The sequence below is a fragment of a genome, unplaced genomic scaffold (assembly GCF_019419815.1).
Source record: "Pyrus x bretschneideri cultivar Hongxiangsu unplaced genomic scaffold, Pyrus_bretschneideri_v1 Contig19, whole genome shotgun sequence".
In the NCBI taxonomy this organism is placed as follows: domain Eukaryota; kingdom Viridiplantae; phylum Streptophyta; class Magnoliopsida; order Rosales; family Rosaceae; genus Pyrus; species Pyrus x bretschneideri.
The window spans coordinates 4,969,353-5,087,394 of NW_025999490.1; the positions used below are offsets into that span (position 1 = coordinate 4,969,353).

The following is a 118,042-nucleotide window of genomic DNA, read 5'->3' on the forward strand; positions in this document are numbered from 1 at the left end:
TTATGAGTTATGTACGGTCTTGATCAATTAATATTGTTCTCTTTCATTTAATACAACATTATTAATAATTTAATATTTTGTTTGTTCGTAACGTATTTTGATTTTTCAAAATATATACGTATATATACGTGTGAGATAATTAGAATAATTGGTCTTCTTTTACCGCATGATCCATGGTCGTTGTTGATATGATTGCCAATTATAACGGTTTGGAATATTAATAAATTCTGTCTCTCTTAAATTGAAACATACATCACGAAAAATACAACACATAATTTTCAAATGCTTGTTACCATTTGAGTTCTTGACTTTGAAGTCGAGCACCCTTCAATTTTTAAGATCCGGGCATTGGGTGGCTAGCGACCTTTAATTCAATATCAATATTGACCACAAAAAGAATTAAGACAAATTAAGGAAATAATCTAATGTTCATTTTATATTTTTGTGTAAGTAATTTATAGCTTTGTGTCAACATATAGAGATATTCAATAACTTAGTAGATAAAGTGTTGAGTTTATACTCATCCGTTTTGAGTTCAATACTCTTATCTGCTCTAAATTATCAATTGGAATTGTTTCTAATACTCCGATCCTTCTTCCCTTAATAATAATTTAGTCTTCCCTTAATAATAATTTAAAATATAAAAAATATCCAGTGTATTTGATTAGATCGTGATATATATATATATATATGTATATGTATGTATGTATGTATGTAATATAATAAAAATAACTTAAGTAAAGTGCATTTTTAGCTTATAGACAAATTAAGCACCAACAACATTTACTTATGATGCATGTGCTTGCAAAATATATGTTGTTGGTGCTTCGTTTTAGATTATTAGACATAGGATACTTAACTTGAGATTAAACTAATATCTAGGGCGCTTGACTTATAAGATATGAAAACCCGTTGTACAAATTAAATAAAAGTATTATAATCAATTTAAAAATAAAAAAAAAGTTTTATAGTCAAAATGGTCCATGAGATTTGTATACTTTGGTCCTTGTGATTGTCTATCATTAATCATTTTGGTTAGTCCGTGCAAAATTATGTTAAATAAGGATCAAAATGACAAATATACCCTTACTTTAATAAATAATGGGGCAACATAATTTGACAAAAATTAAGGGTATTTTGGTCATTCTATTCTTATTTAATAGAGATTTTTCAATGAATAACCAAAATGATTGATGGTGGACAAACTCAAATGGACCAATTATATTGATTTCCAATCTCAGGAACCAAAATGATGAGTTATGCAAATCTGAAGAGCTATTTTATAAAAAGTTTCATTTGCACGCCTAATTGCGAAAAAAAGTATGGTTCCGCGATTAAAACATGGACAAATGGCGAGTTTAATTACTAGAGCAAAAAGCTTTGCTACTACATTTAAACGATACATTCTTTTGGGATCCGATTTCCTTGATTTCATATGGAAACCTCATACTTCTTTTTACATTTCACACATCCTCTTAATTCATTTCTGTTTATCGAATGAATCGAAACAAATCAAATGATAGAAGTCAACGAAGTGTGTGGTAGATAAAATAAAATGTATAAATAACACCATCATATACGAAAAATATAGATTAGTTGCATATGCTTGCATGTGTTAAAAATGAACGAGGCTAGAAAGAGAGAAAACGGTGTTGCATGCTGTAAATTGCTTTTAACATTGGCGGTCCAGAACGGACAACAAATTTTGGAAGTGGTTTTTAATAAATTAACCCAAATTAATTAGTCTAACAAATCCATTTCATCTTATTTTTTGTTTGTTTACATATTCTGAACTGTTTAATTATTCAAAACTATATTTCAAGAAAAATTATTTTTTCAGGGATCAAAACAAAATCGTTCAAAACTTATACATAGCAAAAAGGAACAATGAACTTATTCAACATTACTAAAAATAAAATCATTTACTAACTCACTGAAAATACAGTAAAACCTCTGTAAAGTTATACTGTTGGGATCAAACCAATTTAATTGATGTGTAGTTAAAATTATTATTTATTGCCTTATTTATCCTTGATAAATATTGTATGTTCTAAATAAGATATAATGGGCACTAAGTATTTTATTTCTTGCATATTTTTACACTCATTAACAATTATAACATTGTGGATGCATGTTTTATTAAGATGAGACCAAGAAAAATTTTAACTTATTACAATATGAAGTTTGTTTCAGTACATAAATGAAATATTATCTATTGACTTATTTATCCTTAATGAATGTTATATTTCCTAAATAAAATATGTCAAACGTGTTTCTTAAAACGAAACAAAGAAAAATTAGACTATATCCACAATTTGGGGTGCTAGATTCAGCCTCCGCCCTTGCGCAATGCATTAGATATGCTTTTAGTAGGAGAAAGAATTTAGATATATCAATACTATGTAAGTTGTTCTACGTTATATATGTGACTTAATACAATCGATACAATGACAAACGATGTTCCCATAAAAAGAGAAAAAATGAAGAATGATGTCATTGTGAGCATAGCAAAATGGAATACTGATGTCAATTAATTACAAGACGCAAATTATGAGCAGCTAAAAAAAGAGTATTTATCAAATATAGCCAAATATTAGCTCCTAATTTAAATAATATCAGTTTTTATAAAAAAATTCAAATATATATAAAATATTACTTAAATAGACACAAATACCCTTAAGCTTTAAACTTAATAAATTAAAAAACCAAAACCCTATTAGATGAAGAGTTCTCACAACTAAACCTTAAAATTGGAGGAGACCTAGTGAAGACATTGACTATTGGTGAAGAATTGTGCATCCCTAAACGAAGATGAGTGTAGATGGTTAATTTTTTGCACTTTTTCTCGTATTCGTTTTCTCTTTGCTTTTGTAGTTTATTATTTCGATTGAATATTTATAGAAGAATGAACTATCAATTTTTGTAACATTATTTTTCTCAATTTTCCTTTGGATTATATGTGCTTCGTATTTAACTTTCCACCTTTGCATTATTAAGGGTGTTGTCTGTGTCCGGATTAAGTTTTGAAGGTTATCATTAACTGTGGTAAGGGAACCGAGAGATTTGTTGTGTGTCTTAGAAAGTACAAAAAACATATTTTAAGATTTACAGAATAGAAATTCTTCAAGTGCATATTAGAAAAATTAGTGAAAGCACCACTTGATTATTGCACCATAATCTTTTAATCAACAATTAGTTATTTGTATGAATTAAGGGTATTTGAGTACATTTAAGTGATATTTTGAATATATTTAAATGCTTTTATAAAAATTGACATTTTTGAAATTAAAGACTAATATTGAACTGTATTTAGTAAATACTCCCAAAAAAACACAGAGAGAGGAAAGAGAGGAGAGGACAAAAGGAAAATGGTCACCTTCAAGTTTGAGTAGCAACAGTGACAGTTAATGGAGATGGGAACACAAGTACGAGTCTACGGTTCCGTTTCCGCCCGCCCATAAAGGTAAACAAAATACACAAATCACACCTAAGCCTGCATTTTAATACCAAGAGAGACGGCCACCAAAAGCTTTCTCCTTTTCCATTTTTTTTCCCTTTTTATATTATAAAAGATTGCACTTTTTTAAATTTTGGTGTTTTGAGGAAATTTTTGTGATTATTTGGTTGTGAAATTTAGGATTTTGGCAACATGGGTCGGTCCAAATCTGATTAGGGAGGGCTCTCCGATCAAAAGGGAGCTGTTTTTTCTGTAAATTGAGAGAACCTAGAAGGTAGGATTTGATTATTGTGGACAAGTTAACATGCGTTGCAGCTGCTTTGGTGCTTCGGTTGCTGAGAGGAAAAGGAAATCTGGTTCTGGTCAATTTGGCCATGATCTTGATGGTACGGACATGGTTAAATGTTTCCACTTTTTGGGTTTGTTATTTTTTTACCTCCATACTTTGGTTTTTATTCATGTGATTCTGCTGGATCATCATTGTAATTGTGATTGATTGTTTGTTTTGTGTGTTGCATAGAGAATGTGCTGGAAAATATCAAGGCTTTCTCCTACAATGAATTAAGATCCGCGACGGATAATTTCCATCCGAGTAATAAGATCGGGCGAGGCGGTTTTGGAACTGTATACAAGGTACTCAGATTATGCATTTGTCTTGTAATAGTTATAATTGGAAGTTTTGCACCAATTATAGAGAATTCATGATATCTGTGGTTCGAATTATGTTAGTTGTTTTCGATTCCAAATTTGTTGCAATGACTAATGAGTTGGCTCAAAATATCAAGCAATTGGGTTTTCGTTTTAAGAACACTTCAAGTTCTATCCTTATATTTTTTAACACATAGATGCAATGTTTGGTCAGCTAAAAACTCTCACCTATAGTTCAAGATTTGAGAAAAATAGTGATTTTGTATTTTCCTAGTATTATGTTTTTGCTTTAGATCATGCGGTGATTAAGAATGTTAGCCACCAATTTGGATTGAATTCTGCGACGTTTCTTGACAGTAATTTCTATTTCCTAGTTTCCAAGCTTTCGTTGCTGGTCTTACATTTCAAAGGACAAACTTTAATAATGATTATGCATTAATCAGAATACGTAGATGGTTTTCGTCCATGACATTTCATATTGTCTTAGTAGTTTAGCTGCGTTTTGGTAGGGAACCCTGACAAGTGGAAAGCATGTTGCTGTCAAGACACTTGCTGCTCAGTCGAAGCAGGGAGTCCGTGAATTCTTAAATGAGATTAACACTATCTCAAATGTCCGGCATCCAAACCTTGTTGAGTTGATTGGGTGCTGTGTTCAGGAAGCTGATCGAGTTTTGGTCTATGAATATGTTGAGAATAAAAGCCTTGATCATGCATTATTAGGTAAATGGATGAATTTTTTAGCATGTAAAGAAAACTGTAGGTACACAATACACAAGGATGGACCATAAGTCTAATTTGTTTTCCTTTTGTTTGTAGGTCCAACGAGTAATACCATCAAACTGGATTGGGAAAAAAGATCAGCCATTTGCTTGGGTACTGCCAGGGGTCTTACGTATCTTCATGAAGAACTGGTGCCACATATTGTACATAGAGATATCAAGGCTAGTAATATACTTTTAGACACAGATTTTAACCCAAAAATCGGAGACTTTGGGTTGGCTAAACTCTTCCCTGATGATATCACTCATATCAGCACAAGGATTGCGGGAACAACGTACGTTACTTTCATATTTCTAGTTGATTCAGTTTCCTTGATTCATTCAGTTAGGAATTTATGTTGCATTGTATTTTCCTTGCTTAATTCAATAGGAGATTATACAGAGAGTTTATGTAGCTGCTTATGCTTTAGTTTTGTTTTTTTCAGTGGTTATTTGGCACCAGAATATGCATTGGGAGGTCAGTTAACCCTCAAGGCCGACGTTTACAGTTTTGGCATTCTTATTCTTGAAATAGTATGTGGAAGAGGCAGTGCCAAGGGAGACTGGGGTGGGACAGAAAAGTTTCTGCTTGAATGGGTGTGTTGTTTATTTCCATCTTTCGACAAAATTCTTGGCATCATCAGATTCATTCATCTTTTCCTTGATCATACACGCAATCTTATGTTGCGATTTTGTACACTTTGTAGCTGTTGAGGTCATATGGACTTGTTTCATTTTCCATTTACGTTCTTTTCCACGATCATACTCGCAGTCTTATTCTGCTTCCTCTTACAACTCTTTCGTTTCTTCGATAGGCATGGCAGCTCCATGAAGAAGGGAGACTGTTGGAGCTAGCTGACCCGGAGATGGGGGAATTTCCGGAGGAAGAAGTCCTTAGGTACATGAAGGTGGCATTTTTCTGCACCCAAGCAGCAGCAAACCGAAGACCAAAGATGAGCCAGGTTCTTGACATGCTCTCGAGAAACATAAGACTCAACGAGAAACAACTTACAGCCCCAGGTTTCTTCAACAGTTCAGGGAGCCTGAGCGGACCTTCAAGTAAAAAATCATTTTCTGAAACCACTACCGGTCAGATGAGTTCCGTCCCCGACGCTATCACTCAAGTAACACCTCGCTGAAGAACAATGTAATTGTGATTCAGAGGAAGACGAAGATGAAATTATCTGCAAGTCCGCAAGAAATTATTCAACAGTTCATAATTTTTGTCAACCATTTTACACGCTTTTTTTCTTCTTTTCTTTTTAGCCATTTTGAGTAGGGAGAGGGTGGTTTGAGCAGAGTCTATAATTATTTTTTTTGTCAAAAGCAGAGCTTATTTGAGATAATGAATTTGTAATGTTATTTTTGATCTGGTGGTGTTATATTTTTTACTTCGGAGGAGTACAATGGAAGGCAAGAATGTTGGATAAATTAATCAATACACCCTTGACAAGCGTTTTTTGTGGGGTCTATTTTGTAATATATTTTAATGATCTGAATCATCTATTTTTATAACATCATTCATAGATTATTCTTGTGAAAAATTAGAGAAATTCAAGATTATTAAGACATTTATTTTCATTGAAGAAAATGGTACAAATACAGATGTATAAAGAGACCCTAAACTTTAGTCCACCGGTCATATGGTTTCAAATTTGGTGTTTTTGGTAAACATGATTTTTGAAGAAATACTTAAAAATAGACAATTCAAATCATTACAATAAATTACTTACCTCATAAAAACGTGTGTCAAAAGTGATACCACGGATCAACTCCCATATATATACATAATAGATGCTTTCGACAAGAGCAAGAATGTTGGATGCAATAACAATTGAGTCGGAGGGTATTTTTATTTTAATTTTTCAGAGTTGTGCTTCATATGGTTTTTATCTAAGAAAGTTTTGAGATGCGTAGTTATAAAAGATCCCTGCAAAATGGAAAAGTTTTCATAGGGATTCCAAGGATTCCGTCGTCGTGATCATTGATCGTACATAGTGTGATTACTTTTTGTTATGTACTATTTACATTTAGTTTTAAATTTTATAATAATTTCTGACCGCACAATGTACGATTGACAATCCCGATTACAGGATCCCTAGGATCCCTGCAAAATTTCGCACCATACAGTATACGTCATTCATGAATATTTAAACAAATTTCGAACTTGAATGCAGAAACGGAAACACAATTTCTCTTACCAATTTGGCTAAATCCGTAAACATCAAACAAGATGATCATATGCATCATGGTTGATGGAATCGACATTATTTTAATTCAAAATTTCGTCCTCATCACAACAAATCTGGATGCAGTTCATCACAACGCGTCTGCTGATCCAAAAAAGTAAATATTCATAAAATGTGTGCAAACAATGAAAATTCCAAATCCCAAATCCCAAACACAACACATTCAAACACCAACGTATATAAAGGCCTGCACAATTAAAACCTAAACACTAATTAATGGAGGCCAAATATTACAATCTTCGGATAATAAGTAGCAAACGAAGCCGGCGATTTGTAGCCGATAGTTAATTAGAATCTCAAAAAAAAAAAAAAAAAATGGAAGGGTTCGAATTAAGCAGCGAGTTCCTCGGCAGGTGCAGGAGCGGCTTGTTCGGGAGCGTTTGAAGAACCATTGGAGGTGGCATCCTTGGCTTCTGAAGCAGGCACCTCAGCTTCTGCAGTCGCATTAGCTTTTGGTGCTGCATCCTTTACATTTTTGGCATCTTTGGCCGGAGCCTTCCCGTCTTTGGCGTCTTTGGCTGGAGCGGGTGGGGGTGGAATCATGTGAGGTGGAGTTTTATGCTTCAGCTTCACATGTATTTGCCGCAGCCTCGAAAGATCGGTGGGCTTTCCCGGCTTTGGGCCTTGAATGACTTGGATCCCTGGTTTCTTTTCTTGATCCTTCTTGCCTCTCCTCTTCTCAATGTTGGGAACCTCGTGCGGAATGAGCTCCGCGATTGCTTTCCAACTTTGCTTGTCAGCGTTTTTATGGAAATTCTCTTGATTAACCAAGAACAACTGCTCAACATACAAACCAACTTGTTAGCATTAGGAACCAAAAACCACAGCCAGTTGTCAAGAAGCGGGCATTCCAATACTTACCTTCTCCTTTTCTCTGTTGTGGACCTTGTTGGTCTCAACGTTAAGCTTCCTCTTCTCGTAGAATGCACGCTTGAACTCCTCAGCCTCTTCAATAATTTGGTTCCTCAGTTCTTTCTCCCTCTTCTCCTTCTCCTCAAGCAGGATGGCATTTTGACTGTACCAGAAAAGTCAAGTTAGGTCATTAATATTCTAGCAGAAATATAACACCATTACCTAACTTGTAACTTTTGTGCAGATCGACCAATGCGTGCACAAATCACTAAAGCAACTTACCGTTGTCGTTTAGAATGACTACAATCAACTTACCGTTGTCGTTTTGAACAACAATCATGACAAATTTGTTATTTCATTAGTAGTTTGCTGTAGTTCAACTGTTATACCCAAGACTTTTTTCCTACCGACCATCCGATTGGATTTGATGGAAAAACTGAACCACCCTTTTTCGTCATTGATTTGATAAAAACTCCGATGAAGTTTGATTAACCTCAAATGAAACTAAATTTTGCACACAACTCACTATAGCAAGTCTAGCAAAGAAAGAAAGAACTTATTCTTCTATGATTGAAAGCAAAAAATTTTCCTTCTGGCAATCAGATCCAAGAAAATCAATAGCAATCCTCATTCCGATTCACTAAATTTGACTCAAAAAGCACTACAATTTGGTTTAGAAGCAGCTCCAAACTACACAAACACAATCAATCGCTGATCTATGTCTTTAAGAACCGCATAAACCTAACAATTTGATCAACCTTTCTCGAAAAATCGCAACTAATGAACTAACATTTCCGTACCTTTTAGTGATCACAACTACAAGAAATCACACAGATCTAACAATAGTTCAATACAGACACCTATATTTAGCTCAAAATCTAAGATCAAACGGATGCAGAATTTCACAGATCTAAAGCAGCAGCTCACAAAGCAAGCAACTAGATTTCCCAAAAAAAGCGAATCGGATCCGGATCTTACCGCCGCCACTCACGAAGAGCGGAACCTTCCTCGACAAACTCGCTAGGTTCCGGGAGCACGGGACCATCGGATGTGAAGACGCCATCATCGATTCCGTTCTCGCCAACGCCGTAGCCATTTCCGTTGCCGTTCTCAACTGGAATTGAATCGAAGGGAGTGGAGTGGGAGTAGTTGGCGTTGGGACCGTCGAATCCGAAAACATCCGGGGAGTCAGGGGCGGCGGCGGCGGCGGCGGCGGGGCCGTGGTCGGTGTAGGAGCCGTAGTCGGCGTAGCTCTCGACGACGACGTCGTCCTGGTCAAATTGGCTGTTCGGGGCATGAAGATCGTCGCCGTCCACGCTGAAAGCGTCGAAGGAAGCCATTTTTGGCGGCGGCGATTTCTGTCTCTCTCTGTCTGAAGAGGATTTCAGTTGAAAGAAAGAGGTTTTAATTGGAAACTAATGGAAGAAGCTCTAATTTTGTCCTTGTCAAATTTCGCTGTGAATTTTGACTAACTTTCGGACCACCACATTTTTACGCGATATATATATATTATCTTATGACATAATGCAGTATGCGACGAGGACATATCAACCGTTTTGAAAATACTTTCAAAATTATTAAATAGTATATGAAATTAACATAATTATTTATTTTGATCTCTGATAATAAAAACTGATTGAAGTAGTCATCAGTTTGTCCATCTTAAACCATTTCATTATATGAAAAATATGTCAATATCTTCGTTAAATTGTCACATAAAACGACCATCTGACCACTTTTTTAAGATTATACTTGTCAAACCAACCCTTTCACTTAACGAGAATATTAACAGATTTTTCATAAAATGATCAAAATAATTTACAGTAGACAAACTCAGAGACTACTTTTATCGATTTCCAATATCAAGAATGTCAAAAACTATTTTGTCTAAAAAACTTTTTATTAATTATGAACTTTCATGTCGTATGTGTATATTCCTCTCTTTCTCACTCTCACCTCACCTGACGAGAGCATTTTATGCTCGCACCACACACTGCTCTTATGTAAGGATGCTACCAGATTCGTCAGAGCATCTACAACCCAACCCTTAATATCACGATCTAAGTATTTCTCTTCACTTGTAAGTAAGAGGTCTTAGGTTTGATTCTTGTCAAAAGTGAATTTGAACCGCATTGTGAAGCTTAGCCTACTCCCTCACCCCCTCAGTATAGATAATATTGTTTCTTCAAAAAAATTATCAACAAACGCAAAACTGGTAACAAAATTTCCAATCCGTCGACGGTAAGCGAAAACCATATTACATTAAGCTCAATTTACATCAGTAAGCAGTTGCACCTCAAAGTAACATATCCCAGAAGACTGACATTTTCTTGTACTCCCAATCTTTGCCAGAGATGGACACCGAAAGAAAACTGGCAGTCAGACTGAAATAACCGTCAATGCAGAGCGTGCCGGGACTACATAGCCGCAACTCTCCCTCGAAGCCTCCGTGTCCAGTTTACTTCCGGTAACTAGACATCAATACACTGTTAATCCTACCTAGATAGGCCCTTTCGAAAGTCTTGGAAGAAATGCATCAACCACACAAAAGAGGAGTTACAAGGCATTGCCTTCCGAAAACGTTCAAGGAGGCTTATAAGCATATTCGGTTGTGGGGGGAAATCGTTACAACGACTGAAAACCACAAGAATGTTAGGACTCTAGTCACCTGACAAGCACCTCCCCGTTCTTTCAGAAGAATCTGTAACGAAGCTGTAAGCTCAATCTTGTCCACAATTAAGCAGCTACGGCTCCATGGTCCTCGCCCTTCTCTATAATATGTACGGAAGACGTTATGTCAGTAGCTAAACCAAAAGGGGATGAAATGGTGGTATGATTTTCAGGGAACTGGTGGAGCATTTTTCGGATATCTAGCAGAAGAGGGCATCCGTTGCAGAACTTGTGGAAACTCCTGCTTCATTCGTTTATTTGGCATCCCTTGGAAAGACCTTTTTACCAGAAACACCAAATTAGAAGGGAAGAATACACAATATATATATATATGGAGAGAGAGGGAGAGAGAGAGAGAGAGAGAGAGAGAGAAAGAAGATATTGACTAGCAACTAACAACATTTACAAAGAGAAAAAAAAGGAAAAGGTCTCAACCTACATATTTTTTCGATATTCTGCAAGAAGTCAATACAGAAAGCAAGAAAGTTTTGCTAAAATTTAAAGCGACGTATAATTTTCAATTATCCTCATAAGTTTTAGTTTGTTGGTCGGAGCTGTAAAACTAAGCTGCAAGAGCTTTCATGTCATGTGCACCAAGAGCTGCGAAATAGAGCCAACTGAATTATTGGCTCACTTTCGGGGCTGCTTGATCCAACCAAAGTTCAAACTTCATTAAAAAATTGGCAAACATAATTACACACTTGCAGCTGATGAATTCACACACCTTGGAGAAACCTGACGTTTCTGAGCAAATAAAGTTGATCTTAGACTTCCGAGCGCCTTTTCAGCGGCCTAAGGAAAAGATTGTTTAGATGGACAGATGTTACATTTCAAAAAGACTAGGCACAATGAAGGGTACTCCGAATTGGACCAGTAGAAAAATTACCTGCATCTTAGCCTCATCCCACGTCAACCCAATCCCCTTTCCCAAGACCTCTCCATCAATTTCAACCTGTAACATAATAACAATAGAGAATTATAAAGAAAGGAAGGGGGCAGAAAGAGAAGAAACATGCTTCAAGACAAAACTCAAATGTGATTCAGAATAATGAAGCATGTAATCATGGCAAATACAAACCTGTACATGCACTTCATCTTTCTCAACTGAATTAGCTGAAGGTGGAGGTCGCGGTTGAAAAACTACACCACCAAGGCCCTCCATCATACACTGAAATAGTAAAAATTATGGAACGTCAATAATCATAACATCATTCAGCACCTGGAAATAAGAGAAAAAGATAGAGACTTGCAAACTATCATGTATTGAATCTTACAAGTTCTTTGAGGGCAGAGACTGAATTCATAGATTTTTGGAAGCCTTCAAGCCTAGGGTCTAGTGGCCTAGAAGGCTCCGATGAAGTTGAAGATGACAGGGACTCCTCTTTGGGAAATGACTGGATCCCAAAAGAATTCGCATTACCCACAAAACCATTGTTGTTAACATTAGAAAACTTGCTCATTTCCCCATTAACAGGCACAGAATCAAGCTTGACGCGGGAAAGGTATATATCTGCAAAAATGTTGTCCAGGATTGTCACACACACACCAAAAAAAAAAGGAAACTAGAGAGATACCTCAAGAATATTTTCCCATCCATGGACAGAACCAAGCCAACCCAATATTCCCTAGTACAGATCCTGTTTTGTGCAATAATTTCATAAGCAAGTTGACTTTGTTTTAGCGCAGTAGGTCCTCGGTCAGTAGTTTCGTATTGTTCCAACAGTTAATTGTTCAGCTAAAAACTTTCAAAATTGATTGACTGGCATCTTTAACCCCTGATGGAAAGCTGACAAAGTTTAAAATAACCCCTCAATCCTCCATCCATGGCTTTTGCTACAAAAGCACTTCGTTCAGCAGAATAATCATCTAAGATCAGCTCCAGTATGATTGTATCAGTGACTCGAGAGTTTAAAATATTAAGCAGAAGATGGATCTTAAAAATATGTCATATATTGACTTAATTCCACAATATCCTTTTCCATCGAAAGTTAAGAGATTGTAGTGTTTGTGGCTTAACAGTCAAGGACAACGCTGCCTAGAATATTTTGCCATCATTTAATTTTTGGAAGAAAAGAAGCAAATGGAATATTAGCCTTGAGGTGGGCTTCACACGTATCAATTAGTTGTCAATTTGTTCCATCACTGCTCTCGTATCAAATCAGTTTGTCGAGCATAAATTTACCGGTACAAGAACCACTTGAACAGGCACGAAAATAATATTGAGAACGACAGATCGCCCAAGCTAGTGGCAATAAATACAGCAATAAGAAATCTTACTGGCTAAGTTTTTTAGAGAACCCTCGGCAGCCTGGAAATGAGCTTCCCTTCTTGTTTTACCACTTCCTTCACCAATTTTCTCTCCTGCAAACCAAGCCTACAAAAGGCAAAATGGATAAACTAATTAACGTGTGGCATCCCCAACAAAGGAATATGCAACATCAGAAAGTAATAAAAACAATTTCTGGGATAAGCTACATGGTACAGTTTGACCTACATGGCATATGAAATTCATTGATTCAAATTATTGAGGCCATTTACAACTGATTACCAACACTAATTACACCCATTACCATCAATTAGATATGCTCCTTTAAAGTGTACCGTATTGCTATGGAATAGGGAGCACACAAATTTACTAATCTGCTTTAAAAAATTAAAAATATCAACAAAACTTAGTAAGATACTAAGATGTGATCTATAAAAGCAAACCATCATTTTAATATGAAATAGAATACAAACGGAATGCAATTTCCTGTCTTAGCTCCCTCTTCACCCGAAACCAAAGTTATCAACTTGTGGACATAAAGTCCCTAAAATATCAAAAATTGAAATGCACATCAAATGTCACAAACGATACGACTTATTACTGAATGGTTTAATTTTTCCAAAGACAAGTTAAGTTATTTACACATCCCAAACTCTCACCAAGAAAACATTAAACTATGGTTAGATAAGTTCAAAACGTGATACCCCAGAAACTAATGTGGAATTATAAGGTAGTAAGCCAAAGATTGAAAGTACCTCAACATAAAACTGGAGTTCCGTGCTAGCAACCAAAGCTGGCCTAAACTCCACCTGTGGAACGCGAGGTTTTGATATATGCAAAAAATGAAGAGTAAGTTTTCTACTGCAACACAAACAGCTCAAAATACCTTGGCTCCACACTTCATTGCGATTTCCTGTAAGGCTCCAGCAGGAGTCTCTGCATTTGATATAGCTCGTCCAGATTCAAAGTCCACATCTCTATTCATGGAAGAGGATCGACTCAAGGGAATCTCCTCACCTTCAAATTCATGTCCCCGTTATATTACACCACTCTCATGATAATATACAATAATTACATATAAATAAAACAACTGTTAGTTACACATTTTAAGAAAGACAAGAACCATTAAATTCCACTTGGATAAAAAATTCAAAAAGAAGATAAGATAACCCGATTGCGTAAATAATACTCGATTAATAACCTTCCAAAAAAGAATAATCATTGCCATGGTATAGTCTCAAACATGTGAAACTCTAGGCAAATTATGATAGTACACTGCTGATGGTAAAAGTACTTTTGGAAAATGTTCAAGCCTTGAAAGCAGCATCTATCAATGAATTTGTACCAAAATAAATAAAATAAACCATGAAAATCATTGTAGTACTCAATTGTGCATGTCATAGCTCACCTGACACTGAATGATAGCCAGCCGATGCATGGTTGAATCTCAGCCGATCATCTCTATGAAATGCCTGGAAAACAATAATCTTTTAGGACTAGTCTTGTCTACAATCCAGTCACATGCAACATCCACCACTCAGCATAACAAAATAGGATTAAAGCCAGATCAACAAAGTGTAAATACCTCTTTCGGAAATCTTTGATTGTCTTGAAGAATCCTATCAGATGGAATAGAGTTATCAACCTTAGAGAAAAAAGCTGAATGATGAGGTCGATGCTTCTCAATCTGCATTGGATCTGGATCTAATGGAAGTTCTTTGGGTACCATCCGGCTCAGTTGCCGAGGGCTCATTTCTTCCTCCACTGGAAACCAGCCTGGATGCGGTTGCACCCGTGGAACAGAGGCTTGTACTGGAGGTCTGGCAGCAAATGGGGGCTCACTCGGTGGTGGTTCTCTTGTATCTTGGCCATGCTGCAAAATCAGTAGCCTCCGCCTTGTATCAGGGTCTAACTCTGATTCAGGTACCTCTCCCTCCTCTCTAGCAGGAGAACTATGCAAGCTTGGTTCTGCAGCACCAAGATGACCCAACGGTTTAACCACTGAAGCTGCCTGAGGGAACTGTATATTAGGAAAAGTCATTGCTGATTGCTGACTTGATGGCAGTGAAGTTGTGCTAGAGGAAGGAGCAATTGAGTACTGAAGAGAAGCAAGCCTTGGATCTATGTTAGTGACTACTAAAGAGGCCGTTAAAGCAGCTGAGGTTGCTTCCTACATGCCAGAAATAGGTCAACCAATAAATTAACTTTAACAAATTCGCATATGCAGATGCACAAAAACGTTCATCCAAAGTGGAAAGTTCACATGTCAATGGAAATACTGAATCTTTATATACCTTCAGTCTTCTTTCAACCTCAGCATCTGCCATGCCATCAAAAGCGAGCGGGTCTCTGTTTCCATTTACAGCAGAAGTATCATCCTGAACAACCAAAATCTATTAGTGGAATTGTCATATTGTGACAACCGTGGTGTGGAGGAGATTTTTCAGGAGAAATTTCATTAAAAAAAAAAAAAAAAAAAAAAAGAATATCATACAATTGTTCCAACTAACCTCTGAAACTAGATGATTGCTCACATCAGGTGAAGGGACATCTTTAATATCATCTTCATAAAAAATTTCAGGTATCTTTTGTAGAAGACTGTCATCAAATTCTCTGTTATCACACCAAAAGGTGATGTCATGCCAACAGAACGCCATTACTTTGCTCATAAACAGAGCATGGCTTTACACGAAAACAGTTTAGAGACATTAATTCCTTACTTAAAAAATCCACCTCTGACATTGCAAGCAACATTTCTTGCAACACACAGGACAGGGACAGTGTTATTTCCCTGTAATATTAGGAGGTACGATGAGTTCAAGCTAAAGAGGAAAATAAATAAATATGCAAAATGTGCATTTTTGACAACAGATCAGTTTAAAAAGTTAATATCCATATAAAACAAAGCAAAGACTTTTACTTCAGCTTGAGGAGCATAATACGGGGCAAAGGCAGGAACAACATGCACCCGAGGTTGATCTCTGTCATCCCACACTTTCAATCGATCATCAATTACCAATGCCATCTTAGGATGGCATAAGCTTTCTTGGAATACATTGAACAATGACTTTCTTGAACCTATCATAATATATGAAATCCATTAATTAAATGGAGAAATGCATTTGATTTCCAGTGAAATTGCAAAACAAAATTTATAAATGAAATATAACAATTACCAGACTTCACACAGACAATACGATCAAGTAATTTATTTGAGTTTATCAAGTTTGAATCAGGATCCAGAAGCCTCCACATTTCCAATGCATAATCCCTTTCAGCCATTGTGCAAACATAAACCTCAAACCGCTTGCGCCCTCTTGCAGTCAGGTAGCTCCGAAGATCCTCCCATGCAGGTCTCAACCTCACGAGAACACTTGTATCACGAATCTAAGATAGAAATCCTATGTTACTTAGGACCTTATAATGATGAGTATGGAAACTTACTACAAACAAAGGACAGATATTGCGAAAACAACAAAACCATCCACACAACCGGATCAAGCAAATGTTGACCAAAATAACCAAATGAGGATAAATAAACGATGACGACGATAATAAACAAGGTAATTACATACCTGCGGATTAATGCGAGTAAGTATAATATTTTTCTCGTGTAATCGTATAAGAGGCCGAATAATAGGTTGATGATTGTCAGATAAGGCTGGAACAACCTCAGATTGAGTTTTGACAACTCTCCCATTATCAACAACTTGATCATTTTCAGCATATTGCTTCAAAATAAACTTGTCATCTTGATACCGCTTGATCTCTGCAAACATACCAGAAATACGTTGCGGGTCCACCTCAGTGCTTATCTTCCTCTGTAGGGCCTCAATTCGATCCTCAAAAGAGCGCATGGTATTTGCAACAATGAGTGTTTCATCGAGATCAAATACAATGCCCAGACATCTAAGATTCAGCATGACAAGGCAAGAATTGTATAGTCCTGATGCAACATAGAATCCCCAGAAACATGGGCACTGTTTACCACCATTCCTCGATTGCATGGCAACCAAATGAAGCTCCTCCCCTCCTAGTGGCATTACTGCAGTCTGAAGAAAAGCATGATGGGAATCATTCTCAAGGTTTGCACAAACTACCATTCATTCCAGATAACATAGGCAGAAACAAAACTTACTTTTCAATCAACATTAACAAATAAAGTTCAAAACATGATAAGAATTAGGTAACTGCATGTTTCCATTTTATAAAGGACTCTAGGCTGCATTCCAACATATAACAAAACTGAAAACTTGGTACTGCAGAATTCTAGAGTTCTTCCTTAAACACTCACATCCAATTAGAACACAACAAAAACAAAATCATCCAATACTCGTGAATGAATAATTCACACAATCATCATCTCTACATGTAACAGCATCCCGCAAGCAAATATACAGTAAGATCAGAAACAAGCCATCACAAAATAAAACCATAAGGTATATTCTCAACATCAAAGCGTTCTGTCATTGTACTAAACTCAGTAAGTTGAGGAACGAAGTTCATCTTACAATTCTATGAAATTAAGTCCACAGTTTCAGTTCAAAACAGTTAAAAGTTCATACAGCTCATGCAATTTGGGGCAAAAATTTTACTGGGTTCATCCAAAGTTTCAAACTTTATAGTGAAATTCAAAATTGGTCCATGTGAAATTGTTCAGAGTCCTCTGTAACAACATTATAAAGTTAAAAGGGGTTAAATTAGAATATGGGTTTTCAATTTTTTTCTGTTTTTTTCCTGCAATTTTGTTATTTTCTTGGAGGTGGGAGTTTAATTCAATGGTTGTGCTGCGATACCTTGTTCTCCTGAGTCATGGAGGAGTGCAAAAGAAAGAGCGGCGTGTCCGGAGACGACAACGGCGACGTCTTTGACTCCATCAATTTGAAGCAAACTCCATTGGAGGAGTTTATGGTATGAAGCACTGCCACTGGTGGACATCTTTCACTTGGTTGAGAAAAATAGCTTATTCTGATTTCCTTCAACTCATCCAGAACATTCTTGTTGTTCTCGTTCACTGTTGGATATATCTCTACTTCCCCAAGTAAATCTTCGCCTTTATACACGGACTTATACATTTTCTCACTTGCCAAACACCAATTTTCTCAATGCCCAAACACCATCCAAGAAGAGGAAAAAAAAAAAACTCAGAAATTTTATTCCCTCCTTTGATCTCTCATCAAAGTTTCATTCAATAAAAACATCAATTTCGTTGATTTCTTTCAACATCGTCGTCATCTCCCAAAAAAATAAATCCCAAATTTGGTTTTAAATCGCTGAAATTCGTAGAAAAAAAAAGAAAAAAAAAATTAGGGTTTTATTTTCGAGTGAAGATCTTAGATCCTTGATTGATGATGCAGCGTTTACGAAATGGAATCGGATTTTTGTTCTGAATTCTGGTGCTAAAAGCTAGGGTATGGTGACGATGGAGAAGAACGAGGGAGCCGTCGCGAGGAGAAACCCTAGATCCAGATAGCGAAAGGTCAAATTAGCAGTGCAATTCATATGTCAGATAATAATATTATAAAACAAAATTAAATATAATAAAACGACACCTCGACTCTTGGGCCATTTTCCTAATTTATACTTCTTTCATGCTATTTTTATAAATTTTCAAAATTCTTCTGTAATTCACAGAACCAGAGATTCAAATTCCATTCAAATGAAAGTTTTTATCGTATAATTATTAACACGTCGCTTACGTTGAAGGAAAATATTCATGGAACAAGAAAGCCAGAAACTGAAAACGAGAATGAACAAGTCATTATTCTTGTGATTGATTTAAATTTAATTTTTTTTTAGTTTTAGATACTTAATATAGATCTGACAACTACGTAATATAGTCAGCATTAGTTAATAAACGCATAAAAACGAGAATAAAAAATAATTATGTTATATCCGTGCATTAGTCATAGATCAAAATAACGCTGATACTCGTTTAAGTAAACATGTCATAAATTATCTCATACCCTTGTACTGTTACACAATGTTGAGGTAAACGTGACGGTGTTCGAAAAGCGGGGGCTCAGGTGAAGCGTGAGTTAATAAAGCTGGGGAAGATAAGCAATATGGAAATTTTATGGGTGACGGGTTGACAGGTTAGATTTTGGATCATAACACGTGGCAGATAGAGGTTGGTTGACATTATGTACGGCTGTGGTTTTTGAGATTCCGAAAATTTGACTTCTCGCCTGTAATATTACACATTTGCCCTCGTGTCGTTGTGTCTGCCAAACTTTCATTTCGATATAACGTTTGCTTTTTTATTACAACCATTTTCTATATGCGTGTACATGCATAACGTTTCATGGAGTTACAAATTTGTGGCAAATAAATGCTCATTATTCAATGTGTTAACTTATTGCAAATCAAAGAATTTAGACTTTTCTAAGAGTTTTTTTTTTCTTTGTTACTTGGTATTACGATTTAGGAGTATTTATATGCATTTGTAAGTGAAATGTCTTATGTTCAATTCTCGCTAACGGTGAATTTGAATCACATTATTGTTAGTCAATTATGAAACTAAGCTCACCCCCTCCCTTTTAATATAAATAATATCATTTGTTAAAAATAAAAAATAAAAAGTTTTTTTTTCCTTTAAAAAATGGACCAGTTGGTGGCAAAGCCACGAAAACTGTTTTTAATTTTAGGGTCGAAAAGGCTCACAAAGACATTTTAATCTCAACTAGCAACATCGCGTGATTTACCAGTATTAGAAATCGAACTCAAGATCAACTGTGTGAAATACAGACTTAGAATTCGGCCTAATCACTTGACCACTCCGTGATGATTTAAGAGTTCGAACTTTAGAGGATAAGAAATTGATCTTGATACATTCTCCAAGGAAAATGTGTCGGGTATTTGTACAAAAAGGTGTTTCAGTAATGAAATTAATTTTGTGTATCTAAAAAAGATTAATCTTTATGAAAAAAAGTATGAAACTCACTTTAGCGAGTCAAATAATATTGACGGGTCGAATAATATAAGATTTGCTTTCGCTTGCCCCTTTAGATGTGTTTGACAATAAATGCGACGTTGATGTGGTAGATCTTCATGATATTTTTATGTTACGGATCTTGGTGTAATCAAATAACGAACCCATAATACCAAGTAAGTATCGTTTTATTAATAAAATTTATTATTACTTTGAAAAATTTAGTTGTTTGAACGGATTTTGTACACTGTGGTTTTGCCTTTATGGCCTTGTGGTTTTTTTAAGCATCGAATTGAGTACTTTGAGTCTTGCTTATAGGTTTTTGACCATCTTATATAAGAATTTTTTGGTGTGTCAAAACACGGTCTGGTACACTAAATGTAATAATACAAGTGATTGATTTTTTTTTTAAAGTTTCAAATTATTTTATAATTATACTTACTGTATAGGATTGTGTTCCCTGGCACACTAAAAAATCTTTCGTACTAATGGATATCCAATGAAATTTACCAATTTAGGTTGAAAAATAAGTATAAATGCTGGTATTTTGCAATCAAAGCAAACACGAACGTATTATGTTCCACCTAATCTCAACCCCCCCCCCCTCTCTCTCTCTCTCCCCCCACCTACCGGAGGAGATGGCATCCCTCACTTTTTGTTAATGATATGTTTAATTAATTTGTTGAACTACAATTCTCACAACCTTGATTTCATATGTATGTACAAAGAGCTTTCAAAATAGGTTATAACTACTACAATGCAAATTGAGATAGAGTAAGGCTACAAAAGTAGTCTAACGATTAAGCCTTTATGTCGTTTGTCTCGCTTAATCCTTTAACTTAGGCATGATAATTTATTGCAGAATCTATTAACCTTACACGAAACGACACGAAAATAACAGGTTTTAAGTCAACCATTAACAAGTCAAGTCATTATTGGCTAACTCAATAAGATATCATTTGCCAAATATTGGCATTAAACATGTCAATTTATTGCATGATCCGATAACGGGTTTGATATGGCACAACATGTTAAGATAATGAATATAACACACACACGACAAACACAATTTATTTGTTTCAACCTAACCTGAATCTTTAAGATTTCACTCCATTATGCTCTTTCGATATTTAACGCAAATTGAGAATGTAAACAAGGAAAATAATATAGATTACATTTGGTTGATGTGGTTATAAAATGACCGAGGCATGTCGCACCAATGGCATTCAAATGTGTAAACAAATATATATGTAGGCATTAATGTTTGAATTTGATGATCCATCCATACCATTCATATTCCACTAGTACTATTTATCAAATTTGGTTTTATATTTACGATTGAATTCAATGAATATGACATCACACGTTATTTTTATAAACATTTGGAAATATTTTTCAGTATGTCGAGAATACGGCTCGATACATCAAGTGTCATAATACAATTAGTTGAAATAATTTTTTTTAAGTGTCCAACCAGCTGTATTACAACACTTAATGTTCTAGGTGTACTAAAAAATCTCTCCAACTTTCGGAATATAAAAGCAAGACATGTTAAATGTTGTGGTGCAACATGTTTTTTTATTTGACCAAATTGAAAATGTCGACAAGATTTTAGCGAGCCTATTTTATACTCTATCCTTTTTAGACAAATTTGCGTTAAAATTAATAAGTATCGTACTTCTCTTGAAAGCATGATAAATGTTAAACAAGTTGGTCAACCTTACCCAAAGCTTATAGTAATTAACAACCATAACGATTCCCCACTAAAATAAAAAATAAAAAAACAAAAACAAACAAAAATACTATGCAGCAGTTGGTTCACTTGGACCGGGCCTGATTTCATTGTACATGGGCCGAGGCCTATCTGAAGCTGAAAAGGGCTTGGGCTCTAAAAATATGCCCTGCAACTAAAAAGAAACTTAATTTGGAGATGTCGTTTCATTTCCTAGACATGACATGACTACTTTGGTAATGTCCTGAAAAGGTTGGAGCTTAGGAGAGTATTTGTTGGTTGATTATCTATCACGTCTTGTATTTTGGATTAGTTACTTGGTTTTCAAGTTATTAACAAAATATGACCAATTATCTAATTTTCTATGACACTTTAAGTTACTAAACTTGGCATGATTAAAGCAAAGACAGCCATGATTAAACCTTTGTATCATTGTTTTAAGGACATACTGATCAAGATGTATAATTTCATGTAGACAGTTTTTATGGAGCATAGGAGAAGTCAATTGATTCTTCTGAATAACTATTAAAAACAAAGTGCTATGCCACACTGAGGCGGAGAGGCGAGAAATAAATGTGAAGAAAGAAATTGAAGTTACCAATACGTTTCGAATTTAAAACTCCTCAATTATCTAATTTTTATAATAGTTTAAATCCTTCATTCTCTACTTAATAAGGAATTAGAAAGAGGATAATTCAATCTTAACCCTAATGTATGTTAAAAGACCAAAGTATCCTTAGTTCGATATGATCAAGAAGAATGTGATTGGGCGAAAGAGAGGAAAAAGGGCACAGAATTTCACAAACAAGGGCAGCCCAAGGAATTCAAAACCAAACCAAATCAAATCGAAACCCGAACCAAAAACCCCCATCTCTCTCTCTCTCTCTCTCCTCTTCGACCCAATTTCTCTCTCTCCTCAAATTGGACAACAGACCTCTCCTCCTTCTTCTTCACCTGAAGTACCAGTCTTCCAGACCTAGAATTTTCCAATTTCGCCCTTCAGTTTCAAATCGTGATTCCCCCAAACGAAAAGCCTTGTCTTTTCTATTCAGACATGCCCGTCCCGAACCGATAACGCAGAGGAAGGAACCCAGCCACAACCAAAACGCTGCCGTTTACCCAAGATGATCGTGAGAACGTACGGCCGTCGCAAGGGAGGGGGCATTACCAGAACGTATTCCGACACAGAGCTAAACGACGCCGTTCACGACGACGACGACGTCAGCAGCGACCCCTTCGGATTTTCCCTATCGCAGCCTCAAGAAAGCAGCGGCGACCCTTTCAATTTCTCGTCTCAGGACGACTCGTCTTCCGGGTGGGCCCACTTCAATTCGGACCCTTACGTCACCAAGGACTCCTCCTTGAAGCGCTTTCCGCTGGACGGCGTCGTCTCGGGGAGGTCCAAGAAAGCTAAGACTCGGAAGGAGGCGGTGGGGAAGAACTCCTACAGGCCGCCGCCGACGCCGTCTATTCTTGCGACGTCGACCTTGATGGAGGCGCAGGAGTTTGGGGAGATGATGGAGCACGTGGACGAGGTCAATTTCGCGCTGGATGGTCTCCGGAAGGGTCAGCCGGTTCGGATCAGAAGGGCTAGCTTGCTGTCGTTGCTGTCTATTTGCGGCACGGCGCAGCAGAGACGGCTTCTCAGGACTCAGGGGTAGGTTAGGCTGACTTTAACTACTTCTTTGATGGGTTCTTGGATGTAAAGAATTTCTTGGTGGATAATTGGAAATGTTAGTCTTAATTCGTTCTTGGTGGATATTTGATTTTTGGGTATGTGGGGTTTTTGAATTATAAGTAGTTTTTGATAGGTATGTGAATTTGGAGAGTGTGGGTGTGTGTATTTTAAGTAAATCTTGATTGTATGTTGAGTTGAAATTGAGGTTTTGGAGATGTGCTGTTAAAGATGCGTGGTATAGATTCGAAATTTGCTTACGGGTATGTGGATGCCTTACTATGTTGGATGTATCTGAGGTCACATGATAGCGCTATAGAAAATTTGATTTGATTGCTTATTTTTCATTTCAAATTTGCTTACTCCTTCTTTCTACCAAATTGTTGTGTGGTTTTTTCTGGGTTATAAATTGATCGGTAGTGCCTTATTTTCAGGATGGCAAAAACTATAATCGAGGCTATATTGGGTCTCAGCTTTGATGATTCACCCAGCAATCTGGCTGCTGCAACTATTTTCTATGTTTTGACAAGTGATGTAAGTCATTTAGTATTCGAAAAGTGATCATTCTAATTTGAAGTTTTTATTTCTATAGGTACCTTTCATGAAGTTTTCTTGTGTACTGCTCATGTCTGCTGTGACTCTTCAAGAGTACATACAATTAATTATTTTTTTTTTTTTTTTTTTTTACTAATAAACCTAAGGGGATTGTCATCTTTCAATATTGCAGGGTCAGGATGATCATCTCCTGGAATCACCGAACTGTATTAATTTTTTGATTAGATTTTGCAAACCAATTGTCTCAAACACCACAGAAGATAAAGTACCAAAAGTTGGACGTAAGCTTCTAGCATTGCGTATTGGTGCTGACATCTCACAGTGTATGACAAAAAGATTGGACTCCAGCTCTGCCGCTATTTTTTCCAAAGTTCAAGAAATTCTTGTAGGTTGCAAGGATTGAAACCGAGTTGTGTGGATGAAGGAGAAATGGAAAATCCGGAGTTATGCCCAAAATGGATAGCTTTGCTGACTATGGAGAAAGCTTGCTTATCTACTATCTCTCTTGAAGGTCTGAGTCTGTGTTGAAGCTTATGGTTTTCTGGTTATGATACACATTTTTATGTATTATTTAGTCAGGATCTCAAGCTTTTGGCCTGTACTTTCAGAAACCACTGGTGCAGTAAGGAAGTCGGGGGGCAACTTTAAGGAAAAATTACGAGAGCTTGGAGGTCTTGATGCTGTATTTGAGGTGACCATGGGTTGCCATTCCAATATGGAGGTGTGAACCTGTATGTTTGTTTGATCTCACTGTGTGTTTCATTAAATGTTAAAGAATACCAAGGGACCGTAATGCTTTAAATGGTTATGAGAGATATTTACTTCACTATGCTACTTCAACATTAATTCTTGGTTCACTATGTAAATAATAAATTTCTGTGAAAAAATAATGCATGTGATGGTAAAGAACCAAAATGATGGTGTGCAGCCTTAGTTGTATCTAGATTCACAAGTTTCTTCTGTTCTGTAACCTATATATTTCTTCAGTTTATGAGCAACAATGACTACACATGGGTAGTTTAATAGTAACAAATGGGCAGTTATCTATTTGCCTTTGGATAGCGTCATCTTCTTTATTGTTCGTTGTAGTTCCTGATTTTCTTCTTGGAGTAACATGAGTGGTTTTGCATACTAACAATATCACTTCTCAGTCATTGATTTGTTTTCTTTCCTTATTATGTGCACATAATACACATTGAGTTATGATAACCAAAATTCCTTAGACATAATATAACTTTTTCATTTATATACTTACTTTTTTCATTTGAATCCTGGGGTCCATATGGTACTCAATTGTTATCGGTGAAATTGCCTTACTAAGCACCAGCAATTAATATGCAGGGTTGGCTAAAAGATAGCTCGCATACTATTTGGGAAAATGAAAACGACATGGTGCGGAGCCTGGTTCTGCTTTTGAAATGTTTGAAGATCATGGAAAATGCCACATTCCTAAGTAAAGAGAATCAGGTATTTAAATGTGGTTTAGCCTCCCTCTCTATCCCTCCCTCCTCAGTCCGCTGGTCTGCTCTCTCTGTCACACTGTTTCTTCTCCTTTCTAGTTTGTAAAACTCATACTGCATTATGATGTTTGATTATTGTTAATTATTGAAAGGTGTAATAAATCTCCACATCCATGTTTTCTAAACAGAGCCATTTGCTAGGAATGAAAAGGAAGTTGGATCCCATGGCAAATCCTTTGTCTTTTACAGAACTATTTATAAGTGCCATCAATATTCTGTCAGGTAACTTATAGTTTTTGGAATAACTTTTGATTCCTAATCTTTTTGGCTTTCTGATAATTGATCGCATTGTTTTCTAGGAATTTGTCTACATAAAAGTTCCTCTTCTGCCACCAATGACAAAAAGTCTTATAGTCTTTCTAATGGGAGTGAACATGTTTCTGAGAAGAGCTCCAATAGATGTCAGAGCAGTCAGTTAATGTCAACACCTTGCTCGGTATATACTATATCCAGTTCGGAAACTACCAGCACCTCCATGACTGATACTTATTCATTGAACACAAGACTCAATTCTTCTAGAAATGGTTCTTCCAATGGTACATCAAGACATGTCAGCGGTGGAACCAGTAAATTTAGCAATCTTTCCCTGAAGAATGCTGGTCTCAGGCAGCGATCCTACAACTTTGAAGACTCCAAAATTGATCTTTCAGAGGATAGTCAAGATCCCTTCACATTTAGCGATGGTTCCAGAATGGATGCTGATCTCAGTCAGAGATCCTATATTTCCGAAGACACCAAAATTGATCTTTCACGGGAGTGTCAAGATCCTTTTGCATTTGATGAAGATGATTATAAACCTTCTAAGTGGGACATGTTATCTGGCAAGACAAATATGTCTCTATCACAACAAAATGCGGCAGCATACAGAGAAATTGATGACATTTGTCAGTTGCAGCATATTATGAGCCAAGAAGCATCAAGTAATGGAGAAAACCATCAGACACAAGAGACATCCTGTTCAGGTGCTGTTAGGCGAGAAGGTTCCAGTCTTGTAGCTGACTGCCTTCTTACTGCTGTAAAGGTAATCCTGCACCCCACTATATTAAAGCTTTTTCACATTGCTTTAAACTTTTGTGGTCCTCCACGTCAACATCTATGCAATTGTGGGTGGGTTGGTGGTGTTACCCGTGTGTACAATCTAGTTGTTTTTTGGTCCCTTGGTCAAATGAGGGTTTATTTCTAGATTCATGTTACTGTTTACAGTTCTTATCGTCTACTATCATCGCTCAACTAAGATTTATTCAGTTCTTTGAGACTCATTAGCTGTTTGATTATTTTGGTTACTCATTAATAGAATAGTGCCTTTTTGATTAATTGATATCCCGTCCTACATGCACTGTGTTAGAACGCATAGGAAATAGTTGAACTGTGTGAACTCATAACAGTCTTCTTGGCAGGTTCTTATGAACTTAGCAAATGATAATCCTGTTGGGTGTCAGCAAATTGCTGCATATGGAGGACTGGAAACCTTGTCTTCTTTGATTGCCAACCACTTTCCTTGTTTCAACTCATCATCATCTCCCTTCAGTGAGAGAAGTGAGAATATTTCCAGCATTGAACTTGACCATCAGAATAATAGACATCTTACTGATCAAGAGCTGGACTTTCTTGTTGCTATTTTGGGTCTGCTTGTGAACTTGGTGGAGAAAGATGGCCAAAACAGGTTACCTTGATTTCTCAAATTTTCTCCATCTGTTTATGCATTTTCATTTTAACAACCGACATCATATTTGAGCTCAATTTATGGTTCAACCAAGAGAACACGTTACCACAGTTGGTTCCAATGAAGTGGTTATGCTGAGAGTGTGGAAAAATTTCTTCCACATTCTATGTGGAGATAATGGCGGGGTTATGTGGATGACTGCTCCCATTAGACAACTTGTGTCTTGAAAAGATTTAGACAATGAAAGATGATATAATTAGAACCGTAGTGCTTGTGCTGCAGATTAACTAGTCTTAGTTTCTAATTCTTAATAAATCATTCATGCATTAGAATTTTCATGCTTGTAATTTATCAAACTTGCTTTTCATCCAGATCACGGCTTGCAGCAGCTAGTGTTCAAGTAGCTAGTTCGGAAGGGTTTGGAGAGGAGAGTCGCAAGGATCTAATTCTGCTAATCTGTTCTATCTTTCTTGCGAACCAAGGTGCAGGCGAGGGAGGTGGAGAAGAAATGGTTTTGCCAGTGAGTGATATGTTCTCGTTGACTGGAAATTTCGGTTTGTTGTTTAAGTTGTGATGTCTTAAAAAACCCAAGGGCCTGCCTTCTGATGTCTAGCTGAACAAAAACGAGAAATTGAAAATTTATTTTCCATAAATTGGTCTTGTTCTGGTTAATTGTATTCATCTTGTATCTGATCCTTGTTGATGTCTTCTAACTTTGATTTGTTGTATCGGTACAGACTGATGAGGCAGCTGTCTTACAAGGGGAACAGGAAGCAGAGAAAATGATAATAGAAGCTTATTCTGCCCTGCTTCTAGCATTTCTTTCAACCGAAAGGTTTGGCTTGTTTTCTCTCTTTCCTGTGTATCAAGCATTATCGTCGTGCATATTCTCATGCAAAATTTGTTTGCTGTGCTCAGTAAGAACATACGTGATGCAATTTCTGACTGTCTCCCAGACCGCAACCTGGCTATTCTAGTACCTGTGTTGGACAGATTCGTGGTACGTGTCTTAACTTCTAAACGGTGATTACTTCAGAGCACGTGGGTATTAACTGGCGGAAAGTTATATATCTTTTATTTCTTCCTCAGGCATTTCATTTGACGCTGAACATGATATCGCCAGAGACTCATAAAGCTGTGAGTGAAGTAATCGAATCATGTAGGATGCGGTGAGAGCTTTGGAGATGGACGAGAATCCTGTACAGATTTGGCTTTCCTTTTAGAAAAAATTGTTGTTTACCCGACTTTGCGACTCTCGACGGGTCGGGATTCAGCTGCACGCCATATGCAGCTGACTGCAGGCCTGGTTGCTCTGTATTTGTTTAGGTTTCTTTTTTCCTTCGCTCCCCTGGCGCTATTCTTTTGTATCTTTGTTTTTTGTTTTCCCACCATTTTTGAGCTGGTCAGAGACCGTACTTGTATACCAAGAATAATAGCTTAATGGCAATGTCTTGCTTTCCTTGTAATTAACATTTCTTCTTCTTGTTCTTGTATTATTTTTTGTTTTTGTCGTAATATAAGAGTTATGTTCGCCTATATCCTATGTTTCAAGAAAATTGTGATCAATCAGTGTTCAAGAAAATCGTAATTTTTTTTTTTATTCAATAGAAAAAGAATGAAAGAGTATGTTATTTTTCTGAGTCTATTCAATAGAAAACACTAAGAAATTTTCTGAGTCTATTTTTTTTTATCAATTTAAGTCATATTTAATAATTTGTTCACCGAATACCTAAATAAATATGAGATGAATGCTGTATTTCATTAACTGCCTTTCTTACCTTACAATGTACTATTTATGCTAATACCCAACCCTAACTGTCACCATAAAATGCTGCCATCGTCTCTGAACATATGGAAAACCTTAAATGCATTAATAAGTTAAACTAAACCCCCACAGAAACAAGAAAGTTCAAAAAGAGAGAACGTATTAAAAACAGATCAAGGCATGCAAAAATATAAACTGCTATCTACAAACTAGCTGATTAAACCAGAAAGTTTCCTAGCTTACATAGTTGTCGCCATCCTCATCATTAGCATCATCGTCTTGGTCCTCCTCATCATTATTATCATCATCATTCTCATCATCCTCATCATTAGCTTCATCGTCTTGGTCCTCCTCCTCATCATTCTCATCATTCTCATCATCCTCATCATAATCCTCATCAAAATCATCAACTTCGCGAGAAATATATTTCAAGGCCTCTTTGTAAGGGATAGAAAGGGAATTTGAAATTCTCCACCGTTCCCCTTCGGCAATCATAGTTTTGTCGCATAGTAAACGTACCCCTATTTTCTTCACCTCAACATTACCACGAGTTGCAATAACATGGACCGAATCGCCTTCTTCCAAATTGAACCCAGTTTCCGGCAACAAAAAATTTGCCAGCCAAATGTACTCTCCATCGGAAATAACATCAAGCACATTGTTAACAAAATTAGTACGCTTGGTGTGATTAATAACATAAATACGAGACCCAATAATAAGACAAGAACCCCCGTTGGGATCATAAGGACTCCTGTTGTGATCATAAGGACAATAAGCCATGCACACAGCCAACGCTTTTGCATTACAACCAATTTCCTTAGGCACTTCAAAACGGACTTGGGTACCCTCGTTGACATGATTGAACCAAGTGGGAATTTGTCTTCCTACAAGATTCATCCATCCAGATCCCGTCCATCCCTATACCATGTTGAACAAGATTTTTGTGAGTAATACATACATAACACACATTTGCGAGGGAGGAGAGGGGGGTGGTGTGGAAGAGAGAGAGTACCTGTAGCGTGCTATCCTTAAGAATGAAATCTATGACATTGTTGTGTGTTGTCATATTAAGGTCGAGGCCCGAGTTTAACGCGCTATCCAAGCCTGGAAATTCAATGAGTTTCGGGGAACCGAGTTCGCATGCCATCAACATGCCTGAAACATCTGGCATTCTTTCAAATGCAGAGCAGTTGTGCATGTATAGGATTCTCAAACGTTGTGGTAAATCTGTGATCTCGACAAGGTTTCTGCAACCACTCAAGATTAGATCATCAAGATGGGAGAGGCCACTGAGGCTTGGAAGGCTCCGAAAATTATTGTTATTTAGATATAAGCTCCGTAAACAAGGTAGACTACTCCCAATATCATTAGGCACTTCCTCTAATTTGCTGTTCGCCAAATTTAAGCTTGTTAAAGAGCGTAAGCCTCGTAAGGAAGGTAGCTGCAAAGAACACTTCAAGTTCCTCAAAGATAAGTACTCAAGGTTCTCCAGTCGTCCGATGGAAGGTGGTACTTTTTCTATGGCCGTCCCATCTGCAGAAAGAGTGACCAAACTTTGTGGTAAATCTGTGATCTCGACAAGGTTTCTGCAACACTTCAAGTTTAGGAAAACAAGATGGGAGAGGCTACTGAGGCTTGGAAGGCTCCGAAAATTATTGTTATCTTGATATAAGTACTTTAAACAAGGTAGACTACTCCCAATATCATTAGGCACTTCCATTAAATTGCTGTCTTCCAAATGTAACTCTGTTAAAGAGCGTAAGCCTCGTAAGGAAGGTAGCTGCAAAGAACACTTCAAGTTCCTCAAAGATAAGTACTCAAGCTTCTCCAGCCGTCCGATGGAAGGTGGTACATTTTTTATGGCCGTCCCATCTGCACAAAGAGTGACCAATGATGCCAATTCTCCCAAGTTATCAGGCAAGCTTTGGAATCTTGAACAACCATCGAGAACAAGAGTTTTGACAGATTTCAACTTGCAGAAACTCCTCGGAAGAGCCTTAAGCGTTTCACAGTCTTTCAAATTCACCAACACAAGACTCTTGAGATCTCCGATGGACTTGTGAACTTTAGCCAACCTCTTACAGTCTTTGAGTATCAATTTCTCAAGATTTGGGAGTTTCGAAAAGTCTGGCGATTGTGTTAGATCGTGGGAGTGGCTGAGATTTAGAATCTTCAACTTATCCAGCAACTGTTAAGAAAAATAAAATTGAAATAAAAAATTAAAATCCAAAAAGAAGATACAGAGAGCATAAAAACAATTCCTAATTTGGTTCAGGTTACATTGTACGTACCCCAGAATGCTTACAAAGAACTTGTTTGAGGCTGCTGTACCGCATGTCGATAGCGACTATGTTTGGTTGACACAGTTTTATTGGTATGAACTCCAATGGGAATCCATGCCAACACAGCCATCTTAATTTTTTGAAAAGACGTTGGTATTCCCCAGCGAGCCGAACGTAATTTAGTTGAAGCAATCTCAGTCTCCTCATATTTCTAAGCGCCTCAGTACTGAAACTGGTCTCTTCAAGACTCGGCAAATTCAAAGCCAGACCTTCAATTTTTTCAGTTCCCTGCTATTCGAAAAAACAGACTCCAAATAAGAGAAGGCTTTGCATGAAAAAAAGTTAGATTACGAACTTACATATGCTTACACGTTTAACATAAAGTTCGATTGGGAAAGTACTTACAGATTTGTCTATCAATACAGCTTTTACATCTTCAGGACGCCACAATCTACTCCGTTCTTCAGGGAAATCGGTATTTTCTGCACGCACGATATCTCTGCCCATATCCCGAAGCAAATCATGCATCATAATCTTGTTTTCACTATTAATAGTTACAAGGCATCGGTCAAGGAGGACCTTGATTCCTGTTGTTGCACAAAAGCCACAACCATCCAAGATTTGTATGACATCGTTCTTGTCCATTCCGATAAAAAAACAAGCTATATCGAGGAATATCCCCCTCTCCAAATCATCATTTAGCCCGTCGTAGCTTATTTTCAGTTGTGCCTGAATTTTTCCAGGAGGAATTATTTTCAATTTATCCAATGTACTTTTCCATTCTGCTACACTTCCCTTCGAATAGACCAGATCCTAAAATTTGAAGAGCTAGCGGCAGTCCTACACAGTAATCGACAACTTTTCTTGCGAGCTCGAGATATTGATTAGGACAACAACTACTTCTGAAAGCATGCCAACTTAGGAGCTCAAGAGCTTCTTCTTGGTCCATTCCTTCCGCCTGATATATCTTATCAACTGCAAATTCTTTTAGCACATGTTCGTTTCTAGTTGTGATGATGATTCTACTCCCCGGGCCAAAAGAGTGGCAATTTCCAGCTAATTCACGTAACTGCTTCACATCATCTACATCATCAAGTATGACAAGTACCTTTAAGCGTCGAAATCTTTCCCCTACCAAGGCGGTCCCTGCAGCAACACTGCTTACCTTTATCTTGGTTTGCAAGATATTTGAAAGAAGTTGTCTTTGCAATTCTTCTAGTTTCTTTTCCCTCACTTTTTCAAGGAAACTTTTACCTCGAAACCTGTCAGAAAATCGATTATAAACGGCTTTAGCAAGCGTTGTTTTACCTATTCCACCCATGCCCAAAATTCCAATCACCCGAATATCATCTGAATCTCCGATGCATAAATATTTACTGATATCTTGCACTCGAGAATCTATTCCGACTTGGTAGGGCGCTACGTCTAAGTATGTGTTGTTCAGCATCCTAGTGACTTCCTCAGTAATCATCCTGATAAACTTTGCTTCATGCCTGGCATTAGTCAAGCAGAGAAGCAAAACGAAGATTGTTATACAACTACAAGACGAAATTGAACTAATACACAAAATTACTTATCATGACTAGAGATTTTATTTAAGACAAATTTCTTTGAGGTGTTGCGTTTAAACTTAGCAAACATCAATTAAAAATTCAAATTAGAAACACAAACAAACAAAATCAGTTGAAGCTTTATTGTATGATTTTATTAAAAGAGGTCCAAGAAATCGCGTGCTTCCAAATTAATAAGCAAAGGTACGTTAACGCCTAAATTCATAAGAGAAGAAATTAGTAATTACCCGTCCAAAGTTTTTTGGAGATCCCCGCCAGCCAAATTCGAAGCTTCAGAAAGAGCAGTTCTCCACCCCTCTACCTTACAACTCTGTACCTTCTTTTCATCTATATGGTCCTGAAACGATTGTCCAAAACTGCCTCTCTGTTTCCTGACATGCGAAGGATCAACGTCGTAGAACATAAGAGTTATGTTCGCCTATATCCTATGGTTCAAGAAAATTGTGATCAATCAGTGTTCTACGCCTATACCCTAACTGTCACCACAAGATGCTGCCATCGTCTCTGAACATATGGAAAACCTTAAATGCATTAATAAGTTAAATTAAACCCCCACAGAAACAAGAAAGTTCAAAAAGAGAGAAGTATTAAAAACAGATCAAGGCATGCAAAAATATAAACTGCTATCTACAAACTAGCTGATTAAACCAGAAAGTTTCCGAGCTTACATAGTTGTCGCCATCCTCATCATCATGGTTGTCATCATCCTCATCATTAGCATCATCGTCTTGGTCCTCCTCATCGTTATTATTATCATCATTCTCATCATCCTTATCATTAGCTTCATCGTCTTGGTCCTCCTCCTCATCATTCTCATCATCCTCATCATAATCCTCATCAAAATCATCAAATTCGCGAGAAATATCTTTCAAGGCCGCTGCCTCTGTGTAAGGGATAGAAATGGAATTTGAAATTCTCCACCCTTCCCTTTCGGCAATCATAGTTTTGTCGCATAGTAAACGTACCCCTATTTTCTTCACCTCAACAGCACGAGAAGTTGCAATAACATGGACCGAATCGCCTTCTTCCAAATTGAACTCAGTTTCCGCCAACAAAAAATTTTCCAGCCAAATGTACTCTCCATGGGAAAAACCAAATTCCACACTGTTAACAAAACTAGTACGCTTGGTGTGATTAATAACATAAGTACAAGACTGAAAAAAACGATGAGAAGAACCCCAGCTGTGAGTATAAGAACAATAAGCCAGGCACACAGTCAACGCTTTTGCATTACAACCAATTTCCTTAGGCACTTCAAAACGGACTTGGGTACCCTCGTTGACATGATTGAACCAAGTGGGAATTTGTCTTCCTACAAGATTCATGAATCCACGTCCTGTCCATCCCTATACCATGTTGAACAAGATTTTTGTGAGTAATACATAGATAACACACATTTGCGAGGGAGGAGAGGGCGGTGGTGTGGAAGAGAGAGAGTACCTGTAGCGTGCCATCCTTAAGAATGAAGTCTATGACATTGTTGTGTGTTGTCATAAAAAGTGTGAGGCCCGAGTTAAACGCGCTATCCAAGCCTGGAAATTCAATGAGTTTCGGGGAACCGAGATGCACCAATGTCGCCAACATGCCTGAAAAATCTGGCATTCTTTCTAATGCAGAGCAGTCCTCCATCCCCAGGATACCCAAACTTTTTGGTAAATCTGTGATCTCGACAAGGTTTCTGCAACTATCCAAGTGTAGGTGAAAAAGCATGGACAGGCCACTGAGGCTTGGAAGGCTCCGAAAATTATTCTTACATAGATTTAAGCTCCATAAACAAGGTAGACTACTCCCAATATCATTAGGCACTTCCATTAAATTGCAGTGTCCCAAAGATAACTTTGTTAAAGAGCGTAAGCCTCGTAAGGAAGGTAGCTGCAAAGAACACTTCAAGTTACCCAAATATAAGCGCTCAAGTTTCTCCAGTCGTCCGATGGAAGGTGGTACTTCTTTTATGGCCGTCCCATCTGCAGAAAGAGTGACCAATGATGCCATTTCTCCCAAGTTATTAGGCAAGCTTTGGAATCTTGAACAACCATCGAGAACAAGAGTTTTGACAGATTTCGACTTGTAGAAACTCCTCGGGAGAGCCTTAAGCGTTTCACAGTCTTTCAAATTCACCAACACAAGACTCTTGAGATCTCCGATGGACTTGTGAACTTTAGCCAACCTCTTACAGTCTTTGAGTATCAATTTCTCAAGATTTGGGAGTTTCGAAAAGTCTGGCGATTGTGTTAGATCGTGGGAGTGGCTGAGATTTAGAATCTTCAACTTATCCAGCAACTGTTAAGAAAAATAAAATTGAAATAAAAAATTAAAATCCAAAAAGAAAATACAGAAAGCATAAAAACAATTCCTAATTTGGTTCAGGTTACATTGTACGTACCCCAGAATCCCCACAAAGAACTTGTTTGAGGCTGCTGTACCGCATGTCGATAGCGACTATGTTTGGTTGACACAGTTCTATTGGTATGAACTCCAATGGGAATCCATGCCAGCACAGCCATCTTAGATTTTTGGAAAGACATTGGTATCCCCCAGCAAGTCGAACGTAGTTTAGTTGGAGCAATCTCAGTCTCTTCATATTTCTAAACGCCTCAGTACTGAAACTAATCTCTTTAACACTTGGCAAATCCAAAGCCAGCCCTTCAACTTTTTCAGTTCCCTGCTATCCGAAAACAGACTCCAAATAAGAGAAGGCTTTGCATGGAAAAAAGTTCAATTACTAACTTACATATGCTTACACGTTTAACATAAAGTTCAATTGGGAAAGTACTTACAGATTTGTCTATCAATACATCATTTACATCTTCAGGATGCCACAATCTACTCCGTTTTCCAGGAAAATTGGGTTTTTCTGCATGCACGATATCTCTGCCCATATCCCGAAGCAAATCATGCATCATAATCTTGTTTTCTCCATTAATAGTTACAAGGCACCGGTCAAGGAGGACCTCGATTCCTGTTGTTGCATAAAAGCCACAACCATCCAAGATTTGCATGACATCGTTCTTGTCCATTCCGATAAAAAAACAAGCTATATCGAGGAATATCTGCCTCTTGTAATTATCATTTAGCCCGTCGTAGCTTATTTTCAGTTGTGCCTGAATTTCTCCACGAGGAATCATTTTCAATTCATCCAATATACTTCTCCATTCATCTACACTTCGTTTGAAAAGAGTAGATCCTAAAACTTCAAGAGCCAGCGGCAATCCTTCACAGTAATTGACTACTTCTTTTGCGAGCACAAGATATTGTCTAGGACAACAACTACTTCTGAAAGCATGTGAACTTAGGAGCTCAAGAGCTTCTTCTTGGTCCATTCCTTTCGCCTGATATATCTTATCAACTGCAAATTCTTTTAGCACACGTTCGTTTCTAGTTGTGATGATAATTCTGCTCCCTGGGCCAAAAGAGTGGCAATTTCCAACTAATTCACGTAGCTGCTTCACATCGTCCACATCATCAAATATGACAAGTACCTTTAAGCGTCGAAATCTTTCCCTTACCAAGACGGTCCCTGCAGCAACACTGCTTACCTTTGTCTTGGTTTGCAAGATATCAAAAAGAAGTTGTTTTTGCAAATTTTCTAGTTTCTTTTCCCTCACTTTTTCAAGGAAACTTTTACCTTGAAACCTGTCAGAAAATCGATTATAAACGGCTTTAGCAAGCGTTGTTTTACCTATTCCACCCATGCCCAAAATTCCAATCACCCGAACATCATCTGAATCTCTGATGCATAAATATTTACTGATATCTTGCACTCGAGAATCTATTCCGACTGGGTAGGGCGCTACGTCTAAATATGTGTTGTTCAGCTTCCTAGTGACTTCCTTAGTAATCATCTTGATGAACTTTGCTTCATGCCTGGCATTAGTCAAATTGAGAAGCAAAACGAAGATTGTTATACAACTACAAGACGAAATTGAACTAATACACAAAATTACTTATCATGACTAGAGATTTTATTTAAGACAAATTTCTTTGAGGTGTTGCGTTTAAACTTAGCAAACATCAATTAAAAATTCAAATTAGAAACACAAACAAACAAAATCAGTTGAAGCTTTATTGTATGATTTTATAAGAGAAGAAATTAGTAATTACCCGTCCAAAGTGTTTTGGAGATCCCAGCCAGACAAATTCGAAGCTTTAGTAAGAGCAGTTCTCCACCTCTCTACCTTACAACTCTCTACCTTCTTTTCATCTATATGGTCCTGAAACGATTGTCCAAAACTGCCAGTCTGTTTCCTGACATGAGAAGGATCAATGTCATAGAATATCGGCAAAACTAACTGCCCCAGCGTTCTTCTACACTCCATGATCTTAACCAGCTCCTCGAGGCACCAGCTGGAGTTCGCATACTGTCTAGAGAAGACGATGATAGAGATCTTAGAACCTTGGATTGCCCTTTCAAATGCGGTTGTTAATTCTTCTCCCTTTTTTAGTTCTTCGTCGTCAATAAAAGCATTGATTCCAGCCCTTGTTAATGCTTCATAGAGGTGGCCCGTGAATTTTTTACGTGTGCCTTCGCCTCTGAAGCTTATGAACACATCGTAGAGCGAACCTTTTGAGGAGGAGGACGAGGACAAGGAGGCGGAGGACGACGATGAGGATGAGGGCGAGGAGGTGGAGGAGGACGATGAGGATGAGGATGAGGATGCGGGCAAGGAGGAGGAGGAGGATGACGAGGCTTTATCGGGGACTGAGACATTCATTTGGCGAAAGACGAGGCCGAGGGAGCAGAGGAGGAAGATGAGGACATCAAAGACAAGACCGGAATTGCGAGCCGCAAGGTGGTAGGACAATAACACCACCACCAGAGTTAACAGCTTCCCTAAGCTCGACCAGGTATCCATTTCCTTCATTTTCTTTAGGCAAATTGAAGGTTTTTGGCGATATTGATTTTCTTTCTTCTGCAAGACTTCACTGCAAGAGTTAATTTGAAGTACCCTATTACACAATCCCGGATTATCCTGCCAATAATGCAATTACCCGACAACCCATCAGGCTGGGCCCCATTTCCCTCAGCCATTTCCCTTTACCTTTGCTTTTTTCTTCATTTTTGGCGTCAATCATGTGCGTTTACCCGTCAACTCTATGCCAATAATGCAATTAGGATTGCACATGGGTTGTGGACCCCATTTCCCTCAGCCTTTTCCATTTCCCTTTACTTTTTTCTTCATTTTTGGCGAGTTTCCTTTAATTTTGGTCAATCATGCGCGTCAATTATGTCCGCTTTCATACCTGTTTTAATTTTGGTCAATCTAGTTTGGAAAAGAACAAATTAGTTGGTTTTTTTTTTTTTATGGATTTCTTTATAGATAATGTTAGCGGTATTAGAAAATTTTATTAACATGAAATAAAAAAAAAATTATACTTAATCTATGGACATAAACCTTAACCCTTAATTTGGTCCAAGATATTATTAGAGCATTCCCACTTGGTTTGGTCCCGTGTAATTTTATTTTCCCTGCTAGCAAGATTATGAATTCCAACTATCTTTAGTTTTGTTGGAATAATTTCACAAGTCATAGTACACTCGGAGTAATAGACCACCAGCAACTGCACCTATAGGCCAAGACATATTCTATATAGCCCATCGAAAAAAGGGATTATAACTATGAGATTTCAGGTTGTGAACTTGTCATTGACACGGATTTTAAACAACTAGTTAACAAGAAAGTTAATCCTCGCACTGAATAAAGTTGCAGGCATTGAGTTTAGCAGCATTATTAACAAGGAAGAGCAGAAACCATGCAACTCCATCATCATGCATGAGTGGTATTTTTGGAAATACAACTATACATGCATATGAGGGTCCTAATTGTCATGAAAAAATGGGCATGTACATGAAAATCTATAAGCATTTTGAAAAAAATATATTCTCACTCATATATCTTTTTCAAATTTATATAGACAATAGTTAAAAGGCTTAATTACTGGTGCACCTTTGAAAGTGTGAAAAAATCTTACTCTGCCTCTTGAAACTTATTTTGATCCAATTTACTTACTTTTTAAAATATGTAAACGTGTCTCATTTATCGTATACCATTAGCTTCATTAAGTTTTGGGATGTGCTATCCACACAACCTTTATTAATTTTTGTCCGTTTATCTTTTTCAATTCATCCGTTCCGACGATCGAAAATTAAAAAGGTGTGTGATCCCTAAGTTTTTCTTCAATGTCGCTCACGTTAACGTGTCATTCATATGTCGAAAGATAGAGTACCTTTTTGCCTTTTCCTGTTGTCTAACTCAATACAAGTCTGTCCTTCTCCTTCACTTCTTTAGCTCATTTCACTCTCCCTCTCTCTCTCACTGATTTCTATCTCTTGGTCTTATTGACTTTTGGTTAAATAATGTTTAAAAAAAATAAGTTTTCACCTTTTTTATAATTTGTGATTCTCTTTTCCACGTGTGAGTGAGAGAGTAATGTTTAACTCATATAAATGACAAGTTTGATATTCAGTTGTTACTTTCTTATTGCGTGCCTTTAACAGCAAATTCTTATCACAATAAAGCATGCAACAAATCAAGTCTTAATGTAGTATTTGAAAAACATTACATGTCAAAATTACAAAGCAATCTTTTGTATAAATTAAGATAAAATATTGTTCAGATTATCGAATCACATGCATAATTTCCCAGTGGTTCACATAAAACCTCTGCAAAGGCTTCTATAAATAACACTTCGTCTTTGGCAATCTTCACACATGCATTAGCAATCAAACGTGCTTTTCAAGGAAGGTAATGATAAGCTAATTAACCTTCCGGCGACTGTTCTTGAACGAAATGCGATCCTTCGGACATGAATTGAATATTCAAATTGGGGACAAACTTTTCACCCTCCCAATGTCGATGTAGTAATCTATCCCTGGAAATTTGTTTGCATAATCCTTGCCTCCCATGATATAAAGTGCATGAACTTTAACAATTAGATTCGTCAAGCCGAATTCTTCTCTAAGTGCCCTACCAATACATAACGTAAAGTTCAAGCTAGCAGGGTTAAACTAATTTCAAATGATAGGTCTGATGATTCGATAACAATGTTTTTTTCATTAACTCTTCTAGTATGCGGAAGTAGTAGTGATTCGAAGATCAAATGCGTTTCCTATACGGAATGTGCAGTGCAGTTTGGAAGCCCGATTTCTCATACAGAGCTCCATATGCTGCAAGATCTTCCTTGGTGAACCAAGGGGGAAGAGGGTTAGATGGATCCACCAAGTCCATGATCTCCTGGTTTTCTGCAGCTATTGGTATTTCACTTCTGGAGAAAAGGATGTAAATGTTCCAAACAACTGTTTTCGCATCAAAGCGCCCAAAATCAGCCTCTGCCCGGCCAGGTTCCAATAGTAGTGGTAACAGTAAGTTGTAACTTGTAAGCAAACTAGTCATGGCATAGATATAGATAACAAGACCAAGAAAATGCACACCTGCCGTCTTGAAATGTAGAAGACCTCAGGGAACTTTTTATCGAATTTAGAAGGCTTGGTGGCATGATTGGCACTCCGATTGTTGTAACTCCCAAGACCCTATCTGGGTATGCAAGGGAAAATAAGTACGCTGGCCAAGCTCCAAATTTTTTTTCCGACGAGGAAAACCTACGTAAAATTTATGATCAAACGTGTTACATTGCAATTCTCTTAAGCTCTTACTGCATAATATGATTGGCACATAAGGAAATATAAATGTTATAATCCTTCAAACAATAAGCTTTTCATTTGCTGGACAAACAACAAAGCAAATAAATGCACGATGTAGAGATTTTCACACTCTCGTTCTCCTGCTACACTCTCCTGTTTTTTGTATCTTTAATTCTTCTTTGATTTATTCAACCCAATATGAACAAACGCGCGTAGAAAATTGGAGTTTGGAAATCACAAATGTCATCTAAATTTGATTACAACAAATTGCTTTTCCAATCAAACTTGTAATAACAACCAAACAATGATTAATGAAACAAAGAACCAACTTTCAAATTTGAAGCTCAATTTCTAGCCAAAATTATAAACAAAAAAGGCCAAAAATTAAAAATAAAAAAGTGTATCTAAAAAGTTTGTACCTTAGGAATAGCAAGGGAAACGAGAATTCCAAAGAGGACACTGATGAGGTCGTGGTAGGAGGCTTTGTCTGGTTGGGAAGGCGGGTCGGAGAGTCCGTGTCTGCGATAATCGGGAGCAATGGCTCGGAAGCCGGAGTGGGCCAGACCAATCATCTGGTGCCGCCACGAGTACCAAATTTCAGGGAAACCATGGAGGAACACGGTCACATTGGGACCTATATAAAAACAGAGAAAGACGGCGATTGATCGATTGTGTTCGTGTTCGATTTTACTAAAAAAAAATAAGTACGGGGTACGGATGAGGAAGTGGGGAGGAAGATATTCTGACCTGTTCCGATGTCGGCAACGTGGAGCTTTAGGCCTTGTACGGTGATGTACTTGTGCTGTATTTGTTCCATTTCAGTCTTCCCTTACGAACAAGAGAGAGAGAGAGAGAGAGAGAGAGAGAGACAGACAGAGAGTTAAGTTCTAGTTCAGAAAATGTATGCAAAGTTGAATACAATTTCCAAAGCCCTAAATCTTCATAGCCAATAACATCAGAAAGTGTTCGTCCTAAAGTTGAATATAATTACCAACTAGCTCTCAAGTTTAGTGATATTTCGCAGAGAAATGCAAAGGAGGCTATCAAAAGTGGGCTCTCCATAGACTCTTTGCATCTCATGTTTTTGGAACAATATTGTAAAATATTGGCACATGAATTAACACAAAATGTCAAGATCTATAGAGAATTCAACTTTTGAGAGAGCCCTTAGCATTTCTCTACTTCGAATCCGCACTCGGATCATCCAAATGAATTAATTTCCTTTTAATCAAATTAGTACTAATGACAAGAAAAACTTCTGGGATGCCAAAACAAAAGGAAAAAGGAGACTTGTATTTTGTTTACCATATGTACCAACCTAAACAAACAGGAGATTCCAACAAATATCTATGGAGTTAAAGGAAAAAAAAAAGATTTTTTAAATTAAGCAAGTTAATTGGAAAAAAAAACTAAAAAATACTAAGAATTTTTTTAAATATATACATATAAAAAGTCGGTTTAAATAGATGGAGAAAAAGTAGGAGACAGATTTGATAGTTTTAGTTTTTATAATTACTATATCATCCTTCATTTTTATGTTTTATTATTTTAACTTACTAAGAATAAAAAGGGTGAAAAGGAAATGAGAAGTGTTATTGACACTTCAAAAATCTTATTCTATACTTGTATTTTTCTTTCCTAATATAGAATGTTTGGAGTGTAGAATGAAATTTTTGAAGTGCTAATAACAATTCCCAAGGAAATTTCACCCTCTTTAGTATTAGATTAATTCCCAAACGCTAATGTCGTTTCCACGTGGTTTGTATAGAGTTACAAGATCGCCGGTGCTTTCGCACAAGGGATAGCTAGCCCATGACGTCACAATGTCACCATGTGGTCTGGGCCTCCGAGTTGACTCACCGAGTCTATATATCTATACATACACACATCTTCTAGGGTTTATAGCTTTCCTATAAAAAGGCAGGATTTCTCGAATTCTACAAGGGAAAAATTTGTAAAACTTGCATCTTTTGTTGTCTGTACTCAAGCTTGAATCACTACTTCCGTATTTTAGATGAATTTAGTGTAATTATCTTCACAGTTCGACGAATTGGAGCTCCAAAAATTGATATTGATTGGTAGGTCACAATACAAAACCTTAAATTCAGATCTTTTTTTATTCTATTTTTTTGATCAATTGAAGTCAAATTTAATAATTTGTTTACTGAATACCTAAATAAATATGAGATGAATGCTGTATTTCATTAACTGCCTTTCTTCCCTTATAATGTACTATTTATGCTAATACCCAACTCTAACTGTCATCACAAGATGATGCCATCGGGCATCTTAACAGCCATGTCCCGGAGAATGACGGGAGGAGGCGTGCACTGACGCTTACAGTTGGCAACTATGTGAGAAGAAGAGGGCTTCTCTAAACATATGGAAAACCTTAAATGCATTAATAAGTTAAATTAAACCCCCACAGAAACAAGAAAGTTCAAAAAGAGAGAACGTATTAAAAACAGATCAAGGCATGCAAAAATATAAACTGTATCTACAATCTTACATTTATTATAAAATAATAAAAAAGTAATAATTTTATTTTTAATTTCTGACTTTATAAAAAAATATTATTTATTTATTTTTATTAAGTTTTTTGGCCAAAAAATCTGGACCATTCATTAATTTCGTGTACATTATCGCTTGAAGTAACCATATTTGAATCACACGATGGTATTGCCAAATTGTATGTATTATTTGAAAGAGAAACGTTACATGCCACGACAGAATTAGGGGGCGTTTGTTTGCCCTCACTAAGTCGGACTGGACTGGACTGGACTAGCTATTAGTCCAATACTGTGTTTGTTCCATGCTGGGACTAACATTAATGAGACTAAAGGGGACTAGCATGGACAAAACCCTTCACTAAGAGGTCTTAGCGAGACCCCCCAATAACCATGGGACTAGCTAAGACTATCCTCTTTTTCTCGTCCTTGTCATGCTCAACGACCACTCCCGACAGACTCCTCATCATCTCCGGTCACCGAGATCAATCATTAACTTTCCGACTCTTTTTCAGATCCATTTCACAACCAACTTTCATATAAAATATACAAAATTGAAGCTGGGAGTGACAAGATTATAATTCTACCTGAATCGAGGCCAAAATGTGGTCGAATGTGGCCAGAAAATGGCCTAGAAGTCTCGGCCTGTTTGGGCTTCTTCAAATCCATGACAGATTCGAGCATGCAAAGCTAAGATCTCGGTCAAGGGATGGTGATGAATTTTTTGGCAGTGTTAACGTCATCCAATTTAACAAGGGTTGGCTGGAAAATACATCGGGAAACTTGCAACTCGTCAGGAAAATTAGAGCCGTGAGGTTCCGTTCGAACAACGCATAGCTAGAGAAAGAGGGAGGACAGAGAAATAGAGACTGGAATCGGTAAGGAGTTTGACCAGAAATGAGAAAGAGACATGAATTGAGAAGTCTGAGAGGAAAAAAAGAGGGAGAGGGTGGGACGAAGAATTGAGAGAAGAGGAAGAGAGTGGGACGGAAATGGTAGGAAAAGATGCAGAAAAAGATAAGTTCATAATAAAATATTAATAATTTATATATTAAATAATATAATATTAGAATTTGTTATTATCCAGCTTCTTAGTCCAATACTGCACCAAACGCTTCACTAAGTTAGTCCAGTTTAGTCTAGTCTAAGCCAGTCCAGCTTAGTCCTTGAAGCTAATCCAGTCCGAGATAGTCCAGCGCAACAAACGCCCCCTTACAGAGTTAGCCTTCTGCATAAGATTCGTCACCGCTACACTATTGGCAGTTTCATATCACAAGTTTATTTCCAAGGGACAGATCTCACTTCGTCACTGGCAATCTTCGAGCAAAGCATTAGCGTTTCAAATGTGCTTTCCGAGGAAGGTGAGGATCAGCTGATTGACCTCTTCAGGCGACTGTTCTTGAACAAAATGCGTTCCTTCGGGAAGAAATACAATCTCCAAATCGGGGACAAACTCTTTGATCTTTCCACTGTTTATGTAATCCTCTATCCCTGGAAATTTGTTAACATAATCCTTGCCTCCCATTATAAAAAGCGCCGGAGCTTTAACTATTGGATCTGCTACAGAGGACTCTTCTCTAATTGCCCTATCAATGAGTAAAAAGAGTTCAGCAGTCATTAACGAGTATGTGCTTACAACTTGGTCAAATATTGCTAGGGGTGATCGTTCTGTCTACATTAACAGTTTGAGTATGTAACAGTATGAAACCACTTGGTCAACTACATTACCTGTATGGAACTTGCAGCGCAGTTCGGAAACCCGATTTCTCATACAAAGCTCCATATGCGGCAAGATCTTCCTCACTGAACCAAAGGGGAAGAGGCGTAGATGGATCCACTAGGTCCATGATCTCCTGGTCTTCTGCAGCTATTGGTATTTCGCTTCTGGAAAAAAGGATGTAAACATTCCGAACAACTGTTTTCGCATTAAGGCGCCCAAAATCAGCCTCTGCACGTCCAGGGTTCCTGTAACATAGGCAACAGTTAGTTGCAAACTCGCGAGAAATTCATGCTTGCCATAGTATTGAACATATAACAAGACCAGGTAAATGCACACCTGCCATCTTGAAATGTAGAAACCTTCTGGGAGGTAGTTGCCCGTTTTACGAGGGCCTGGTGGCATGATTGGCAATCCTATTGTTACAACGCCTACGACCCTCTCGGGGTGCAGAAGAGAAAATAATGTCGCTACCCCAACTCCAAAATCTTTTGCAATTAGGAAAGCCTATGCAAATTTGAATACAATTTCCAAAGCCTTAAATCTTCAGAGCCATTAACATCAGAAAGTGTTCATCCAAAAGTTGAATACAATTACCAACTGGCTTTCAAGTTTAGTGATATTTCGAAGAGACATGCAAAGGGGACTCTATCAAAAGTGGGCTCTCCATAAATTCTTTGCACCTCATGTTTTTAGCACAGTATTTTATAAAATTGGCATAGGAATTGATGTTAAACTGTAAGATGCCAAGGTCTATAGAGAGTTCAACTTTTGAGAGAGTGCCCTTAGCATTTCTCTACTTCAAATCCACACTCCGATCATCCAAATAAATTAATTTTCTTTTAATCAAATTAGTACCAATGACAAGAAAAACTTCAGGGATGCCAAAACAAAAGGAAAAAGGAGACTTGTATTTTATTCACCAAGGAAAAAAAAGATTTGTTAAATTAAGCAAGTTAATTGGAATTAATAATAATTAAGGAGAAGAATCCGATGATTCTTTCTAATAAGTACCTTGGGAATAGCAAGGGAATCGAGAATTCCAAGGATGTCACTGGTGAGGTCACGGTACGAGGTCTTCTCGGATTGGGGAGGAGGGTCGGATAGTCCGTATCCGCGGTAGTCGGGAGCGATGGCCCGGAAGCCGGCGTTGGCCGCCGCAACCATCTGGTGCCGCCACGAGTACCAAATTTCCGGGAAACCGTGCAGGAACACGACCACATCGGAACCTATGATAAAAAAAGACGGCGATCGATCGATTATGGTTGTGTTCGATTTTGTTAAGAATAATAAATACGTTACGGTGCTGGACGAGGAATTGGGGAGGAAAATAATCTGACCTGTTCCGATGTCGGCGACGTGGAGCTTCAGGCCTTGTACGGTTATGTACTTGTGCTGGATTTGCTCCATTTCAGGTGGTTTTTCAGACGACAATCACAATGTGTACGAACAAGAGAGAGAGAGAGAGAGAGAGAGAGAGAGAAAGAGAGTTCCGACAAGACAATGTTTGGACTTGCCAAAAAAATGAAGCAGCTAGCATCAAATAGTAGGGCATTTACGTCCCTAAACCAAGTTACATTTTTATTTTACTATTTATCATTACTAGTCTTTTTTATGTTGTTTTCCTTGGGGCTTCCTCTTATCATTTTGAGAATTTTAACGAAATATTTTTAGTATTGTTCATTTTTAATGAAAAATTATATTTTATTTTTATTTTTTGGTATTATTTACTACACCTTTATTTGTTATTTTTCATTAAAATTAATTTTTTTTTTAACTTTTCGTTATTTTTCATTATAATTTTTATCTTGTTTCAGAAAAGAGATATTGTGACTCATATTTTAATTCTAATTAGATAGTGTAGTGCATATATCCGTTTCAAATTTATTTAGCAAAAGATTAAAATACTTAATTACTTTTGTGCCTTTGAAAGTGTTTGACAGTCTCACTTTATCTCTTGAAACTTCTTTTGATCCAGTTTACTTACTTGTTAAAATGTGTAAATGTATCTTATTTTATCGTATGTCGTTAGCTTCATTAAATTTTCTATAAATGTCGCTTATGATGACGTGTGAAAAAAGAGGACCTTTTTGTCTTTCCCCTTCTCCAACTTAATAAAGTCACTTCTTCTCCTTCACTCTTTGATTCATTTCACTCTCTCTCTCACACTGATTTCTATCTCTTGATGGTATTGATTTTTGGCTAAATAATCTTTAAAAAATATGAGTTTTCCATCTTTTTTTATAATAATTTATGGTTCTCATCTCCCTCTGTGAGTGAGTGGGTAATATTTAACTCATACAAAAGACAGCTTCAATATTCAATTACTACTACTTCATTGCATGATTTTAACCGCAATTTCTTAACTAAAAGTTTTAATGACATTACTGTTCGTTCGTTCAAAAGTTTTTTCGGTCCGGGATGTAGGTAAATCCTTAAAAGTGCATTAATAAGGAAAATCAAACCACCACAGAAACAAGAAAGTTCAAACAGAGAGAACAAATTAAAAACAGATCAAGCAGGAAGTCTCCTAACCAAAAAGACAAACTGCATCTGCAAACTAGCTGATTAAACCAGGAAATTTCCTAGCTTACATGGTCATCGTGGTCGTCGTCATCATGATGGTTGTCACCACCCTCGTCATTAGTATCGTCGTCGGCGTCATCCTCACTATCATCCTCATCATCATTTTCATAATCCTCATGAAAATCATCATCATTTTCGGTGGGAATTTCTTCTAAGGCCCTATCGTAAGGGATAGGATAGTAACGATAGTACGAACGACCTTCGAAAGTCTTGTCACACACTAAACGTACCCCTGTTTTCTTCACCATGAACTCGCTACGTAAACGTTCCCCTGTTTTCTTCACCATGAACTGATCACTACGTAGAATCTTTGCAATAACAAGGACCGAATCGCCTTCTTCGAAATTGAACTTATCTTCCCATAACGGTAAATGTCCCAGCCAAAGATAGTCTCCACCGCAAGCTGGTGGGCTCATTAGGTCGACAAAAAAACTAGTACGCTTGGTGTGATTAATAACACAAATGAAACAAGAACCAAAAAACACGCTGTCGACATCAATAAAAGAACAATAAGCCATGCACACAGCCAACGCTTTTGGATTACGACCAATTTCCTTAGGCACTTCGAAAGAGACTTGGGCACCCTCGTTGACATGATTGAACCAAGTGGGAATTTGTCTTCCTGCAAGAGTTATGTGTCCACGTCCTGTCCATCCCTATACCATGTTGAACATGATTTGTGTAAGCAATACAAATATAACGCACATATTTGACAAATAGGGGGTTTTGGGGGGGTTCAGAGAAAGGGAACCTGTAGCGTGCTATCCTTAAGAAGGTAATCTGTGAGATTGTTGTGTACTGGCATATGAAGTATAAGGCCCGAGTTTAACGCGCTATCCAAGCCTGGAAACTCAATTAGTTTGGGGGAAGAGAGAACCATGTGCGCCGACATACCTGAAAAATCTGGCATTCTTTCTACTGCAGGGCATTTGTATATGTCCAGGAGATACAAACTTTGCGGTAAATCTGGGATCTCAACAAGGTTTCTGCAACCATTCAATAATAGTTGACCAAGCTTGGAGATGCCAGTGAGGCTTGGAAGGCTATGAAAATCATTGCAGCTTAGATTTAAGTTCACTAAACAAGGTAGACCACTCCCAAAATCATTAGGCACTTCCATGAAATTGCTCTTTTCCAAATTTAATTCTGTTAAAGAGCGTAAGCCCTGTAAGGAAGGTAGCTGCAAAAAACACTTCAAGCAACTCAAAGATAAGCGCTCGAGCTTCTCCAGTTGTACGATGGAAGGTGGTACTTCTTTTATGGCCGTCCCATCTACAAGAAGAGTGATCAATGATGCCATTTTTCCCAAGTGCTCAGACAAGATTTGGAATCTTGAACAACCATGAAGAACAAGAGTTTTGACAGATTTTGACTTGTAGAAACTCCTCGGGAGAGCCTTAAGCGTTTCACAGTCTTTCAAATTCACCAACACAAGACTCTTGAGATCTCCGATGGACTTGTGAACCTTAGTCAACCTCTTACAGTCCTTGAGTATCAATTTCTCAAGATTTGGGAGTCTTGAGAAGTCTGGCGATTGTGTTAGATCGTGGGAATGGCTGAGATTCAGAATCTTCAACTTATCAAGCAACTGTTAGGCAAAACCAAATTGAAATAAAAATTTAAAATCCAAAAAGAAGATAAAGACTGCATAAAAATAATTCTAATTTGGTTCAGGTTACATTGTACGTAGCCCAGAATCCTCACAAAGAACTTGTTTGAGGCTGCTGTACCGCATGTCAATAGCGACCAAGTTTGGTTGACACAGGTCTTTCGGTATGAACTCCAACGGGAATCCACGATAGCACAGCCATCTTAATTTTTTGGAAAGACATTGGTATCCCCCAGTGAGCCGAACATACTTGAGTTGGAGCAATCTGAGGCTCTTCATATTTGTAAATGCCTCAGTACTGAAACTAATCTCTTCAACACTTGGCAAATCCAACGCTAGCCCTTCAATTTTTTCAGTTCCCTGCTAAGCAAAACAAGGGACTAAATAAGAAAGGTTTGCATGCAAAATAGTTCGATTACTTATATATGATTCTCTTCTATTCCTTACGCATTTAACATAAAGTTTGATTGGAAAAGTGCTTACAGATTTGTCTATCAATACAGCTTTTACATCTTCAGGACGCCACAATCTACTGCGTTCTTTTGGGAATTTAGAATTTTCTGCACGCACGATATCTCTGCCCATATCCCGAAGCAAATCATGCATCATTATCTTGTTTTTTGTGTTAACAGTTACAAGGCACCGGTCAAGGAGGACCTTGATTCCTGCTGTTGCATAAAATCCACAACCATCCAAGATTTGCATGACATCATTCTTATCCATTCCAATAAAGAAACAAGATATATCACAGAATATCTCCCTCTCATAGTCATCATTCAACCCTTCGTAACTTATTTTCAGCTGTTCCTGAATGTTATCAAGAGGAATTTCTTTCAATTTATCCAATGTACTTTTCCAATCTCCTATGCTTCGGTTGAACAGGTTAGAATCTAAAACTTGAAGAGCCAATGGCACTCCTCCACAGTACTTGACAACTTCTCTTGCGAGCTCGAGATATTGACTAGGACAACAACTACTTCTGAAAGCATGCCAACTTAGGAGCTCAAGAGCTTCTTCTCGTTTCATTTCTATCGCTGGATATACCATATCAACTGCAAATTCTTTTAGCACATGTTCGTTTCTTGTTGTGATGATAATTCTGCTCCCCGGGCCAAAAGAGTGGCGATTTCTAGCTAATTCGTGTAGCTGCTTCACATTGTCTACATCATCAAATATGACAAGTACCTTTAAGCGTCGAAATCTTTCCCCTACCAAGGTGGTCCCTGCAGCAACACTGCTTACTTTTGTCTTGGTGGTTTGCAAGATATCAGAAAGAAGTTGTTTTTGCAATTTTTCTAGTTTCTTTTCCCTCACTTTTTCAAGGAAACTTTTACCTTGAAACCTGTCAGAAAATTGATTATAAATGGCTTTAGCAAGCGTTGTTTTACCTATTCCACCCATACCCAAAATTCCAATCACCCGAACATCATCTGAATCTCCAATGCATAAATAATTACTGATATCTTGTACTCGAGAATCTATTCCGACTTGGTAGGGCGCTACGTCTAAGTATGTGTTGTTCAGCTTCCTAGTGACTTCCTCAGTAATCATCCTGATAAACTTTGCTTCATGCCTGTCATTAGTCAAGTTGAGAAGCAAAACAAAGATTGTTATACAATTACAAGACGAAATTGAACTAATACACAAAATTACTTATCATGACTAGAGATTTTATTTAAGACAATTTTCTTTGAGGTGTCGTGTTTAAACTAAGCAAACATCAATTAAAAATTCAAATTAGAAACACAAACAAACAAAACCAGCATCCCTTCCCTCTGAAGCCATTAGCCGGCGGCTCCCCTGCTGTGATTAGTGTAAGCTTAACAGTTGAAGCCTTATTGTATGATTTTATTAAAATAGGTCTAAGAAATCGCATGCTTCCAAATTAGTAAGCAAAGCCTAAATTCATAAGAGAAGAAATTAGTACCCGTCCAAAGTGTTTTGGAGATCCCAACCAGACAAATTCGAAGCTTTAGTAAGAGCAGTTCTCCACCTCTCTACCTTACAACTCTCTACCTTCTTTTCATCTATATGGTCCTGAAACGATTGTCCAAAACTGCCAGTCTGTTTCCTGACATGCGAAGGATCAATGTCATAGAATATCGGCAAAACTAACTGCCCCAGCGTTCTTCTACACTCCATGATCTTAAGCAGCTCCTCAAGGCACCAGCTGGAGTTCGCATACTGTCTAGAGAAGACGATGATAGAGATCTTAGAACCTTGGATTGCCCGCTCAAATTCGGTTGTTAATTCTTCTCCCTTTTTTAGTTCTTCGTCGTCAATAAAAGCATTGATTCCGGCCTTTGTTAATGCTTCATAGAGGTGGCCTGTGAAGTTTTTACGTGTGTCTTCGCCTCTGAAGCTTATGAACACATCGTAGAGCGAACCTTTTGAGAAGGAGGACGAGGACAAGGAGGCAGAGGAGGACGATGAGGGCGAGGAGGTGGAGGAGGACGATGAGGATCTGGGCGAGGAGGAGGAGGACGACGAGGCTTTATCCGGGGCTGAGACATTCATTTGGCGAAAGATGAGGCCGAGGGAGCAGAGGAGCAAGATGAGGACATCAAGGACAAGACCGGAATTGCGAGCCGCAAAGTGGTAGGACACCAACACCAGCACCAAAGTTAACAGCTTCCCTAAGCTCGACCAGGTATCCATTTCCTTCCTTTTCTTTAGGCAAATTGAAGGTTTTTGGCGATATTGATTTTCTTTCTTCTGCAGGACTTCACTACAAGAGTTAATTTGAAAGTACCCTATTACAAAATCCCGGATTATGACGACCTCTAACAGTCTTTCTAGTCAATTTTTTAATTCAACTTACAACTTTGGTAGAGAGTGCCCAAATGCATATTTGCAGGGCTCTCACTTTCAGTATGGCTAGATATCAAGGAAAATTATATATATTTTATATACAATTTGGTATAAAATAATCGAAGTTGTTGTGGAAAATGGCATCAAGGACGTTAGAATTGGTAGTTTAATTAGTGGACTTATCTTTCACTATCGTTACCATCCGTAGCAGTTGAAGAATGACTCTGACATGTGACCAATCACTTTGGATTTACTTGTGCTCTTACTTTAGAACGTTGAAAATTCAAACTGCATCAAAACAACGGATCGATTGACTTTAAAGAAGTTCCGACCAAAGTGGGACAAAGGGAAGGCCCCACAGTCCCGGAAAGAGGCTCCACCTCTTCCATCCTCCCGGGTGCGTTCATCAGCTAGACCTGCTGACAGGGCAGCTGCTAAGGATGATGCATTGAATGAGTTATGAGCAAAACGTTTGAAGCAGCAGGACCCTGAGGCTCACCGCAAGTTGAGAGATGCTTCTAGAGGAGGAAGTCCAATCAATCGAAGTTTCTCACACCTGAACAGGAAATCCTTCACTGCAGTGGGTCGGAGGAGCTCTAGTCAGAGTGACAGTGATAGTAGGTCTCGTAGTGAAGATGATGGATCATCAGGGGATGATGCAATGATTGACAGTGATGATGAAAGGTCAGAGGGACTAACTTTTGATGATATAAAGGAGATTACCATTCGAAGGTCGAAACTCGCAAAGTGGTTTATGGAGCCGTTCTTTGAAGAGTTAATTGTGGGTTGCTTTGTGAGGGTTGGAATTGGGAGGTCAAAATCTGGGCCTATCAGTGGTGGGAGCAGTACGGGGAGGCATGGCGGCAACTGCAGCAGCTTTGGAAGCTGCGGCTGGTGTAGGGAAGTTGATTGATGCGAGTGCCCCTGTTGATTTTGGAACAAAGTCAAATCTAAAGCATAATTTTGAGCTGCCAATATCAGAAGTTTGGCAGGCCATAGGGTGCTCAGAAAGGGTTCCTGGCCAGAAAGCAGCGAATAGAAGCAACAGTTGGGTGCCAAGTCCCGGAGAATGACGGAAGGAGGCATGCGCTGACGCTTACAGTTGGCGACTACTTGATAAGAAGAGGGCTTCTCTGAACATATTAAAAACCTTAAATGCATTAATAAGTTAAATTAAACCACCACAGAAATAAGAAAGTTCAAAAAGAGGGAACATATTAAAAACAGATCAAGGCATGCAAAAAAATACATACTGTATCTGCAAACTAGCTGATTAAACCAGAAAGTTTCCTAGCTTAGTTGTCATCGTTTGTCATCATCGTCATCTTTGGCATCAACGTCCTGATCCTCCTCATCATCATCTTCATCATCGTCTTGGTCCTCCTCATCATCATCCTCATTGTCGTTGTCATCATCCTCATCAAAATCATTATCTACATAATCCTCATCAGAATCAACTTCGGTAGAAATTTTTTCTAAGGCCCGTTTGTAAGGGATAGAATAGTAAAAAAAGGACCAACCTTCAAAACTCGTAAGTTTGTTGCATAGTAAACGTACCCCTATTTTTACCACAGTATCTGGAAATTTTGCAACAACATGGACCAAATCTCCTTCTCCAAATTGAACTCAGTTTCCGACAACGATATATTTCCCAGGCAAAGGTACTCTTGTTTGACAATATCATTTCTTATACTGACAAAAAAACTAGTACCCTTGGTGTGATTAATAACATAAATATCATAATACCCCTGAGGATCAGACGAGCTGTCGTCACGAGCAACACAAGCCAGGCACACAGCCAATGCTTTTGCATTAGAACCAATTTCCTTATGCACTTTAAAAGAGACTTGGGAACCCTCGTTGACATGATTGAACCAAGTGGGAATTTGTCTTCCTACAAGTCTCATGTATCCATCTCCTGTCCATCCCTATACCATGTTGAACAAGATTTGTGTGAGTAATACATGCATAACACACATATGCGAGGAAGGAAGGAGAGGGGATGCTGTGGAAGAGAGAGAACCTGTAGCGTGCTATCCTTAAGAAGGAAATCCATGACATTGTTGTGTGTTAACATATCAAGTCTGAGGCCCGAGTTTAACGCGCTCTCCAAGCCTGGAAACTCAATGAGTTTGGGGGAACCGAGATACACGATTGTCGACATGCCTGAAAAATCTGACATTCTTTCTAATGCAGAGCAGTCCTTCATCTCCAGGATACCCAAACTTTTTGGTATATCTGTGATCTCGACAAGGTTTCTGCAACTATCCAAGCGTAGTTCAATAAGCATGGACAGGCCACTGAGGCTTGGAAGGCTCCGAAAATTATTGTTACCTAGAAATAAATACTCTAAACAAGGTAGACTACTCCCAATATCATTAGGCACTTCCATTAAATTGCAGTGTCCCAAAGATAACTCTGTTAAAGAGCCTAAGCCTCGTAAGGAAGGTAGCTGCAAAGAACACTTCAAGCAACTCAAAGATAAGCGCTCGAGCTTCTCCAGTTGTACGATGGAAGGTGGTACTTCTTTTATGGCCGTCCCATCTACAAGAAGAGTGACCAATGATGCCATTTTTCCCAAGTGCTCAGACAAGATTTGGAATCTTGAACAACCATGAAGAACAAGAGTTTTGACAGATTTCGACTTGTAGAAACTTCTCGGGAGAGCCTTAAGCGTTTCACAGTCTTTCAAATTCACCAACACAAGACTCTTGAGATCTCCGATGGACTTGTGAACCTTAGTCAACCTCTTACAGTCTTTGAGTATCAATTTCTCAAGATTTGGGAGTCTTGAGAAGTCTGGCGATTGTGTTAGATTGTGGGAGTGGCTGAGATTCAAAATCTTCAACTTACCAAGCAACTGTTAAGAAAAATCAAATTAAATTAAAATTTTAAATCCAAAAAGAAGATATAGAGAGCATAAAAATAATTCCTAATTTGGTTCAGGTTACACATTGTACTTACCCCAGAATACTCACAAAGAACTTGTTTGAGGCTGCTGTACTGCATGTCAATAGCGACTATGTTTGGTTGACACAGTTCTATTGGTATGAACTCCAATGGGAATCCATGCCAGCACAGCCATCTTAGATTTTTGGAAAGACATTGGTATCCCCCAGCAAGCCGAACGTAGTTTAGTTGGAGCAATCTCAGTCTCTTCATATTTCTGAACGCCTCAGTACTGAAACTAGTCTCATCAAGACTGGGCAAATTCAAAGCCAGACCTTCAATTTTTCCAGTTCCCTGCTATCCGAAAAACACTCCAAATAAGAGAAGGCTTTGCATGAAAAAAAGGTAGATTACTTACATATGCTTACACGTTTAACATAAAGTTCGATTGGGAAAGTACTTACAGATTTGTCTATCAATACATCATTTACATCTTCAGGACGCCACAATCTACTCCGTTTTCCAGGAAAATTGGGTTTTTCTGCATGCACGATATCTCTGCCCATATCCCGAAGCAAATCATGCATCATAATCTTGTTTTCTCCATTAATAGTTACAAGGCACCGGTCAAGGAGGACCTCGATTCCTGTTTTTGCATACAAGCCACAACCATCCAAGATTTGCATGACATCGTTCTTGTCCATTCCGATAAAAAAACAAGCTATATCGAGGAATATCTGCCTCTTGTAATTATCATTTAGCCCGTCGTAGCTTATTTTCAGTTGTGCCTGAATTTCTCCACGAGGAACCATTTTCAATTCATCCAATATATTTCTCCATTCATCTACAATTCGCTTGAAAAGAGTAGATCCTAAAACTTCAAGAGCCAGCGGCAGTCCTCCACAGTAATTGACAACTTCCCTTGCGAGCACAAGATATTGACTAGGACAACAACTACTTCTGAAGGCATGCCAACTTAGGAGCTCAAGAGCTTCTTCTTGGTCCATTCCTTTCGGCCGATATATCTTATCAACTGCAAATTCTTTTAGCACACGTTCGTTCCTAGTTGTGATGATGATTCTGCTCCCGGGCCAAAAGAGTGGCAATTTCCAGCTAATTCGTGTAACTGCTTCACATCGTCTACATCATCAACTATGACAAGTACCTTTAAGCGTCGAAATCTTTCCCTTACCAAGGCGGTTCCTGCAGCAACACTGCTTACCTTTGTCTTGGTTTGCAAGATATCAAAAAGAAGTTGTTTTTGCAATTTTTCTAGTTTCTTTTCCCTCACTTTTTCAAGGAAACTTTTACCTTCAAACCTTTCATAAAATTTGTTATAAATGGCTTTAGCAATTGTTGTTTTACCTATTCCACTCATGCCCAAAATTCCAATCACACGAACATCATCTGAATCTCCGATGCCTAAATAATTACTGATATTTAGCACTTGAGTATCTATTCCGACTTGATAGGGCGCTACATCGAAGTATTTGTTGTTCAGCTTCGTAGTGACTTGATTGGTAATCATCCTGATAAACTTTGCTTCATGCCTGGCATTAGTCAAGTTGAGAAGCAAAACGAAGATTGTTATATAACTACAAGACGAAATTGAACTAATACACAAAATTACTTATCATGACTACAGATTTTATTTAAGACAATTTTCTTTGAGATGTTGTGTTTAAACTTAGCAAACATCAATTAAAATTTAAATTTAAATAAGAAACACAAACAATAAAACCAGCATCCCTTCCCTCCGCAGCCATTCGCCGGCGGCTTCCTAGCTGCGATTAGTGTAACATTAACAGTTTAAGCTTTATTGTATGATTTTATTACAGAGGTCTAAGAAATCGTATGCTTCCAAATTAATAAGCAAAGGTATGTTAAAGCCTTAATGCCTTAATTCATAAGAAAAGAAATTAGTAAGTACCCGTCCAAAGTGTTTCTGAGATCCCAACCAGACAAATTCGAAGCTTCAGTAAGAGCAGTTCTCCACCTCTCTATCTTCCACCTCTCTACCTTCTTTTCATCTGTATGTTTCAGAAACGATTGTGCAAAACTACCAGTTTGTTTCCTGACATGCGAAGGATCAACGTCATAGAATATCGGCAAAACTAATTGCCCCAGCGTTCTTCTACACTCCATGATCTTAACCAGCTCCTCGAGACACCAGCTGGAGTCTGCGTACCGTCTTGAGAAGACAATGATAGAGATCCTAGAACCCTGGATTGCCCGCACAAGTTCGGTAGTTATATCTTCACCTCTTCTTAGTTCTTCGTCATCAATAAAGGCGTTGATTCCAGCCTTTGTCAATGCTTCGTGGAGGTGGCCCGTGAAGTTTTTACATGTGTCTTCGCCTCTGAAGCTTATGAATACTTCGTAGAGCGAGCCTTTGGAGGAGGACGAGGACGGGGAGGCGGAGGAGGACGAGGAGGATGAGGGCAAGGAGGTAGAGGAGGACGAGGAGGATGAGGCGGAGGAGGCAGAGGAGGACGATGAGGATGAGGGCGAGGAGGAGGACAAGGACGAGGCTTTATCGGGGACGGACATATTCATTTGGTGAAAGACAAGGCCGAGGGAGCAGAGGAGGAAGATGAGGACATTAAAGACAAGACCGGAATTGCGATGAGCATAGTCGTAGGACAGTAACACCAGCAGTATGATTAACAGCTTCCCTAAGCTCGACCAATTATCCATTGCCTTCAATTTCTTTAGGCAAATTGAAGGTTGTTTGGCGATATTGATTTTCTTTTGTTCTGCCGGAGCTACTTTCTTCTTCTTATCTTGTAATTAATAAACCCACCCGCCTAGTAGCTCTTCTTCTTATCTTATAACTGCCACCAAAATTAAAGACATTTTGAAGAGCACACAAATTAGAGACTAAGCTAAAAACAACCCTTGTGTCTTAAGCAGAACTTGAACTCACCTGACATGGCAACCTCTAATGCAAGGTAGAGAGTAGAAAAGCTAACGCATTGGCAAACAGAAAACCAACAATTTAACTTGCACTGCAAATAAATATTAGTAAAGTTATAGAACTCACTGGTAGCATTACGTATACCAATAAAAAAAAAACCTAAATATCAGTGTTTGGGAAGTTATTTTATTTGAAATGTCACAAGTATCTGGTGTATAGCAGAGTAGACGGTTCTTACAAAACTCAGGGCTTGAAAACAAAATAAAATAAAAATTGAAAAGAAATCAAAACTACTAAAAATTCCAACATTTCTTGATGACTATTTAGTAAAGGATCAAATAATCATGCCATCAAACAAATTTGAGGGAAAAAAAAAAAGTGAACTAAATTTAAGTTGAATAGAGTGACAGTTGCTTACCCAGAAACCCAAACCAAACTCCCAAAAATTCACACAACAAAAACCGTAGAGATCACCAAAGCTGAAAACCAATGCTCCACTGGGATCATCCACACAACAACGAACACCGATCATCGCCACCGATATCCATCTCCTTCCAAAGAAAAAACCCTTTTAAATTCGTAACCCAAGAACCAAAACCCACAAAGAAAATCTCAGGGATGGGCAAGAATTCCCGAGAAAAATTCAAACTTTTTCGGCAAAGATGGTGTTTTTCCCTGGAAAATAAAAACAGAGGAAAAAAAAAAGGAAAATAATCAATCTTTGGGTTTGAAATAGAAAGAGAGTTGAGTTGATGTACTGACATGAAAGTTTTGAGGAACAGTGGCCAGAGAGATCAGGTCTGGGATGCCAAATAAAAACTCCAGGATCTTACCTGATGACAAATCGGTGAGAACGATTTTGGCAAAAGGGGTCGGAGAGGGTTTGAAGCTGGAATTTACTGATGCTGGAGTGAGTCAAGACGATGTTGCAGTCCGGTTGTCGGTCAACGACCACGATTTCTTCATGTGTTTTCCGTCCAGATGGGTTTGTAGTGCGGCTGCGGTATTCGATTTGAAGTGGTGCATAAAGGAAGAGGTGGAGGGTCGGTGAGGAGGAGTTTGAGCTCCTTGTGCAGTTGGCAATCCCAGAGGAGATCGAAATCAAAGCACGCAGGACTGGAGAGAATGAGAGACATCCATCATCAACACGTGGATAGCACAGGCACACATGAAATAACAAAAGATAAGTGAGGGCAAAAACAGAATAATATTGTAGAAGTAACAGTGTTTTGAGCCTATAAAAGCCCGGATCAGGATCCTCTCGTGAGCTGCCAATCTCAATGGTTGCTCTTCAAAAGTTTGGCGGGCCACAGGGAGCTCAGAAAGGGTTCCTGGCAAAGAAGCAGCGAATAGAAGCAACAATTGGGTGCCAAGTCCCGGAGAATGACGGGAGGAGGCATGCACTGACACTTACAGTTAGCGACTGCAAAGAGAAGAAGAAGGCTTCTCTGAAATGGCAATGGTCCAGCCAAGATAACAACCAGAGAGGCAAGACGGACATCATCGTCATTAACAAACAGCACTAGTGGTGCTGGTTTTCAACGGTAAAAGCTTGTTCGTGTAGTCTAGTTGTTTGTTTCAGTCCTTAGTTACAACTAAAAATAAGAAGGCTATATTTGTGTGATTTATTTACTGGAAGTTTGGAAGAGAGCACAAATAATGCAGCTTGTGAGAGATTTGATATTTACAACTTTAATGAGACTACTGTTGCTTCATTCAAAAGTTATTTTGCTTTTTGTTTTTCATACTAGCGATACTGAGGGAGGGAAAGTTAAAAACCGAGTTTTGCTTTTTAGGAAAACTAATGAAAAAAGTTTTAAAAACTTTAAGTTTTAACGATAAGAATAAAGGGTAAAGTGAATAGTATCATGATTGACTTTTTAATGTAAAAATATGATTTTTGATTAAAGTAAACATTACCGTAAATTTTTCGTTAAAACTTTTTTATTTTTTTTCAGTTTGAAGCTCCTGCGGTGTCAAATAGACCCATCATGATTTTTCTTCAGTTTCCTTGGCTTTCAATCCCCTCGTTTGAAGCTAATTTAACTTTCTATTAGTTAGTTGAAAGTCCAAGATGATGTCAAAGGGGAACTTCGGACAAAGTCACCGTGCCAAAATGTCCAACTCCATTGGCTTCCTCCCTGACGAAGGCACAATTAGATTACTGAATAAACCGTTTAAACTTTAGCTTTCCTCAGCAGAAGCGTAGAGGGTTACAAACGTATGTCTTCGATTGATTAATTATGAATTGATGCATTACATTGGGAGCGTCTTTCGGAAGGTTCAAGCGTCTTTGGGAAAAAAACACATTAATTCGACCTAAATTAAAAGGTTTCATCATATGTCACCAAAAAAATAATAATTTGAATTGAAACTCTGCGTATTTTTGAAAAAAGTATCATGACTTACAAAACAAAGCTCAAACACCAAAAATTTGTAGATTACTACTGCGTCTTTTTGTCTTCCTTTCGTTCAATTTCGTCTTCAATCCATTCAGTCATTTGTTTTACATCAAAAATAAACTTTTTTTTTTTACTAGAGTAGCTAATTTTTGTCAAATCTCAAACTTATCCCCATAACCTTAATAATTAACGATTATTTCCCATTTAAGGATATAAAAATTTATAATATTTTTTTTGTCATTGACTAAAAATTAATAATTGAAAAAATAATTAAATAAAAAAATTAACAAATAAAACCATGGGATATTGCGCGGTAAAAGCGAGCCAAGTGCAGCGGTCGCGCCAAGCTTAAGACTGTACTTTCTCTCTCTCCTCTCTCTCCTCTCTCTCACCTCTGACTCTAGAGAGAGAAAGTGGTGGGAGCTTCCACAGCTCCACTAACAGGTATATATTTTTGGTTCCCAATGCCCAAAGCATTTCAGATTTCACTTGCAATCTTTTGCCGCCCTCCGCCATTAAACTCCTCTCCAACTTCCTGTGCAACTCTCACCTGCCCCCCTTTCTCTCCTCACTCTCTCTCTGTCTCTGTCTCTCTCTACTCCATTAAACCCGAAACTCAAAACCCACCAACCAAAATTCACAAAAACCATGTTTGATTGTGAAAGCTCCAAACTTTCCAATCCACTCCATGTACTCATCCACCATATCCAAGAGTTAAAGAGACAGATTCTCTCTCTTCTTCTCTGCCTCCCCACTTCCCTTCTCGCTCTCCTCCTCCTCCTCCTCTTAGCCTACAATGGCTTCTACACCTTCTGCTTCCACCTCCCTTTCCTCCCCGATTCCCCGCCGGAGCGCGCCATTTTCCCTCCTGAAAAACTCGCCGGAGACCCCGTTCCCAAATGGGTTCCTCCCCATTTTTCGTCTTCTTCTTCTTCCACCTCAAGCTCAAAGCTTTCTTCTTCTTCGCCTGTAATGTACGTTGTGAAAGAAGAAAACGCGCCAATGTTCTTGAACCCCCACTTATCTGCTCTGCAAAACCAGAGGAATCCGACGGTACCCATGTCGACGTTCTCGACACACAGGCGGCGGCGTCTGAGAAAGCATAAGCGGAAGCTCAAATCCGTTCCTTCCGAGCCAAAACCCCCTCTGTTTTCGACACGAATTCGATCATTCTTCGCCGGAAACTCCACCTCTCCCTGTAATGTCAGAGTCTTTATGACTTGGATTTCCTCCAAGTCCTTCGGAAGCAGGGAATTGCTTTCCGTGGAGAGCTTGTTCAAGTCCCATCCGAATGCCTGCCTGGCCATCGTGTCGAAATCATTGGATTCCGACAAGGGAATCCGAATGCTGAGGCCATTACAAGATTTGGGTTTTAGAGCAATTGCAATCTCTCCCGATTTCGAGTACTTGTTCAAGGACACACCTGCAGAATCTTGGTATTTCGAGCTCCGGAAAGGGAATGTGAATCCGGGTGGAGTTCCTCTAGGCCAGAATCTATCCAATCTCCTCAGGCTTGCATTGCTGTACAAGTTTGGTGGGATTTACTTAGACACGGATTTCGTAGTTTTAAAGAGCTTGTCGAAGCTCAGGAACGTGATTGGAGCTCAGACAATCGATCCCCGGACGAAGAAATGGAGTAGACTAAACAACGCAGTGTTGGTTTTCGACAAGAACCACACATTGCTCTTCAAGTTCATCCAAGAATTCGCCCTCACATTCGATGGCAACAAGTGGGGACACAACGGCCCTTACTTGGTCTCGAGGGTGGTCTCAAGAGTGATCGGAAATCAGCAAAACCCGGGTTCTAATTTCACAGTCTTGACGCCCTCGGCGTTCTATCCAGTGAACTGGAGTCGAATTCGGAGCCTTTTTCGAGCTCCAACAGACGAGGTTCACTCGAAGTGGCGGCTGGAGAAGTTGAGGAATTTGTGTACTCAGAGCTTTGGAGTTCATTTGTGGAACAGCCAGAGCCGGCGGCTGAAGGTTGAGAAGGGCAGCATTATGGATCATATAATGTCGAATTTTCGGTGTTTTTGAACTCTTCAGCATCAAGCTTTGTCAGTGTAGTATAAGGTTGATAATTTGTTCATTGTCACACTTGTACGTAGAATATGTTTCAAATTTACCATCTCAGTTCATTCGGATTTCGAGTGATGACAGAAGGAATAAGAGAAATATTTATCATTGGTTATGATCGAAAGACTTATCCTATATCTCTGTGCAGTTAAGTTTCTTTTCGTGTATGTGGGAAGAACATGTTTATTATAATCTTTGAAGTCCATTCTGGTTACATTATTGTGAAGGTGATGTATAAGCTTCCAATCAATGTAGGTACCTAACCAAAATGGAGTGACTCGTAGAATTTCACTCTCGTATTTCATACGGTATATTCTGTGTTCAATTATTGACGCGAGTGAATCACACGATGATTGCTAGGAAATTGTTGAAATACCTCTATGAATTTTTTCTACATCCAAAAGGGTAGAATGTCATGGTAAAACTATTAACTGATCCCTCTTAAGGCATCTGAATACATGTCAACTCGAAAAAATAAAATGCCGTGACGCTAGTCCCCTGTAGAACATCTCATTACATTACATGGATGACGGACTATTCAATATTAATGAGCATGTTAGAATGTTATTTATTATTGAAGGGTCGTTTATATATTTAATATGGCCTATATTTTAATTAAATAATTATACTTGTTAGTGGAAGCCCATATAGGAAGTCAATGGCAATTTAACAACATTTAGATGGTGTAACAAGATGCATAATCAAACGTTTAATTCAATGTTTTTCTTAAGTTAGATATAAAAATAATAACCTTCAATCTGCTTTTATCAGTGCATCTGAAATCACGCGTTCGGTTTCATTCTCATCCATTATCATTTGTAAGCAAATATTCTATTTTCACCCTTCAACATCGAAAACAAGATCAATTCTATGTAATTCATGGTGTCTAGTTGAAGTAACCACTATTTTAACACATCCTATTACAAATGTTTATGTTCTTGTCATTCGTTTGACTTAATTAAAATATGTTTAAGTGATTAATCTTCCATGTGGAAATGTGTTTAAGGGGTAATTGTCTGGCATGTGCGTTTGAGGAGGTTAAGCACTAACAATGTTGGTGATCTATCTAAATGGGAGTAAGCATCTAATTTAGGTTAAACACATACTTCTTGCTAATTGTTTAGAGCGGCAAGCCACACAAGACATGCCGCATATCTGCCATATCATGCTTTATCTGCCATTTGACATCAGATAAAAATAAATAATAAAAAAAAACAAATTATTGACTCCGAGTTCTTGTTTCTTTGTTTGATATTATAAAATATATATTTTTTCTGAAGGAATTCTGAAAATATATATTAGAACATGATGAATAAAACTAGGGAAAATTTGAAATAGGTCCAATTTTATAGACTACCTTTTGAAATAGGTCCAATTTTTAGTGACTTTTGACTTTTGAAATAGGTCCAATTTTTAGTTACTTTGGACCCATTTCAAAAAACCCCATAAAACTAACCAATGTAAGAGGTGACAGATTTATGACACTACTTTTTTACATAATTTTTTTTACACATGTTTTTGTGGAGTCCATTTCGTAATATATTTTAACGATCCAAACCATTTATCTTTTAGGTCTTCCCTCAAAGATCATGTTTACAAAGAATCACCAAAATTAAAAACCATATGACTGTTAAGTTAAGGGTTTTGGGTTTGTTTGTAAACCTGTATTCGTCCATGTTATTTACTACAAATGAATACCTTAATAGTTTTGGATTTGTCTAATTTTTAGCAAGAATGTTATATGAATGATGTTCTAAAAGATAAACGGTTCAGATCATTAAAATGTATTAAGAAATAGAATCCACAAAACGTGTGTAAAAACTTGTATAAAAAAATAGCGTCACGTATCGGCTCCTAATGTAATAATATTAACCTCAGATCTCAAACATTAATGAGTTCCAATTAATCTCTGTATCATGGGGGTGTGAAATTGTGAATCTCTAAATCATGTTTGCTGATAACTTTTAAAGTTTCAAATAAAAAAGAAGAGAAAATCATACTCCTATAGCTAATAACGTGCATTTATGATTTGAGGTACGAAAAAAACTTCTTTACTCCGATTTTATTACCTCTCACATATCACACAAGGAGAGATATTAAAACTGGGACAAAGACAGTTTCGTTTAACGGTAAATTAGATTTTAAGTAAATTGTAACTCTTGAATCTACTTGGCTACAGAAGGAAGGGATTAGTTAGGGACCAGTTTCCACTAAGGGCAAATATCCATACTAGAAGTTATATATGTTTAGACATCCATAACTACAACCTTTATTGGATTGTATTGTCTTGTCATGTTGGTCTCCACCACATGTAGCCTTCATGTCTTCTTTCTTTTTCAGTATGTTTCTACCGGAATGGGATATTCTTCGGATCCATTTTCACCTAATCTATTTAGTTCGGAATTCAGATAGTTAAAATTTGATCAAATGATTACAGTTATTATCACTTTTAAATGAGGTATTTGTTTGTAGCCGTTAGATTAAATTTTAACGGCCCAAATCCTGGACTAGGTAGATTAGGTGCAATGATATCCGAAGAAATCCCTTTTTGTTCCTACCCATCAAATGCATATTTTACAATATAGATAAAGTGTTTGTTCGAGACTGCTTCTGAGATGAGGAATATTCAATCAAAGAGAAAGAATACTTAATACAAACTTCAACAACAATAACAACAAAAACTAAGTCTTATTTCATTAAGTGGGGTCGGCTGTGAGCCTGTAAGACTCCTAAAACGTCATTGCGCTCAGTTTTACGCCAAGTCTTAAGTATTTTGTATCTTTTTGTACAATCTCTTTCAAAGTCTTCCTAAGTTTTTAGTTTTTTTTACCTCTTTTGTCCTTAACTTTCGTCTTATAGTCGCATCTTCTAACTGGAGCATGAGTACTATACCAAATTACAATTTTCAATGCCTTTCAAATGCTTCTAAAGCATCACAAGATATAAAGCTTCCAAGTAGGTCAAGTGCTGATATTTGCAAGAAACGTTTCTTCTGTCATTTGGAACCTTGTCACCACATCTTTCATATCAATCCTATCCTCAGGCTAATCTGGGGTACACTTTGTAGATAAGCTGAAGATTGAATACAAGCATTGCTCCTTGGCAGCATAGTTTTCGTCTTCTCGTCCAAGCAGATCTCCGTCCACAGCTTCGATTATCGAACCATTTAAAACATCGATCACCCAACTCTTCAAGCTCATTTGTGCCTGCAAATGTCGCATCAGTAGGCTCCTTTCTTGTAAATGTTTCCATCAACAGAATGCCATAACTATAAACATCGCCTCATGTAGATACAATTCCTTCTGCTCATAACGCGAAAAAAAAAATTATGCAAACAAGAAAGAAAAAGTTATATATATGAACTAATAATGTAGCTAATGGAAAATACATGATCACCTGGTCCCATATACCCGATTGTCGCGAGGGTCTTGGCTCGTGTTATGGATTCCCCTTCCCCCAAGAGTTTGGAAATACCAAAATCAGAAACATGCGCAACCATATGTCGCAATGAACGATCAGTGTTGAATAACCGTGGTGCAGATACTCCAACGCTGATGCAACATCCACCTTTATGTTCAGTCTCTGCAGCATATCAGAAAAATAGTCGCGAGAGTGCAAGTGCAACCATTTCTCGAGTTTCCCGTTAGGCATGGATTCGAGTACCAAAGCTTTGAAATCGAAAACATGCCTCCCTCAACAAGTCAAAGCAAGGGGAAAATTTATTCAAACAGATTAATATTGTTTTGAAAGTTAGGTGTATCATCTGCAGATACAGAAATTTGTACTCCGCATTTTCATTTCTTTCACAAGTCAAAACATTAGACGAGTTCACAGTTGAATTAAACTAAAATATATGAGGATAAAACGATGATTATAAATTCTCCGTGCTGACGTCTGTTCTATAATTAGACTAAAATATATGAAGATATCTCTTATTAGTTTATGGAACCACGATTGATTTTCTGTGTCGCTAATTGTGTTTAATAGTTTTGTCTTGGTGTTAAATTTGTAGAAGTCAACCAAACACCTCATCCTCTTGTTGCGCAAGGTGAATAGAATATTAGCAAAGAGATAATGAAGCTGATTGATCTAAGATCAAGCAGTATCTTCTTCTTTGTATAATTTATGTACATCGTAATTTAACACTTGAGTTAGACCAGTTGGTTGGTACAACATGTCCACCAACATCGATTAGAGTATTTAAAATGTATAGTCTTAAGCTGTTATAGCCCTAATATATCTCGGTAAGCATGGCGAGGTTCGAAATTCCGGCAGCTATGCTTCCGGTGAAGTTACCATAGGATAGAGATAACTGTTGGAGTTGGGAGCAACTGAATAAACAGGATGGGACTTGGCCTGAAAAATGGTCAAGTGACAAATAAATCGCTTACAAATTAGGAAGCTGACTAAAAATGTTCCCCGGAAGTTCATCAGACAGGCTGCAGTTAGTGAGATCAATGGCCTGCAGTGAGGACATGTTGAAAATGGTAGAGGGCATTGAACCCAAAAGCGCATTGTCAGGAAGAACAAGCTCTTGCAGTGACGGGGAGGATGCATTGAAGAGGCTTGCAGGTATAGAACCCGAAAGTTCATTGGCACCCAAATGCAAGTACTCGAGTTTTGGCAGTGACCCGAAAAATGATGGGATCTCCCTGCTTAATCGGTTGTATGCAAAAATTACGAACTTCAGTCTTTGCAAACGAACCATCTGATAGGCAGAGAGCCGCAAAAGCTGTTGTTTTGGAGACGGAGCTGTCCGGGGAACGAGAGGTTCCCTTAGGTGTGGAGGGATGGTGCCTACCAACGCCATGTAAGAACGGTTCAAGGCATGGACTTTGTTGCGAGGAGCATTGCATGTGACACCAATCCATTCGCAAATAGAAGCATTGTATACCAGTTTTTTGGCAAGACATAGTGAGGGTCATGAGTGATGTGGGATTTGAGAGCAAGAAAGGCAGAGATTGGTCTGCAGTGATGTGGGATTTGAGAGCGTGTGTGGAGAGGCTAGTAACAACCTTAATAGAAGTCAAAGTGCCCTTTGAGGAATTAAACAGACAGATGGGAACATGCTTAATAAGATAACCATAAACAGAAGTAGACACGATAACTGCTGTAGGAAAATTGAGTAGAACAAAGCCTGACTAACCCTCTATTCAAATCACAAGTGAGCATAATGGTTATAGATGCAGAAGACCGGAAATGTAATCCTTATTGTTCAACTAAATCAATACAATCTGATTTCGATCTCGATGAACCTTCAAAGTGAAGTCCATGGAAGCTCTAAATAGGTTTCAAGTACATGTGAGCGAAGAACAAGATGGCTGGCAAAACATTTCTCTTTTGGTTCTGCTGTAATATGTGCAATCGCGTACATTTAATACTCATACAAATCGAGGAAACGTAAGTATACTAAAACTAATTTATGTAGCGTGCAACCTGCCTATATGGCTCCAGACTTGTTACAGGCTCTATTGTTGGAAGTTTGTTCTCCACCAGACGTTCTGCATCTCCCATTTCAACCTCACCACCGCCTTGCCATTCTCCTTTGTCTTGGAAAAGCATTTCAATTTCTTCCAAAGTCTTTCCTTTTGTTTCTGGAACACATGTGTGGACAAAAGCAACAGAAAGAGCTGAAATCAATGAAAAAATAAAGAAGGTTCCTGCCACTGTTATTGCCCCAGACACGGAGAGGAATGACATGGTAATGACACCACTACTAACCCTACTACCAACGGCCCCAAGGGCAGATGCTTGAGCTCGAAGCTTTAGAGGGAAGACTTCCGATGACAATACCCAACAAATTGGGCCAATTCCTACTGAGAAGAAAGCTACATTCCCACAAACAGCTAATATTGCCACTCCAATCCCCACTTCCCCCTGTCCTGGCAATGCTAGAGCGACGCTCAGAACAAATAAACAAGCGGTCATTCCTATAGTGCCCACGTAAAGCAAAGGCTTTCTCCCCACTCGGTCAATCAGAAAGATAGCTACCAAGATGAACACAGTTTTGGTAAACCCGACAACAACAGTTGCAGCAAGAACTTCAGTGTTGCCCTTAATCCCAGCATCTTTGAAAATTGTAGGACTATAATACACAAGTGCATCAATACCAGTAATCTGTTGGAAACATTGGATTCCACAACCAGTAATCAGCATTCGTCGAACTGCGGGATTAGGACTAACAATTTCGCGCCATATAGCTTTTGCTTCATAGTTTTCAGCATTGGCCATCCCTGCGGCTTGCTGTATTTCTGCCAATCTGTCCGCAACATCTTTTTCACTCTCATTAGTCTTCATCAATACCATCCTTGCATCTTCCATCCTATTCTGCATCACCAACCACCTAGGGGACTCCGGGATCACAAAAAGAGAAAATCCAAGAAAGATGGAAGGTATGAGCCCCACACCAAGCATGACCCTCCAGCTTATATGTGCAGGAAGTCCTGAAAAAACATAATTTGATATATATCCAAGCAGGATCCCAAAATTTACAAAAATCTCAGGAAGAGATGTAAGAGATCCTCGTGCTGTTGCAGAAGAAATCTCAGCAATGTAAACAGGTGCAATCATGACCCCGAATCCTATCCCCACCCCTGCAAAGAGTCTACCAATCATCAGTACTGTGAAATTAGGAGCAAGGGCCATTATAAGAGCACCAGTCTGAAAGACAATTGATGCCAATGCAATTGTCCACTTTCTACCAATGACATCAGAAGTTTTTCCACCGGCTAAGCTTCCCAATAGCGAGACTATACTCAAAATTCCAACAAGAAGTTCTAGTTGTACGTTGGTGAGTTTCAGATCCTCTTGGATGAATATAATTGCTCCACTCATAACACCCACATCTGCATTGTGATAAAAACACACATTATAAACCAGGTAGTTGTACCGCATAAAAGTTACCGGTTAAGTAAAGGGTTATAAATGAAGAAGGATTTAAAGTTTCCTCTTACACAAGACCAAAATCACAACGAACCAAGCCAAGGGAAAAAATAAAAACACAAAATGTTACTGCATTTTTCGAAGGGAAGAGCTGCAGAGTAGTAGAAAACAGGAGTATGAAAATCTATACCCTTTCCGAAAAGCCATATAATGTAAGAGTCAAACAAGATTCTTTACTTCGTTACACCATTTTCAACTGCTCAAAGAATTGAAAAAGGATATTGCAATTGCAATATGACCAGTGTTTAAAATATCGATATATAGGTCAACTCATTTCTGTAGTGAATCAGTAAATGTCACCGCTATTCATTGATTTTCCTATATCTCGCCGATATAGTTTGAAGTTTGCATTTCACCCCCTTTTCATACCGAACCTTGATTTTTCGGATATTTCAACGGAAAGATCGACAATTTTGTGGATATTTTAAGCACTAAATATGACACATTAAACTTCCCACTAGTAAAATTCTGAAACTTAACTCAAAATTGGATACATTTATTCGCTTGGATTGTAACATTGTATCCCACAAGACAACCAGATGAATATTTTTTAACAATTAAGTCGGAAAAAACATCCTTAACAATTCCATACCACTTGCAAAAAAATGCACTAAAAAACACCAAGTTGCACTGTCTCTGCCCTCCATCAAAATATAGTTGTCTTGTTTATTTCAATTATTAAATAAATAAATAAATTATATGTATATTTACAACCATTAAATCCCGATAAGCAGATCAAACAGAATTACAAAAACATATTAAATATAAAATAAAAAAACAAAATAAAATTAGAAAAATGCACAAAAAGCAAAATGGTCGGGCAGATCAAGCGAGAAAAACATAGATCAAGGAAAGAGAAAGAAATACAAACCGTATCCAAGAAGCACGGAATTGAGGGAGGCAAAGATTGCGCAGGCCAAGACATATCTCCTGGTATTTTTGTCGGTCAATGGAGCATCTTCCGCTGTCTCTCCGACCTCGGACTCCATTCTCTGGTACTTGGTCTTGCTCCCCCCGAGTTGAAATTCGGACCCAGCAATCCCATTCTCAGCTGCATTTCCGTTTTGCTGCCCACCCAGCAACCCCATCATCCTCTCTCTCTAACTCTCTCTCTCTCTCTCTCCTCCGTTCTGGCGAGGAGGAAGAGAAAGGAAGGGACTTTTTTACGTGGGCAGCTGTTTTTTCGAGTTCTTAATCCGATCGAACTCAGTTATTGGACAAAAACAAAAGAATTTTTGTGGGTTTTGTCTCAGATCTGGAACAGAGGAAGAGGGACTTTTGGTTTTGTTCTTTTTTATTTTTGACTTGGACAAAAAACTGAGAAGCAGAGGAGAGGAGGGGGGTTACGAAAGACAACAGAGAAAGTGGTGAGAAATAAGGTTGAGACCCGACGCGTTTTTTTTTTTCTTTTACGAAATAGGAAATTATATTTTGTGTAATATATGGTATGACGATTGATGATAGAAGTTTTTTTTAATGATTACGTTATATAATTTAAGTAGATAATTTTTTTTAAATAATTTTTTTAGCAAAATAAAGGATTCTTTAATTTTTTTACCTTTTGAGGGTAAACTTGGACTGAGAAGGCTCATTATAGCCCACCGGCAAAAAAAATCCTAACTTCGTCCCGCATCAATGTTAAAAACTTCTTTTGTTGGAAGATAATCTTCTTCGGATTCTATCCTTTCAGAAATCTACCGAAGTGCAAATTCATTGTCGTTCACTATTTCTGCATTGGAAAAGTATGAGCATTCTGAAGGGATACTATTCCATAAAAAATTACATTGACTATAAATATTAAAAGATTGAATTAGGTCCATTTTCCACATCATATTTTGGTGAGGATGTTGTGCTGGCCAGCAAAGTGGGGACACGCGTTGGATGTCGCTTTGTAACTGAGCCTAGTTCTCTTATACTTTGGGCTTAAGCTTACACAAACTATCGTATGGGCCTGAAATTTAACACTCAATTGTTATAGTAGCCTGCCCATCCTGTCATGCAAGGACTCAACACTTTTTTACCATTGTGGTAAAGAGCCACTTGTGTTATAGTAGCCTCTCAAGTCGACATAAATGCTCATATGCACTTGAGTTGTGCTCTTGGTTTGCGCATGACTCGTATTGACGATATATTTCCTACAAAATTGAAGCAACCTTCATCAATTCAGTTGCACCACTATTGCAAGGCCACCAGCATTGAATGGAAAAAGAAAATTTTAGAGTTCGGCAACCAGACCACACGTATCAGTGCAGATTCAAACACAAAAACCACAACCTACCCCACACCCTAATTTATCATGTTAACTCTGGCCCACTTTAGTAAACAAGTGTAATAAGACAATTGGTTGAAAACTTGAAAAATAAATTTTCAACCAATTGTATTATAACACTTGATGTACCAGGTCGTGTTACACTGAAGAATTTCTCCCTACTGACAGATTCTCTCGCCTAATTGGACTTGATTAGGGGTCCAGCCCATTTTAAAACCTATGCATCCACAAACTTTGATATGGGCCTAATTAATAAAATAAAAGGCCCAATTATAGTAGCCTCTCAAGTGCCAATTTCTTGGAATATATAAATATCATTCCCATTATCCGGTCACTAATTATCTTCCCAAACCACACCCTCTTTCCTCTCGATTTGGTTTTCGCTCTGCACTTCCGATCCGGAACCATGACTGCGGAGGTTCTCTCGCAGCCAAACGGCGTCGTTGCGAACAGCGACTTGAACGCAATCCCTACCAACAACGCCACCGCCGCCAAGAAGTCGAGGGAGAGCGAGCGACGCCGTCGCAGGAGAAAGCAAAGGAAGAACAACAAGGCCTCTCAGGCGCCGGAGTCGAGCGCCGGCGAGACCGACGATGACGTCAAGGAGAACAATGATCCTCAACAGGTTCTTCACCTCCCTCTCCATCTGATTCGTTTGTGATATGTTTGTTTAGTTTGCCGATTCATTTCTAGTGTCTTAACGAAGTCTTGTGTTCTGATTTGGATGCCATTCGTTTGGTAGATTTTAGGGTTTTAACGAAGTGTTGTAGTCTGATTTGAATGCCATTCTGTTTAGTAGTTTATTTTTGTTGTAGAGCGGTGGTTTTAGGGTTTTGCGTTCGATTCATTGTGCCTAATTGTTCGTTGCAGATTGATTTATAGGGCTTTAGAGAAGTATAGTGCTCTGATTTCGATGCCATTCTGTATGGTAGACATAAGGGTTTCGATCAAGTGTTGTACTCTGATTTGGTTGCTATTCTGTTTGGTAGATTATTTTGTTGTAGAGCGGTGGTTTTGGGGTTTTTTGTTCAATTCCTTTACCTAATTAGCTTTGGGTTTGAAACCCTGGTTGTGTAGAAGCGGCTAGATATGTAACGAAAACAAAGAACAATGTGAAGGGTTTTAATCATACCAAGCCAGTAATTGAAGTACACCCTCGATTAAATCTCAGAGAAGTAATTGTTACCCCGTAACTTCTTATTTTGCACTGAAGGTGTAGTGTGCTTAGCAGTAGCCACTTTTTTAGTATTTTTACCCTGTTTCTCACTGGTGAGGAAAGAGTAATTCGAAGCTATGTTTTTGTTCTTTCTTAATCATATTTTAGCATTCCTAATCAGATTTGTACATGCTAGTGTTGAAAACCCATTTTGAAAGTTGTTCAACTGTTTTTTTCTTATAGATGTGTATTTTTTTCCTGCTTCACGTGACAAATGAATAAGAGTTTGTCATAGTGTTGAAAATTTTCTAATCTGCTATTTTTGGTCTATTATCTTACCATGTGTATTAATGTAACTTTTGAACTGTGTAGATTATTGAGCAAGTTCAAATTGAATATGTTCCAGAGAAACCTGAGCTAAGTGATGGCATGGATGAGGAATTCAGAAAAATTTTCGAGAAATTCTGCTTCCAGGACTCCGTGGGTGTTGAGGTAAAAAGGCATTTTGTCTAACATCTGAATTATATTGAACTTGTTTTTCTTTGTGAGACTATGTAATGATGCATTGATTGTTTTATCCATCCAGGAGGATAAGAAGGATGAGTCTGAAGGAGCCCCAAAAAAGAAGGCTGACTCAGATTCTGAAGAGGAAGAGCAGGATAATGAACAAAAAGAGAAAGGCATATCAAACAAGAAGAAAAAGGTTTGTTAGTATTTTCTTATTGTTAAGTTGTTAACATTATTACTGGAAGCATTTTGTTCGTTGAGGTTGAAATAAATGTTTTGTTATCTTGCAGCTTCAACGGAGAATGAAGATTGCCAAATTGAAACAGATCTGCCAAAGGCCTGATGTTGTTGAGGTGTGGATACTTTGTTTTATTTATATGTTGTTCTTGTTATTGTCTGTTTATGTATGTTTGAAATTAAGATTGTCTTGCTACATGTTCTCAGGTGTGGGATGCAACTGCAGCTGATCCTAAGCTGCTGGTGTTTCTAAAATCATATCGCAATACTGTACCCGTGCCAAGACATTGGTGTCAGAAAAGGAAATTTCTACAGGTTAGCGATCCCCCTTATTTTCAAACTATTGAATAAAAGGTGGATGCATGATTAATGGGTATTATTAACATGATGGGATTAGGGAATAGAGTGAGGGAAGATCACGTCGATGAGGTTTCTCTTATATGTATACATGTGGTTCTTGCAGGGGAGCGGCTGTGACAACCATGGAGCCTGGACTTGTAGGTGTTTGGAAAATTACACCTTGAATGTTTTATCTTTATTTATCTCCTAGTGGGGTGGGGATCTAGGCCTAATTTAGTGCTATTATTGGGGATATTTTGAGTATGCATGATGGATTTTAGGATCTTATTCACTTTAAAAGCGCTGATATATCTGTTTTGAATTTTCAGATGCCTTCCAATAATGCTTAGCCATTGGGCCCAACTCTGCTAAAATACATATATTTAATACTGCTGATTTGATGTAGAAAATATGACGATGATTGTAAATTATTACTTATATCTCATCGAGACTGGATTGATTTTACAGGGTAAACGTGGTATTGAGAAACAACCGTTTCAGCTTCCTGACTTCATTGCTGCTACGGGAATTGAGAAAATTAGACAGGTAAATCGTTCATAAGATTATTATGTTGAAAAATCTCAAAAGTTTTGTTCAAGCACGGCTTGTTCGTTAAAGTTTTGGCTCATAATATAAGTAAAATATTTCTTTTGTTCATGAAGCTAATTAAGTTGTAACTAAGAAACATGCATCATTTTTTTGTAGCTTATGCATAATTATATTTATGCTTCTATCTGCCTTGTCTTTTCGCTTTTCTCACGGTGTTGCCTGTTGGTTGTTATTTGGTTGTCTTATGTAGGCGTACATTGAAAAAGAAGATAGTAAGAAGTTGAAGCAAAAACAACGAGAGCGTATGCAACCAAAGATGGGGAAAATGGATATCGATTATCAGGTACTCATTAATTATAATTCTGACTTTTTAATCTTGTGTTTTAATGTAATTCCAGAGGACACGCATCTGTAATGGTTATATCTTGTTTTACTGATAAGACTGGTTTCTGTTTGTTAGGTTCTCCATGATGCATTTTTCAAGTACCAGACTAAGCCAAAGTTGACGACTCTTGGTGATCTGTACCATGAAGGGAAGGAGTTTGAGGTATATTATTCCAGCATTTATTTATAAGCATCTTTATGCTCTTGGCTGCGTGAATATTTTATCTTGTGTGAAGGTGCAACTTAATTTTTGTTTGTGTTGTTTTCCGGTTTTGTGTTCAGGTGAAATTGAGGGAGATGAAACCAGGCATGCTTTCGCATGAACTAAAAGAAGCTCTGGGTATGCCAGATGGTGCTCCTCCCCCATGGCTCATCAATATGCAGGTGAGTATGCAAAAATATTGTGTTTGGTTTTCAACTCTGTGGTGTATTTGTATTAATGTTGGGTATTGCCTTGTATTTTCAAATTTTTTTTTTCTTGTAGAGATATGGTCCTCCACCATCATATCCACATCTGAAAATTCCCGGGCTGAATGCTCCAATCCCTCCTGGTGCTAGCTTTGGTTACCATCCTGGTGGCTGGGGAAAGCCTCCCGTTGATGAAGTAAGTTTTAAATTCTTGGTATTGTTTCCTTTGTTTAGTTCTAATTTCAAATACTTTGTATAAGTATTTGTCTTTTAACCATTTAACTTTGGTCATTTAACAGTATGGCCAACCGTTGTATGGGGATGTATTTGGCGTTCAGCAACAAGATCAGCCCAATTATGAGGTACCACTTTTGACCATTAGATTTAACGTTGTACATAATTTCTATTTGTCTAATGAGCCTTTAGAGTACTACATTAATTACTAGGATATATATTTATGATTGACTTGTATTATTGTTATTTACTTCATTGCATTGTCATCAGACCATAGCCTTTCATTTTATATTGCAATAACATTTTCATTTAAATTCAGGAGGAGCCTGTTGACAAGACAAAGCATTGGGGTGATTTGGAGGAAGAGGAGGAGGAGGAGGAAGAAGAAGAGGAGGAAGAGGAAGAACAGCCTGAGGAAGAAGATTTAGAGGATGGCATTCAATCTGTAGACAGCCTCTCAAGGTATCTTATTTCCGGTGTTTCCCATATTTATTTTGTTTTTAACATATGCTTTTTTGGTGGTCAGTTTCTTAGGTTTTTTCTTTTTCGTTTTTCCAGATTGGTTGTTTTACCTTTTTCCCTTCCACTGAAGATTGTAACGTAAAATATTTTTTTTTTTTTTTTTTTCGTTTAGTACTAATTTTTCACCTTTTTTTCTGCAGTACTCCCACTGGTGTTGAGACACCTGCTCAAATTGAACTGCGCAAGGATCAGAAAAAAGAATCTGAAAAGCCTCTATACCAAGTAAGCTCAGTGATTAGAGACATTTGTCAATTTGTGTAGTATGTTTGATTAACAAAAGGATCTAATTCTTCTTCTGACTTGTTTTGCAAAGGTACTTGAACAAAAAGAGGAAAGAATTGCTCCGGGGACACTTCTTGCAACGGGTCACACGTACGCAATCTGCTTGTTTCTTTTAAATATCATTTTTCAATTTGATTAGTTGCTAAATGTGTCTTTTCCACTTGCAGGTATAATTTGAGCGGCACCCAAGAAAAAGCAGGGCCCAAAAAGGTAAGAAAGACTGCATGAATTTTTTTGCTTTATGAGCTCTATAAGCAAGTCCGATGTATCCATCCCTTCATACTATAATCTCTGTCTTGATTGTGTATTATTGAATGATTTGTCATTGTTCTCTTAGGTTGAGCTGCTTAGAGGTCAGAAAGCAGACAAAGTGGAGGTCACTATACAACCCGAAGAATTGGATGATATGGAGACCGTTTTGCCTGCAAAGTAAGTCCGAGACATGAAAAAATTGAACTTTACTTTTACAATGTGCCTTAGCAGCAGCAGATAGCTTATAACTAGTGTGTCGCATTTAACAGGTACGAAGAAGCAAGGGAGGAGGAGAAGCTGCGAAGTCAGAAGGAAGATTTCAGTGACATGGTCGCAGAGGTGTGTGCCTTGTCTATATCTTTGTTGTTGTTTTTTTCCTTTACTCGACGCGTTTAAGAAACTGTAATGAGTCGGGTTTTTGGTGCAGAACGAGAAGAAGAGGAAACGTAAGCAAGACAAGGAAGGGAAAAACAAGAAGAGGGACTTCAAGTTTTAGGCTCTATCTCAATTGTTATTACCAAGTTATTGCTGGATGGGAAGCCACCCACCCTCCTGACATTGAGATTCTGGTGCCGGTGTTTTTCCGAGAAATATGATATGTTTGCTCTGCTTGTACCGCTTTGATACACACTTAGTGATCTATGTTGTAATACAAATACTCACTTTTTGTCAAGTTAATTTTTAACCGTTCAGAGTAAATCAATTCCAAAATAAATCTACGTAGAACTCGTAAAATGTTCCTCACAAAATTTCTTTTATCGAAAAACGTTTTAGACAACTATTTTTTTAATTAACGAGGACAATTTTTATATTACAAGGACAAAAAACAAAAGAATCACACTTCGTGAGGGGTTTGAACTAAAAAAATGTACTTATTAATGAAGTGTTTTTAATATACTAGTCTCGCGTGAAACATTCTGTCTTCTTCCTTTGCTGACTTTCTCCTCCACATCCCCTTCCTCCCCCTCTATCGATTGCTTGCACCATTGCTCTTCTCCTGGGTTTAGATATTCAATGAAGAGCTTTGGTTTTGCAAGTGGAAGGAATTCGACATGATGTGAAATGTTCTTTTCTATTATTCATTTCTTTTTGGTTTTTGTTTTGTCAATTAGTTTTTTGTTTTTGTGTAACATGGATTTTTTAAGTTAATAGCTTAATTAACAAGATTAATCTGAGGGTTGATAAAGGACCTCTTAGGCCATCTCCAATCGAGCCTGCTAAAGTGCTATAGGTTAAAACATAGTCCGATTTGACACAAAATCCATCTTCAATGGAGGGTTGGGCCAAAAAAATTTGAAACCCATCGGGCCAAAATATAGCCAGCCCTGAAAGTTGGGCCCAGCTGTGTTACTAGCTGACGTCATGTAGTTTTTATTTTTTATTTTTTATTTTTTTTAAAGATGAAATTTTAAAAGAAATTAAAAAATTAGAATTTTTTACCTAAAGCCATTTTTACACAATTTCTCACATCCTTTTCACCCTTACAATCTTACCTCATTTTAATGTCTAAGTTGTTAACATGCAAGTAAAATTAAAAAATTTAATAACATGAAACTTAAAATAACATTTAGCGACAAGTGACCCTCAAAATATGTCTGGAAACCTTATTTTAATATGGTAGTTTAATTCAATTAACTGATAAAATTAAAGAACAAACTTAAAATAATAAATTATTGACGGGGCTAAAGAATAGCTACCTTCGGTTGGAGTTATATATATATAACCTGGCACTGTTTATTAAAAAATAATTTTTTATAGAGCTATAATCTGGACAGAAGCTAAACATAAACCCTACCGTTGAAGATAGCCTTAAGTCTCTAAAATAAAGACCTTAGTAGAGCAGTTTCTTTTTGTATAAGATTCGTCCACCATTTGAGAAAGGATCCCATCCTATGCCAAAAAAGGCTAAAAAAGAAAAGGGACTTTCAAAAGTGAAAACTGAGTCATGTCTCACCAAGATGATCAACTTTATTTCCCAGAGGTCTTCGCCACTAAGAAATGATGTTGCGTTTCCCTCTTCCACTCCCGCTTTCTCTTTCTCCACTGCACTTGAATTCATTGTGATTTCTCCAATTTAGATGTTAGAAAATATAAAATGAGTACTACTACGGTAGAAAATACGGACTGCACAATTGCTTCTCGAATTTTATGACCAATTCTAAGCGTGCACATTAAACTCTGTTTTTTTTATTTTTTTTTTTTTTATTTTTTTTAATACGACTATTTAGCTTGGTGATATTTTTCTTTACTTTACTAAAAAAGATATTGAGTTCAAATTTTATGAATAAAAGATATGACGTTGATATTGCATGCAGATATTGCAGCAGAGTAGGCATAGGATGAGACCTAGGGACCTATGGGATTTGTATTTTTCCATGGAATTGAGTTCTAGTTTAGTTTGTAGGGAACTGATATTCGGTATTATGATTAGATTTGAATTAAGAGTATTATTAGGGCAAAGTGGGGGACATTGTTGAAGGCCTTTAGTCGGCTCAATTATTCACAAAGGCATTCCAAATTATTTTTCACTTATCGAGTAATCCGAACTGTTTAATTTAAATTGTGTTGTCCTATTGACTCATTTTACTGGTCTACTTTACACATAATTTCGATCTTCAATGCCCAAATATCTCTATTTCTTGAATAATCCGAATTATCTGACCTGCAAGATCTAGAGTATAAAATCTGGAGAAAATCTCGATCTCCCTCTACTACTATAGATGAATAGGGCATAGGCCCATCCATTATCCATCTTAATATTCCACACTCGGTTCTTGGGTGTCACAATTACTTTATTGACACTTCATGTCATTTGACCTTGACTTGTAGATAGTTACCCACGAATTCTCCTGTCCCACCCTTCGTCAATGCGGAGGTTCTTGGCAATTACATTCTTTCATTCAACGTAACTTCCTAACATTTTACCAAAGTTCCCGATTTCATTAGAAAATTTATCGCACGGCACAACACGAATCTTAACATAACTGTAAAAACAGAAACTCGAAAAGACAATAGCAATTCTGATTTGACAAAGTAACTTGCCAGCAACTTGCTTGATTTCCAAACAAATTAATCAAAGTAGCCATAATTAGTGTTACATGCATAGGAACTGGATCCTCTCAAGACTCAAAGGAATTAAGTCCAACGATCAAATGATCTGAATCATTGAAATTTGATCAAACGGCTACAATTATTATAACTTTTAGAGGACTTCCTGTTTGTAGCTATTAGATTAAATTTCAATGATCCGGATCATTTGATGAATAGGCTCAATTCCTTTGGGTTCAAAAAAGATCTGATTACACATGCACAAACCTAAACACCTATAGTTACCATCATCAATTACACACCTAGTCCAACACGATGCCCCTTTATCGTGACAATGACATCGCGACACGTGGAACAATCATATTTGGACCCTTCCTACCCTAGTTCCTCACTCCCACATGGAAAATATAATAATCCATCTTAATAATTTAATTAGTGTGACAACTGACAACGATATTATACAATAAAACAAAGGATTGCCTCTTTTGCAACCCCACCAAAGTGCTGGCATGCGTTTTAAGCTTTTGGAATTCTTCGTTTGATCAGTGGGATTGAATTCTTAAAAGTTAATACTTGCATCCCTATGTGGAGATCCTTATATGCCCTCATTTACGAATGATACCAAATCAAAAATTTTCAATTTATTAATTTTCATTGGAAAATTATTTCTACGAAAAATCATTTGAATGGAAGATCGTTTAATCAATCAAATATATCAAAATAATAAACGGTTTATCATGAACATGTTACTTGGTACCTATACTGTTAATTTGTTCAATACATTCATATGACTAAATGATATCCGCTTGAAATGATTTTTTTGTATGAATGATATTCAATTGAAAATTAAAAGACTAAACGGCTCCGATTATGAAATTTGTACCGTCAAGATATGTTCTTCGTAAGGATATAATGAACTCATTCCTAAAAGGAGAATGCAACTATTATAAACTGTACTATTTTATTATTTAAGTATGTATTAATGTGGTATGATGCCCTCGTTTCTTTGGTTAACTTATTAAGACTATTCTTTTGCTTAAGTTATTTAAAATTCGTATTTAATTTTTTTAGAAAGTTAATAAAAATTCCTCACAAATTTTTTATTTAAAAACTCTTAGTGACACACTATAACATTCCACATCGTTCAGGGGAGTGGATTTTCTAAGCCTTATATGTATATTTCTATCTCTACCTAGCACGAGACCTTTTAGGAGCTCACTGGTTTTGGGTTCTGTAGGAACTCTGAAGTTAAGCGAGTTCGTGCGAGAGCAATCTCAGGATGGGTGACCCACTGGGAAGTTCTCGTGTGAGTTTCCAGAAACAAAACCGTAAGGGCTTGGTCGGGGCCCAAAGCGGACAATATCGTGCTACGATGGAGTCGAGTCCAGGATGTGGTGGGGGCTCGAACCAGGATGTGACAATTTGGTATCAGAGCCAATCCTTGGCCGGATATGTGTTGACGAGGACGTCGGGCCCTTAAGGGGGTGGATTGTAACATCCCACATCGCACAGGGAAGTGGATCCTATAAGCCTTATATGTATATTCTCATCTCTACCTAACACGAGGCCTTTTGGGAGCTCACTGGCTTCGGGTTCCGTATGAACTTTGAAGTTAAGCGAGTTCGCGCGAGAGCAATCCCAGGATGGGTGACCCACTAGAAGTTCTCGTGTGTTCCCAGAAACAAAATTGTGAGGGCGTGGTCGGGGCTTAAATCGGACAATATCGTGCTACGATAGAGTCGAGCCGGATGTGGTGGGGGCTCGGGCTGGGATGTGACACACACCCCGATCGGAGTCGATGCATGTTAGCCGTCACCCGAAGGTGACGTAACCAAAAAGAAAAGTGAAGCATAAAAATATGGATAAATTTAAACCAAAACTAACATTTATTTAATCTAAAGTAGCGAGTGTGGAGTAGTGGGAAGAAATCCATAAAACATAAGTGTTCAGAGCGTAGATGACATAAAAGTGTGCAGTCAAAACTAGTTAAAGTACTTAATACATAACCTGGAAAAGCCCTTACATTTATTTAGGAGTATGTCAGAACTGCCAGATATTCCTCGTACGCCACAGAGTAATCAGCTATATAAGTCCTGGATTGGCGAAAAACAGAAGGGTGAGTAGGCAAAAACTAAGGTTTATAAAACATATTTATTTTTTGAGCATACTAACCTCTCGCTGTAAAACATGTATAGTTTCTAGAAAAATCATGCTACATATAAGTATGAAAACAACTGTAAATCAACAATAAATCCAGAAATACGCTAATCATAATATCACAACAGTATCATAATAAAATCAGGTGCTCATCAATCTATACTAACACACGAGTTCATGCAAAGGGAATCTGACATGAACAAGACTAGGTGTAATCATAACATAAGCTCTAGTACTACAATCACATGAAGACTGGCGCTAGGCACATCACATACGAGTCGGAGTTGCCTAATCCAACATGTACAACATGACTGGCATCTACAATGGATCCAAGGTGAGCATGCGCCTTGTTTGTCCTCGTACCTCTTCGAGGTAAGTCTCACCTATAAGTGAAATAACTTTACTAATTAATTAATTAGGACCTACACAAAAAAGCTAGGAAAATCCCCCATAGTTTGCTCAAATGGAGGTTTAAATATACAAAAATATTTTACTCGACGTCGCGGACCCTTACACGCCAAGCACACACTGGCCGATGGCCGAATGCGCCACCAAGTCGCGGCCACACGCGCAGGCCACGCGCCTAACAGACTGACAGAACCCTAGGGAATATTCCGTCATATTTGACGAAATATTTCCATTAAATCTAACGGTGTTACCTAACGACGTCTTAACCTCCACCGTCTGGTTCACTGATTTCTGGAAAATTTTCAAAACCTCATAACTTCTTCATTTCTCAATCATTTTCAATGTACTTTATATGGAAATGAAGCCCAGGAAGAGGAGAACAAGTTTGTACCTCTTAAAAGTCCAAAAGGTGGATGGAAATGGATCAAAATAGACTCAAGACTCTCAGTCCTACTTTTGTTGTCTCAAACCCGTGGGTTTCCTCGTTTGCACCACTTCAAAACTAGGCTAATGGCCTCGAGGAGTTGCCTAGATGCTTCCAAAACTCCAAAATCTTGTAACTCGAATGAAAAAACTTCGGGGAAAACTCCACCCAAGTCGAAGCTCCAAGTTGGACACTCAAAACTTGATCATTTCATGATCAGTTTGTACGGATGGGTTCGTGAGGATGAGGGGAGCACAATGGTGGTAATTTGAGGATCGATCTGCAAGGTTTGGTGATGGTCCTTGTTGTTGCAAAGAAGAGAGAGTGATGGGTGAGGGAGAGAAGAAGAAGAAGAGAGAGAGAGAGAGAGGAAATGTTATGATTGGACAGAAAGAAGAGAGAGGGTGTTGTCTGATTGGGTGAAAGGATGTGGGAAAATGATATGATTGGTGGTGAAGTGTGGTCACGGGACACACTTTTAAAAAAGGAAAAAAAGTGATAAGATTTGTACAATTTGAAATCAAACGAAATCTAATGTACCCTATGAAAAACAGTAGCTTCCAGTACTAAATAATTAACGCACACGTGTACAATTATACCCGTTGTTTACGTACTTTAACTAAATGTAATTTTTTCGTCACAAAACCGTTTCGGGTCTAACTCGCGCTCACACGATCGTAACAACGAGTACTATTAAATTATGATAACGAGAAAAATAATTTAAAGCCGAAGAACTATGTCCACGTCACCTTGCCAACAAGGGTATAAACGTCAATTTACACACTCTGAGAGAAAATTACATAGAAAATTAAGGACGGGTTGTTACACTTAGACAACTTTCTTTGTAATTAAGACACTTTTTTTTTATTATTAAAGACACTTGTTTATTATTAAAAATATTTTCTTTAATTCAAAATTCTTTTGAAGTGTGACTCTTTTATTTTGTGTTCTTATAATACAAAAATTGTCCTTAATAATAAGAAATGTTGTTTAAGTGTTTTTTTTTTTTATAAAAAGAAGGGAAATTTTATTAAAACTCATTCAACCTCTTTTTACACCCAATTCTAAAAATATTTTATTCAAATTCCTAGTTCACCCTTGTATAAAACTGAAAAACAAAAAACAAAAGAAAAATGTCTTTTTTACACTCACTGTCACTTCCACCTCAAACCCCACCAAAGATTTGCTGGTGATTTTTCAAGGCAACTTCTGCCTTCCATGGCAGCCCATTTACCTTTCACAAGCTTTGACATCTAACGCCTTCCATACAACACATAGGTACCCTTGGTTGTGATTCTCCACGTCGCCGACTCTATAGCGCTCAAAAACTGTGTAGGCCCCGATTTGCTTTCGGCATTTGTCGGTTGAAGGAAGTGAGCAATAAAGAGGAGGAGGAGGAAGAGAATATAGGATGGAAACAGAGAGAACGGAAAAGAGCCTGAAAAGAGAAGATGCTGACAAAAAAAAAATTTACCCGCATCAGTGAAGAAGATGCCGGAAAGCAACGGGCGTTGGTGGGGCTGATATGGGTTCATCTCCTTTCAGTATATTCTTCTTCTCTCACATTAATTTAGGGCTAAAGTGGAGAGTTTATTAGCAAAAATATTTAAGTTGGGTGTGAAAAGAAGTTTTTAGGGTTCAAATAAAATTTCCAAAGAAGTTTTGTGAAGAACTTTTTATTAGTTCTCCTTATCAATTTTTAGTTTAATTCGTTGACGACATATATTATGTCATATGCATTTTAGTTAATTAATTAAAACGTGTGGGAGACTGACCATATAGACAAGAACCTTTACCTAACCAAACCTATTCGATCAACAAGTTTGATTTCAATTCCTTTCACATCCTGTCTTTGATCTTAATTAATTTGATCAGCATCTAACAAAGATTGGAATTTGTTTCAAATTATTTATTTAATGAGTTTCCACTTCGTTTGGTGCCTTAATCATATTCATGCACGTGGATCCCCAGTTCTTACTAATTTGACGGCCAAACCTCGATCCATTGATGATGATAATATAGGACAACGATTCTCTTCATTTTAAATTTTCTCTCCTTCAGTCTCTTTTTATTTGAAAGATTACGATTAAATCAAATCAACATCTTTTAATAATTTTTTTATAGAGAGAAAGAAAACGAGGAAAGTGAGAGAGAAGAGAAGGAAAATGAGAAAATTTGAAGGGAAGAGAATCATATTCCGATAATATAAACTCATCATATAATTAATTCATTCGCTCTTTACACATAAACATATTTATGATGAAAACTTTCTTGTTATTATATTATAATGTTGCTCAAAATTAAGAAGTTAAGAATCATGTTAATATGCACATATACATAATCAAATGATCTAATGATATTCAGTCTCTATTTTGTTACAAATTAAAAACACACTGAGTTCAAAGATCAAGAACGACAAACAGCAGTAAAACATGAATTTTGTGGGAAAGTTATTATCGCACGCTCATTTTCTTCTTTTGCATACGCATAATTATTTGGGACCTTATAATTGAACAAATGAACGAATAAAGATACACATAAATTAGAATTTAGGGTTTAGGGTTTAGAGATTAACTATTTCCCCTTGCAAGGACCACATACGTACCCTTCATTCTAGCTACATTGCACATATTTGCATGGTGCATGGATGTGATTAGAACACATAAGGCCAACCTGTAACATGTAATCACATGTATATAGGGCCATGGGATCATCAAAACCATCCAAATATTGTAATACATAAACCCCACTTGTGACTACGTGATGCTCGACTGTGCAATTTTATCCCTACAAAATTGGGTCTACCCAACACCCCCTCTGCGACACTTTGATCGTACAACAAGACGAGCTGCCTAGTTAGTCCGTGGATACTAGTGTACTTGATTCCTATTTATGTTCATATAATTTCATTCCCAAATTTTCCCCAATTATTATTGTAAATGGTATTGCCGCACACAATGTCGTCTAGAACTAGTGAGCATAATTTTAGGAAAGCAATAGTAGTTCGATGACATGATGTGATAATAGTAGCTAGTTCAATGGTGTGATGTGATGATAATAAGAACAGTACTAGAGACACTAATAGTCCGATGACATGATGTGATAATAATAAGAACAGAACTGAAGACACTAGCTAACTTATTATCTCAATCTTGTAATATATCAATTGATGTGGTAGTGTTTTATATGTTCATGTTTGGACCAATTCTTGAATGAGCCCCTCAGAAGGTTGATGCATATAAACAAGTTTTTGTTCTACGTCTTCGAGCTATATACCCTCATTTAGTTATGGTCACTCATATTAATGTGATAAATTAAACTACAAAAGAAGCATAAATGTTAAAACCAAAATTTTACAAGTGCTTTAGTGATTGGCTGAATTTGCTTGATTTAATCCTAACATTCTAATCTAGCCCTTTGTAAAATCGATGCATCACATACATTATTCTATTTTACTATAGACTCTTGTTAAAACTCTTATATGCAGCATTGCTTGCACAAACTGTGTAATAGGAAATATTTTTGCTCACCACTTTTAAGTAATGATAAGATTTACCAACTTATTTATCATTATTAGATAAGCTTAAATTTTAAAATTTGCGTATTAAATAAACATAAATCTCAAAATTTAAACTTACTAACGATGATAAATAAAGTAATAAATACTATCACTACTTAAAGATGATGAACAGAAATGCACTCAACCTTAAAGCAGTTCCAGCGTGGGAAGGAACCCTCCCCCCAGGCAATACACTATGTTATCCACCCAGTGAACAGTAGATGACCTTAATGAACAGTAATTGCCTTTTGCATCTCCACCATTGCACTTCAATAGCCCTAGCAATAGACAATAAAATATTAGTATTTTTTTATTTATAAAATAATACAAAATAATTTTATTTGTAATTTCGGATAAGATTTTTAATCCTTCTCATTGCAGCCACGTGTCATTATCCGAAAAGTTATAAAATAATACAAATTAATTTTATTTGTAATTTCAGATAAAATTTTTAATCGTTCTCGTTGCGCCACTTGTCATAAAATCCGAAAAGACAATTATTGGTGATGGATTTCTGATAAGATTTTTAATCGTACTCGTTGCGCTACGTGTCATTATCCGAAAATACAATTATTGGTAATGGATTTCCGATAATATTTTTAATCCTAACTCGTTGCACTATGTGTTATTATCTGAAAATACAATTATTGGTGATGGATTTCCAATAAGATTATTAACCAATCACGTCGCGTCATGTGTCATAATTTGTTTACAATCTTTGAGGATAGATTTCTATCAGATTTTTAACGAATGACGGCATGCCACGTGACATTATCTACAATCTAATCCTTTCTGAATCCTCCATATAATCCCCCATCCATCCTCACAAATCTCACATCAATTTTCTCAAGATCTCTATCATTATTCATAGTTTCTGCTTCCTTCTTCACCAAAATCTCTATCATTATTTATAGTTTCTGTTTCTTTCTTACAATGTCTTCTTCTTCCTCAAGGATGATGTAGGAAATCGATCAGCAAGAGGAAGAATTGTTTAACCAATCAGAAGGAATGTTCAATCTTCAGGTGGCCCAAAATGAGAGGGAAGATTATGAGGAGCGTAGAAGGAGAGATGACGAAGCAAGAATGGCAAGAGCCTCACATTCCCGTCGAGTCATCCAAGTTATGGGTCAGATCTGCAAGCCTAGCCATTCCGAAAACGACGAGGTACGGAACTCTTGGATGATTATTTTGTCCATGATAGTGCATTCCCTGATACATACTTTAGACGTCGTTTTAGAATGGAACGACATTTGTTCAACAAAATCATGATTGCTGTTTGCAACCATGATTCTTACTTTGTGTAAAAGAATGATGCTTTTGGTGCTATGGGTCTCCTTCCAAAGCAAAAAATTACTGCTGCCTTGCGGATAGCTTACATATGGAGCATCTGCAGACCAAGTGGATGAGATAACGAGGATGGAGAAATCAACTATTCTTAAGTCCCTGATGAAGTTTGCGGAGCAATCGAATCTATCTACACCGCAGAGTACCTTCAGATACAAACAAATAATTATAATGAAAGTAGGTAACAAATAAATAATACAAATAAATAGATAATATATTGTTACCTGATCTGCGTAATTTTCCCCACTTTGAATATTATTACTAGTTTGTGCCAAGGCGTCTCTCCATGTACTAAACGATTGGCTAAGTAATTTCCAACGATTGGACATCGATTCTTTGGTTCTTTTCCCATCCATTTTTTTAAGATAATTGGTATGAATAAAACTCCACATTTCTCGCAACTGTATCTCATTACCTGTAAGCGAACTATGAGTAACTTCAACCCAGCGAGTACACAACGCAATATCTTCAAGAAGCGTCCAATTCGTACCTGCATCAGTAGTCATTTTGTTGAAAAAAAAATTGGATTGAAACTTTTAGAGAAAGATAGGAATTTGATTGAAAGTAGTTGAGAAAATATGAAATTGTAGTGTAAGGTAGATGATAATAAAAAGGTATTTATATAAAAGTAAAAACAATTTTTTTAAAAAAAAAATTTCAGATTTTTTTTTCGGATTGTTTACAATTTTTTTAAAATTTTTATTGAACTAATTAATCTCTACCAGTTGGATTTAAAAAAAATTGAATTCCAACACTTCAGATTGTGCCACGTGTCACAACGGTAACTTTTCTTAATTTTAAAACTATTTTTTCTTTTATTTATTTATTTATAAAGCAGAATAATATCAACCGTTGATCTCAGATCCAACGTTTGATATTAAATAAGATTTTTTTTATTTTTATTACCGTTGCAAATCGAACGGTCCAATTTAAAGAGCCGTTGAGATCAAACAGACCGTGGGAAGCCACGTGGCTTCCCAACGGTAACCTCGGCAGACTGCAACGCGGGCCCCATACGCTGAAAAGCTGTCGGCTGATGCGCCCCCACGCAGCCTAACAGAAAAAAATATATAAAATTAGGCTGATGCCAGGATGACGTTAGCCTTTGTGTCACATCCACTTGGGCTCTCGGGCTGGCAATTCCTCACGGACTCAGAGCTCGGGCCTCCACTTTCCCTCGGGCTACCCACGCTAGAGCTTCAAGACCGGGCTACCAACCCTATTTGGTCCACTATCCCCCAAGCACTAGTCCATGCTGAAGTTGCTCTTGCATATGTTCCTTTTACATAGCCAACGTATAAAGCACTATCAGTGGTGTTGAAGGTAGCCACATGTCACCAACCCCCCTTGACCTTCGAGGTTAAGTAATTCTCTCTCTCTCTTTGTCTTGTCCACGTTGTATCTTCTCTTAATTTACTTTAGTACTTGAATGTTTTCATTCTATAAACTTGTAGGGATGAGTAAGGAATAAGAGCATGGTACTATTGATTGTCACCTAAGTTTGCACAATTTTTATATGGTTGCCACCACACACCAGTGCCAAGCCCCACACATCTATCAATTACAACCATCCTCGACCATACAAAACCTTTCATCTTCCATCATCATTTCTTAATATTCTTCTTACACTAATTATCATTATTATTTATATATATATATATATTAAAATTATTAAGATAAGGAGACTCAACTTAGACGTGCTCACTTCTTATGAGTTTCCTAGGCATTTCATTGCACCTGAAGCCATACAATCACTCATTTCCTCCGACCGACACGTTACCCTTTTGCTTATAAGCAACCTTAGTCTCGTCCTCGTCAACTTCAATTCAGACTGCTTTCTCTTTTCGACGACCGTGTTTCAAGGGCTAGAAAAATACCCGAAGAAGAAGAAGAAAAATCAAACACACTTATTCCTTGATCCTCATCTTCATTCGGGTTACTCGCAATCCATTCGTTGTTTCGGGTTTTGAGAGGGTTTGAGGAGATGGGATTGAGTACTAAGCAGGTCAACAGTGACGGGCTGGATTGGAGTCAGACCAGCTTGCTGCAAGCTCAGACGTTTCAGCTGCCAAAACCACCAAACGCCGTGAGGAGGCAGCATCAACAAAATCAGCAGCAGCAAGCTGAGCCATTGAAGTGTCCGAGATGTGAATCAACGAACACAAAGTTTTGTTACTACAACAACTACAACAAGTCACAGCCAAGGCACTTCTGCAGAGCTTGCAAGAGGCACTGGACAAAAGGCGGGACTCTTCGAAACGTCCCGGTTGGTGGCATCCGTAAAAACAAGCGCCTCAAAAAGTCCTCAAACACTTCTCCCTCAGAAGCAGCTGCCACAACCGTTGCAAACACTGCGGCGATTGATGATCACCATAAGCGGGAAACTGCTGCGCAAGCTCTCTATCACGCACTTATCGGTCCCCAATCTTCGCTTCCGCAACAGAATTTGGACAACACAATCATATTTTCGTCAGCAGGTTTAAGTAGTACTACTACTTTGCCTTTTCTTCATCGAAGTAGAAATCTAATAACCTTTGATCCCTTCTCAAGCTCAATTAGTACTACTACTTCAAGTTCCTTTGACACAAACCTCTCTTCAATCTCAACATCTTTGCAATCCTCAAACGTTTATAACTACGCTGCCGCTGAAGATCAGTTCAAAGCCACCGTAGAGGAGCCAACCATCACAAGCATCATGCCAAATATTCTTCCCCAGCAGCCTAACTGGAAAACCCCCTCCCCAAGCAACGCCGTGGATGTGTACTCGAACGACTGGAATTGGGAAGACATCGAAACCCTCGTTTCTACTGATCTCAACCTGCTTCATTGGGATGATTCTTCTGATCACATACAACTGTAAAATAATGAATTAGCCATCTTCATTAGCGGTATGTTAATTTTGAATTGCGTGTGTGTGAGACATTTACGACTCAGAAACAGTATCCCCGTTCTCTAATGTGTCACTGTCAAGTTTGTCACAGTTTTTCTACTTGTGCCGATCTTCAGGTAATATAATTTCTCGTAGTTTGCTCTCTCAACTTGTAATTTCCAAACAGAGATGTAGACAGTTTGAAGCTGTCTTTGTCCTTCGGTTTCAGCTTCGAGATATTTAATTTTTGAAATATATATATTTATTAATTTGTAAGTTTGTCACTCCTGGTTTTTATTTAACTTGATGGAAGATGCAATTACATGCATGTGAAGGAGGTTTATATTAGGGTTTCATTGTTCAATTGAATAGAATTAATTGGTTTATTTTTTATTTTATAGAATTTCGGTGAGTGGTTTGTGATAGGGATAGAAATGGGGGACTCCTACTACCAGCAGGGCTCACTGAAAGAATGTGATGGAAGATTCTTGTGGATATGTATGTATATTTGGACATCTGAATAAGTTTGCACAGATTTGTTTCCCCATATTTTATGGCCACTGGTTCTAGTCCCGACAAATTTTGGGTTGTAAAGTAATTAAATTCTTAACAACTTGTTTTTTAATGTTCTTAATTATAGTGAAGTATTTCGCGTTGTATCTGGATCAAATGAATTAAAAGAGAATCAAAGAACACAGGAAGAAGTGTACGACACGAGAAGAAAACAAGTGAAAAATTCACAACCCATTTCATATTTAATATTATTTTCCCCATTCTAGTGTTGTGTATTTGATCCTTCGTAAATTTCTTAGATTGAGCCCAAATCCAACTTGTCTCAAAGTGGCCCTATTCTCAGGATTGAGACCCTCTCTGGATCTCACCCTCTGGAGCCACTAAATCTTGTAATTCAGACCATTCAAGAGAGAGATAGATGAGAGAGTTGGAGAGAAATGAAGGCGTGATTTTGTGTGTGAGGTGGGCAGCATGATTTAAATTGAATGATCCAAATTGTTGAGTTTGTCGGCTGCAGAGAATGAGATGATCTCAATCCCTATTTTCATCCTCTCACTCCAGTTCTAAAGACTAGGGATTCAGGATGTCCATTTTGGGGCCACAATTGTGAGACATTTTTGTTTTCTTTTTATTAAAAATAAATCATATTTTAGATGCTTCAAGCCTACGTTTTCCTCAGATCCATGAGTTAAAAATTAGGACCTTGAAGCAAATTGTAATCGATGGATGTCTCAAAAGCACCAGTCCAATGCTAGAGCAGTAAAGCGAGTAAGCAAAACAATCGAGGCATGGGCTGAGGCACCGGACATATGCCAGATATTAGTTTGGGGGCTCGGTTGGAACGAACGGACTACCCATTTTCGAACGGAAAATGGATGCGTGGAGCGGCACTTTTCCAGGATCAATGATCTAGAACGGAAACTCAGTTATGGCTACCCGTCAGCCGTCTAGGCGGGCTAGCAGGCTATTGTCTTGGCCGTTGTTTGGCGAGCTTATAAACGCTGGAACTGGAACTGGACTTGTTAAACTGGACAACGATCCAATGTACCAAGGGAGTGAGACTCTCTACGAGACTGACTTGGACTCGATTCCAATCTCATCCAGTTCCATCCACCGAACAAGCCTCGTGGTAATTGAACTTCAAATTACATTACACGAAACATAAAACCCCAAATATCATACATAAATCACGAATATTCGAAACATACATAAATCATGAGCATTTCAAATATTCAATCATATGTCCTGTTAAGTTAGTCCATACTCATAAGATAGGCACGTCAGTTACTAGTCAACCAATTGCATGTGACGATACAAGATCACTCTCACTTCCCTCCAACTGGTTTCGGTTCTAAAGGTTCTGCATCCTCACACCAGCGTCTCTGCTATAGGGAGCCGGGGATTCGTTAGCCCTGGAATAGCTAACATAGTACAGCTCCGAGAATATGCCTGTGAGGACGACAAATGCAGCCCCAGCTCCGAAGATTCCTTTCCTCAATGTCTCACATGAAAGGTCGTCCATAAACGAAGTACTGTACTTTGTGTGGTACGCATTTCTCACTGAACCCGCGAGAAGGCATGCCTCAGCAATGACAAAAAGCACCCTGAAGTTTTCAATGTGAAACCAGTCAATCTGAAGTCTGAAATTGAAATATAAGAATAGCACATATCTTTCGACAACACACGATATTGACCTTATATAATCAACCAGTGTTAACAACTATAATATCTGAGAATGCCCGGATTATATGAGGAGCACATACCAGCTGGTAATGAAGAGCGTAATCGCCCACGATCGAGAACCGCTGGGTCTCAAAGCCCTTCCACAGCACAAGCATCGACTTGCCACCATTATCAGAGCTTGACTTGCCAATAAGAACAGAAATGATCCCACACCTAAGCCAGTTGCAATGTCAGAATCATATACACAATAGGTCGAATTTGCTTCAGTTTGAACCTTGGCCTGCAAGGGAGAGATAATAGATAAAGTAACAATGTATCTAATTGTAGAAGAAACCACTGATTCTAATAACTTAAGCTATTAGTGTGTGTTCCTCCTCGTTCCAGTTAACGTCAAATTCAAAAATTAGAAATGGAACTGTCCCTGCGACTCGTGTAGAACGTCAGTGACACACACACCCCTCCCCTTCGGCTTTTGAGATTTTTAATATCAAGAATTTGAGGGTGAATCTCAAGTGTCAACTCAAAATTCCTGCCAGACAGGTTTACCCCTCTCATCTTGCTTGATCTATCAATGTTATGTTGACTAACAATCTTGAAAATTGTTGCCTTTCCAAGCAAAATTCACATCTAATAAATCTGATAAACCCTACTTTTGTATTCTAACAGTGGTTTATCAGCATACAAAATATTGAACAAAAGAAAATACGCTGACCCTACTTTTGTATTCTAACAGTGGTTTATCAGCATACAAAATATTGAACAAAAGAAAATACGCCCTACGGTTTGGACTTTTTCGTTTGAAAAACGCCAAGAATTAAACCTACGGTCTAATAATAAACTAAAGGGTGGTGCTACCCACACATCCTTCTTACTTTTACCACTCGGCTTCTAATTTTCGATCCTTAAATCAAATGAATTGAAAAAGATAAAATGACAGAAATTAATAAGAGGTGGGTGAGTGGTAGAAATTGATGGGTTAATAGCACCACCCAAACTAAATAGCCATTCAAAGGCAGTATTATTGGTTTAATCTCCACAGAAAAATTATGTCCTCACCAATAATTAAATAAAATTTACACACTAATTTATGGATTTTTGTAAGGTTTTCTAATAAATCTAATCAATCGTTATTTTGCTTTAAAAACTCTGTTTCATATTTCACACTAATTTTTTTTAAATAGTAATAAATCGACTACTTATGTCTGAAGGCGAAATAAGTATATATTGCTCTCATAAATCTCTAATTCTAAAAAAAATTGGTGGAAAGTACATATAAATAAAAAAGATCAAAACTTGAAGAACTCTAAGTTAAGAATCATATGATATTAGTCCTCACAAAAAGGAGAGAAAAAGAGAGAGAGAGAGACACACACACACACTTACAGTGGACCTTCGCTGCTCAGCGGCAACAGCGAGCGCAAAAGCAACCAGATCGAACACAAAAACGACAACCAAAAGCAGCGTTGAAGCCATCCCACAAAACCCCTCGCTTTCTCTCGAACTCGAATTTCGTCTAAAACCCCAACACAAATCGCAGAGACAGACAGACAGACACGAAAAAGAAGATAAAAAAGTGTTTGCTGTTACAATCAAACAGATTAAATAAATAACGTTGTTGAAAATCATGAGTCGATACCCACTCGCACAAAAGGCACGCGCTACTCCAAGTAAAAGTTAAAAGCGCCGAACTTTTTTTGAAGAACTTCAACGAAAAATTCTCGATATTGTTTATTTTAACGAAAAATCATATTTTTATACTAAGAAATTAATCATCATACTATTCACTTTATCCTTTATTTTGTCTTTATCGTTAAAACTCAAAGTTTTCAAGTCATTTTCATTAGTTTTTCTCATCTTTTTTTTTTTACCTTTGTCTTTTCTTTTTTTCGATAATGCTAACCGTGCTATCTAAACGTTAGCTCTCGATTCTCGACCATCAAATTGAACAAACCGAAAAAAGATTAATAAAAATGTGAAAAGTAAAATTAAAATTGTGAATAACATTTTCCTTCTTTTATATTTTATAAGTGTGACTTTTTCTTTTAAACTTTTATTTATTTACTTAATGGTGAAGAGAACATGTAAAGGGTGAAAAGCAGCTCAAATATTATTAACAAAACCAAAATTAATAACCTTCGCCCCTCCCGAGCAAATAAAGGGAATTCTAGATTCTCTTACAAAGGTGAAACTTTTGAATCCGGCTACTCAAATTCATCGTGTTTAGTTAATAATGCGTGGATATCAATATTTTTAGTTAATAAGAAATTGACATGCTGTTAAAATAATATAATTTATGATTTTCTGATAAGTGAATTGTGCTTTTACAATTCGACGTTAGCTTTGAGTTTGGACGGCGACGTTAAAACGTTGTCGTACTTGGCAATCTTGCTAGTTTGACCAAAAATGCAAAATAAAAAGGGCACATTAATGAAAAGTTACCAGTATTGTTTATTTTAATAAAAAAATCATATTTTTACACTAAAAAGTTAATTCTTGTACTATTTACTTTACCTTTTATTTTGTCCTTATCGTTAAAACTCAAAGTTTTCAAACCATTTTCATTAGTTTTCCTAAATAAAAAAGATTTTATTGCCAAGTATATCACAAAATCCTTATCACGCTTAACACTAAATTGTAGGACCGGAGAGCAAGGTTTTTTTTTTTTTTTTTTTTTTTAAATTATATAAGTAGTTATATCTAAACACTTATTTTTACTTTTCACATATCTTCTAAATTTCGGTCATCAAACAGAATAAATTAAAAAATATCAATGACAAAAAATTACAAAGATGTATAAAAAGTAAAAAAATAGTGTGAATAGCACTATCGTTTTTTGACAAGTGATGTGCTGGTCCATTTGGTTGCTAGCTGAATCTATTTTGACATTTACTTTTACCATGAAGTCAATTGTAATGGAAACTATCTGTCAACGTTTACTAGTTCGAAAAAAACAAGATGTTACAAGCGAACTGGCAAAGACCTTTAATTGCGTTGATAGTTATCCTAATGTTATGGATTAAATCATTATCATTGCCAACTTTGTCTTGATTGTAGATGGTTTCTTATACGATTGAAAAACCTTATTATTGGCTGATGTTGCCATAAGATGATGCTGATACATTTTAATATACACACAAATATTTTTCACAATATATATCAGAGGAACATTAGAAAGTGAGTAAATAAATCAACTATTTGCATTTTTAGTTAATTTGTTACATAAGATCTTTGATTTTTGAAAAAAAGTAAAATAAGGTGACCATCTTGTATGCCTTGGCACCAAAGTAACCACCAGACTGTTATCATCTTCAGCTCATCCTACGACAAGTTCGTTATCTCTATCCGCAAACTACTTTCTTTTCATAGCATTTCTTTGTTGATTTTATCATAAATTAAGAGATTGCGCATAGAGATCACGGACTTGTTGGAGGATGAATTGAATACGATAACAGTCGGGTGGTGACTTTGGTGCCAAGGTATGAAAAATGGCCGGCCCGGTTTTGTTTATGCATGGCCTGCATATAACTAACAAAAGAAACGAGATCGAAGTAGTAGCATGAGGTCAAGGACAAGGGACTTGTTGGAAGACTTCGAAGCTGAAGGTGAGAAAGGTAGCACTCTGGTGATGAATTTGGTGCCAATTGTGGATGCCATAAATTCATATAGATTCATTAGATCGAACAGTAAAGATGAACTCACTCCATAAGAATGGACTGCATCGCCTCCAATTCCTGACCACAAATGCTCAAATTAACGACGGCAATAGTTTCATATATAATCAAAGAAGAATCATATGACGGAAACAAAAAAGTGCATACATAAGGAGAAAACGGGAGTGTGAACTTTTCTCTTATGCACTACTCTCTTTTTTTTTAGAAATTGAATTGAGTAAATCAAACAAGGATCGAATTGCGTGAAGAATGAGAAAACAAGAGGGTGAAAAGAGAGATTGCAAAACTTACTTGAAGTTGAAGTAGAGGAGCGTCTGTGTGATTCTCCTGTTAAACTGAAAGATTTCTGCTGCAACTATCCATATACTGATGATCCATATACACACACGTATATATATTTCTGAATCAATAATAACCAAGGTTCGAGTACCAAAATCCAGTACAGGAAAATAAGCCAGGTTGTTGGAGTACTGGAATTTAGTACAGGTATACGCGCAAGATGTAGTACAAATTGTCGTGCAGTGCAATGTAGTACGAGTGGGAAAATAAAAGAACAAAATGGCAACAAATGAAATCGCGTTTGCATCAAGATTCAACAAACTGAATACTTTCCACAGAAGAGTTGGGGCAGCATAACTTTGATGAAACATAATCATGTTAAAAATGAATTAGGATTCTCTCCCTTTTCTTTTCATCATCTTTCATCTCTTTCTCTCACATTCTTTATTTCATTTTTCTCTTTCTATAAAAAATTAATATAAGATGTTGACGTGGCTTAACTGTGACCGTTCAAATAAGAGGAGAGAAAAGAGGAGGGAAAAAAGAGGAAAGAGAATCCTACTCCATTAAAAATTGGGGCACCTCAAACTTTTTATATCTGCCCAATTTGCTGGTATGAGCTAGGGTCGGTTTATATATATAAGATCACTTTTAGATTTCGTCTTAAACACGGCTATAATATGCTTTTAATTGCTAGAAAAATAGTTCAAAACAAGTGATTAAGCAATTTAGAGGATGCAAGTTTTTACAAACCATAGCCTAAAGAAGTAGAAATCTTCTGGTATAATCGTACGTGTAACTTTACTCGTCCATCAAAGATAAATACGAAGAAAATCAATACATTATGATCCACCAAATTCGGCTCATGTAAGACTCGAATGCAAGAGGCCACCGTTACATGTCTTAAGCGAACATATTAACATAGCAAGAGTGCTGTACACAAAGTAAATGAATCATTGAAGTGGGTGTGATTTTGACAAGTGTAGGGCCTGTTATAAAAGTCTCGTCCTTATCTTGACTAAAGCATGGTAACATAGAACGTGTGGCTGCAAATGTAATCAGTCACTCCAAATGACGTCGATTGTTTATACATACCTTTTTCCACTAAATTCACTACTTTAAGACTTAGCAGTTGAATTTTAATCTAACAGTTACAAACAAGATGGACATTTAAAAGTTATAATAATTGTAACAGTTTAATTAAAATTCAACTATCCGAGTTTGTAAACTAGGTAGATTTAATGGAAATGAATCTGGATACATAGCTCTTGACAAAATGGAAACAAAGTTGTGGCTTCTCCTCCACCACTATATCCTCCAACACCATGATTACCACCTACTCCACCACCCCTTCAATCCCTCACATCTTCGCAAACAAATCCCAGATTTCCGTAGTTAGAAATCTTAGAGGTTCATGAAAGCAACAACAATCAATAGTGACCAAAACCCTAATCGTGATCCGCAAACTTGTCGAGTAAAATTGTATAGGAGAAATCTTTCTCCTTGGTCTAGGAGGACTTGCCTTGGAGAGTCATAACAAAACAGGGCCAGCAAATGCGGCAGAGGTGTCAAAGAAGATGGTGAAATGTCTTAAGAACAAATGTCAAACATTTGCCTCTAACTTTTTTCATGTTTCTCTAACCTATTTTGTTATATTATTCAACATTGTTTTTCTCATGGGCATTAATTAAATTGCATATTTTTAGTTTGTTGAATCATGTGTGTGATTAAAATATAGCAATTATGCACTACATTTGTTCAATAGGTAGTTTTGGTTGAGAGTAGTAAGTTGCCAATAGCTTTGGACTCGGTGGTGAGACAAGGAGGAGGAAGAGGAGCTGTTGGTGATTGAAGGGATTGAGTATGTGGCGGATAAGGCTCTCAAGTTCGACGTGCATGGGAACGAGGACGAGATCTCGCTGAGTCTACCCGACAAGTCCGAGTTTGCAGGGAGCTTGGTGTACTTGCCACAGTTCCAGGAGAAGGTTAAAACCAGCCTGCATCTTGGGATTACGGACTTGTTGGAGGACTTGGGAGCTGACGACGATGGCAGTATTAAGGTAACTTTGGTGCCAAGGAATGTCCAGCGGCCTGTCATCATTGGTCGGATCAAGATCGACTATTTTGCCTAGATAATTAAGAGCGCATATGATAAACCATGGGGTCGTTTTTTGTTTTTTATTTTATAATTTCCGTTCCAACTTTTCTAACAGTTTGTAACTGAGCACGGATTGAATACATCTTGATTTGTTGATATATAGGTAAACATGAGTATTCATTATGCCAATAATTTTCTTGCTTCACTTGTAAATTATTGTAAATTATTCGTGTAAGTAGCGTAACATTGTGGAAGATGATCAAGAATCAAAATACTGTAGTATACCTACTATATCGATCATCCAGATTCAGAATTTCAGACCAAGTAGCCATGCCGGCTGCGGGCTGCCGGCTGAACTACCTTTACGTCGTGCGGCCTCCTCTTTTGCTCTCCTCCACCTTTTATAGTACTGCTAGCAGTACTGCTAAACGCGCCACTTTTGAATAATTTGTCCGCATGAAAGTTGTACCTTGCTCTCATAAACAAATCTGCTGCTGTGCTTTGCTTGTTGTCCACTTTGTGTCTTCGTCATTGGCTTTCCTCTTCTTACCTGCTTCCGCAACATGATTTGAAGTGCTAGAGCCTGGTTTGAGTCTAGTAACTGGTGTCGGCCACCATGAAAGCATGTATGGGAAGACAGCCATCACGGAGTTACTAATTGCAGCATAATTAACCGGAGTGATCCTACTAGTCTTCCTTGCCTTTCTTGCACGAATGTTGCACATGACAATGTGTGCACTAAGGTCTAGATACTGTTAGAGTATGAGTGTGATTCATACGGTTTGGTAATAATCCTTGTTGTCTCAGATTGCTATAAAGAAGTCTTAATATGTTTATGAGAGTTAATTCGACTTTGGTTTGGATTGACACTATGTGTTGATAAGCTTAAGAATAGAACTCGTACAAGGATTTGTTCTTGTATTCCTTGTAGGATTATTATAGGGTAATCCAGATTTGTAGTATAAAACCACAAGCCCTGCTCTCACAAAAACACGCTTTTATTGTTCCAATTACCGATAACTTGGAGAGCATTGAGTTTTGCAGAGATGAGAAGGTTGTGTGTGGATTTCTCCAAAGGCTTTTAATCCTAATCTGTTGAACATAGTTATGATATGGTGTCTAGTACTACTCTTTCCTGTGATCAATGCCGCGAAACATGAAGAAGTTATTCAAGCTAAGAAAGAGAGTAGCAATTAAAAGAGCAGCGATCGGCCGTACGAAAGAAGAATGGCAGCAACCCAGAGGTCCTTTCAGAATTCAACAACTTCCAGAGGGTGCAGTCATGGCCATTCTCTCAAGGCTCGTCTCCATCAAAACCATCCTTAATTGCCGGCTACGTCCGACTTCCCAATTCGGGGAAGGCCTTGTTCTATTGGTTTTTCAAGCCCAAGATGATGCATCTCGAAAACCCCTTGTCCTGTTGGCTTAATGGAATAGCACCATCTACTGTCTTCTGACAGCACACATGGGAAAGACTTCGTGAAACAGTCTGCAGGTATGTGTTGCAGATATTACTTCAGTATCTGCATATGTAAAACATATTTGATGTGTTGGTTGTGATTTAGTTGGTAAATTCTTGTGTTCTTGGCTAAGTATATTAACATAAAGTCTATGTTTACTCTTACAGATACAAGACATCTTCATTATTTGGGTCGAAAGCAAGCACCCCTACTTTGTTGATCAATGCATTTCGCACAACCATTCTGGATACCGAAAGCAGTTGACGATCGGTTACCATGACGTGACACGCTATCAACACCATTAAAATATTTGTGGGAAGATCGAAACTTCCATAGCCAGAACGCCTTTCTTGCACGAATGTTGCACATGACAATGTGTGCACTGAGGTCTAGATACAAGATATCTTCATTATTTGGGTCGAAAGCAAGCACCCCCACTTTGTTGATCAATGCGTTTCGCACAACCATTCTGGATACCGAAGCGCTGCTTGCCAAACACCATTTGCCTGCAGAGTTGTCAACCTGATCATCATCTTTCAACTCCCAAACAGTCAGATCATTCCCTCAATTCTGAGCTAACTGGCACATTCGCAAACACGTACCTCATCTAGCTCTGTTACACACACCTAGGAATTCAAATGTTGTAGCTGTGTAAGTGAACTGATCATGTTTAGGCATATCAATGAAGCGACAATTGACATTCGTATCACCAGTGGTATTACTTGTGATGCTTGATGTGTTATCACTAATGGAGTTGGGATCCAGCCCCATATATGTCCACCGTACATGCTTCCCCAGTACAACTTTCCTTTGTAAGCAACCCCTGCTTCGAGAGTCAAGCTATCAAAACAAAAGCTTCATGCTTGTCCGTTTACGAGTTCAGAAGAGAAGATCTCTGCTTTGAACTGGAAGGAGTCTTAGAAATTGAGAAAAAAAATCCGCAGAAGCTTGTACCTATACTCAACATTAAACTGGAATAATGTTTAACTACCGCTACTACCACCACTTTCTTCTTTTATTCGGCTTGTCTTCTTCCTTGCATTCCTTATTTTCACAGATGAATCCTACACATATTTCCTCGTGACACTGAGAAGGGGGAGGAAGAGCATCCCACAGCTTAGCGTATGGATTGCAAATGTATATAGCAATCACATTGACGATACATGGTTGCGCAACATAAAACTAAGTCATAATATACTCCTACCACAACTGGTTCATAATCTTGTGACTTGACAGGACCTTGAGAACAAGGGAGGAAGCTCAAAGAGAAGTTGCATGCTTTGGGGGCCAGAGGTTGCTCGGACAAGGAAATGAATTTCCTCGTGTTCATTGGATCCATGAACACTAGAGTAGCACGTAGAATGTGATTTTCATCATCACTTATAAGACGTAAGAACGGTTAATAAAAAAAATTAGAAATGAGATCATTACAATTACATTAATTCACTGTTCAGATCATTCGTTTCAATATGAGAAAAGACTAGAAACTTAGTCAACAGTTAGTGGGCTAGAAGTTGCCACAAGAAAGTTTGAATTATGTTGGGAAGCAGTACACAATCATGTAAAAAGAAGTCCTCTCTTCGTCCTTGCAGCTAAGTAATCTTTGTTTCCTTTTCTGTTAACGTTACCGACACCAACTAGGCGACTAGTCAAACATTTCTGGTCGGCGAGACAAATTAAGTATTAAAACCAATCTTTCTGCCAGGGTTTCCACTTAACTGCTCCTGCATTCCACCCCAATTCCTAACCGATCCACTTCTTCAATCCCTCCTAAATTTTTTATTATGTTCGGAACATGAATGAGACACAAAATATTTTATATAATTGATTATTATTTTTTTAACATATATCTTTCATCATTTGTATAATAACATATAATGTATTATCCTATATTTCCGTCACACTAAAAATCTCTCTATCTCTCAAACTCACTCCCAAATTTCCTTAAGTTTATCACACGTTACTTACATGCTTAACTCACATGCGTCACGTTATTAATTAATACTAATACGCATTAAAGAGTAAAAAGTAACACAAAGTTCTTAAGTCTAGAAAAAAGGTGGCGGTGAAGGCTTACGTTGCTTCCTGTTGTGGGATTTGGTGAGTGTCCTCGCTCTTCATCACAGAATGAGAAAGCTAGAAACCTAAAAGCAACAAATAAGTGGTTCAGAAGTTGCCACTCGCCACAAAACAAGAGATTCTTTCAGTCCATACATAAAAAATTAATTATGAATGTGTGGTAAGATCAATCGCACATGTACGTATTATTAGATTGATTTCAACAATTATTAACTTACAAGTTTCATATAAATAGTCAAAATTAGCCCGCACACATAAATGTTGATTTCGTTGCTTATAATTTATGGATTTCACAAGCATGAATGATTAAAATTAGTGCATAACTATTTTTTTTTTATGTTTATGATTTGTGTCTTTCATAAATCACAAGTATGAATAGTCAGAAACAGTTCACACACATAAATACGCTGATTGTGAGTGACAAGCTTGAATGGTCAGACACACACTAGTGTGTTGATTTGGACAATCTAGAATTGGAGTTCTGTATTATGGATAGTATCCACGTGTATGCACAAATAAACTAATTTTAACCCTTTATAACTCGTAAGTCTCACAAACATAGATAGTTAAAAATCCATATACATATGCACGAATAAACGTATAATTTCACTACATTATGTGCACGCAAAGTTCCAATGAATTATTTCTAAAATATCTGCAGTTTATATAAACCCCAATACCGACATAAGCAAAGTATTCAATTAATTAACAATATCGTGACGAGTGACCAAAGATGCCATTTTAAGTATTTCAGTTTTCTATCCATTACCGACATCAACTAGTCAAACGTTTCTACAAACACTTGGTCGGCGAAAACAATTAATTATTAAAACCAAGCTATCATCCATGGCTTCTTTCTCACTGCCCCTGCATTCCACACCAATTCCTAGCCGACCCACTTCTTCAATCTCCCCCATCTCCAAAACCCACTCCCAAATTTCCTTCCTTCGAAATCCCAATCCTTCCTTTGCATCCAAAGCGTCGTCAAACAACCCACAATTTGCAAGGCGAGACCTTCTCATCGGAGGGCTAGCAATATACGGCGGATCAAAGATGAGCGAAATCACAGGGAATTCCGGTGAATCGGCGGCCGCCGAGACTACTCCAAACAGGGTCGTCGAACTCAGTGAGTTCCCGATCACTCTGGACTCGGTTATCAGCGTGAACGTGCCGCGGCCAAAGAAGTCGAGGACCAAGGCGGAAAAGGAAGAGGAAGAGGAGGTGCTGGCGATTCAGGGGATCGAGTTCGTAGCGGGCGACACCGTGAAGTTCGACGTTCACGTGAACGACGACGAGGACGCGCTGAGTCGACCCGACAAGGCCGAGTTCGCCGGGAGCTTCGTGTATTTGCCGCACAAGCGGAAGGAGGTGAGGACGAGCCTCCGCCTTGGGATAACGGACTTGCTGGAGGACTTGGGCGCTGACGGCGACGACAGCATTAAGGTTACCTTGGTGCCTAAGAATATCAAACGGCCCGTTACCGTCCGTCAGATCAAGATCGAGGGTCTGAAGTAGGGGTGCGCAGAGAGATATTCGTGTGTGCTGAGATGATTTCACGTGCAAAATAGCAGACTTGCAAAAATAAAAAAGCACTTGAACTAAGTTTTATTATGTTTTTATGTATTTAATTAGTTGTTTGCATTGTATTTTCTCTTATTAATGAATTCTGTATTTATGTTCTCTTTTGCTAATTAACAACAAATATCAGAAGGTAGCGTTATCCACTCTTGTTAATCTTATCATTGATCTTTTTCAATCTATCCGATTCAACGACTCTAACAGTTGAAAGTTGAGATGAGTGTGTGAGAGATGAAAATAAATATATGAATACCACCACTCACATCATAAATGATTTAAATTGGTATTAAAATAAATATTGTTATAGAGTGTGATATCTACACTTTTTTTTTACTTTTCACACACCCTTCTAATTTTCGAATGTCGAATTAGATGAATGAAAAAAGATGACAAAAGTCAACAAGGTGGATAAAAGAAGTTAAAAAAAATGTGTGGATAGCACACACATCATTTCTCATTGTCCAAAATAAATCATTTACTACAGCAAATTTCATTCTTGCGCCCGCCCAACCCAACACCGTTAACAGGGCATATTGGGCTAGCCCGGTTATTTGGATCAAACGGGCCTGACCAAGAATACCATTTTTCCTTTAATCAACAGAGATCACCAATTTGATCACTGAGCAAGGAAAAGGCCGAAACACTTTCCACCCAGAGATGGTTGGTTTGGAGTCAATTTTAAAATGGGTCTGGAGGTTCTAATTCTTTTTTATTTTAAAAATTACATTCCAATAATTTGAGATTTAGTCGATTTAAGTATTGTTTGTCAGTCCGGATTGTACTGATTATTTCAGTTGGATAGGATAATTTGTTATCGGATAGTACTGACTAATTAATCAGGCATTTGGTACAGTATCTAGCTAATAGTTGTATTATTTATACTGTGTTTGTACTGTATCGGATAAGAGAACTTAGAAATATTATTTTTTTAAGAGAAAAAAAATTAATCATTAATGAAAAGGAAAAAGAATAAAAAAAAAAAAAAAAAGTTGTCAAATGCAAAAAGAATCGAGCAACCATTACACCAGCGTGGTTGGATGGTGTCAAGCAGCAGGTGCGACGGTAGGTTTCCATGAGTGAGGTTCTCGGGTCTAGGTTTTGAATTTAATCTCCACACACCAACAAAATCAATTAGCAATTAAACCACAAACCCAAATATTCGAATTATGATGCCCAGAAACGGAGGTCGCAAGAGCTGATGGCAGGATAGGTTTGGGAAAGGCAAGTGTGATTTTTCTTTGCCATGAGTCTAACTAATAATACCAAGGTTGCAGAAGGGATAATGAAGCGGGTGGGAGGGGTATTAAAATGGTGGAGCTGGATTAAATAATTCGGTGCTTATTTAATACCAAACTTATCAAACACCAGTTTTGTATTATTAGTACCATTCGATTGTCTTATACGACATGTCAAACAAGGCCTTATACTTTTTGATAGGTCAAGCCGCTATAAACTATTAGAATTCCATTGTCCCACATCGGCTAGAAGGCTTGAGAACAAACCATTTAAATAGAATTACCCTATTATAACTAATACCGAGACCTTTTGTATTAAAACCTCACACCTGATAGATTGAGCAAGTGGTCTAGTGGGGACAGTATCGGTGTTGTTGGAGTGGGCCCATGGCCCGTTTACCTGAAATTTAAGATGGTATCAAAGCTAGGGGACGGGCCTGTACATCCACGTGAACAGGTGGGTCCCTATTGGCCCCCACGAATAGATGAGCCTCGACTTGGCTCCACGTAGGCCAAGAGATACCACGTGAATGGGCGGGTCCTCATTGGCCCGCGCAAATGGGTGAGCCTCAGCTTGGCTCCATGTGATTGCCGATGTGTGGAACTCCACGTGTGACCCATAAAATGGGGTTTCACGTGTGGGAAAGTGTTAGAATTCTTATGTCCCACATCGGCCATAAGGCTTGAGAACAATCCATTTAAATAGAATTACCTCACTCTAACTAACACCGAGGCTTTTTGCATTAAAACCCCATACTTAACGAATTAAGCAGGTGGTCAAGTAGGGACAGTATCGGTCTTGTTGAAGTAGGCCCGTGGTCCGTCTACCTGAAATTTAAGATTAACTAATGACTTGAAAGTGCGGAGTTAACCTAAAATGTCCTCGAGTTGTTTTTTGTATTTTGGTTAGCGGGTTTGGAACTTTGGAGGACAAGTCATGTTTTGATTGTTAATAATCGACCATATAATCATCCTAACAAAGGGTATACATTTGAAATTTTTCAGAAGAATATGGTGTAATGGGCAAAAATTAAAATTTCATGGCTGATTTTAAAACTTACTCGAAACATTGATGGTGTAAAACATATTTAGCTCAAATAAAAAGTCATTATTAAACCACGTGGATCCAATGCTAGCTACGTTAAGAGGAAGGAGAGAGTTTGAACCCGAGCACAATGAATTAAAGAGAAAAGCCTAACCACCAAGATAATTCATCACTTAACTACCTTCAGATGATTGAAGACATTGCAAAATATGAGAGGACTACATTTTTTTTTTTTTTTGGAAACTGGATAAGAGGACTATGTTTTCGTAGTATAATGAAAGAGAATTTGTGGTAACTTAATTACTATTTTGCCATTTCAAATTACTGAATGTTTAAAGAACAATATCGACCATTCATATATGGTTAACACAAAAAATTAGCTACCATAGATATAGGGTATACAATACATAAGATAGGGTAGTGATATTTAGATGTTCATTTTACTTCTCACACACACTTATTTATTTTGAGTTGGGATCTGTAGAATTATCAGAGAGACATACCAAATACCTACTTCCAACAATATCGATATTGTCCCCGAGTTAGTAATTACCACATGCCCAATATGTCGGGTGTGAGGTTTTATCACAAAAGTTTTCGGTATTAGTGGGAGTGAGGTTAGGATATTTAAACTCTTATTTTCTAAGAGATACGGTCGATGTATGATATTTTAACCCGCCCCTTCACATTCACACATAGAAGGTCCACACATCGACAACCATGTGGATTTGAAGGAGACTCGCCCTACTTGCGAGGTCAAATGACCCACAATCATCGTTGGGGGCTAAGGGGACCCACACATCACGTGGGGTCCCATCACGTGATAGTATAGTACGAGCCTGCTTCCTGGCTCTAATACCATGCAGAATTATCACAGAGACAGGCTAAAGACTCACTTCCAATAACACAATAACATCGGTGTTGTCTCCAACTTGGAAATTACTACCTGCACAATCCGTCAAGTGTGAGGTTTTATCACAAAATGCCTTGGTAACGTTGGAGTGGTGTTAGGATATTTAAACTCTTATTTTCTCAAAAATACAGTCGATGTGGGATATTTTCACGTGATTGCATGAATTTAAGAAGATCAATAATAAAAAATTTAACAAGTGTATATAAGAAATAAAAATAAATGTGTGAATAACACTTTCCAATTTTAATCAAACTAGGAAGTTGTAAATGATAAATCAAGACACTTTATTTTCATTTCAGGCTCCCTTCTCCTCTTCTCATCCAAATCTGTACGTGAAAAAGGACTGCTTTTAATTGTTGCGAACGTGACAGGTTTCCAACCCTATCGTCCCACTTTAAATGCTATAATGGAGATTTCTACCTTCCACATGTTGGTGCGATCTTTCCCACTTGAATGCTGGTCTCGGCACTTCGTCATCAGTACTATGCAACAACTTTCGCTTCATTCGCTTTAATGAATGATTTAAAGATTAAACGAACACAAGTAATATGTAAGGAGCCAAATACTATTTCTATAAAATCAGATACTAGAAAAATTATAATTATTACATTTTATTACGTGCATATGAAATGAATAGGTGAGATTTAAAGAAATAATTTTATCACCTTCATCTGCGTTATTAATATTTCGATACACTTAAAGTTACGGTAAATTACCATCATGCTTAAACCAGAGGAACATTGCATACATCGTTTTGTATCCTAAAAAAAAATTATTATATTTGACCTATTATGTAACTTAGTCTAAGTCCCCATCGTTGTATTCTGAGAAAAAAAATGAAATAAAAATTGTGCAGAAATAAAATAAATAAAAGGGCTATTAATATTATACGAGAGGTGAGGCCCATAATACTTATGACTTTACCTAATAGTCTAATCCAGTCCGGCATGGATAAATAAATGCTGCATAGTGAGCCCGGCACTTATGACTTGCCAGCTTCACACACCAGATCACGGATTATACTGCATATGGGGTTATTGCTTCAAGTTGATGGAGATGATATTGATGACATTGATGACTCCATACCTTACCATATCTTCCATAAATAACTCTGATCGAGAAATTCATCATATAATTAATTGGCAATATGAAGAGTAGCTTAACTATTTATAAGTAGATGCTAGATCCATTCTCTCATCAATGTGAGATTAATTCATTCTCAGCACGTCCCCTCACATGTGGTGAATTTTCAATTCTAACGCGTGGATAACACAACTCGGGTGACTTGGAGCACGTGTGACCAATGGGCTTCAAACGTGGGACAACCTTGCTATGATATCATGAAACAAGTTAAGGCTCCATCACCGTAAAACTAATTGACAAGATAAAAGTAGCTCAATTACTTATAAGTACATGTGAGGTCACTTCTCTCATCAATGTGAGATTCATTCTCAACAATATGTGAATCACTGCCTCCATTAACATTAACTACCGGATTAAGGTCTCTAATAATTATTGTTAAAAATTAACTTGATTGGATAATTCAATATACTCGACAAGTGTCTAGGGCGGATGGAGCATAGATCCAACGAGCAGCTGGTACCCCCCTCCCACCCTTTTTATTTGAAACTTTGGTATTAATCTTTGTTAAAGTATTTACAAAATTCTTAAGTTTCCCTCCTCTCATTTTTGTTTTATCTAAAACCATGTTGAGTTGCATAAATCTTTGTTAGTACGAATGAGTGTTTAGATTATTATTATAACAAGTACAGAAATATAAGACAAAAAGTGACAAAATTGGGTTTTTGTAACAAATTTAACAAATCAACTTGATTTGTCACGAAACAAAGGATAGAATTGTTAATGGTACTCTTAGTTAAATTTCCAGGGCTATCTCTTATAAACGTTAAATTTCTATCTTCTACCTTCACTTGGATAAAAAAAATACAAGTGAATACCCATTTCTTCATCAACATTTATTCAATACTATGGTTTATCATATTCAAGCTAAATACAAGACAACGAAACGAGGTTAAGAAGATTAAAACCACTTTAGGTCGTTAAGATGTAATTAATTATTATAATTAACTTGTACAAAACGCTTTTTTGTAACCTAATAGCTCTAGGTCTAGCACAGCTGCAACTACAAAGAGGTTTGATGCAAATGCACAAGCTTCCTTAAGTTTGTTAATTTGCTTATGACGTGTATGGTTAGACTGATCTCTAGAGCTATAAACGAGCCAAGTCCAACTAAATATTATTGTGCTTAAGCTTGCCTTGTTTAATCTTTTTTTGAACTTGACCTAGGCTTGACTTGCTTCTTATACGAGCCAAGGTCGAGCTCGCTGAAAAATTTCAAGTCTGATACTGAGTCAAACTGTTTCAAACTATTTCTTATAATAAGTTGCTTCGGTTTTTTTTTTTTTTTTTTTTTTTTTTTGGCAACTTACCAATGCATGTGAAAATAATATATGAAATATAATTAAACAAAGCAACACAGAATTTTCAAACACACTGCTTTAAGATAGAAAACATAAAACTTTTTTTTCTTTCTTTTTTGATGGCTGGAACCCAGTGAAAAGCTAGACCATCACTCCTATAGGGTCTTTCGAACTAAAAGAATACAGAGGACGTAATGTCGCAAAAACAATCAAACTAAAATTTGTCAAAAGTCAAACTTAAAAAGTTTTGAAGTAGATACTATAGCACGAAGAACAATCCACAATTCGGCAAATAAAACTTTGACAGTATGCATTATGATTGCTAGTGAGACTAAATTTATAGATAAAATTTTATAAGCTAAATAACATGAAAATTGAGGTTTAAATTATTATCTAAGCATTGATAAACATACTCATTTCTATTTTTTGAACTCTTATTTTACTATTTTTATTGATAGAAAAGCCCATTAACTAATCCTTTTCTAGGGTATAAAATATCCTTTTTAGTTTTTATTTTTGTTTTGTTAATTGAATTAGTCGGATTTGGGCCTTCAAATATGTATTGGACAAGAGTTATATATTAGTTAAATGATCAAGCCGAGGTCAAGCTTACTTCGAGCTGTTTCGTAAAAAAAATTGAGTTGTTCACGAACTTTACGAGCCAAATTAAACATGCTATTGTTCAAGCTTGGCTTGTTTATTGATCGAGTTGAACTAACTTGGCTTGATTCTTTCACAAGCCGAGCTTCAACGAGCAAAACACAAACAAGACTCTTTATGAGGTCGAACTATTTTGAGCCGACTTATAGTCCTATTGACCTCACCAAAATCGTGTATAAATTTTCCTTGTTCTGTTTCAATCAAGTTGCCATATTAATTTGTTACTTTTTTTTGAAACAACAGTAACGGTGAGATGTTTTAATACGGTAAACATAATTGCGCAAAGAATAGAGAAATAGAAAACATGTCTTTTATGGCAAACATTGGCGCATCCAAAGGACTTTGGATGGGGTAACCCATAAACATTACATATTAAACATAGCAAGTGATCAAATTGCTTGAAAGAAAAATAAAAAATACAAGGAATTCTTTGGCATTTAAAATTAACAATCAAGAGAGAAAAAAAAGATCATAAAGTAAACATACGGTTTAGATTATAACATGTGTATAGTTAGATAATACCACGTCACCATCTACGGATGAATGTTGAAATGGTTCTTTACATGCAAGTAATTATGCAAACAAGATCCTTTGTTAATAGTAATGCTATTCACACATAGAAATAATGATAATTCATATGCATGCATGCATGTAGTCGCACTGCTGTCATAGACCTAGCTGATGAAAATAGACAATTGTATGAATTGGTCCAATAGAAATGAATATTATTGGGTCATAATTTTATTAAACGATTAGTATTAGGAATGCCACACTGGTGCCATTTTGCTATCGCCAAGGAAGAATGCTTGGATGTGACGTGAAATCACAGTCATCGAACCTAATTCAATAATAAAATGTAATTGGACTAGACCCTAATTGTGGCTAACAAAAATGGACTAATATCAAGTTTTCCTAGAATATATTTGTTTGTGTAATTGGATTGACATGGTGGTTAGGTTTTTCTTTCAACCAACTTCATTCTATGTTTAAACTTTCACATGTCTTATTAGGCTTTTTACACTAGGTTGGAAAAAAGTGAGTGTGAAACTAATATATCGAACTCATATAAGAATCATACTCATACAATGAGCTAAAAATCAGTGTGATACAAATATATTAAACTCATGAGCTCAATATATCAAAACTCGGTTTAATATACTATATTCATGAGTGTTATACCAACATATTAAACTCACACCAATGTAATACTAGTATTATAGGTATCAAACTGAAATTGCATGATTCTTATATATAAGTATAACACTTACTCAAATTACGGTTGAAATCCTTAGTGTAGATAAGAACATCCCTTGCATTAAAAATATTAATAAAATATCATGAGTTTCTTCAACTTGCTGTTTATAAAAGAAGTCGTGGTGACAAGTGGGTGTCTGTTCGAAAAAGCTTTATATACATAAACTTTAGTCTACCTTCAGATCTATATGACATTTGTATTCGAATTTTTTTATTTCTTGAGGATAATTTTTTATGTAATGAGTTGGATGAATTGATCATGAAAATATTTGGACTACATTACTCTTCTTAATTTGTTGTATGAAAATATTTGGACTACATTACTCTTCTTAATTTGATGTCTTTATTTAATTAAGTACTTTAATTGTCACTTCAATTTAAAGAAAAATTATGCTCACTTTGGAGATGGTATAAAAGATGTAAGCTCTATTAATTTATAGGAGGAGATGATACGATACAGAATCCAAAAATCTAATCCCAACCATGACTCCTTTTAAAAAATAATAAATATAAAAATAATCTAATTTTGCAGACTTTGGACCCACAGTTACCCGTTATAAAACAGGAGCTAACAGTTAAGCGCTGCACACCAGCAAAGCCATGGCTACTGCACCCTCTCCCACTGGTTCTACCACCACCATGGGCACTTACTCTTCTCTGATTATCTCCACCAATTCCTACTCCGCGTTCCTCCCAAACAAATCCCAACTTTCCTTCTCTGGAAAAAGCAAGCAGTACGTTTCCCGTAGATCATCAATCTCGTGCACAGCCACAAACCCTAATAATAATGAGAAACAGAACCAACCAGAGCAATCATCTAATTTATTGGGAAAGTTGGACAGGAGAAATGTCCTACTTGGCCTCGGCGGCCTCTATGGCGCCACCACCCTTGCCCAGAAACCATTGGCCTTCGCCGCCCCGCTGGCCCCACCTGACCTAACCAAGTGCACACTGGCCGAAATCACCACCGGAGGTGAAACTGTGGCATGCTGTCCACCGGTCTCCACAAAGATCAAAGCCTTCACTCCGGACCGGTCTATCCCACTGCGGACGAGGCCTGCCGCCCATCTGGTCACGGACGAGTACTTGGCCAAGTTCAAGAAAGCTCAAGCCCTCATGCGTGCCTTACCCGAAGACGACCCGCGTAGTATGGTTCAACAAGCCAACGTTCACTGTGCTTACTGCAATGGTGCTTATCCACAAGTAGGGTTTCCGGACATTGACATCCAAGTCCATTTCTCCTGGCTTTTCTTTCCCTTCCACCGCATGTACTTGTATTTCTACGAGAGAATCCTTGGCAAGCTCATTGATGACCCAACTTTTGCTCTCCCATACTGGAATTGGGACTCTCCCGATGGTATGTTTAATTATGTTGTCATGAACTTAAAATAGTAATGTTGTTACTTTATTAATGTTCGGTGCAGAGATAAATTTTTTACAACATATGTTTCTTTATAACAAACAACATAAACATATATATTGGTGAACATAATGTAGCAAAGTATTAGATAAAATTAAAATGCATTATATTCAAAATACTTGCTGATGTACAATTTCTCACAATATACTTGACCGATGTGCAGGCTTTCCAATTCCCGACATTTATACTGACACCACCTCCCCACTTTACGATCAGTACCGTAACGCCGGACACCAGCCCCCTGTGCTGGTGGACCTCAGCTACGGTGGAACCGATGATGACGTGGACGAGCAGACAAGAATAGATGAGAATCTAGCCATAATGTACCGGCAAATGGTTTCCGGTGCCAAAACTCCGGATCTATTTTTCGGCCACGAATACAGGGCAGGAGACACAACGACAGGGAACTACGCAGGCACCATTGAGAACAATCCCCACAATAACATCCATCTCTGGTGCGGCGACCCGGACCAGCCCAACAAGGAGGACATGGGCAACTTCTACTCCTCCGGTCGGGATCCCCTATTTTACGCCCACCATTGCAACGTGGACCGCATGTGGAACATTTGGAAAACCCTCGGAGGCAAGCGCAAGGACCCTACCGACACCGATTGGCTCGATGCTGAGTTTCTGTTCTACGACGAAAACGCCGAGCTTGTGAGCTGTAAGGTTCGGGACAGCATCCATCCTGCGAAAGATCTTCGCTATACTTACGAGCCTGTTAGTGTTCCATGGCTGTTCTCGAAGCCAACCGCTCGTAAGCCGAGGAACAAAACCAAAGCCAAGGTGTCGGCTACTCAGCTGACAACCAAGTTCCCTGCAACGTTTGACTCGAAAACGACAGTGGAGGTAGCGAGGCCAAAGCCGAGGAAGAGGACCAAGAAGGAGAAGAGCAACGAGGAGGAGGTGCTGATCATCAAGGATATCGAGTTTGAAAGCAACGAGGCGGTGAAGTTCGATGTGTTTATTAATGACGATGCTGAGTCGCTGAGTCGAAAGGACAAGTCAGAATTTGCCGGGAGTTTTGTGCACGTGCCGCATAAACAGAAGACTGGTACGAAGACGAAGACGAATCTGAAACTGGGGATCACGGACTTATTGGAGGATTTGGGTGTGGAGGAAGATAGCTGTGTGCTGGTGACGTTGGTGCCTAGGGTTTCCAACTCGCCTATCACTGTTGGTGGGTTTAAGATCGAGTATTCTTCTTGATCGTCTAATTAAGTATCCCGGCACCTGATTAATTAATTAAATAAATGTCGGTATGTTAATGTGTTTCCAGAATTAATGGCCTGCGTTCATGCATGCATGCATGCATGCGTTGTCCTAGTGTTATTTAATGTGATGTGTACCAGCAGTGATTTGGATCAGAAGCCATGCGATTGTATTTCCTGGCTTTTCCAAACATTTCGTACGATTTTGTTGAATTAATATTCCACTGTCCTTACTTGCATGTGGAAATTCGTACGTAATTGTGTTTGGTTTATCAAAAAAATTTAAGGTCAATGTGTTTGAATATGTTTATATCTCTTGACTCTTTCTCTCATATCGTTACTCTTGTTTAAAGTTTACTTCCTTTAACTGAATATTTTTTTGTACTACCAAAAAAGGTCACAGTGTACTATTTGTAGTTTACTAAACTAGTCATGCTTAGTGATAATAAGTTTGAGTAATGCTACACTTACTACATATTTGTACCATCTCTCTAATAGAAGTAGAGCTCACCAAAACATGTGAGTCTCATCGCTATTAGAGAAATGATACAAACATACGGTAAAAATAACATTGTTGAATAAGTTTACATTAGCCGGTATTAAGAGAGATATAGTGAGGATCAATAAACCTGAATTTTCATTAACAAGATTGAACTGCTTACAGAGAGAAGAAGATCAAGTTTGTATTTTGCAGATTAATAATTACATTAACATTCATAACAATCTCAACTCTCTCTAACAACTCAGCCTAACTGAACCCCTCAGTCACTTACACGTACAAGTAACAATCCCAACTATTGAATCCACTTACAATCTCAACTCTTAATTATACCGAACATCCTTCGATCGTTAATTGCAGCAGCCAAGCATGAGATTGGGGCAATGAGTTTGAAACAAGGGTGCCCTGTAAACTTTTCAAAGCAATATTGTTGACGAAGTATAGGATGATTGAGGGTTGACCTAATCCGCTATGCCACAATGAAGAGTTCACAGTTTATCCCAAATAAGGTGCTGCACCTTTAATTTATGGATTGCTGGTTTGGTAAAATGAGAGGTTGGGAAAGGGATAAAAGGCCATTACTAAAGCAAATAATTGAAGCAATATGCTTCAATTTTTTATTGCTTTGCTCCTAGTCTCTTATCTTGGTTGTTGGTACCATAAAAGCCTATGCACATCACTATAAATTAATGCATATTTCCTAGTTCACTTGGAGTAGAATTTGATCTTAACTAGGTACCCTTCACATATTTGCTGATATGCTTGAGTGAAAATTTCTTTTAACAACATATATGTATCTAGGGATGTTACAATATTATCAAAAAATAAATGAACTGTGTACCTGTATGTGTAGAGTAAATTTTCCATATGTATGCTTGTATTATATGCTGAATCATGATCACCACGAACCGTATTATATGCTACTCAAGGCCCGGAAGCTTGGATTGAAAAGAAATACACCAGTCAGTTAAGCCAATTTATCAAACTTATAGTTCCAAACATAAACTGTAAGATTGACAAATTACTTCCTTGAGCAGTTGAGCTTCCTCGAGGACATAAGCTCAGCAATTTAGCATGATACTGCATCACTATTAAGATTTTCTCTTGGAACTACATACGGAATAGAACATGCATACCTGTAACGTTGGCAAATGATTTCTGTACGCTAATTTTTCCCTTGTGCATCCCTATTTAACATTGATCCTTAATTAATTAGTTCTCATTTGTTTTATAATTTGATCCAAACGCCACAAATAAACATGGAAAGAAAAAGAAATCATTTCCCATATGAAATGCAATTTGAGGTAGGCTAGCCAGTTCTATTTCCATCCTAGCTAGCTTTTGTTAATAATTACAGCATTCCTACATAATATTACTGAGAAATACTAATTAGCTATATATATCGAGGAAATACTTCATCATGTGTTCAATAAGGAGACAGCGAATCAATTCGAAATAGCACCACAGAGCAGAACTAGCAGAAGATTGAGGAGGCCAATAACCATGAAGAGGAGGAGAGAGATGATACATTGAATAAAGGGCGATGTGTGTAGGCAAATTAAGCTGATCAGGGTTTAAATAGTCGGATTTATTCGGTACAATGCCAATATTACCCCGTTGAAGTACATTTAGTACACTTTGAAGACACGGTGGTACTGCAAACTTCTGCAGTGAATGCAGTACGTACTCCTCATTTTTTTTAGGAATGCAGGAAATATTGTTAAATTGTTGAATCACAAATAGGTAATTTCCAACATGGAAAAACAACGACCAGCTGGTCCTGAATAATCTGGACAGGGGGATGCACTATGTTAGAGTTTTTTTACCACATGTAAAAGTAGGATAGGAATAAAAACACTTTAAAATATTTGCAAGAGTTGTAGTATATATGTTCATGCAAGGTCGTTCTTCACAACAACTACTTAAATAATTTATGTAAAACCAATTCCTAATTAATTACTTGAAATGGAAATTGAGAAAGGTGATTCAAAATGTGGATAATATTAAAAACGAATTTTAATTAAAAATCAAATAATAAATTCAGCAAAAATTATAAAGATAAAAGAAAAGGGTTTTTAAAAATCAATTTATAAAAGCACTAGGGTTTCACCATCACCCTAGCAATCCTATGTAACTTTACCCATTGTTTATCAATTATACATGCAACTTTGAAGGTTAGGTTTTCCTAATACATATTCTCCTCATGATATTCAAGTAAGAACGTATATCTAACATGCAATTTGTCTATAATATTAAGATCAAATGTGAACATGCAAGGCTCATTAAGTTTTATGAAAACCCTTCGAAAACCATGCAATATATTTGCCTTAAGTGAAATTACAATTATTAACCACAAGAAGCAATACCCAATCCTCTGGTGATATTCCCACCGAATTGCATCCAAATGCTTACCTAAACATCCTAATGGTGATCAAACATTAGGACATAGAGACAGTTTAAACACAGTGATTAATAATTCAAAGTACACATGCACAATATCATAAACAATCAACTAAAGTCCACATATTCATGCTAAAGCTCAAGGCTTCACCCTAGCAAAACGGATTAGTTACACATATTCATAATTAAAACCAAGAAAATATTATTATGAAGAAAAAGATTGAAAACACCTTAAAGTAAAAGTCTGAAATTCTTCAAGAACCCTAGCCAATTTCCTATCTCCAAAGTCGCATAAAAGAAGTAGGAGAGAAAGACTAGGCTGGCAAAGACCTTATATCGCTCTCTAAGTTATCCAATAATCTCCTAAATAAAATTCTTTGGATCCAACTAGGAAACCAAATAATAATAAAATATACTGGAGAATAAAATACTAATTAAGTTAGGAGAATTTGCAAAGAAAGTTAAGAAACTATCCAGCCATGTTTTAGCCTTAAATCTCCTCTAAATCCAGCCCATGACAGCTCGTTTTAAAGATTGGAATATTCTGAACATATTTCCAGAAGGGGCCAAATCCAAAATAAGTCATCTTGGGCTTCAAAACTCACAATCAAGCCCAAAATGTCACTTTTCCACCACCGCGCACTACTCCTTTATTCTATCACCAGAAAATAACCGCTTGGAAGAAAAATCTGATATTCTGACACGATAAAGCTAAGCGACTCACGAACATCCTCCAATTAGAACTACTCCAAACTTCATCCATTTGATCACGTTTTGTCCTAGAGAAATTCGAAAGTCCTATATTAAAAATACAATTCCAAGTATCAAAATTCTTCCAAAATTGACTCATCACACTACCATCAATATCTGGCAAACAAAATACAATTAAGTTCGTTTTTCTCACCTCATCTAACCATGGTGTAGTGTTATCTCGTACAAAGTCGTGCCACATGTCTAAACAGTAATCATGGTTAAACTTTACATTTAATTATGTATTTTTTAATTTTTAATTAAGTTAATTAAGTTTAACTTAGTACTATGTTCTAGTGGTATTCTATACTGTAAAAAATATATAATTAGAATCGTTCAATTTCTTAATTTTCATGTGATGATCATCTTTACAAAATTATTCAAATAAGAGATTGTATGTGTGTCCAAATGTATGGAACCAATCGACATTGTGAGTACCAAGTAATATCTTCATGATGAACTGTTCATTTATTTGATATATTTGAATAATTTTTATTCAAATAATTTTTTCTAAAAATGATCTTCAAATAAAGATTATGAAATTGAATGATCGTAATTATGAAAATTATAAAGTAGAGATATATTATCTCACGAAGAATGCAAGTATTATAAAAAAATATATAACAACAATGTATATCCAAAGCAATTTATTATATAAGAAATTACAGGAATACCAAATTCCACCTTAGTTTTTGGGTCACCAGTATTTAGATTTTGTCACAACTTTCATTCCAAATTCACTTTTTATCCGTAGTTTTGCTTGTTCAAATTTACTTTGACATTTCAATTAGTATCAAAATCTAATTTAAAATTTAGTGTTCAAACTAGAAAAAAATTTCCATTTAATATTTAATCTCAATTTTCTCTCTATTCTTTTAGTACGTGGGATTTGGTTGCATCTCTATGCTTTTCAGTGTTGTATGTACATAAGGCCTGTGAAAAGCCAATTTTCTCTTTATTCGTTTAGTACGTGGGATTTGGTTGTATCTCTATGCTTTTCAGTGTTGTATGTTGGTAAGGAAATTTTTTTAATTGTGACGAGAACACAAGTGGTACATCACGTATTTTAATAGAAGTGGTGGAAAATTTTATTTTTTAAGTTATTAACTTGTTAGCACATATATCTTATCATTTGTATAATAACACGTGGTGTACTACCTCATGTACCAATTACACTGAAAAATCTCTCGTTCATAAGGCCTGTGAAACGTCGGCA

The 118,042-nt window shown here is 37.4% G+C and overlaps 16 protein-coding genes, 3 long non-coding RNA genes and 1 pseudogene across 24 annotated transcripts; 8 read left to right on the top strand and 12 right to left on the bottom strand.

The window, feature by feature from the left end:
• Window positions 1-3,309: 3,309 nt before the first annotated feature.
• LOC103928675 (putative serine/threonine-protein kinase) lies at window positions 3,310-6,345 on the top strand. 2 transcript variants are annotated; one of them, XM_048582344.1, is made up of 7 exons: window positions 3,310-3,463; window positions 3,638-3,843; window positions 3,978-4,090; window positions 4,615-4,825; window positions 4,922-5,159; window positions 5,310-5,460; window positions 5,679-6,345. In XM_048582344.1, exons 2-7 carry the CDS (start codon window positions 3,762-3,764, stop codon window positions 6,000-6,002), a joined length of 1,119 nt encoding a protein of 372 aa, XP_048438301.1. In that variant the 5' UTR covers window positions 3,310-3,463; window positions 3,638-3,761; the 3' UTR covers window positions 6,003-6,345. The 2 variants fall into 2 exon arrangements, with proteins under 2 accessions (XP_048438301.1, XP_018498660.1); XM_018643144.2 differs by lacking the exon at window positions 3,310-3,463 and having other exon boundaries at window positions 3,478-3,843.
• Window positions 6,346-7,197: 852 nt separating this feature from the next.
• Window positions 7,198-9,392, bottom strand: LOC103928819 (clathrin light chain 1). Its single transcript, XM_048582345.1, has 3 exons — window positions 8,943-9,392; window positions 7,974-8,127; window positions 7,198-7,889 (listed from the first exon to the last, which is right to left on the bottom strand). Exons 1-3 carry the CDS (start codon window positions 9,302-9,304, stop codon window positions 7,443-7,445), a joined length of 963 nt encoding a protein of 320 aa, XP_048438302.1. The 5' UTR covers window positions 9,305-9,392; the 3' UTR covers window positions 7,198-7,442.
• Window positions 9,393-10,205: 813 nt separating this feature from the next.
• LOC103928905 (RNA polymerase II C-terminal domain phosphatase-like 1) lies at window positions 10,206-18,398 on the bottom strand. Its single transcript, XM_009338052.3, has 17 exons — window positions 17,697-18,398; window positions 16,476-16,952; window positions 16,077-16,287; window positions 15,821-15,978; window positions 15,621-15,691; window positions 15,411-15,513; window positions 15,195-15,278; window positions 14,486-15,070; window positions 14,309-14,372; window positions 13,787-13,917; window positions 13,656-13,709; window positions 12,912-13,008; window positions 11,909-12,144; window positions 11,713-11,802; window positions 11,521-11,586; window positions 11,359-11,426; window positions 10,206-10,912 (listed from the first exon to the last, which is right to left on the bottom strand). Exons 1-17 carry the CDS (start codon window positions 17,973-17,975, stop codon window positions 10,804-10,806), a joined length of 2,883 nt encoding a protein of 960 aa, XP_009336327.1. The 5' UTR covers window positions 17,976-18,398; the 3' UTR covers window positions 10,206-10,803.
• Window positions 18,399-22,394: 3,996 nt separating this feature from the next.
• LOC103928986 (wings apart-like protein 2) lies at window positions 22,395-28,442 on the top strand. The gene is given in 13 exon segments (XM_048582342.1): window positions 22,395-23,220; window positions 23,673-23,772; window positions 23,966-24,215; window positions 24,218-24,304; window positions 24,402-24,514; window positions 25,135-25,260; window positions 25,442-25,535; window positions 25,613-26,334; window positions 26,711-26,976; window positions 27,349-27,496; window positions 27,714-27,811; window positions 27,895-27,976; window positions 28,066-28,442. Coding segments are annotated over 13 exon segments (2,703 nt in total). The 5' UTR covers window positions 22,395-22,687; the 3' UTR covers window positions 28,150-28,442.
• Window positions 28,443-28,716: 274 nt separating this feature from the next.
• LOC108865729 (disease resistance protein RPV1) lies at window positions 28,717-37,471 on the bottom strand. 3 transcript variants are annotated; one of them, XM_048582335.1, is made up of 6 exons: window positions 36,696-37,471; window positions 35,372-36,458; window positions 34,978-35,256; window positions 34,035-34,874; window positions 33,263-33,940; window positions 32,839-32,965 (listed from the first exon to the last, which is right to left on the bottom strand). In XM_048582335.1, the coding sequence occupies exons 1-6, from the start codon at window positions 37,454-37,456 to the stop codon at window positions 32,918-32,920; spliced, it is 3,693 nt and encodes a 1,230-aa protein (XP_048438292.1). In that variant the 5' UTR covers window positions 37,457-37,471; the 3' UTR covers window positions 32,839-32,917. The 3 variants fall into 3 exon arrangements, with proteins under 3 accessions (XP_048438290.1, XP_048438292.1, XP_048438291.1); XM_048582334.1 differs by having other exon boundaries at window positions 34,978-35,259; XM_048582333.1 differs by lacking the exons at window positions 32,839-32,965; window positions 33,263-33,940; window positions 34,035-34,874; window positions 34,978-35,256 and adding exons at window positions 28,717-29,659; window positions 29,754-30,929; window positions 31,033-31,311.
• Window positions 37,472-39,113: 1,642 nt separating this feature from the next.
• Window positions 39,114-41,243, bottom strand: LOC103929329 (bifunctional epoxide hydrolase 2-like). The gene is given in 5 exon segments (XM_048582347.1): window positions 39,114-39,921; window positions 40,024-40,175; window positions 40,177-40,191; window positions 40,653-40,867; window positions 40,981-41,243. Coding segments are annotated over 5 exon segments (459 nt in total). The 5' UTR covers window positions 41,051-41,243; the 3' UTR covers window positions 39,114-39,914.
• A 2,709-nt stretch (window positions 41,244-43,952) lies between these two features.
• LOC103929417 (epoxide hydrolase B) lies at window positions 43,953-45,964 on the bottom strand. Its single transcript, XM_048582348.1, has 5 exons — window positions 45,798-45,964; window positions 45,472-45,686; window positions 44,795-44,964; window positions 44,469-44,705; window positions 43,953-44,326 (listed from the first exon to the last, which is right to left on the bottom strand). The coding sequence occupies exons 1-5, from the start codon at window positions 45,865-45,867 to the stop codon at window positions 44,080-44,082; spliced, it is 939 nt and encodes a 312-aa protein (XP_048438305.1). The 5' UTR covers window positions 45,868-45,964; the 3' UTR covers window positions 43,953-44,079.
• Window positions 45,965-46,879: 915 nt separating this feature from the next.
• Window positions 46,880-52,099, bottom strand: LOC125468142 (disease resistance protein RUN1-like). Of its 2 annotated transcripts, none has more exons than XM_048582341.1 (6): window positions 51,963-52,099; window positions 50,580-51,879; window positions 49,136-50,225; window positions 48,735-49,012; window positions 47,795-48,632; window positions 46,880-47,699 (listed from the first exon to the last, which is right to left on the bottom strand). In XM_048582341.1, the coding sequence occupies exons 2-6, from the start codon at window positions 51,308-51,310 to the stop codon at window positions 47,043-47,045; spliced, it is 3,594 nt and encodes a 1,197-aa protein (XP_048438298.1). In that variant the 5' UTR covers window positions 51,311-51,879; window positions 51,963-52,099; the 3' UTR covers window positions 46,880-47,042. The 2 variants fall into 2 exon arrangements, with proteins under 2 accessions (XP_048438298.1, XP_048438297.1); XM_048582340.1 differs by having other exon boundaries at window positions 47,795-48,631; window positions 48,734-49,015.
• A 464-nt stretch (window positions 52,100-52,563) lies between these two features.
• On the bottom strand, window positions 52,564-58,961 carry LOC125468093 (annotated as a pseudogene).
• A 1,052-nt stretch (window positions 58,962-60,013) lies between these two features.
• On the top strand, window positions 60,014-61,898 carry LOC103928093 (uncharacterized protein At4g19900). The gene has a single exon (XM_009337139.3). It carries the CDS (start codon window positions 60,320-60,322, stop codon window positions 61,706-61,708), a length of 1,389 nt encoding a protein of 462 aa, XP_009335414.2. The 5' UTR covers window positions 60,014-60,319; the 3' UTR covers window positions 61,709-61,898.
• A 4,236-nt stretch (window positions 61,899-66,134) lies between these two features.
• On the bottom strand, window positions 66,135-66,557 carry LOC108865670 (putative leucine-rich repeat receptor-like serine/threonine-protein kinase At2g24130). Its single transcript, XM_048582635.1, has one exon. The coding sequence runs from the start codon at window positions 66,555-66,557 to the stop codon at window positions 66,135-66,137; it is 423 nt and encodes a 140-aa protein (XP_048438592.1).
• Window positions 66,558-66,938: 381 nt separating this feature from the next.
• LOC103928001 (probable polyol transporter 4) lies at window positions 66,939-69,790 on the bottom strand. The gene is made up of 2 exons (XM_009337036.3): window positions 69,561-69,790; window positions 66,939-68,592 (listed from the first exon to the last, which is right to left on the bottom strand). The coding sequence occupies exons 1-2, from the start codon at window positions 69,778-69,780 to the stop codon at window positions 67,163-67,165; spliced, it is 1,650 nt and encodes a 549-aa protein (XP_009335311.2). The 5' UTR covers window positions 69,781-69,790; the 3' UTR covers window positions 66,939-67,162.
• Window positions 69,791-71,291: 1,501 nt separating this feature from the next.
• On the top strand, window positions 71,292-76,554 carry LOC125476357 (splicing factor 3B subunit 2-like). 2 transcript variants are annotated; one of them, XM_048582349.1, is made up of 18 exons: window positions 71,292-71,583; window positions 72,487-72,606; window positions 72,701-72,817; window positions 72,912-72,974; window positions 73,066-73,173; window positions 73,666-73,743; window positions 73,997-74,089; window positions 74,207-74,293; window positions 74,413-74,514; window positions 74,615-74,734; window positions 74,838-74,900; window positions 75,092-75,234; window positions 75,435-75,516; window positions 75,608-75,666; window positions 75,744-75,786; window positions 75,914-76,005; window positions 76,098-76,167; window positions 76,256-76,554. In XM_048582349.1, exons 1-18 carry the CDS (start codon window positions 71,365-71,367, stop codon window positions 76,322-76,324), a joined length of 1,728 nt encoding a protein of 575 aa, XP_048438306.1. In that variant the 5' UTR covers window positions 71,292-71,364; the 3' UTR covers window positions 76,325-76,554. The 2 variants fall into 2 exon arrangements, with proteins under 2 accessions (XP_048438306.1, XP_048438307.1); XM_048582350.1 differs by having other exon boundaries at window positions 71,456-71,583; window positions 72,521-72,606.
• Window positions 76,555-80,791: 4,237 nt separating this feature from the next.
• LOC125476494 lies at window positions 80,792-82,368 on the bottom strand. The gene is made up of 4 exons (XR_007257752.1): window positions 81,833-82,368; window positions 81,701-81,732; window positions 81,309-81,389; window positions 80,792-80,969 (listed from the first exon to the last, which is right to left on the bottom strand). It is a non-coding gene; the product is annotated as an uncharacterized LOC125476494 (long non-coding RNA).
• A 5,860-nt stretch (window positions 82,369-88,228) lies between these two features.
• On the top strand, window positions 88,229-89,921 carry LOC103927830 (dof zinc finger protein DOF1.4). The gene has a single exon (XM_009336822.3). It carries the CDS (start codon window positions 88,753-88,755, stop codon window positions 89,626-89,628), a length of 876 nt encoding a protein of 291 aa, XP_009335097.2. The 5' UTR covers window positions 88,229-88,752; the 3' UTR covers window positions 89,629-89,921.
• Window positions 89,922-91,307: 1,386 nt separating this feature from the next.
• On the bottom strand, window positions 91,308-93,412 carry LOC103927747. Its single transcript, XM_009336720.3, has 3 exons — window positions 93,217-93,412; window positions 91,914-92,113; window positions 91,308-91,754 (listed from the first exon to the last, which is right to left on the bottom strand). Exons 1-3 carry the CDS (start codon window positions 93,304-93,306, stop codon window positions 91,502-91,504), a joined length of 543 nt encoding a protein of 180 aa, XP_009334995.1. The 5' UTR covers window positions 93,307-93,412; the 3' UTR covers window positions 91,308-91,501.
• Window positions 93,413-95,008: 1,596 nt separating this feature from the next.
• On the bottom strand, window positions 95,009-96,674 carry LOC103927682. Its single transcript, XR_664240.3, has 2 exons — window positions 95,796-96,674; window positions 95,009-95,564 (listed from the first exon to the last, which is right to left on the bottom strand). It is a non-coding gene; the product is annotated as an uncharacterized LOC103927682 (long non-coding RNA).
• A 342-nt stretch (window positions 96,675-97,016) lies between these two features.
• LOC103927622 lies at window positions 97,017-100,121 on the top strand. Its single transcript, XR_007257733.1, has 2 exons — window positions 97,017-99,376; window positions 99,509-100,121. It is a non-coding gene; the product is annotated as an uncharacterized LOC103927622 (long non-coding RNA).
• Window positions 100,122-102,197: 2,076 nt separating this feature from the next.
• Window positions 102,198-103,100, top strand: LOC103944298 (polyphenol oxidase, chloroplastic). Its single transcript, XM_018642775.2, has one exon. The coding sequence runs from the start codon at window positions 102,267-102,269 to the stop codon at window positions 102,933-102,935; it is 669 nt and encodes a 222-aa protein (XP_018498291.2). The 5' UTR covers window positions 102,198-102,266; the 3' UTR covers window positions 102,936-103,100.
• An 8,024-nt stretch (window positions 103,101-111,124) lies between these two features.
• On the top strand, window positions 111,125-113,487 carry LOC103927471 (polyphenol oxidase latent form, chloroplastic). Its single transcript, XM_048582351.1, has 2 exons — window positions 111,125-111,903; window positions 112,130-113,487. The coding sequence occupies exons 1-2, from the start codon at window positions 111,147-111,149 to the stop codon at window positions 113,173-113,175; spliced, it is 1,803 nt and encodes a 600-aa protein (XP_048438308.1). The 5' UTR covers window positions 111,125-111,146; the 3' UTR covers window positions 113,176-113,487.
• Window positions 113,488-118,042: the final 4,555 nt, after the last annotated feature.

Excerpts from the sequence above, each read along its gene's own strand:
- LOC103928675 (XM_048582344.1), top strand. The coding sequence starts at position 3,762 with ATGCGTTGCAGCTGCTTTGGTGCTTCGGTTGCTGAGAGGAAAAGGAAA. Across the intron at positions 4,091-4,614 it reads GTTTTGGAACTGTATACAAG|GGAACCCTGACAAGTGGAAA; the intron begins GTACTCAGATTA and ends GCGTTTTGGTAG. Across the intron at positions 4,826-4,921 it reads CCTTGATCATGCATTATTAG|GTCCAACGAGTAATACCATC; the intron begins GTAAATGGATGA and ends TTTTGTTTGTAG.
- LOC103928819 (XM_048582345.1), bottom strand. The coding sequence starts at position 9,304 with ATGGCTTCCTTCGACGCTTTCAGCGTGGACGGCGACGATCTTCATGCC. Across the intron at positions 8,128-8,942 it reads GCTCTTCGTGAGTGGCGGCG|TCAAAATGCCATCCTGCTTG; the intron begins GTAAGATCCGGA and ends TTTCTGGTACAG. Across the intron at positions 7,890-7,973 it reads ACAACAGAGAAAAGGAGAAG|TTGTTCTTGGTTAATCAAGA; the intron begins GTAAGTATTGGA and ends TATGTTGAGCAG.
- LOC103928905 (XM_009338052.3), bottom strand. The coding sequence starts at position 17,975 with ATGTATAAGTCCGTGTATAAAGGCGAAGATTTACTTGGGGAAGTAGAG. Across the intron at positions 16,953-17,696 it reads CCATGACTCAGGAGAACAAG|ACTGCAGTAATGCCACTAGG; the intron begins GTATCGCAGCAC and ends GCTTTTCTTCAG. Across the intron at positions 16,288-16,475 it reads TTACTCGCATTAATCCGCAG|ATTCGTGATACAAGTGTTCT; the intron begins GTATGTAATTAC and ends TTTCTATCTTAG.
- LOC108865729 (XM_048582333.1), bottom strand. The coding sequence starts at position 37,456 with ATGAAGGAAATGGATACCTGGTCGAGCTTAGGGAAGCTGTTAACTCTG. Across the intron at positions 36,459-36,695 it reads CTCCAAAACACTTTGGACGG|GCATGAAGCAAAGTTCATCA; the intron begins GTAATTACTAAT and ends GACTAATGCCAG. Across the intron at positions 30,930-31,032 it reads TTCTTTGTAAGCATTCTGGG|TTGCTGGATAAGTTGAAGAT; the intron begins GTACGTACAATG and ends TTTTCTTAACAG.
- LOC103929417 (XM_048582348.1), bottom strand. The coding sequence starts at position 45,867 with ATGGAGCAAATCCAGCACAAGTACATAACCGTACAAGGCCTGAAGCTC. Across the intron at positions 45,687-45,797 it reads CGTCGCCGACATCGGAACAG|GTTCCGATGTGGTCGTGTTC; the intron begins GTCAGATTATTT and ends TTTTTATCATAG. Across the intron at positions 44,965-45,471 it reads ATTCCCTTGCTATTCCCAAG|GCTTTCCTAATTGCAAAAGA; the intron begins GTACTTATTAGA and ends AAATTTGCATAG.
- LOC125468142 (XM_048582340.1), bottom strand. The coding sequence starts at position 51,310 with ATGGATACCTGGTCGAGCTTAGGGAAGCTGTTAACTTTGGTGCTGGTG. Across the intron at positions 49,016-49,135 it reads CTGTATTGATAGACAAATCT|CAGGGAACTGAAAAAATTGA; the intron begins GTAAGCACTTTT and ends TGTTTTGCTTAG. Across the intron at positions 48,632-48,733 it reads TTCTTTGTGAGGATTCTGGG|TTGCTTGATAAGTTGAAGAT; the intron begins CTACGTACAATG and ends TTTGCCTAACAG.
- LOC103928093 (XM_009337139.3), top strand. The coding sequence starts at position 60,320 with ATGTTTGATTGTGAAAGCTCCAAACTTTCCAATCCACTCCATGTACTC.
- LOC108865670 (XM_048582635.1), bottom strand. The coding sequence starts at position 66,557 with ATGGCGTTGGTAGGCACCATCCCTCCACACCTAAGGGAACCTCTCGTT.
- LOC103928001 (XM_009337036.3), bottom strand. The coding sequence starts at position 69,780 with ATGATGGGGTTGCTGGGTGGGCAGCAAAACGGAAATGCAGCTGAGAAT. Across the intron at positions 68,593-69,560 it reads TTCCGTGCTTCTTGGATACG|ATGTGGGTGTTATGAGTGGA; the intron begins GTTTGTATTTCT and ends ATCACAATGCAG.
- LOC125476357 (XM_048582349.1), top strand. The coding sequence starts at position 71,365 with ATGACTGCGGAGGTTCTCTCGCAGCCAAACGGCGTCGTTGCGAACAGC. Across the intron at positions 72,975-73,065 it reads AAAGGCCTGATGTTGTTGAG|GTGTGGGATGCAACTGCAGC; the intron begins GTGTGGATACTT and ends ACATGTTCTCAG. Across the intron at positions 73,174-73,665 it reads AGAAAAGGAAATTTCTACAG|GGTAAACGTGGTATTGAGAA; the intron begins GTTAGCGATCCC and ends TTGATTTTACAG.
- LOC103927830 (XM_009336822.3), top strand. The coding sequence starts at position 88,753 with ATGGGATTGAGTACTAAGCAGGTCAACAGTGACGGGCTGGATTGGAGT.
- LOC103927747 (XM_009336720.3), bottom strand. The coding sequence starts at position 93,306 with ATGGCTTCAACGCTGCTTTTGGTTGTCGTTTTTGTGTTCGATCTGGTT. Across the intron at positions 92,114-93,216 it reads CTGAGCAGCGAAGGTCCACT|GCCAAGGTTCAAACTGAAGC; the intron begins GTAAGTGTGTGT and ends TCTCCCTTGCAG. Across the intron at positions 91,755-91,913 it reads ACGCTCTTCATTACCAGCTG|GGTGCTTTTTGTCATTGCTG; the intron begins GTATGTGCTCCT and ends TGAAAACTTCAG.
- LOC103944298 (XM_018642775.2), top strand. The coding sequence starts at position 102,267 with ATGGCTTCTTTCTCACTGCCCCTGCATTCCACACCAATTCCTAGCCGA.
- LOC103927471 (XM_048582351.1), top strand. The coding sequence starts at position 111,147 with ATGGCTACTGCACCCTCTCCCACTGGTTCTACCACCACCATGGGCACT. Across the intron at positions 111,904-112,129 it reads GAATTGGGACTCTCCCGATG|GCTTTCCAATTCCCGACATT; the intron begins GTATGTTTAATT and ends ACCGATGTGCAG.